Source organism: Sphaeramia orbicularis, chromosome 11 (assembly GCF_902148855.1).
Source record: "Sphaeramia orbicularis chromosome 11, fSphaOr1.1, whole genome shotgun sequence".
In the NCBI taxonomy this organism is placed as follows: domain Eukaryota; kingdom Metazoa; phylum Chordata; class Actinopteri; order Kurtiformes; family Apogonidae; genus Sphaeramia; species Sphaeramia orbicularis.
The window spans coordinates 27,918,894-28,063,072 of NC_043967.1; the positions used below are offsets into that span (position 1 = coordinate 27,918,894).

At 38.0% G+C, this 144,179-nt stretch overlaps 5 protein-coding genes across 5 annotated transcripts; 2 read left to right on the plus strand and 3 right to left on the minus strand.

Annotated features, from left to right (window-relative positions):
• The first annotated feature begins 57,816 nt into the window (after positions 1 to 57,816).
• Positions 57,817 to 60,616, plus strand: marcksl1b (MARCKS-like 1b). The gene is made up of 2 exons (XM_030147491.1): positions 57,817 to 58,127; positions 59,175 to 60,616. The coding sequence occupies exons 1-2, from the start codon at positions 58,041 to 58,043 to the stop codon at positions 59,739 to 59,741; spliced, it is 654 nt and encodes a 217-aa protein (XP_030003351.1). The 5' UTR covers positions 57,817 to 58,040; the 3' UTR covers positions 59,742 to 60,616.
• Positions 60,617 to 68,568: 7,952 nt separating this feature from the next.
• LOC115428388 (probable histone deacetylase 1-B) lies at positions 68,569 to 74,992 on the plus strand. The gene is made up of 12 exons (XM_030147416.1): positions 68,569 to 68,676; positions 69,557 to 69,669; positions 69,854 to 69,971; positions 70,067 to 70,141; positions 70,745 to 70,883; positions 71,217 to 71,358; positions 71,449 to 71,541; positions 71,692 to 71,800; positions 71,884 to 72,264; positions 72,352 to 72,507; positions 73,955 to 74,000; positions 74,130 to 74,992. Exons 1-12 carry the CDS (start codon positions 68,628 to 68,630, stop codon positions 74,155 to 74,157), a joined length of 1,449 nt encoding a protein of 482 aa, XP_030003276.1. The 5' UTR covers positions 68,569 to 68,627; the 3' UTR covers positions 74,158 to 74,992.
• A 1,127-nt stretch (positions 74,993 to 76,119) lies between these two features.
• eif3i (eukaryotic translation initiation factor 3, subunit I) lies at positions 76,120 to 84,931 on the minus strand. The gene is made up of 11 exons (XM_030147417.1): positions 84,794 to 84,931; positions 84,326 to 84,418; positions 82,682 to 82,769; positions 82,513 to 82,578; positions 82,246 to 82,395; positions 79,597 to 79,724; positions 79,345 to 79,455; positions 79,171 to 79,260; positions 79,008 to 79,081; positions 76,712 to 76,804; positions 76,120 to 76,622 (listed from the first exon to the last, which is right to left on the minus strand). The coding sequence occupies exons 1-11, from the start codon at positions 84,794 to 84,796 to the stop codon at positions 76,541 to 76,543; spliced, it is 978 nt and encodes a 325-aa protein (XP_030003277.1). The 5' UTR covers positions 84,797 to 84,931; the 3' UTR covers positions 76,120 to 76,540.
• A 2,799-nt stretch (positions 84,932 to 87,730) lies between these two features.
• txlna (taxilin alpha) lies at positions 87,731 to 97,717 on the minus strand. The gene is made up of 11 exons (XM_030148083.1): positions 97,636 to 97,717; positions 96,838 to 97,030; positions 95,234 to 95,497; positions 95,043 to 95,134; positions 94,601 to 94,771; positions 93,681 to 93,875; positions 93,431 to 93,550; positions 93,249 to 93,323; positions 93,065 to 93,157; positions 92,867 to 92,962; positions 87,731 to 90,294 (listed from the first exon to the last, which is right to left on the minus strand). The coding sequence occupies exons 2-11, from the start codon at positions 97,019 to 97,021 to the stop codon at positions 89,974 to 89,976; spliced, it is 1,611 nt and encodes a 536-aa protein (XP_030003943.1). The 5' UTR covers positions 97,022 to 97,030; positions 97,636 to 97,717; the 3' UTR covers positions 87,731 to 89,973.
• A 3,205-nt stretch (positions 97,718 to 100,922) lies between these two features.
• kpna6 (karyopherin alpha 6 (importin alpha 7)) lies at positions 100,923 to 118,631 on the minus strand. Its single transcript, XM_030148082.1, has 14 exons — positions 118,499 to 118,631; positions 116,246 to 116,379; positions 114,642 to 114,734; positions 114,372 to 114,471; positions 114,190 to 114,284; positions 113,603 to 113,734; positions 113,397 to 113,485; positions 110,152 to 110,251; positions 109,877 to 110,040; positions 109,715 to 109,793; positions 109,401 to 109,526; positions 108,513 to 108,640; positions 108,140 to 108,324; positions 100,923 to 107,277 (listed from the first exon to the last, which is right to left on the minus strand). The coding sequence occupies exons 1-14, from the start codon at positions 118,500 to 118,502 to the stop codon at positions 107,090 to 107,092; spliced, it is 1,617 nt and encodes a 538-aa protein (XP_030003942.1). The 5' UTR covers positions 118,503 to 118,631; the 3' UTR covers positions 100,923 to 107,089.
• Positions 118,632 to 144,179: the final 25,548 nt, after the last annotated feature.

The following is a 144,179-nucleotide window of genomic DNA, read 5'->3' on the forward strand; positions in this document are numbered from 1 at the left end:
AAAGACACTGAGTAAATGGTTTGTACCTTCTTTTTTTTTTTTTCAGAGAACATTGCGCATTTATTGCAGAAAACGAAAACCCCCGCTGCCATATTTCAACACTGATGTCTTGTCAAATTTAGATTTTATGTCTAAATATGCAGCTTTGGATGGTTTTGTTCCTAGGGCTTCCATGGCAATAGTGTTTGATAAAATATTTTTTCAGGTACGTTGAATATATGTTTTTGTTTTTTGTAAAGAGAGAGATCTTAGAGAACATTTATTCTGCTGAAAAAAATTGAAGATTGTAATTTTTTGAGAACTTGCTCCTTCGGCTTTACTTGAAACTCATTTCTTGTAAACCTGTCAACTCTCGCTTTTAGATTTAGGTCCAAATATGAAACTAAAAGTCTCACGTATAAGATATTTTGTTTATCTAGCTGCTGAGAATAAGCTGAGATGAATAAGAAAGCCATGTTCTGCTAATTCCTCCTCCTTGGTTGGTTGTGTAAACGCGTGCAGAGCAGTTCATGGGTAATTGATGTGCAGTCTTATTTTGGGAGCTGAATCAAACGACGGGGCTTTACACATCATCTGGTGAAAACGTGCACACAAAAAATGCACGTATCGACATTGCAGGAAGACGTCACACTACCAACATGCACAGACACACGTACATATACACAGAGCAAGGGAGGGGTACACGTGAAGTCGCTCTCACACAGAGACACAGGCACACATACATGAATATTTCAGTTTGCTTGAAAACGTGCAAAGCAACTACTGCCCATCCCCCCACCTCCACTCCCCCCCTCGACTAACTCTCAGCCAAAGCCTGGGCAAAGCGGCACAGGAATAGGCCATAAATGATAGAGAAAGAGCAGAGGGAAAAAAAAAAAGAGACAGAGAGGGGAGATAGAGAGTCTGGCGGAGTGGAAATTCGTCAGGCGGAATGATGGGAGAGGGTGGGAGTGGACTCAGAGAAAAATATAGTCGTCTGGGTTGACTGACGGCCCTGACAGCTCACAGAGAGAGTAGTAGGGAATAGGACAGAGTCTGATTTATGTTCCATGAAGAAGAAGCATATCAGACATATATATTTTTTAGGGGGTGGGGGGGGGGTGATTGTCTCGTTGGTCAGCTGAGCTAAACAGCTGATGTGCTGGGGGTTTATTTTTGGAACTGTTTCAGGTGAGCGACCATGTGTTCATCCATTGTACCGTGATTTAGCTGTTTCCATATGAACAAACAGCTGACAATTTTCACCTCCTGTGGAGCAAACTAGTCCCACAGTTCATTATTTGCATGTTAGGGTTACAAGTGGCACGCAGTAATAATGGTTTTATTTTATAGTTATGACCACTTGCTCTTGAAGATATGGTTTATAGGCTTAAAAAGTACTATATATTAGACTTCATTTGAGAGGGAGTAAAGCGATCAGCCATAACATTCTGACCACTGACAGGAAAAGTGGTAATAATTTTGATGATCTCATTCCAATGGGACCTGCCAGTGGGTGGGATATATTAGACAGCAAGTGAATATTTCGCCCTTGAAGCTGATGTGATGGAAAAAGCAAAACAGGAAATAGTAGGGAGCAGCTTTGACGAGGGAAGAATCACTCACTCACTCATCATTCTGAACCTGCTTTATCCTCACTAGGGTCATGGGGGTCGCTGGAGCCTATCCCAGCTACTTATAGGCAAAGGCGGGGTACACCCCGGACGAGACGCCAGTTCATTGCAGGGTCGACACAGAGATAAACAACCAGTCACTCTCACATTCACACCTATGGACGATTTAGATCAACCAATTAACCTATCAGTGCATGTCTTTGGATGGTGGGAGGAGAGGGAGAAATTGTGATGGTCAAATCACTGGGTCAGAGCATCTCTAGATGTTGTTGTTCATTCCCAATGTAAAGTGTTTAGTACCTACCTAAAATATTTAAAGAAAAACATCCTGATCTCAACCAATCAATCATCTATTGAAGCAGAACATTATTCCCACCTGTCTGATATTGTGCAGGTTCCCCTTTTTTTACAAAACCAGCTCTGACCCGAGGCCTAGACTCCATCAGACCTCTGAAAGTGTGCTATGGTATCTGGACCAAGATGTTAGCAGCAGATCCCGGAAGTCCTGGAAGTAGAGAGGTAGGCCTCCATGGATCAAATTTTTTCGTCCAACACCTCCAACAGATGCTCTTTTGCCCTGAGACTGGGATGTCCTTCCTTAGTCCTTTTTTGGTCGGTACTAACCACTGCAGACCAGGAACACCCAACAAGACCTGCAGTTGTGGAGATGCTCTGACCCAGTCATCACTGTTACAATATGGACCTGGTTCCTTATGTTGTCCATTTTGCTGCTTCCAACACATGTTCACTGGTTGCCTAAGGGTACGTTTACACGGCAACACTCCGCAAAGATTTCTCCTTTGCGTTATAAAATCATTCCGCGTTAAGACGAAGCCGCTATGATAACGATCTGCGTTAACATGAGTCCGCGAGGACGGCTGAATACGCTGTAGTGGCCATGCCAGACCAGTAGCTGGCGATGTAGAGCTGTAGTGAAACAGTGGCGGTAAAACACGCGCCTGCGCACAAACGATTTCCGGTTTAGACAGCCTTTAAATGAGAAGAAGAAGAAGAGGAGGAGGCGGACAATACTATTTACAAACAACGATGGCGAGTGGTCGTACAAAGACGCAGGACTTCTTTGTCTGGACAGACGAGCTGAGCACAGTTAGCAGCACGTATGTTGTTCTGAAACCGGCCATTGTTGTTGTGGGTGTTCCTTCTTTTTCTGCAGCTTTATTGTGTCATAGAGGCTGGCAAACCAGCTTGGAGGCGCATTACCGCCACCAACTGGCCTGGAGTGGGTTAACTGGCGGTTCTTGGTTGCGCGCGCATGCGGTGACGTCATATTTTACCCCGGAACGCTCCCATTCGCGTTAACACGGAGCTGAAATGCGGAGCGTATCGATAACATTCCACCCTGGACCCTGGTATCAAAAGTTTCCGGATTCAGGCACTCTAGGCACCGTTTCCATGTTAACAGAAGGCTAATCCGCGATGAAATCTTCCCGGAGTCGACTGAATCCTACGCCGTGTAAACGACCCCTAATACATCCAACCCAGTGAAATGTACCATTGTAATGAAACAATTCATATTATTACTGTGGTCATAATGATATGGCTGATTAGTGTATCTTCTAGTTTCCCTAAGCCTTAAATGGGTTGCCTCCGGTGAATGTTAACCTTTAACACCTTTTCAAAAAATTTTAACCTTGTGCAAACGTTTGGCGGGGGTTAGATTTAAAACAAAACTCTAGAGCAGTGTTTTTCAACCATGGGGTCGGGACCCCATAGTTGACCCCATCTGTTATTATTATTTGTACATACTGTATATGTTATATTTTCTGTGCAGAGATGGAAATTGTCAGGATCTGTGCTTGTGACTCTTTGCTCCTCCCTTTTGGTTATGGACCTGTGCCTGTGCGACCCTCAGCTCCACCTTTTCATTTTCATCATCAGATTCACCTGCTGGCGCTGCATGGCTGCAGCCAATTACCTTCAGCCTATTTAAGGCTTTGGTTTGCAGCCATGCAGCGCTGGTCCATTACTCCTCTCTCCTTTCCATAGCCCGGACATTTGATCATATTCATCCACGGACTCTGACTCAGGTTTTGTATGTTTTTTTCCTATGGACTCTACTTTAGTTTTTGTATTAGGTTTTTTCGTTGTCTGGTTTTCATTTTTTGTTAAATAAACTTGTTATTTTTTCCCTTCAGTACTGTGCATTTGAGTCCTCTCATTTTCCCTTTCGTGATAGAATGGACCAGCCATACCTGGACTCAGCCGGTACTGAAGGGACCCGTTTTTTCGTTTTTTCGTGTTTTTAGTTTTTTCATCCCTGGTTTCGTTTGTCTTTCCTTAGTTCTCCCCTTGTACCGTCGCTCCGCGCTTCCCTGCCCCATATCCGGCTTTTCTGAGACTTACCTTTGTCCTCAGCTCTGGCGGCTCGGTCTCCTCCGTGCCGGTTGGTTCTGGAGGTCCCGGATCCGTCGGGTGCATACCCCGGTTTGTTCTCCCGGTGTATCTGTCCTCTGTTTGTTTCCTGCCTTGTATTACCGGCGTTCCCATGTCATGTGGGGTCCCGGACCATGTTGAGTCCGGGCTCTCCTCCCGTGTTGTTTTTTTCGGTGCGTTTCTGTCTCTCGTCTGTTTCCTGCCTCGTGTTTCCAGTGTCCTGTTCCATGTGGGGACCTGGGCCTTCGTGGGGTCCGGGTTCTTCTCTTGTGTCTTTTCCTTCGTGTGTCTAATGGTTTGAGTGAGTTTATTAGCTCTGATCTGCCTGTTCATGTTAGTTTGTTTGTTCTGCTTGTTTTATTCGTTCCTCCCTGTCTCTCTCTGTCCGTGTGTGCCGTTTTCTGAGTGTATTTCTCCGTGTGTATTTCTCCGTGTGTATTTCTCCGTGTGTATTTCTCCGTGTATTTGTCTTTCTGTGTATTTTTCAGTACTACCTGGAGGCTAGTACGCCGTCTGGTAGTTTCCCCTCCTTGAAGTCCGGTTCCGGTCGCGCAGCGTTTTTTAAAGCCTGTTCCTGTCTGTTCCTGAAGTCCGGTTCCGTCCGGCAGCGTTCCTGAAGTCCGGTTCCGTCCGGCAGCGTTCCTGAAGTCCGGTTCCGTCCGGCAGCGTTCCTGAAGTCCGGTTCCGTCCGGCAGCGTTCCTGAAGTCCGGTTCCGTCCGGCAACGTTCCTGAAGTCCGGTTCCGTCCGGCAACGTTCCTGAAGTCTGGTTCCGTCCGGCAGCGTTCCTGAAGTCCGGTTCCGTCCGGCAGCGTTCCTGAAGTCCGGTTCCGTCCGGCAGCGTTCCTGAAGTCCGGTTCCGTCCGCGCAGCGTTCCTGTTTCCCCGTCTCGGCCTCGCTCTTTGTGTCTCCCCGTCTCGGCCTCGCTCTTTGTGTCTCCCCGTCTCGGCCTCGCTCTTTGTGTCTCCCTCTCCGTTCCCCTGTCAGTCCAGTCTCCGTTCCCCTGTCAGTCCAGTCTCAGAGTCCGTTCCCCTGTCTGTCCAGTCTCAGAGTCCGTTCCCCTGTCTGTCCAGTCTCAGAGTCCGTTCCCCTGTCTGTCCAGTCTCAGAGTCCGTTCCCCTGTCTGTCCAGTCTCAGAGTCCATAGTCCTGTCTGTCCAGTCTCAGTCAGCCAGAGTCCTGGGTCCAGCCATAGTCCAATTCCAGTCGATGTCTGTAGTCCAGTCTTTGTCCGGTCAGTCTTGTCTCAGTTAGAGTCACTAGTCCAGTCATATTCAGTTCCAGTCAATGTCCTAAACCCAGCTAGAGTCCTGTCTGCCACAGCCCTGGAGATCCACGAACCAGGGGGTTTTCTGACCTGTTTCGGAGGGTTTCTCACGTCCTGGTCTGGAGGTTTTCCACGTCCTGGTCCGGAAGTCTGCCCTGAGGTGCTTCAGCAGTCTTCCCGGAGGCGCTTCATGCCGCTTCACCGGGAGGTGCTTCAGCCTGTTCGCCCTGAGGTTCTGCAGCCAGTCCGCCCAGAGGCTCTTCACGCCGTTTCACTGGGAGGTGCTTCACCCTCTTCGCCCTGAGGTTCTGCAGCCAGTCCGCCCAGAGGCTTTTCACGCCGTTTCACTGGGAGGTGCTTCACCCTCTTTGCCCGGAGGCTCTTCACGCCGTTTCACCGGGAGGTGCGTCAGCCTGTTCACCCTGAGGTTCTTCAGCCAGTCTGCCCGGAGGCTCTTCACGCCATCCCACCGGGAGGTGCTTCAGCCCGTCTGCCCTGTGGTTCTTCGTGCCCCTTTGCCAGGATCCCTTCTATATTCCAGGATGCCCTGGTCTTCGTGGGGGCTTTTTCGCTTCTCTGGGGACGTCAGGATGCCGTCCCTTGAGGGGGGGGTCCTGTCAGGATCTGTGCTTGTGACTCTTTGCTCCTCCCTTTTGGTTATGGACCTGTGCCTGTGCGACCCTCAGCTCCACCTTTTCATTTTCATCATCAGATTCACCTGCTGGCGCTGCATGGCTGCAGCCAATTACCTTCAGCCTATTTAAGGCTTTGGTTTGCAGCCATGCAGCGCTGGTCCATTACTCCTCTCTCCTTTCCATAGCCCGGACATTTGATCATATTCATCCACGGACTCTGACTCAGGTTTTGTATGTTTTTTTCCTATGGACTCTACTTTAGTTTTTGTATTAGGTTTTTTCGTTGTCTGGTTTTCATTTTTTGTTAAATAAACTTGTTATTTTTTCCCTTCAGTACTGTGCATTTGAGTCCTCTCATTTTCCCTTTCGTGACAGAAATATAAAAGACAGTTAATACAAACACATCTGTTTGTACTCTTTTATTCCCTCACCCAATGAGAATCGATAAGAGAATCAATAAGGAATCGGATCGATAAGCAATATCGATAATGGAATTGAAATCGTTAAATTCTTAAACGATTCCCATCCCTACTGGTCACCAATGACCTGGGGGATGTTGCAGGGGACAAAAAAATACATTCATTCATTCATTCATTCATTCATTATCTGAACACACTTTATCCTCACTAGGGTCACGGGGGTCGCTTGAAGCCTATCCCTGCTACTTATGGGCGAAGGCAGGGTACACCCTGGACATGTCACCAGTTCATCACAGGGCTGAACATATAGAGACAAACAGTCACTCTCACATTCACACCTATGGGCAATTCAGATTAACCAATTAATCTATCAGTGCATGTCTTTGGATGGTGGGTACATATTTCAGGCTATTTCTTATTATAGTACAGGTGGGGGATGACTGAAACTGTTAAAGGTTTTAAAATAAGCTTCATGTGAAAATACACACAGCCTCTTCTGAAAACTGGGCCTCACACATGGTCTTTGTATTTGTAATGTCACAACTATACGGTCACTGTCCTAGGTCAGAGCAGAACCATCCTGGCACAGTTGTCAATGATGACTATGACTGTGATGGCGTATTCGTGGCACAAACAGGGAAGCAGCTTCATATGGACAGCAACAGATGGTAAAACAGCCCTTTAGGAATGAGACTGAAAACCAGGGAGTGTAAGAGCATGTGACAATGGAGGATCTGTGCGGGATTTTAAGCTGAATGTTGCAAATTTTTGTCGCACGTAAAACACACATTAATTAGTTAAAATGGAGTACAATATGTCACCCTTAAAAAACTAACAGTTAACATACGGTTTTAATAAATCACTGACCTCTAACTGACTTGTAATACCTGTTTGCCATAATCATTACACACGCAGTACGAGCATTATCCTCCCAGTAAGAACTAATTTTGTATGCCAACAATCACTTCTTTAAATTGCCTGCATCCTGTTTTTCATCCTTTTTTGTTGTTACCACCTGCTGTTCCTTCCATCATCTAAGTTTTACACTCACCTGTCCACCTGTTCCAGATCCTCTAATCTGTTTCCAAGCACAAATATGCACCCATTTAAGGCCCCTTCAGATGGTAAGACCTCAGCGATCTTTTAAGTTTATTGCAAACCCCATAATGGGAGATAATACTAATAAACCTGGAGTTATATCGTATATAGAATCTTCTAATAATTACACTGTTCCAGAAGTGGATTTATGAGTGGAAATAAAATCTGATGAGGAGGAACTTGTTACATTGATCATTGCATCATTTCATGGCACATTCCCACTGGTTATTAGTAGATGAAGGTTGCAGCTACAGCAGCTCTGTGAGGTGGTCCAACTGAATTTCTGATATTATACAAGGCTAACTTTTTGTTGCAAGATATGAACCTCATTTAAAGGAGTGATATTTTGCTTTTTTAAATGGAATTATGCATTTTCAAACATTTGCCTGTGGTCTACATAAACTGTATATGCTATGCTTGGGTCTGAATTCTCCATTAATTCAACTCCACAGGTCCATCTTCAACCCTATTTCTGAGTAATGACACCAGAAAGGTCATTTTTAGCGCTGGCCCTTTAAATGCAAATGAGCCACTTCACGCCCCACCCCTTCCAGGTTGTTGACCGTGCTGCTCTGTCCTGTTCAGCCAATTTTACTCTTTAATACAACCAATAATTGAACATTTTAAGTAATCAGCTCAAAGTTTGGACATATTTTCAGTTTTTACTACAACCGCTGCAGCTGACAAACAATTATGTCGTACTCAGAGAAATGTTCACTGGAAGTCTTGACCTTATATGTGCAAATGTAGTGACGTAACTAGTTATAGACGTATCAAATTAAGAAGGAATTAAAACAGGCTGTAGAAATCCACTCGATTTTTGCCAAAATGAATATAAAGATAGCTTTGCAGCACCTGGAGGGTTCAAATTCAAACTTGTTGAACTATTAGGGTCCAAATACACAAATAAATGTACCAAAGACTAATAAAAGTGGGTTTAGTAAAATATGCAGACTAACAGTTTATTGCATTTGTCGTGCTATACGTACACATTTTCATCCTTTCACGCGTTATTTAATACCATTTGATGGCGTGTCAATGCGCTAGCCGCTAATCGCTAACCCTACCCCCTAAACCTAACCCCTAACCCTAACCGTGCTAGCCACTAATCTCACTAACCCTAAACCTAACTCTAAACCTAACCGCTAATCATTGCTAGCTGCTAATTGCGCTAATGGCATGTTAATCCACTTGATTTTTGCCAAAATGAATATAAAGATAGCTTTGCAGCACCTGAAGGGTTCAAATTCAAACTTGTTGAACTATTAGGGTTCCCAAATACACAAATAAATGTACCAAAGACTAATAAAAGTGGGTTTAGCAAAATATGCAGATTTACAGTTTATTTAATTTGTGGTGCTATACATACACATTTTAATCCTTTTGCGTGTTATTTAATACCATTTCATGGCGTGTCAATGCACTAGCTGCTAATCGCTAACCCTAATCCTAATTCTAAACCTAACCCCTAACCCTAACCGCGCCAGCCGCTAATCACGCTAACCCTGAACCTAACTCTAAACCTATCCGCTAATCATTGCTAGCCGCTAATCGTGCTAACGGCATGTTATTTCATGCGGCATAAATATACACGCTGAAAGCTTATAATGCGTACAGATAACACACCAGTTAAAAGTGGATTATCTGTACGCAATTCATGATATCATGTTGAAATATGACCCCTTTAAAATGCACCGTAGAATGACTATTTTGGAGTCACCATGTTTTCTCATGTTGTATCTGGAAAAGCTCAAGTTTGCATGTTGCATATTCAGATTTACCAAAGCCTGATGACCTAACTGCAATACCCTCGAGCATTTTTCTACCAGTTGGTGAGGACTATTTTGGTCAGAAATAGTTTAATGTCCAAAATAATACTTTGTAGTGGACCTATGGCTTACTTGATTTCTTGCCCTCATCATTTTACTGGCGAGTGGGTCTGCAAACCACTTTCCTACAGCATTGTTGTATTCCTTTAAGAGCAGCACATTTGATTTGAAGAGGAGTGAGTGTGTAGGCCTACACATGTGGGTGTTCATGATGCAAGCTTGTGAAAGCATGTGGCTGTATGGGATAAGTGGAATAAAAGGCAATCAAATGACAAGGTGCAAAGTCAAATGGACATAATGCAAGTTTGTTACATGAGCATGTGTAATTTGCTCACTGCTTATTTTCACTCTTGAAAAAAAAAAAAAACATTGTCAAGAGTTTAAAAATACAGAAAATGTGTCTTCAGCTAATTTGGGAAGTAGGACATGCAAATACACAACCGAGATCTCTCTGGGGGGTCAGTGCATCTTCCTGTGGGATGCTCAGTGGGTGTAGAAAGAGGTCAAAGGTCACAAGGAAGTGGTGTCTTTCAAAGAGACTCCTGTGACATACACACCCACGCACACACAACTCCTTTATAGCAGACTTCCTGCTCTGTGTTCCGTACAGCAGACGTAACGACCTCTTCCAACCCATCTCACCAACGCACGCTCACACGTGAACACACACCTCATTCACTGTTGCATCGTTGTTAATCTCTCGCTCCATTTGCACTCGTCAGGAGATAACGACATCATTAGCACACATTAACATGTCTCTGTTATCCTTCCCTCCGTGTCCCAGGGCTCCAGTGCATGTTCCTGTGTTGTACAAATCTGTGTGTGTGTGAGGAGACAAAGAGCTGTGAATGGGGATGAGGCGTGAATATCACTTTTTCAACTATTTCTGTCTGTCACTGTATGTCACAGAGGTACGTGAGTGTAAGCCAACACATCCATTTACACATCAGCCAAGATATTCCACAGTGAGGAAAAAAAGCTTGTTAATTATGCTCATTAACAGGCTATTTGACACAAGCCTTTTTGTTTTTGTCTGACATCGGAGCATCAGAAATACTGCGGGTAACGTGTCATGCTTTTTTCGTGTCAAATGCATTGTAGAGTGCATTGTAAGGTGTATTGATATGAAAATCATCCTGAAACATCACATGCAGGTGCATAAATCAGTATATTACCTACAAGAGACTGAGGTCAGCATGGAGTCTTTTGGAAACAGGCACATATACCGGTGTTGTGGTAAAATCTATATAATATTAAACAAAACAACCCAAGCTTAACCCTTTAAACCACAGGTGTCAAACATGCGGCCCGGGGGCCAAATCCAGCCCGCCAAAGGCTTCAATCTGGCCCCTGGGATGAATTTGTGAAATACAAAAATCACACAGAAAATATTAATGATCAAAGATGTTAGAATTATTTTAGGCCAATTCAATCTAAAGAGGATCAGACCAGTAAAATACTATCAGAATAACCTGTAAATAATGAAAACTGCTATTTTTTCCTTTGTTTTAGTGTAAAAAAGTTATATTTCACAAAAATGTTTACATTTACAGACTAGTCTTTTACAAAAAATGTGCATAACCTGAAATGTCTTAATAGACGTATGTAGAATTTTAAAAATACTCTCCCTGTTATTAAATGTTTTGTGTATTTGTAGATAAACTGTGATCTGTACGTTGTGATGCATAAGTATAAATGATAAACTAAGGCGTAATATTGTTAACATTGCACTTTGAATTTTCAGGTTGTTCATATTTGTTCATGTTATGTTCAAGTACAGTTCGTAGATTTAAACATTTTCTTTGCAGAATTTTACTTTTTTCACTCATAAGTTCTTATGCTATTATTTATATTACTTTACTGGTCCGGCCCACTTTATGTCCTATTAGGCTGTATGTGGCCCCTGAACTAAAATGAGTTTGACACCCCTGCTTTAAACCCTAAGCCTAAAATGGTTCGTTCAGACTTTTTTCTTATTTTGACTAACTAAAAGTTTAGAAAATATGCTGTGAGTGAGTCCGTTTCCCATTTTTCCAAAGCACTTTTTTTCCAGATCTTTCAAAATCTAGCAACCATTTACAATTTACTACGTTTTATAATTTTGCTGAAACGGCTTCTTCTCCAACTTCTAGTACAGGCATGAGTGAAATTACTGTAATGACCCAATAAAACCTATGAAGCACAATGTCTCAGGTTTCAGAAACCGCTGGAATTTCTCCAATTGTACAGTGAAAGAGTCACAGCCATCCAAACTGCATATGCACAGGATGTGTCAGCGATGACACGTCAGGTTTTAAAGAGTTAAGTTAACTCAGGTTTATAACATTGATATAAATAATTGGTGCTCAACATAATAAGAGACTGTTTAACCCATGAAGACCCAAACAGCCACTGTGACCAAAACCATCTACTGATCTAAACTGTTTAACACCTGTTGATCCACTAATTCTATCAATACATGTAAATAATTGGTGTAAAATACAGTTTGTCATCTTTTCATGGTCATGAGATATGACCCACCTGGACGTTCAGAGGCTCCGTAGTGAACGTGGAAACACCGTCCACCAGTAAAACCCATGGAGTTGGATCAATGACAGTGGATGGACACACTGGGTTTAGGTTCAATTAATGATATATTTTGTTGGAAAAAGTCACCTTTTCTTCAGTTTTCTCTGTTTCTGATATAATAAAACACAACTTTAATCTAAGCTTTTATGAACATCTACATGATCAGAAAATTAAATATAGGAAAATACATGATTTATACTGAAAAAACAAAATGCAGAGTATAATATGATAATAAATAGTGATAAATCAATTAAGAATGAATACATAGATAGAAAAACCACATGCAAATTTGTGCCAGTTTGTAGTCTTTTTTGTGTTGTAATGTGTATATATTTTGAAAAATGAATAAAAGGAGGTTGTGAGGGAGAAAATACCCGTTTAGAAACATATCCATATTAGTGTAGACAGGGTATAAGTTTTGGTACGAAAATAAATACATATTTTAAAGACAGATATTTCTTTTCTTTTGTTCTTTTATTGACCCATAGCTGAGACAGCATGGCTGGGGGAAAATGGAAGAAATGTGCATCATTTATTTCTTAAACCAGCTGTAAGCTAGTGCAAGAAAAATGAAACAGGATGGCAGGATGATGGAGAGATGTAGTTTCGCTGTTTGATTTCTGTATGGTTCAGCATGAATCAATAAAAATAAGTCAGAAACACCCATTCCAGTTAACCATGCCTTAGAGATCTGCCCCTTTATAAAATATTCCAACTATTTGTTAACATTTCCAAAAATGTTTGGATCCTGTGTTTTTGCTCAAGGACACTTGTAGAAAACCTGCCTATTCAGTCACCCATTCAAAGGGCAGGTTTGACTCTCTGGACCAACCTGATGCCAAAAAACTAAGTAATGAGTGTTAAATTAAGAATTAGCTTCTCGCTGAAAGCTATTCACCCCAAAAGTTCTTTTTACAGAGTGATCCACCACAGCCCTGACATTCCAGTGTCAGGATCTCAGTGGGGATGTTTTGGGTTGGATTATAAATCAGCTCCATCTGGGGACCATGAGGATGGGAGTTGTTGGCTGGTTATCTTCTGAATTAGGATTCCCCCTGGACTGAAGGCCACCTATGTCAACAGCTGGTGTCCTCTACCTCAAACACAACCACAGGCATTTGCATCCACCTGAAAAGGGAAAAGTCAATAAACACGAAGACTAAGAGGTTAAGATGTCAAGCTGCAAATATAAACCAGATGACCATGGCCTAACATTTAACTGTTGATTCCCCAAGCATTTATTTCATCGCTAATATGTTTCAGTCAATGCATATTTTCAGTGAAGGTTGATTGGTTTCTTAATCCAAAAAACAAATCAAATGAAAACTTGTATGGAAATTTCCTGTTATTATTTCAATCTGACTCCAGGGTTTGAGACTTGCATTCTTTAAATGAAGTCAGACGGTATCGCTTGGATTAACACTAATTAAAAAGTTTGTAATTACAGAATCTAGTTTTTGTTTTAGATCCTTGTTTTGCCATGTGTTGTGTTTACTTGTATGCTCTCTGTTCAGAACACAGGTGTGACCTGTAGCAGTGCTAACTGTAGCGGCTAACAAAAGCCTCCTGCAGCTGTGAGCAGTAAACACCCCGTCACAAAAAAAAAATGCAATTCATTTCACTGCATTATTTTATTTTATTTTTTACCAGAGTCCAATAAAATGTTACGCCATTAATAAGAGACTCATTAGTTAAATAACTTATCAGCAGTTTTTGTCATTTAATCACACTTTCAGCATTAGCATTATATTGTCATGAAATAGTAACATCATGGTTGTTGGAAGTCACCTCAGTCTGTTATGATCATAGCAAATGGTAAATATGATTCAAATTCATGCCTGTTATGAAAGTCTTTAACATGTAGACTACATAAATGAATTGTGAATAAACACGTTTAAGTAAGTTAAGATGATCCAGTGGTTATAATTGTCATAACTAGCAAATGTAAAGTTCAGATCACAACAGGACCTTGTTATTTTAGTCTCAGATAATCTTATGACATCTTTGTCATATTGAAAACAACTATTGCTTAGACATGTATGATTATTCCTGCAACCATTATAACTAGTGCTGTCTAACAATTAAAATTTTTAATCTGATTAATCACAGGGTTGCTGTGGATTAATTTCAATTAATCACAATTAAATATCATTCATTTTTAATCTATATTAATCACATTTCATTTTGCATGAGCAAATAGACTCAAGAAAGAACGGAATATATATGGACTTAACGTGTTTATTAAACACCTTCAACAGTTTCAACCAAACAACTTGAAATAACTGCTCTGTCTTTGTTTTTTTTGTCCTCATATTTCCACCTAGAGGGCCAACGTGCTGTTTAGTGTCTTCCATCTTTATCGACTGGTTCTGCTGCCTGTCACTACTGGATCAACTGCTTATTTGCAGTAATTCTTCTTGGACAAACTACCTCGAATACATTGCCAGAGACATTCAGAGTCATTCTGCACTGGAGATGGGTTAATTGCGTCGAAATTTTTAATCAGATTAATCATGATGATGGATTAATCCGTATTAATGCGTTAATTTTGACAGCCTTAATTATAATCATTAGTCAAGGCTGCAGTTGCAGCAATTTTCTAATTTAGTGACATCTAAAACTCTAAATCTGAATGAATAACTTTAAAGGCTGACTAGGCAGAGATGTTTGTCAGGCTCCATCCGGTTGATTTTTTTTTTTTTTTAATTTTTCATCGATGCTTTTGTTTTTTTTCTTTTTATTAACTGTTTTGAATCCATACAACACCGCTTAGTTACACTTTATTATCTGTTCAACTGAATGTTTACATGGTTTACAAATATCTCCATAACAGGCCAGTCACATGGGAACAACTCATTTTTTCTTTTGTCCTTTATTTTTTACCCAAGAAGTACTGTTTCTACAAAGAGCGTCAGAATTTCGTTGTGTACGTACTATGTATATATAATGACATTAAAAGGTATCTTGAATCTTATTGCTTCTGGGTTGTAGACATGGTCATAAAGATCTGTTGAAATCCAAACCGACCATGAGAATGGAGGAGAAGGTGATTTAAAGGACTTGGAGTGTGGTATGTTTGTTGGGCTACTCTGAGTATTTCAGAAACTGTTGATCTGGGATTTTCAAGTACAAGCACCTCTGGGGTTTACAGAGAATCCTAAAAAGAGAAACTATCCAGTGAGCTGCAGGTCTCTGGGCAAAAGTACCTTGTTGATGCCAGAGTTCAGAGGAGAATGGCCAGACAGGTTCAGTCTGATGGAAAAGCAAAAGTAAATAACCATTCAACTTACAACTGAGGTTTACAGAGGAGCTTCTCTGAACACACAAAATGTCCAACCTGAAGCAGATGGACCACAGCAGCATATACACACACCGGCCACTTTCATCTCATTTTTGTTTGCAAAGTAAACAGCTTCCTTTTGATTTGAACATTTTTTGACTGTTGGTGTGTGTATTGTATTGACTAAAGAATGCAGTTTTTCTCTCTGTCTTCTTTCATTTGTAGATTAAAGAACAACTGAACTCTATAATTTTCATCCATTCTTTATGATTTATGCTTATGGGTTAAATGTCTCTTATCAGAGTACAACAAAGCTCATCGAAAGACACAAAAGCCCAGGAGTGAAAAGATGAATTGATTCACGTTATTGACTGCACATCAATAAAGCAACAATGGTGGAAAAAAGTTTTTGTTCATCCCATGCATTTGTGATGTTTTGCATGAAGAATCACACTTAAGTCATTGAACTCTGCCAAGTATTGTTCTGTTCTTCAAACCTACACGCTCCCCTCTGCACATGCACTGTTCCATTGATGTTTCAACAGCATCATGAAACACATTCAGGGCAAGACATGTTGAAACTGTCAGGAATTTAGTTTTGTTATTTATCCTTATAGTCCTTACAATAGCCCCTTTTACACAGCACCTCTGTTATCTATCTATCTATCTATCTATCTATCTATCTATCTATCTATCTATCTATCTATCTATCTATCTATCTATCTATCTATCTATCTATCTATCTATCTATCTATCTATCTATCTATCTATCTATCTATCACAGTCAATGAAAACTTTGAGACCATATTTTTCGACATAATTTTTATTTTGAAACCCTAAACTGGAATTTTTTCATATGAATCATTTGTTTAGGATACTGGCATAAATAAACAAAAATCTAAAGTTTCAAGAATAATTTCAAAACAAAAAACTTAACAAAAGAAAATGACACATGCCAAACACAAAGTCACAACAGTCAATACCGGGTGTAGCGGTCCTGGTCGGGAGTTGTCACTCTCTCTCGCCCTGGATGCGGTCTATCATCAGCAGAGCCTGTGGAGTTGTGGCGTTCAACCAGGTTTCTGATTGTGGGTTGGGAACAGCCCATACATATGCCTGGCTATATGACTGTAGCTCGAACCAGCCTCCACCATACCCAGTGCCTGGAGACCTCATTCATGTGATAGACGTGGCATGATGCTGTTCACTGGACTAACAATGGTGGCCTTTTTTGGGCCTTTATATAGGCCTTCAAAACCAATCCTCAAATTGTGCAGATACCCACTGAGTATTGCTCAATGTGTATTTGGTCCACTTTTGCAAAGAGGCCAACCCATGTGCAATGAACCCTGACAACATGACAACTCATCATTATCTCAACTACCCGAACACTAAGTCATCAATAAATCCACAATGAATGATTACCACCCCCCTACAAATAGAAATATGCATACATTTCTACCTCAAAGTTTCTATTGACTGTCAGTATATCTATCCATCCATCCATCCATCCATCCATGCTAACATTTGTGGAACAGTGAAAGACAGGCCGACTCTGGAGAGGTTAGCAACACCGCTATACTCGGGTATTCCTGATGTGCAAGTTGTACATCCCATTATACACTGCGCTGTCACCGCCCCTTTGATTCCGGAACGTAGGTCCGCTGTGTAAAAGTCCAGCCTGTCTCATCTCTGTTACTCCTTTGGCTTGACTGTGTAGATCGGTCAATGGTGGAAAAAAGATGGGATCATCATCTCACCTTTTTCTGGGATCTCGGTGTAAAAGTGGCTAATGTCTGCTGCACCACACACTGTAGTCACTCTCCTTTGACCTTTTTCTGCAGATATTTCATGATAATATTTAAGATTGTGTAAAATCTTAAGGGTGTCCCAAAACATTTTCCCACTACTGTATCTGCTGTAATTATTATGTAGCTCTACAGAATTTTCCCCAAATATTCCAGCCCCACAGAAGCATCAGTTCACAGCAATCCTTCAAAAAGTAGGACTTCTATGACAGCTATTTGTTCATCCCCTTCATCTCTTAATACCAATCCCTCTCCATGACCCTTAAACGTTCCTCAAAAACCTCTGGCTGGGCCTTTTGGTGCCCATCCCAAGCCCACAGGGGTGTATGTGTCCAAACTAAAGCCGCCTCTCCCTGCTTGACCTCACTCTGCCTGCCTGCCTGCCTTCCCAGGCCTTAATCCTGATCAAGCATGTCTAGACCTCTCATTACCAGCACATAATCAGGAGGCAGGGTAAAGGACGGGGCGACTGGGCCGGAGGGAGCGCAGGACGAATGGTGGGAGGAGAGGATGCAGAGAAAGTGACCCTGACAGTGACCCACACATTCATTCCACTGTTTACCCTCTCAGTAAACAGACAGACTATACAGAGAGTCAATACACATGACGGAAGAGGGATGGAGAGGGACATATGAGGCAGGGGTGAAAGAAACCAGACGTAAACACAGGATTAGACAGAGAAAGGGAATCCTCAACAATATGTATCTTGAATCCCTCAAAACAGTGTAATAAATACTCCAGTGCTAGGAAAAAATGTGAAGAAATACTTGTAACAAGGGCAAATATCTGGCCTCCTGTTGGAGATGATCCCACTTCACTGATTGTTGAGAATTTAGCAAAAAAACAAAACAAAACAGGTTTTAATTTTCAATAGACTCTCAGCAATCAGTGATATGTCAGTGAAACATCGTGAGTTTGTCATTTTTATCCAAACACATGTTTTTCCTGTGGTCACTTATGTTCATCAAATTATTTATTAAAGACAAATCTTACTCTATATGTTGAACCTTTTACCCATAAAGACCCAAACAGTCACTTGCGACCAAAACCATCTACTGATCTAAAATGTTTAATACCTGTTGATCCACTAATCCTATCAATTCATGTAAGTAATTGGTGTAAAATGCAGTTTGTCATCTTTTCATGGTCATCAGATATGATCCATTTGGACGTTCAGAGGCTCAGAGGTTACCATAGAAACACTATCATCTTCTAAAACATTGATTCACCCATTAAAACCATGGAGTTTGATCAGTGACAGTGGATGAAGACACTTGGTTTGTATTCAGTGAATGATATATTTTGTTGAAAAAGTCACTTTTTCTTCAGCTTTCTCTGTTTCTGATATTATAACAATCAACTTTAATCTGAGTTTTTATGAACATCTACATGATCAATAAAATAAATATAGGAAAATACCTGATTTTGACTGAAAAAAAAACAAAAAAACACAAAATACAGAGGATAATATAATAAATGGTGATAAATGATGTAAGAAAGGTTAAATAGAGAGGAAAATTCATTTGGGGACTGCCACAAAAGTAGCACAATTAAAAGAATTATTCTTTTTTATTCAGTATCATAAAAATGTCCAGCTTTTAAATAACTGTCTACATTATAGATAAAACTTAATTTTATTTCACTTGATCTCATTTAAAAACTCTAAAATGATGCAGCTCTTATTAGCATTGAATACTGTGTAATGCTGCTGATAAAAGCTACAAATAATGACAATAATTAATTATTATGAATTACAAAAAAACTACAGTGGATTTGATGTTTTAGGAGTATCTTCATTAAACAAAGCACTAAAAAAAAACATGCACAAAATGGAGTGTGATGCCTGTGTTTAGGACGAAAAGGCTGAAACATAGAGAAAAATATTAGTTTTATAAAATTTCTGCATTAGTGTGCACAAGCCATAAACATAAATATTTAAATCAAAATGGAAAATCAGTGACTGTGCACTTTAGTTCATGGTGTGTGAATCTGTCAAAACATTCTCACACATTCAGAAGATTAAATGATTATATAAATCATGAGAAAAAGCTGAAAAAGGGAGCGCTGCATGACTGGAAGAACACCTGAAAGAATAATGGTAGATTGTACTGCAGCATAGGATCATTTATAATCCAGTATTATAGTATTGGTCCTGAAACCTTAACATTTAATAGCAGAGAAAATCATAAACATTTTTAAGAGACTATGGTATGACTATAGTGGTTTATGGTAATTTTTCAAATGACAGAAGATTTCAATCTGAAGGGCAGTACAGCACAGATATGAAATTACAGGAAGCATGAAAATACTAGTGATTTGACTGGATTTACCGTAATGACCCAATCCCATTACCACACATATACTCAGTTTCTGCTAAGCCATGGTTCCAGTCAGGCAGCTGACTGTGACATGGCCAGATTAGTGAACATGAGTCGATGTGATGAGTGGCGAAACGCATGAACTAATGGCATGTCATTCATCACTGGCCGACTACTGATGGAAACATGGATGAAATAATACACAACCTGTTTAAAAGGCTGAGCAGTGTAGCTCAATAATAAACCAAACCCCAGGGGATTTGAAGAGGGATGCTGCATGTGTGTGCGCGTGTGTGTGTGCAAACGTTGAAGGTATTAGAGGTGCTACATGCACCGCGCGATGCCACGACGTGTCTTTCAAGTGATCAAGTGCGGGAGTCTGATCCCATACAAAATTCACAACATAGCAGGATTTTCATCATCAAGTCCCTGCTGCTGAACTTCTCCTCCCACGCACACAAGCACACACACTCTCCCCTCACACACAATCAGGGCTGTAGTCTATATGATCAAAAGGAGCGCCTGCAGTCTGCACCTGCATACAGTCCTTCACTCAAACACACCCTGCATGCCCTATAAATACACAGTGAGCTGTGTTAGTATGCAGAATGACTGGAAACCTGTCTCTGTGTTTCTGAAACATTCATGTGGGCCTGGATTTGGTCTCATCCCAGTCTCTCTCTCTTTTTTTTTTCTTTCTTTCTTTCTTTCTCTTCCTCTTCTGCTCCGCTTCCACCCCCTCACCCTCTTGTCCTTCATCTTGCTTCTTCTTCTTCCTCTTCTTCTTTCCTTAATCTCCCACCCCTTCCTTGATCAATCCACTCTCTTCTCACTCTCACAATCTGAATTCCTGTTATTTTAAACACACACACACACACACACACATATATATATATATGTGTGTATATTCCTCGTCCTCCTCTCTGCTCCCTGCTGCTTCTCTAATTACATCTGCATTCATTTTTCAGCTCTGTTGACGATACTTTTGGCCATCTTCGGCAACACTTGAGTGCATTCCTGCAAATTCCGGGGCCTGATTTACATATAAGGGGGCTTAACAGTACCTCTCTAATTGGCTGTCTGGTCTTTATTCAGTGTGCTAATTTCTTGTCTGAGAAAGTGTCCATACAAGGGTTGACAGACCCCATGGGAGGGGTTTATCACTGAAGATGTCAATCAGTGCAGCCCACCCAGAAGGGCTTTGTGAGAAGTGGGCAGCAAAAAGCCAAAAATAAAGATACTATACCAAATATTGCATAGTTTCTAAATTTCTGGATGCTCTGATCATCGTGTTACTTGTGTGTAATGAGTGTCTGGGTGATATACTGAAGTATTTGAGCGCTTAGATAACGCTTTTGTATATCTGAATATGTCAGAAAGTGAATATTTCATCATAATGGACCAACAGCCAAATCATATGAATATCATTCAGCAGTCTTTGTTCCACTTTGTCTCCAGAAATGAATCTATTTAAGGATTTGAAGTCATTTTGTCAAATGGGGTCAGGCCTCATGAAAGAACCAGATGTTTCATTACATCACACCACATCCCGTTTTTTTTTCATCTACACAGGCACTTAGAGAGCAAACACTGTACCCCCAAGACCTACACAGTCCTTTTTCACAAACTTTGTCAGTTCGTGCCACTCGCAGATTGTGCATAAAAATGGATGACATGACAAAACTTCCTGCCATGGTGTAAAAGTGAAGCCAAAATACTCCAGTCATGGAAGCTGTCATGTTGCTCCTATGATGTAATTTGGAGCCACAATCTGATATATAGAGGTATAAATAGTATTGTCCCAAATACCATTTGTGATTTCTTTGAATAAAGAGAGAGTAATTATAATGTCAGAGATCTTTGTGTTTGTGAATGGACCAAGGTTATTATCGTTAACGAAAACTAACGAAATGACGAAAACTAAAATTGAAAAAATTTTTTTTTCGCTAATTGAAATAAATAAAAACTATAATCAATAGAAAAAAACAATAACTAACTGAAACTGTATTGTGTGCTTAAAAAACTAAGTAAAACGTATAAAATTTATGGATAAAATTCCCTTCGTTTTCGTCTTTGTCAATGTCGGATTGATATGAAATTGATTTATTTTGCTCGAGCAATTTTAGCTAGCGGCACCATAGGGTACTTCACGATCCGACACTTCTCATCACTTGTTATTTAGAGTCGTCATCTCACCCTAACGACATGGAAACTAAAGTTGGGAGAAAACAGCAGAGTTCTGTACGGGAATTTATTTGAATATGACGGTGAGAAAGATAAAAGATATGAAAAAACTAAAACTAAACTAAAACTAAGCATTTAGAAAAAACAAAAACTAATAAAAACTAGCAAACCTGTTCTAAAAACTAATTAAAACTAACTGAATCGGAGGGGAAAAAAAGTCAAAACTAAATAAAACTAAACTATAATGAAAAATCCAAAACTATTACAACCTTGGAATGGACTAAAGTGAGGACAAATGTGAAGTCTAGATGGACTGGTGTGTGAAATTATGGATTGGGCCTGATGATAAATGGTTGGTACTTATATAGTGCTTTTCCACACTTTTCTGGTGCCCAAAGTGCTTTACAAAGCCTCACATTCACCCATTCACGCACACACTCATACACCAGTAGGTGGCTGCCACTATGCAAGGCACTGCCAGAGTTCAGTGTCCTGCCCAAGGACACTTCGACATGTGGACAGGTGAAGGCAGAATTCGAACCGTCGACCTTTTGCTCATTGAACAACCTGCTCTACCAACTGAGCCACAGCCACCCATGTTAAATATGAACTTATTCACTTTGACAAAGTAAAAAAAAAGCCTTCTGTTCATGCTTTCTTTTCTTATATTCATCATTTAATAGGTCTTATGTATTTTATTTTATTTCAGCGTACTTTTGTTTGTTTTGTTTTTTTTCTCTCTTCTGCCCAGTTTACTCAGTTCTGGTTGTAATTATTGTTACCATTATAATTATCACCATGGTTGTTACTGTTTGTATTGTTGATACTTTCTTGTGAGGGTCTTCGCCACCTTCTTCTCTCTTGCTCTCTCCCCTTCACCCCCCCATGTCAGGTCCGGCATCGAAATGTGGTTCAACAAAACTCATAATAAAGTAAGAAGAATATCAAGGGGAGCTTCATATACTTTATGAAGTTACCCTTGGCAAAGCAAATTTGTTCAGCACCAAAAGGCAGCCAGACTACCATTCTGCTGTAAGGATGCTGGACAAGTTATTAAATAAATAAATAAATAAATAAAAACACCTTAAGTTTAAAATCATTTTATGTTTATTATAATTGTTGTACGAAGCGCAAGGATTAATGTACAAACCAAAAATAAATTCATTCATTCATTTATATAAACACCAATTTGAAGGTCATGGACAATTGTAGTGTATTTTTTGCATATCACAGATTCATCCCATGGGCCTGATTGGACCCTTTGGTGGACTGGTTTTGGCCTGTGTTTGACACCCCTGGTATATGAAGGTACATTTTCATGATAGTGCTTTTGCCCACTGTGCTAATGAAGATCTAGAGTTTGTCCCTGAGCGCCTTCAATGGCAACTCACCGCTCCTAATGAGATAAATGCTAATGCTAATCACTAATGCTAAGTTCTGTGTGTGTATTGGAATGGGTAAAGGTAGAGACCAAATTTCCCTGTGGGGACAATATACTGAGCTAACCTTTAACCTTTACATATTTCCCTTGGGAGGCATTTATTGGATATGTTCTTAGTTTTTAGTTTGGCCTATGTACCAATGACAAACACTGAACAAGCTTGGCTTATTACCTAAGCTGCAACCAGCAAAGAAGAGGCTATCAAGATGTTTTAACTTCACATTTCTGGAGCTGTCGTTATGTTCATTTATTAGACTGTGGTGCCACTTGTTACCATGATAAGAAAAGTATTAATAACTGGAGCCTCAGGAGCCGAGTGTTTATTAAAATAATCAAGAAAATGTAGCTACTCCTGTGTTTAATTAGCACCATTGGATTGTCTTTACCAAACAAGAAAAGCTATTTATTTACTAATAATTAATTTGAACTTGATGTCAAAACAAAACCTTTCATTTAATTTAATTATTTGATTTTTTCTGGATAATTCACATGTGAGCTACAGTAGAAATGATTATGGTTGCAACTTCTACTGAAATAGTGGAAGTAACCGAAGACATACCTACCGTAACAGATTCACCTTCTGGTTATTAACCCTTTCATGCATGAATTATGAGAACCTTAGTCAATATTTTTTTCTTGAGTGTTTTTGTTCCTCTTTAGGCTTGAAAAAAATGATGCAATTGACTTTTTTTTTTTTTTTTTTTTAACCTATTTTTTGTGGAGTTACAAAAATGTCCACTCAGCTGGACACCATGCTTTTAAGTTTTGAAGCAAAGAAACATTTATTTAAAAATCATCATCTGAAAGTGATATACTGTGTGAAAACTATGAAATGAAAACATTTTTATTGCCGCTAATTGCTAAATTACTACTATTTTCTCACATTTTATCATACTCTAATATTAGTTATTACTCATTTCATGGAGATAATATCCTCCTGAGACCCAGGAAATTGACAGTTTTAGCTTTTTTACATTAAAAAATGGTCTTGATTGGAAACTGCATAATGCAACAGTTTTTTTCAGATACATTTTTAAAATTATTTTTATTTATTGATTGATTTTTTAATGGAATATCCTTTGCAATGCACAGCATTTTTAAAGCAAAACTATCAAACTTTTGTCCTCTACAGAGGACAAAATGCACTGCTGGGTCTCAGGAGGATATGCAAAAAAACAAAAGAAAAAACAACTGTTTGTTAATTACAGTCTAGTAACAATTAGCAATTGATTTACACTAAAAGATGTTATTGCCGATTAGGTTTATCAAGAGCAGCAAAGTTACAGTAATTGTATGAATTGCAGTGTTTTGGATGATGCATAAGAGTCCACTGTGTTGGCTGATATGGAACTAAAACAACAAAACCCATGAATAAACAATAGAACAGCCGTAGAATAGCTGTCCACTGTAGTGACCACTATCCATGAAAGGGTTAAATAATGATGTACTATTTGGTTTTAAATAGATATTTAACTTAAGTAGCATTTTCTGGTACCCGTAGTGCTTGTTGCAGCTGTAACAATCTCTCCAGCCCTGGAACATTGTTAATATAAATTGTGAAGATCAGGTCAGATAAGGTAAGGCTACTAACAAGCACCCTACCGAGGAGGTACGGGACATACGGATATGAAATATTGAATATGTCCAGTATTCAGAAACCATAATATATTTACCAAAGACGTTGCAGTACAAAAATATTTAATCCTTTATTAGTGACTGAGTTCATGAAAGTAACGCAGATAGTCCCTATGATCCAGGACAGGGTGAATGTAGCGCTGTAGCTGCGTAGGTTACATCTGGCAACATGACGGCATGGAGTAATCACAGTAACACAAGCACAGGCCAATGACTCTCAGCAGACAGTAGTTCATCTCTGTCTGAAGGAGGCTTTAACCTCCCTTTGTAACACAGAAACATCCATCCTGTGTGTCTGTCTTCACTGTGGTAGCCTCAGCCAGAACACCACAGCCCTGAAAAAACACAGCTCAGTTTGTTTTACCATCCGACTGTGTGATTGTCCTTTCATTCATAGACTCCATATGTTCTATAACACAGTTTTTTCACTGTTCTTTTTTTTTTTTTTTTCCTGGATGTTCATCCCTGCCTCCTCACACAGATCATAGTCATGAGAAATTAACTCAAGGTACTGCTCTTGATCACATTTGTCTTTTTATTTAACACAAAGAAAAGACCCCCCCCCCATTTTCTCAATACAATAAGATAAAAAAACAAAACAACTGAGCACAAAACTGAGTATGACCGAGTATGGATACGCCTCATATGCTGTAACTTAGTAACTCAAACACTAATATGTAACTGTTGCCTTATCTGAGACCACTTCCTCAGGTTGTCCTCCCATCAAATGATAGCAGAAGGCAAAGTTTTGTTTTTTTGGTTTTTTATCACATTATGATGTTTAAGGTGTAACAGGTGGTGCTGCCACATGTTTTGTTTCCCATGTGCTCCTAAATAGATTAAGACGGGTATGGTGTTACCACAGATAATGTCAATTCCAGTTCGGCATCATGTATCACAGGGACAGAAATAAGGTGGATAATTATGTTTAGAAATACTAGAGTCAGGAAGTAGGCAAATTTTAGCACGTGTGCATGATATGGATTGAGCAAAGTCAATACATTGTTTAACTGTAAATGAATCATGCAGAAACAGAGCTACTTTTCTGCCCTTCCTCTACCTTTCCTCTTTTTCCTCTATTCTCTGCATCCATTGGGTAGTGTTTAATAACATATATTGATAAGAAGTGGAACTGAATTTTTGTTCATTAGTAACATGTAACATTAACCCTTTCATGCATGAATTATGAGAACCTTAGTCAAGATATTTTTCCTGAGTGGTTTCATTCCTCTTTAGGCATGAAAAAAACCATGTGATTGGTTTTTGTTTGTTTGTTTGTTTGTTTGTTTGTTTGTTTTTTCAAGGAGTTACAAAACTGTCCACTCAGCTGGACACCCTGCATTTAATTTTTGAAGCAAAGAAACATGTGTTCAAAACCTTATATCAGAAAGTGATATGGAAAACTATGCAATAAAAACATTTTTAATGCTGCAAATCTGATGTTTTCTCACGTTAACATACCCTAATAATAATTATTATTCACTTCATGGAGATAATATGCAAAAATTAGCCTTTTTGCTTAAAAAAAAACCTGTGTTCATTACAGTCTAATAACAATTAGCACTTGGTTTCCACTCAAACATGTTACTGCAGATCAGGTTTATCTAGAGCAGCAAAATTACAGTAATGAGATGAATGTCAGTATATGGAATGATCCATAAATGTCCACTGTGTTGGCTGATATGGAACTAAAACAACAAAACCCATGAATATACAAGAGAACAGCTGTAGAATAACTGTCCACTGGAGGGACCACTGTGCATGAAAGGGTTAAACCTACACTTCCATCACTTTGGACTGAAGGTTTTTGGCAAAAACAAGCACCAGAGTTTCACCTCTTTGCTTCACTACTCTTTGAGGACAGGGCCACTGGTTAGTTTAACTAACTGTTACCATGGCAACAGAGCTCTGGGTTCTAGCCTGGGGCTAAACCATTCTCCAGTTTTAAAGAAAATGAAAAATATCTACCCTCAGCCCCCCCCTATATATATATATATATATATATATATATATATATATACACATATATATATATATATGGATCTACATCTTCAAAAAATCATGTGGACAGGATTTATGTCATCAAGGGTTGTCAAGGGATTCTGACCCTACGTTGGATCAAAATAAAGGTTTATTGGAAAACAATATGATGTGCAACTAATGTCACCTGAATGGGAATCGAACCAGGGATGATGAAGCACATGGCTGCTGTCCTCAAACACTTGATTTTTTGAGAAAGGAGTAATATGACGACAAAGACTGAACTGTGCGCCCCTCCCTTCAGCTGCTTTAGAGCATCCTCTCCTGCATGTTGCGTCCCAGTGTTAACCATGTTCTGCAAAAACGCTCTGTGATTCCACGAATGCTTATCATTAAATCCTATAACGCCACATTGTGCACTGTGTGATAATGTGGCAGAATGGATGCTAAGAGGCGTTTGAGCTAGTGTGCTGTTTACCTTGCAGTCAAAAAAGCAAGTCATTAACATTCTCCTCATTGTTGTGTGGTGCTTCTCAGACGCTGGCCTGCATCTCAATGGGCTTTTCATTGAGACAGTCAGGGAGTCAATTAGCTTATCTTGCTATTGGCAATATCTGCCTTGATGCTGCTGTTGTTGTTGTCCCTTATGTGGGCCAGCAACTAGACCGAAACTGTCCACATTAACTCCGAGTTGTGGCTTTACTTTGTACAGGCACGTCAGCCGCTGATAACACCGGGCTACCTTAAAAGAGACCTCACAGACACGCACGCATGGCGAACAACATGCACGCACACACACGCTCCCCTCCCCAGACATACCCCTGGGCTGTAATTGAGAGCAGGGAGGCCCCCAACAGATAAACAAGACCTATTGATTCAGTGTAATTTGACTCAGTGGGTGCTATAATGACATTATAGGACAGGACCGCTGTGTGTTGGTGTGTATGTGTGTGTGCATGCACTATAGTGAATGATGACACATTATTCAGCTGTGCCAGGGGAATTTAGCTGATTGGAAAGTGATATGGAAAGGGGCGAGCGAGATAGACGGAGTGAAAAAAGAAAGAAAGAGAGGGAGCAACGTGCCAGCAGAGAGAAAACGAGAGGAGTGTGAAAGGAGAAGCAAATAGTGCTGCTCTGGTGTGTGTTTTTCCACGGGCACACAGCCATAAATACTGTCTATCTGTGTAAAACTCCCAGGCGATCAATGAGCCATCAGAATAATGTTTTACTTGCTAATCAAAAGGAGGGAAAAAAAGAGTGAAGAAGAGGGAATGGAGAAGCTTTTCAGTGGGGTGTAAGCAGATAAAGTCTCTAGCTGAATTCCAATCATTCCCCAATCATTCCAGAGTTTGACTACAGATTTGGAAATGCTAATCAGCCATCTGTTGATTGCCGGCAGCAGATCAAGGCAGTTCCTTTACTTCTGATGGATCAAAAAATAAGCACTCATTTGCATCGGTTTGGTTTCACTTTGGCCCTTTAGAACCATTCAAAAAAGGAAGGCAACGATGCATGGGTGCACATCTTGTAGTGTCATGCTGATGGTGGTTTTCTGGTCAGTAATGTTGCTTTGGCAGCACCTACTGTACATGTACATGCTGATTTATAACCAATTACAATAGATCACGTCTTATTCTTGGCAGGGCGGGAAAAGGCTTCTGTAACAGCTTTTAGATAATTGCACTCTAAAGTCCAGCTTAACAGTGGTAATAAAACACATTTATGGGTACTTGTGTAGAATGCAATCAAAATCATGCATGGTGCTCATTTCGCCTCACAGGTTACTTATATGTAGCCTAATAAACAATCTAGTCAGCAGAATAAAATGTCGCTATTGTATGTATCAGCAGCACTGACATTTATAAGCATTTTTTTCAACCATGTTTCAGAAATTGGAGTTGATTAATGTAACTGTCCAACAATTTTATTGTTTCTTTAAGGCACTGGCAGTACTTAAGTATGGGAAAAGATAACAGGGCTTGTTTTAACTGTATAAATGAAATGGAGGCTATTGTTTCTTTTGTTTTTTTACTACTGTTCTGAAGCCTTGATTTTGGCAAGACTTTATCTTATTTGGACAAGATATGGTAGAGGGTAATTTGTGAAACTCGCCAACCTAACATTACTCCTAAATTGCAGTAAACGCCATGAAACACTCGCAGTGCAAAGTCCTTTAGACACATTAACTACAACAACAGTAGAGCTTTCAGGAAATAATGCATTTTACTCAATAAACAGAATATCAGAAAGTCCGACCAACACACGACAGACTTGTATTAGCCCTATAATAATAATAATAATAATAATAATAATAATAATAATAATAATAATCTATGCTCAATAGAGTACAAAGAAATGGGGAATTAAAAATTGTATTCCTTGTCAGAAGAGCTAGCATCTACTGGTCATCACTGGTGTTACAGTCTCTTAAAGCACTAACGCTAGTTTAATGTCGTAGTTTAATACAGAAAACATCATCTGAGTTGTGATGAAAAATTATTTGATGTGTTTAGTAATATTTAAGCAAAATCACCCCTTCACTAATAATCTGTAAAACTGATTTTATTGTCTTACAGTTTACAGGAGTGAAGCTGCAAACCTGGATGTGGTATCTCAACTCAACCTTGAGCCTATTGAAGGACGGTGAAAAAGTAGTGGATCCTTACATTGAGATGATACATATCTGCAGTTTGCAGAAATGTACACCGGCAACATGTTCTCCTGGCAAAAAAAGGCTCAATTCAGAAACTGAAGCAAGCACAGGTGTGAAAATATAATGACACTAATAGGTACTAGCTGCTGATACCAACTGACTTCCACTGAACTTCTCCCTAGAAACAAGTCTACAGGAGGTGTCCTATTGTCAAAAGGCCCATAAGTCAGAAAAGGGTTAGGGTTAGATTTATCAACTAAATCCAAACTAATTTTCTGACTAATGGGCCTTCTGACAATAAGATGGGCACCCAAGTCTACAGCAATAATTTTATTTCTAGGAGTCATTTTAGTGTGTTGGGACCCTCTAATTAGCATATTGGTATTTTTCTATTTAGACTTTAGGGCTCATAGAAAGATTTGATGTCTGAGCTTTCTGAGCTAACTCGCCTCCTCTTACAGCTTCTCTTTATTAAATAAAACATTTTTTCAGACTGATGTAATTGGGTGCTTCTATGAAACTGGGTTCATTTTAGTACCTGGCACTTTGCCAGCTTTTTTAGACCCAATAATAAAAGAGAAATTTAGACATATTTTCCCTCAGGATGTACCTAATGATGACCTCAGATAAATGCCAAAAGAAAAAAATTATACTCTTGCTCTGAGCCATCCCAAAATTAATGAATTTTTAATAAAATGTTGGAGCCAAAAAGAGGACCAAAATTGGGACATGAAAAGCTACCTAGGTGTCAGTGCATTTTATCTGAAAACATGGCTTGAAATGGTCTTATATAGCGCTATAAATAAAGACACTGTGTTAATTTTGATGATCCCAGTGGTTTTTCTAACTCAGACATGTGGGATTTTCATGAATCTCAGTCTCATTCCAGGTTTTGTATGTAACACATCGTGTCCACTGGTGTTACATGCAGAACCTGTCCAGTTAAACGCATATAAATCGCGAATGATTTTGCAACAGCAGTCATTTTTGTGAAACACTCTGCCTGCCTTACATAATCAGTTCAATTCCCCAAATGTACCTGTGGGACAATAAAGAGATATAAAAAAAAAAATAGTAGTGCGTAATTTTCGTGTCCTTTTGACCATGTTACATGCAGATTTTTGTATTAAATATAATGTAAAAAAGTATAAAAATGTGTTTTATCTGAAAAATTGTTTCTCTTTTACCTCAGTATTTCCTTTTTTTTTTTTTTTTTTTTTTTTAAATAGACCCAAAGTGCAAAGTGCTTCCAAACTTGCTTCATAGCATTAGTCTACATCTGGTTTGAATTTTTAGCCCCTCTGTTCTGTTTTAAGGGACCAGTTTCATAGAAGCACCCAGTTGTGTTATATAAGTTACACAAATAAGAAGCATTAACTAATCTGATACTGAATAATACGCTTTGTTTGCTAGCCAGTTAGCTAGTGTGCATGTATGTTATATGACGTTAACAGTGCTGTAACCAAATACAAATGTATTGAAAAATCAACAAGCAGCTCATTTCACTGAGCATTTAGAGTCTCAGCATAGTTTTCAGTTTGTACTTCAGTAAAGTAACTTTCCAAGTTTTACTTATCACCTCTTGTTCTTTCCTGTCTTCACTGTCTTCAATATTGCTACTATTGGCTCCAAAAAAAAAAAAAAAAGGCAAAAACAACATGGTTACAGCCACAAACCATCACATTGGCTTTGTCCACTTATTTTAAGTGGACGTTTATTGTGGTAAATAATAATGGAAATTACGCCATTTATTGGTTTTTACAAAAAAGTCAATAACTTCCTGATTTGCAGACTTGTTTTCTGTTAAACACACACAGTCAGATATACATTTCAGGACCAAGGAGTGTTTCTGAGCTGCAGCGGGAGCCTCTAACCCCTCAGTGGAGGCTAAAGAGATGCTCTGCTGTCATTTTGACTTCCTCTGGCTTTACTCTCCTGCAGCTGACAGGCTTAGACCAGGGTAATTGGTGTCACGTATGATTCTGTCAGCTCAGAGGACAGGTAACAAGAGATAGAGAAAAACAAAGGCAGAAGAGTGGAATCGCAGACAGAATACAAACTATTTATTTCAATTGCTCTTATGGTAGCTTCAATGTAAAAATGTGTATTTCGCCTGTAAATTCAATTTCTTCTTCATTTGCTAATGCAAATGTGGCTTTCACTACAAAAATGAAAAAACACAGTGTGCTATATTTATGTAGAGTAGGAAACCACATCTATGAAGCCCTAAATACTCAATTTGTTTGAGTACACAGATGAATTTGTTTCTACTCGTACTCATCTCTGCAGCACTGGCTCTCCTCCTCTTCATCCCGATATGTTTTTGTTTTAGCTGCACAACAAAAAAAAGAAACAAATCATACACATACATACGTGTACAGACCCTTTAAACACTCACAGACACACAAGTCTGGCACAAACCCAGTCTTGGGTTTTGCAGTATACAGTATAGCACCACCACCACCAATTCTGTCTAGCACACGAGCAGCCATTTGCACAGAATTAGGTCAACACTTCTCCACACAAAACCCCTCCTTCTTTCTTTCCCTGTCTTTGCTGATTACCAACTCATTTGCCTCGTCTAGCTTCCAGGTTATCAGTTCTCTTTAATTTATATGATCAGCGGCCGGTCTCACAACATCCCCCATCTAAAAAATTGGAGATCAAACTCAAGATGTCTTTCAGGTACGACTTCAAAGGTGACCAATCTGAATTACGACTTAAAAAATATCCACCAGGAATCATTTTGGGATTTGCCCACTATGCAGTGTGTGTCTTTGATATAGAATTTTCCAAAGGACAGGCTGTGATTCCTGAGGGCAAAGCAGATGTTCTCATCTCAGCAAACGAATTATTCCACATGATGCGTCTAGTTTAACAGTCTGGCTCATATACAGTCTTTAAATTAACGGGAGTATGAGAGGCAGGCTGAGCAGCGCAGCCATCTTGCCATCCCCGGATCGCTCTCTCTTTTCAGTCTCATCCTTGGGCATGCAGCCTCACCCTCCCCCCACCACTCCATGTGCCAGCCTGGAGGGTGTGCTGGGAGGGCAAAGCCAATATGTGTGTGTGTGTGTATGTGTGTGTCGTTGTCGATGATGCCAAGGGCAGGATTGCTACTGTAGCTTTGCAGGCTGTGCTGCCAGTATGTCAGTGCCACTGCCCTTTTCTTGCAGATCTTAATTTTTCCAAAAACACCACATTCCACATCGTTCTTCCATCACCCATTTTTGACCTCATTACCTCAGTGTGATGAAGACCACATGCTAAATAAATTCACCTCATTGTGAGAATGATACTGATACAGATTCCTCACATTTTTTTGGAAACCATGTGAGCTACCAGTGGTCTGTGCAGTTAAGGACCATGTGGTTTCATCAGTTGAGGAAGAAGTATTCATAGCTTTAACGCTTAAAGACATAAACAGCCACCGATCAACAAAAGCATCTGCTGATCTAAAATTATTCAGAATGTTTCAATAATCCTATCAATACATCTAAATAATTCAGGTGAAATGCAGTTTCTCAGCTTTTCAGCAACATTAGATTTGTCAGTCATTTACTGCAACATCGATTCACCAGTAAAACCCATGTAGTTTGACAAATGAAAGTGGTTGTTTTTTCAGTTAATGATAAATTTTGCTGAAATAATATGTGATAATTCACAAAGGTACTATGATATATTGAATGAATTTACTTTTATGCATGTCTACATGATCAGTAAATTAAATATAGGAATATACCTGACTTTCACTGAAAAATGGTAAATGCAGAGGATAGTATAATGAATGGTGCTAAATCAGTTAGAACAGGTTACATTTAAAGGGAAAATTCCTTTGTTCATTTATTCATCACTACAAAAATAGTTTTAGGTCTTTAACCCTTTCATGCATAGTGGTCACTCCAGTGGACAGTTATTCTACAGCTGTTCTCTTGTATATTCATGGATTTTTTTTATTTATTTTTTTTGTTTTAGTTCCATATCAGCCAACACTGTGGACACTTATGCACCATCCCATACACTGCCATTGAAACCATTACTGTAATTTTGCTGTTCTTGATAAACCTGATCTAACATGTTTGAGTGTAAATCAATTCCTTGTTACTGTTATCAGACTGTGATTAACATTTTTTTTTTTTTTTTTTTGGCATTTTATCTCCATGACGTGAGTAATGGCTAGTATTAGAGTACACTACAAACAAAAAATTAAGGATATTTCTCTTTTTTTGTCATTTTTTTGGCCATTTTTGCCATTTGTAAATAAAACTATGTCTGGTCATTAAAAAAAAGTGTTTCAATTCAATTCACACACAAAAAAGTAAAAAGCGTTGTGCAAGAATCCCAACTGAAAAAAACAGCCCCAAAAATGTTAAATATCCATAGCTTTTTGTTTGTAGTGTATGTTAAAATATGAGAAAACATCAAATTAGCAGCATTTAATGTTTTTATTTCATGGTTTTCACACAGTATATCAGTAAATACACATTTCTTTACTTCAAAAATTAAACGCATGGTGTCCAGCTAAGTGGACATTTTTGCAACTCCATGAAAAATAGCTTCATAAAAAAAAAAAAATAATAATAATAATAATTGCATTGTTTTTTTTAATGCCTAAAGAGGAATACAGAAAAAAAATCTTGATTAACGTTCTCATAATTCATGCATGAAAGGGTTAAGGGTAAAATAAGAAAAAAACTACTTGGCCGGGACTGGTTAGACTCAAAATGACTTGAGGTGTTCTTTGGGTGAAATGCATATAGAACTTTAAGCTCCATCTCAGCTTCATTTCTAAGCTAATGACTGTCTCAGTTTCCTGTGTGCACGATAACAGTCTATGCACTGATTTGTAGGAGAGGATTTGGGTCAGTTGATTCTGCAAAAATTCTTAAGCTTATTACTGAGTTCTTCATTTCTTCTCTTCTGCTCCTCTACAGTGGCACCAGTCTGTACTGGAATTGGAACTACCATTAGAGAGAGAGTAAGCTAATGTCTATAAACAAACAGCTCCAAGCACAAAACAGACTCCAACATAAACTTCAAGTAAGAACCTGAGCACATGCTAATTTTATTGAACATTTAACCCTTTCATGCATAGCGGTCACTGCAGAGGACAGTTACTCTACAGCTGTTCTCTTGTATATTCATGGATTTTGTTGTTTCAGCTGCATATCAGCCAACACAGTGGCTACTTATGCACCATCCCATAATACACTACAATTCATACCGTTACTGTACCTTTGCAGCTCTTGAGAAACCTGATCTGTAGCAACATATTTGAGTGTAAATCAACTGCTAATTGTTATTGCACTGTCATTAACAGGTTTAAAAAAAAAAAAAAAAAAAAAAGTTGTTGTGTTTTGTTGTTTTTTGCATATTATTTGAGTGAGTAATAACTACTATTATAGTATGTTAAAATGTGAGAAAACATCAGATTAGCGACATTAAAAACAAACAAACATTTATTTCATAGTTTTCACACAGTATGACAGTAAATGCATGTGTCGTTGCTTCTAAAAAATAAACGCATGGTGTCCAGCTGAGTGGATATTTTTGTTAATCTGTGAAAAATAGGTTCATAAAAAAATTAAATTTCAATTACATTGTTTTTTCATGCCTAAAAAGGGCTAAAAACACTCAGGAAAAAAGTCTTGATCAAGGTCTTAATTCATGCATGAAAGGGTTAATATGACTGCGACAACAATAAAGGTATTTTGTGGGGACTGCGGATGAAAATTAGCATTGGCGCCAACTCCGGCATGTTTACGTGTTTATACTGAAATGGAATGTATAAATATGTTCATTAATGTGCACTGTCCCTCCTAAATAAAGATACATGCGTTTAATTTTTTAAAATGGAGCGCTCTGGAGTCTGGTAGGTCTTTCTGATGCTCATGTATTTTACTTGAGTGAAATAATCAATACAGTTGAAAAAGTAGTGTTTTTCCGACATAGTCCTACAAAAGTTCAGAGTAGGCTCATTTATGTATTAGTATATTCATAGCAACATTTGTCATGATGGAATTCATTTAACTCCAATGTATTTTCCTTGGTAGCTTAACCCCTAAAGACCCAAACACACACCATCGACCAAAAGCATCTACTGATCTAAACTGTTTAATAACTGTTGAGCCACTAATCCTATCAATACATGTAAATAATTGGTGTAAAATACAGTTTATCATCTTTTCATGGTCATCAGATATGACCCGTTTGGGCGTTCAGAGGCTCCATAGTGAACATGGAAACACGGTCATCTTCTACAACATTTATTCAACAGTAAAACCCTTGGAGTTGGATAAATGGCAGTGGATGAACACACTTGGTTTACGTTCAATTAACGATAGAGTTTGCTGAAAAAGTCACTTTTTCTTCACTTTTCTCTATTTTTAATATAATAATCCTTAACTTTACTCTGAGGTTTTATGAATATCTACATGATTAATAAACTAAATGTGGAAAAGACCTGATTTCACTGTAAAAAAAACACAAAATACAGAGGATAATATTACAATAAATGGTGATAAATCACTTAAGGGTGGTTAAATATAAAGAAAAATTAATTTGGGAACTGCCAAAAATCTCACACTAGGTCTTTATGGGTTAATATATAACAGTACATTTAAATACATTAGTTGACTTTTATTCAATATTTACTCTTCAAAACTAGATGCAACATACATTTAAGACCAGTTCCAGTGTTCTTGGTCCTCACTGGATGTGACGTGAACATATTTTATGAGCTCCAGCATTAAGGTTTGCAGAAATACATGTGAGGGAGGTAAAATGCATGCTCTGCACATTCAGGTCTTCATCCATTTTCTGAGGCCTGACCTTTGTGTGGACTAAAACTGCTCAACTGAAATACATTTCCCACAGAAAATGTAATTTTAACCATATCTATTTCGTGCATTTTATCGGTCAACATCTTATAGAACGCTCACATTGCATCTGGTTCTAAAGATTTATACACTGTATGATCATAATGGGTTTATAATATGAATGTAGTGGAGTAGAAAGAAGCAGAGAATGAAAACTAATGTACAGATACTTCAGTTTTTGTATGTAAATGCATCCATTTCAGTGGCTCTGTCATGTGTTTGCACTGTAAATCTTTACTCTCCATAATGGAATTGACCACCTTATCTCATGTAAGCAGCACTGAAGCCTAAACTCCCATGTGGTCCACTGAAGACCTATCTCACCTTCCCGTGTTTATTCACACCAGACCTGATGATGAAATGTTTTATGATGCTAACGACTACTTAACCAAACAAAGACCCAGTATTCAGTGAGTCCTCGACATGTTGTCTGGCCTACATTTCCAGAATAGAGATCGCCTCCCATCGGTGTGTTTTCATTGTGGAACGTCTCTAGTGGTGAAATTAAGGGACAGTGTGAAGCCACCATGAAAGAGCACACATCTAGCCCGCCTCCTCACAGAGCCCTGTCACTAACTCTCAGTCACATCACAACCTAAGACTGTGCACTATATATACATGTGAGTGTGATTCCTTTCCCCGGGGATATAAAGTTCCATGTTTGTTTTATGTGTATGTGTGTGTCTGTGTAGAAGAAGCAGCATTCGTCACTGGCAGCGCTGACATCCTTGAGAGGTGTTGAGCTTTTAATTAGATCCATATCTTCACATACACTCTGTATGATTGAGTTAATGAGTCTACTACAGATCACTGTTCAACAATAAATGCAGCTTCACTGGTGGAAATGAATAAAGAAACTAAACACTGTTTCTTTACGCTAAGAAAAATAGTACAAGCCCTTTCAATACAGAAACAATGAAGAAAAAGTGATGACTGAGCATGTCAGGATGGGTAAAGTGTTGAATCAGATGCCATTTTACACTGATAAAAATAAAATATGTAGAAATAACTGAGTCCTCTGGTGTTTTTAACCCGTTCATGCGTGAATTATGAGAATCTGAGTTAAGATTTTTTTCCTGAGTGTTTTTATTCCTCTTTAGGCATGAAAAAACAATGCAATTGAATTTTTTTAGTAAACCTGATTTTTTATGAAGGTAGATTTGTTTCTTTATTGCTTTAACTAAGAAAAAATTTCAATTAGAAAAAAAGTGAATGAAAAAAAAATTACAACCCAAAAAATTGCATTTGAACACTTTTTTTCTTAGATTGAAGTGATTTTTTTTTTTTTTTTTTTAAATGATTTTTTTTTTTTTTTTTTGGTTAACGCAATAAAAAAAACAAATCTACCTTCATAATTTTTTGTGGAGTTCCAAAAATGTCCACCATGTGTTTAATATTTGAAGCAAGGAATGCAATATCAGAAAGTGATATACTGTGTAAAAACTATAAAATCAAAACATTTTTAATGAAGCTAATCTGATGTTTTCTCATATTTTATCATATTCCCAATTTTTATTAGCAATTGATTTACACTCAAACATGTTGGTGCAGATCAAGTTTATTTAGAACAGAAAAGTTACAGTAATGGTATGAATGTCAGTGTATGGGATGGTGCATAAGTGTCTATTGTGTTGGCTGATATGGAACTAAAACAATAAAACCCATGAATATACAAGAGAACAGCTGTAGAATAACTGTCCACTGGAGTGACCACTATGCATGAAAGGGTTAAAGTTACTGTCATAAAAAGTTTGTGAATAAACCTACTACTGAGATTAAAAATACAGAATGATTAATATATCATTCTCATTTGCTATATTTAGCATCTGTCTGAATTAATGCTAATTTACTGCCTTCAATTCATTTATGTTTCAGAGTGGGAAGTTCCCCTAAAAACAAATTTGATGTGTGAGTGTTTTAAATATGACATGACACCTACCTTGCTCATGACCACAGACTAATGTGACTAATAAGCAGAATGAATATGCATATGTACTCATTGGTGACATTTGGTCACAGATGAATGTAGTTTATAGTGATGCATTTTAAATGGTTAGGATTTTATTTTACTGTGCAAACGTAAAAGTAGTTTATTCAGGGTTGTGTGCTTTCTGGAGTCTTGAATCAATACAATGAACAAGGTACAGCATGTTAACCTTTTTGCTGCAAATACTTTACCGGAGAACAGAACAGACTTCTGTATATACACAACAAGACAAAGGTTTCAAGGACAAAGACAGAGGTTTTTTAAGGTTTTGCACCAGCCTTTACGTCTCTGGTAATGCTGCTGTCTCAATGAAACAGCAGAATGCCATTTCAAGCTAAATGCCTTTTCAATAAATCTATTGTCGTGAAGTAAGCAAACACACACCACACCACAGCAGCCCTTCACATCATGTCACATTCGGAGTGGTTTATAAAAGGTCAAGGACCTGAAAGTGACGTGAAAACATCTCATGACGATCATCCTGAACATACTTGACATATCTCCCACACACATGGTCAAGAGAAAAAAAAAAGCCCTTTCCTAAAAATACATGTGACAGATTTAGAAACCCAAAACTTATGAAAGCTGGTATACAGTACGTTTCCTATGCAGGCGCTGGTTCCTTAATTTCATGACCTTTAAAACCATCACTTAGTAAGATTAGAAGTGTGTACAAGTGTGTGGTTTCGGTGCCTACTTCAGCTTTACATATCCCACAGTGTAACCATGGAGATACACAGTACACAAGAAGCCCAGGCTTGAAACTCATCTCCAAACTGAAGATGAAAAAAATAAAATAAAATAAGAAAGTCTGGTTGAAATTGCTCATTAATTTGTATCAGTGTGAGAGTATATGTGTTTCAGCGGGCCGGGCAGAGCCACTGGCAACGCAGCTGCAACATTAGTGGGTCAGTGTGCCATCAACCCATTCATCAGCACTTCTCCCTCTCTTTCCTCTGCCTCCATCTCCCCTCTGACTCACCACCGTCCGTCCATCCCTCGCTCTCTTGAGCCTGACACATCTACCTCTTACATCCCTCTCCGGTTCGCTGAAGTTTGCGAAGTGTCCACGTGCAGATTACTTGGTGAAATCTATCGGCTCGAGGTGGCCAATGAGCTGCGTAAATGAAGTGAGCTAATAAAGGTGCGGGTGAACAGTCCAAATGGCAGCCAATTTGACAGATGGATAAAACTGTGCAGGTGGTAAGGAAGTACATTCAGAAAGAGCTGGAATCAGCACAACCCAAACTTTATTATCGTCTTTCCATGTGAGTGTGAATTGGAGGTGCACTAATGCTGCTTTCAGGTGCTATTGGGAAGATGATTCCTTCCACTTGAAAATTTTAAATTACAAGTGCGTTATGTTCAAGTGCTTTTGGAGTCGTAGCAAAATGAAAAATGGTTGACACACAATGTATCATGACCTGCTACTTGAATGAAGCAGTTTTGGATGTGTTAAAATCATCTGCTAAAGCTTTCTTTTTTTTTATTATTATTATTCAATTTTTTTTTTTTTTTTTTTGCAAATTGTGTATGCTATAAATGTGAAAAATCATGAGCAGAACATTAATAAAAGCAGTGTTTACTATTCACGATGAATCCCTCGTTGCTCTCCGCCATATTGAAAAGTTCAACTCATCAACTCATCTATCAAAATTTTTTCCCTGTTCTTCAGTGGAAAATATGAAGCGAGGGGGTGTTCATGTGCAGTTTTTGAGTTTGTAACAAAAAAAACAACAGCAGTGCTTTTGTTTTTTTGTCACTTTCTCAATAGAGGGTATGCACATGACGTCACCGCTAGCGGAAGTCACCGCAGTTCCGTCCACTGAGTGGCAGAAAGAGGGAGATGAGTAGCAGCTTTGGCTTGAATACTGCGAAAACTTTAGAACAATCTAAAAAATCGGGAAGAGTTCTTGTGCCATTGATTGCACAAATAGGTTTAAAAAGCACTCGGAGCTATCATTTTAGCGGCGACCTAAAGCCAAAGACAGAAGAAGCAGATGGATCGCTGCAATTCATAGAAATAACTGTAATCCAGGCAATGAAACCTGGATTTGGGGTTGCCATTTCGTGTCAGGTAACGTTAATTTAGGCTGTATTCTTGCGTAAAACTCTGGTCTACAATTTTTTAGAAATGATTTGCGTCAGAGATTAAATGTGCTAAATGTTATGTATTTTAAGAAGATTAATTGGAAAATAAATGACAAAAGTGCCAGTTTGCTGATGTTTTCAAGGTATATGATTAAGTGTTATTACACATATATATTGGTTTATGTACATTTATATAATAGTTTTATAAATCTTCCACTAAATAGAACCTGTAAAGTGAATGTATTCTAATGTGCAGACAGTGTTTTGAAGTAGATCTTGTAGCTCTGAGACAAATATTCCTTTTGAGTCAAACCCATTCTCTCGTTAATTCTTGAATTTCACATTTTGACCCAAGGCTGTATCTTGGAAAGTTCAGCCAACCAGCATTTTTGACTTGATTTTTCTTCATCAGTGACTCTCATGTGGTAAAATTTCATTACTTTTATTCTGGAAGCATTTTCCTTGTAGACCAGTGAAATCATACCTTAAATTACATATCGTTTTGGCTAACGTTACTTCTTAGTAAAGCTCTTAATGTTAGCATCTGTCATTTAGTTCTATATTTCAGAACTGAAACGTTTTTGTCTTCAGTTGTGTGATTCTGAACCTTGTGCTCTACATGATTTGTAAACTAGCTTAAACTGAGGCTAACCTAGTTTTCCAAATAAGGGGGTACTCTGGCACAAAGCTGTTGTAGCTGTGTTGGATCAAGTATTTGATGTAAACTCTACTTAAATCTCCACAGTACCAGTAGATCATCCACTCACTTGGGTCAGTACTAAGGGTTCAACTCCAGTAAATCAGTAGTGAACTGTGAGCACTACTGCTGGGCCTTTACCTTGGAAATCAACGCCAAGAAAATACGTCTGCACTGACAGAAAACCTCAAAAACAATAGTATGTTGAACTGAAAGCACTCACCAGCTGTAATCCTCTAATTAACGATGACGAGGATGTCAACAACTCTTCGGCTTTTGTATGCTTTCAGCCTTTGCATTGGGGATTTTCCCGGCATTGAAATCAGGTTCATATAAATGTCAGGATACGTGATTTCCGGCCACATATCAATGTTCGTAGACCACTTGTTGTTTGGTAGCTTGTATGGATCCATGTCCAGTCCAGTTGTCTTTAATTTCATGTTATATTCCACATTTTTCCGGGTCTCGCTGTAGTTCCTGCTATGCTCCGCCATGTTGAGCCGGTTTGTTTTTGCCACTCAGTCTGACTTAGAGGGGCGTGGCCCAGGGGGGAAGTGACGTATGTGCATTCCCTCTATTCTGAAAGTTGCTCCTTATGAGTTCTCATCCTCATGTTGGTATTGCCATCAATTTTCAACCCAATGAAAGACCGGCAGAGTGACTCACTACTCCCACTAGTGGTCACATATGTTCATAGTAACGTGTTGGCCCATGGTTAAAAATAAATTCAGTGCACATCTCTGCACAAGTTTGGGAATTTGTAACAATATTTTAAAGTAGAAGTACAATACAGTTGCGGAGAAAATTATTAGACCACCCTTGTTTTCTTTAATTTCTTGTTCATTTTAATGTCTGGTACAACTAAAGGTGCATTTGTTTGGAATATAATGATAACAACAAAAATAGCTCGTAAGACTTTAATTGAAGAGCTGATATCTAGACATTTTCCATGGTTTTCTTGATAATGTAATGTGAGGGTTCGCTGGTGGTTAACGGTTCATTCTTTATAAAATGAGACAGCAGGACGGAGACGGATTTCTTCTTAAACAGTGCTTTACTTTTCACACACGGCAACTGCCGCCACAACACTTCCTGACACAACTCCTCACATGACTGAACTAACCAATCAGGAGCTAGCAGTACTTAGATAGGTAAATGTAAGTGATTTCAAAAAGCAGATTCAACAGATTATTTTAGCTGCTTGTACACTACAAATGAGAATATTTAAACGTGTAAATAATAATTCTGCAAACATAAATTTTAATAGTTAATTGGGTGAACACTGTCAACATATTTTTAACAAATACATAAATTAACTTATTCCCTGTAATTTATTTCACTACTAAACCTTGCATTTCTTCAACATAAATTACTTTAACTTCTGAGCCTTACTATAATAACCAAAATCCCTTCAGTTCTTACATCAATATCTACGGCACTGTACTGAAAAAACAGTGCTTTTAGGCATTCCATGTTTTCTTTTTTGTCTGTTTTAGTCACATGATACACACAGGAGTTAATACTTGATTGCATAACTATTGTTTTTGATGACTTCTGATGGTCTAATAATTTTTTCCGTGACTGTATATACAAAACAAAATGCCGTCGTGTATTATTTAAATATTCAGTATTTGAGAATTTGTTTTGAAAAAAGTGTTTCCATCTCCCATTATAAGCACATTAAGTCTTTTTCTAGTAAAACCAAAACCACCTTAAGAAGTATAAAAAACTCTTTGTGAAACTGAGAAAGTGACGTCTTTATGTTTTTTAAAGATCAAAACCACTCCAGAGTTGTTCAGTACCCCTCTACAGCTGCTGCACTATTAGCTTAGAAATGGAGATTAAAACCGACAAATGACCAACAACACAAACACCACACAAATTTCACGTTTGGACAGGAAAACATGCACATCTTATCTATGAAGCATTACAATGAGTTATTTGGATTCGTAATGGTGGTGATCTGAAAACCAAGGGGCAGGTTGTCATAACAATATCATCTTAACCTGCATTTTTTTTTTGGTGCAGTGTTTTTCACCGGCGAATATTTTGTGAAAGTTGCTGAAAGCCAGAAGTATTTTAGCCTCCCCAAAAATCAATAAGGTCAATTCTTCTACATGAGAGAATATGCACACAAAACTTATTATGCAATGTAATCCGACCAAATAAAGGGAGCAAACGTTGAAATATATTCATGATGTTGGACTTTCTGTTTACCCAGCTGTTGTCCTGCAATCTCCAAAAATTCCCAAAGTGCATTGTCCCTTTTTTTTTTTTTTTTAATTCTTTATCTTGCTTTTATCTCTTGATGTGATATAATTATTTGCCGACACACAAAAACACATACCAAGTAGGAGATACTGTTGGATATAATAGCATATAAAAGCCTGGTTTTCCCTTTTTTCCGGTTTTCCTATCCCCCTATTTTCCTCCAACATTCTCTCTCTTAGGATGGATGGAGGGAAGCGATGGAGAGAAGAGGCAGGGATGAGAGGGGGTGGATGTGTTGTGCAGTTCTGCTGAATGCGCTCACATGTATGAAAGAAGAAGCATTTATTTTAGGACTCCTGCGTGGGTGTACACAGATTTGAGACACACACACACACACACACACACACACAGAGTCAAACACACACACTGTAGGGAAGTGAGAGCACCGAAGCCCAGAGATAGACCTGACCTACCTTTATATCAATCTTGCTTTGAAAGCTACTAGGAGATGCTTTTCTCTCTCTCACTCCAAGACTTTTCAACATCCCCCCCGAATTCTCTAAATGCATTACACAACCAAATAGACGCACAAACACAGCAAACTCGCTAAGAGAAATCAGGGCAAATAAAGGGAAAGGGAAAAAGGATGTGACGCACAAGTGGCGAGAGGAAGAGAAACGGAAGAAAAGGCAAATAAAAAAGGCCAGTGCTTCACCTTTCAGCAACACATCGCACAATAAGTGTCTGCACTGTTGTGTCATATTGTGTCAGCATTGCCACAGCGTTATTATCTTGTAGAAACTGTTGTCATGGTAATAAGGTCACTGGCATGCTCATATGTCAAAAGGGATTTATACTGGGCTGACACCATTTCCAGTGCTGCATGTGCCAGGCATGTATGTGTCTGTTTGTGTGTATACTGTATGTTAGATAAAAATAGAGGCTGAGGCTGGTCATTTTTTTTTTTTTTTTTTTTTTTTTTTGGTGAGTTGCGCTGTAGCTGAAATCCTACATTTGGGTAAACCTCTGTAGTGCTTCACATTCAGGTCAGCAGGTTTAAGGGTTAGGATGGCATTTGTAGTGTGAGTCTGAAGTGTTTAGGTTGTGTTTTAGCCACATTTTAAACTCACAAAATAGACATTCGCTTTTTAATAAGTCTAATACTGAAGCCTAAGACAAGAGGAGAGGGTGGCTATTAAAGGTGGTGTGTCTACATATATCATTACAAGCCCAAACCCATTCATTCTTGATTTTATAACATGTGCTATAAAAAGTGTTCATCCTGTTATTACTGTTTCTGTCATGTATTCCTTCTTATTTAGTCTTACACACATTTAGAGTTTTTGAAACAGTCATGGCTTTTCCATTGGACATATGAGCAAAACTTTATTGATATTTACTAAATGTCGAAAAAACAGAAGTGCGTAATGTCGGTTTTTCCATTAAATCACAAATGCTATTATTTGTTTAGTTTGTTTAGTTTGTTTAGTTGTTTGTTTTGTTTGTCGCAAGATGACACGAGAAGCCATTCCATAAACATGGCGACGAACATAAAAATCACATTGATTTACAGATATATTCATTATTATTATATATTACCCCTCTATCACATACTAAATTAAAAAATGATTCTGTTTCCTGGTGTGTCCACACATACTGCGCCATGTTTCTTTTAAAAATCTTCTTATTCGCTTGTTTTAACATCCGTCAACATCTGTTTTTTTTTTTTTTTTTAATTCATGTGACTATAGTTGCGGAAAAAGGTCTTTCCATTGCAGTTTTGCATGATACACCAATTGTGTTATGCCCGAAAAACAACCTCTTGCCAGCGCAAAAAACTTTTCATTGAAAAATGAGAGTTTTGGCAAAATTGTCATTTTTTCATTACGCAAATTTTTATGTGCAAGTTATTGTCGCGCAATTTGATGGTCAATGGAAAAGCAACTAATGTGTCTCCACCACTGATCAACATATATTCTACAATATCCTATTAAATGTTGAATTTCACATGTATACCTTTAAAAACATAGCATTTTTATCAGTACCACTAAGTATAGACTACAAAATTTAAAAAAAATATGTATTCAGTAAAGGCGCAATATGGAAGATTTGTGAATGTTCATGTGGTTTTGTAAAATGTGCTGGGAACTGTTCCACTATTTCTATATACTATACTATACTATACTATACTATACTATACTATACTATACTATACTATATTACACTATACTATACTATATTACACTATACTATACTATGCTATACTATATTACACTATATTACACTGTACTATACTATATTACACTGTATTATACTATACTATATTATATTACACTATATTATACTATACTATACTATATTATATTATACTATACCACACTATACTATATAACACTATATTATACTATACTATTCTATACTATATTATATTACACTATATTATACGATACTATACTATATTACATTATGTTATAGTATACTATACCATACTATACTATATACACTATACTATACTGTACTGTACTATACTATACTGTACTATACTATACTATACTATACTATACTATACTACCATACTATACCATACTATGCTATTATTAGGCTATTCATCTGTGGTGTTGCACACTGTTATAGAGGCGCTGAAGGCCTCTTTAGTGAGAATAAGCATTTTCATGGAACAAAGAATAATTTGAGAGTGTTATCATGGATGTCAGACCATTCTGACCATTGTGAGATTAGAAATAGAGTTAATTGTAATGTCTAAAATGACCAACCCACCAGCCCAAAACAAGCTCCAACACAGGACACAAGTATGTTATCTTCTAGATTGCAACTTTAAGACTTGTTATGCTCAGTGATTTCTATCAATGCTGTGTGATTTATTCTAATAAAAGGGCTGCAAGTAATATTAATGTTAATTCTTCTTGGTAGTTCTTCTCGGTTCAGCTGGACTGGTTTAGCTATTTTGAAAATGTTTCTCTTTCATCCAAGAGACTTCTTTAGTTCAGTTAAATGTTGATATTTAACAACAGCTCAGACAGCAATACAAACACATAAGCACATGAGCATGTGTGAATCTTACATATTAAATATTTAAGAGGTTGCAATTCAGACATTTTTCAGTTGAGGCTTTATAAAAAGGTCTGTGGTAAATATAGGAATTGATTATGTTGCTGAAAAAAACCATGTCAGCCCTTTCTCTTTCTCTTTCTCGTTCTCGTTCTCTTTCTCTTTCTCTTTCTCTTTCTGTCTGTAGTATTTACTTTATAATACGTGCACATAAGCACCTTCTCCAGGGGACTCCCCACAGGGATTCCCCCCTCTCTGACCATAATCCAGTAGTTGTAAGGGAAACAGATGAAGTGGACAGAAAGTGAAAGCAAAATATCTGGATAATGCTTGTCACAAGGATATATTTAAATATGGCTCAATAGTAGTTGTAAATGGAAAGTCCCAAACATACACTGAAGCTGTTTATTGACTGTTAAAATGGAGACAACTGGCCAGAACAAAGAAAACACTCACATCAAAAGACTTTTTCCTCATCAATTTTTCACAATTTACTGCTTAAGTGTTGTATTATGAAGGCAAACTGCTTCTTCTTCATGCCAGATTAAGATTTTAATGTGACCTACTTAGCCGGTATTTAATAAGACTGGTGTACAACAACACTCCACCTCCATGTTTCAGTGCACCATTGTTGTTTGCCCCCAACTCTGACCCCTTTGACCCCCTCTTGGCCACTGAGACAGCTCAAAGCTAAAGTCATGATTATTTTTTCTTTCAGCTCTCTTATTTGTCCAGCGCGGACATCTGTCAGCTCAAACGCTAAGCCATATGCTTTCTATTGTCCCTTCACGAGGTCTGGTAGTCAGCGCTTACATGATTGAGTGAGCACTTAAGAGATATTGAACACAACTAGGCTGGCTTTGATTAAAATGGTTGCTTATAATCCAGGACAGGAACTGTATTTTTTTTTTTTTTTTTTTTTTTTTAAGAAAAACCCACTTGATCATTGGGGTCCATCTATGGGAGCCAGAATTAGTAAAGTTTATATCAGGTCAGTTTCTGCTGATTTAAAAGCCATAATCCTTTTCCTCCTCATTCAGTCTTTCCCTACTTCCATCACTGTATTTACCCACCCGGCGCTGCATCTTTTCTACCCCTCCAGCTAGACTTGTGATGCTCATCCATAGGGTGATGAGGCGTAAAACAATGGGGCCTTTGGAAGATCGAGCTCACTCACAGCGTGCAGCCCAACATCCAGGAATACCTAAACAAAGCCTCATTGACTGCAGAAAGACAAGAAGAGAGTGCAGGAGTGAGATTTGGGGTCATACATAACCTGAAAGAAGAAGTTCATGTCAAATTAAATGTCATGGGATGAAACGTACAGACCAGATAGTCAAGAAATGAAATGGGCATTCCTGCACCCAGAGAAAAGCATTTTCAAAGAGGAAAGAGATGCATGAGGAAGCCCAGACAGCGGCCTGCAGTCATGCAATCAAAGGGTATTTGTAGGCGGGGTCAAAGAGCGGGGACTCTTTGGAGTATTCCCCTGAGGGAGCGCAGTTCAGCTGGGTGTTTACAAGGTGACAGCCAGCAATGGGGAAAGTTAAAGGCTATGATTGGCTAAATTAGACTTCCAATGAGGTAACAAATTCCCAATAATCCTCGTCTAGCAGTAGTGGTGAGGTGTTAGTGGCGATCTGACATCTGCCCTTTGAAGCTCTAATAAAATTATTGGCGGCACTTTTAGTTTGCATGCAGGACCTTACAGCAAGTGCAGTGCATTGCTTTCAGTTGTAAGGAGTTGAAAAAGTTGGTAGCCTGAGTTAAGTCAAAGAGCTGCAATTTAACCCATAAAGACCAGGTGCTACTTTTATGGCACTTCACAAATTATTTTTTCTCTATATTTAACCTGTCTTAAGTGATTTATCCCATTTTTTTTGTAATATTATCCTCTTTAATTTGAGTTTTTTCAATGTAAACAGGTATTTTCCTACATTTAATTCACTGATCATGTCACAGGTGTCAAACATGTTGCCCGGGGGCCAAATCCAGCCCACCAAAGGGTCCAATCCGGCCCGCGGGATGAATTTGCAAAGTGCAGAAGATATTAACAGTCAAGGGTGTAAAACTCAAAAATAATAGCATAATAACCTAGAAATAATGACTCCAAATTTTCTTCTTGGTTTAATGTGAAAAAAATAATATGACATCATTCCTATAAATAATGGTAACACCAGTTTTTTCTCTTTGATTTACTGCAAAGAACATTATATTCTGATATCCTTTAATGAGGAAACGTCAATAACCTGAACAAATATGAACAACCTGAAATGTCTAAAGAAAACTAAGTGGAATTTTAACAATATTCTGCCTGTTTTGTCTCTTGGTAGGTCTGATCTGTAATGCACATGTATAAATCATAAGTTGAGACATAATATTAATCAGATTTTTCTTATTACAATTTCTTATTATTTTTCTTCAGAAATTTCATTTTTTTCCGGTTATTCACATCTTTTTGTTTGGATAGTTTGTAAAATGTAAATGTTTTCATAATTTAATGTTATTTTTTACATTGAAAAAATTTGGAGTTGTCATTATTTATAGGCTACTACACCATTATTTTACTGGTCCGGCCCGCTGGAGATCAAATTAGGCTGAATGTGGCCCCTGAATTAAAATGAGTTTGACACCCCTGATATAGACGTTCGTTAAAACTCAGAGTGAATTCAAAGGTTATTACATCAAAAGCAGAAAAAACAGAAGAAAAAGTGACTTTTTCAACGAAATATATTATTAACTGAACATAAACCCAGTATTTCCATCCACAGTCACTGATCAAACTCCATGGGTTTTACTGGCGAATCAGTGTTATAGAAGAGGACAGTGTTTCCATGGTAACTACAGAGCCTCTGAACATCCAAATGGGTCATATCTGATGACCATGAAAAGACGACAAACTGCATTTTACACCAATTATTTACTTGTGTTGACAGGATTAGTGGATCAACAGGTATGAAACAGTTTAAATCAGTGGTTAATTTTGGTTGCCAGTGGCTGTTTGGGTCTTTATGGGTTAAACACACACTTTCAGTATCACTGCCGTTCAGGTAATATTTCTCGGTAGTCAGATAGAAAGCACCTAGCATGCCCTGAGTCAAGCTACAGAACAAGTTAGGTGACTTCCACTGAAACTTCAGACTCAAATCATTGATTGAACAGAGGATTTATACTGTAATGCTATAACTCTGTGTTGTGCTAAACAAATATTTCATTGATGATACAAGCCACACTTCCACACTTTATAATATTGAATTAGCAAAGAATGACAAAAATGGCAAAATTCAGGAACTTCCACAAATTTGCAAAAAAAGTTTGAAGGTTCATTTGAAAAAATGTTTAAGTTAATTCATGCAATAGGAGTTTGGCACCATTTCAGAGGGCATTCCTACATAGCATTTAACATTTATTCCAGATGATAAAAACGAACAAGAAGCTGTTTCTGGAAAAGAAACACACAGGCCTGAAAACCTTCAGGGACTTTTTTTTCACCCTACATCATAAAGCTTGAATACATGACTCACTATGTGCTACAGGGCCTTTTTTCCGGAAAAAAAGCAACTCGTTCATTTATTTTTATATGTACACAGTCCATGACATATATTCCAGCTACAAATGCATTGTCTATACACCCCAAATGGACAAAAGTATTGGGACGTGTTGAATTTATGTGTTTTATTGCAGGGAGCTGAGCGGCTGTTTGTTTCTTCCTCTTCCTCATCCTCCTTTTTTGATCTTCTTCTTCTTCTTCTTTAGTAGTTGGTCATAGTTTTTCCCTTCTACCTTATCTAATCTATTTATTATAGACAAAAGTTCACCTCAAACCTGACTGACAATTTCATGCAAACACAGCTGAACTCAAGCCCTTTTCATATCAGCATGTCCTTATCCTACCTATCTTTAATTTCAGTTTCACCCTTCTTCTCTTACCATCACAATATCCTCTCACCTTTGTCCATTATCCTTGTAGCTGGAGAAAGAATTTGCTTATTAGCTATTTGTGTCATTTAACTCTAATATGATGAATACTTATGTCAGGACATATTTCAGTAGCAATTTAGCACTGGACTGGTTGTTTGTAGGAAGCAACAAATATTAATTAGCAGTAATACAAAACATTTTGAAAGCAGATTTCACACAAGTATGATGTATGGTCATAAGTCTTGGCACAAAACAATAAGCACTGGAATTATCCGTGCAAATAAGTCATTAGTGTTTGTTTCCAAAAAACCCTTCAGGTGATTGTTCCAGTCAAATTCCTCATAAATGCATCCTTTCTTGTCTTAGATCTTGTCTTCTTTGATGTTGTCGTCCTCCCAGACTCAGAAAACATCCCTTCTGGAAGTTTGTGTGTGGAGTGTTCAACTTTTTGTTTATGACCTTTCATCACATTCCGCAGCTGGACACCTTTGCTGTTATCACTGCAGCTATCAGCGTGTCATTCCTTTCTTTTCAAACACATGGAATGTCGTATCCAAACACTGATGGGACTGCTTCTACCTCTGGCCGTCTTCTTTGCTCCCACTGTCCTTTTTTTTTCCATCTAAGGCCTCGGCTCTGTTCTCCTCCTCTTTGCATTCCACTCCTCTGTGCATCTATATGAACTCTGTCACAGCTGATGCCCTCCTTGCTTTGTGTGTGTGTGCGGGTGCATAATATGTGCCTATGTGTGAAGGATTGCTTTTCTGTGCCTTTCACCCCCTGACGCTCACTGGTCCCATGACAATGCTTCCCTTATATGCACATAACACAAAGAGGCACATGTGCAAACACATGGACACACATTACGCAGAGCAAAGTGTCAAGTGCGGTGATGGGGGAGACGATAAGCCTGTACCTCGTCACTGACGTCCACACCGTTGTCATTAGCATCACACATCCACGGAGGGGATTTCATACAAGAAGAAAGGACTACTTGATGTTCTTCCATCTGCAGAAGTTAACCATGATGGCGTTTTTCTTGCCCCTCCCTCAGGACTGAGTTACCTCAGGCAGGCTGAAGAAGCCCATTCACAGGAGAAGATGGCTTGAGGAGTCGGGAGGGCCTGCGTGCCAGGCATTCCACAGTACACAGTGGACACATTATTATGACATTTACAAGGCCAGCTAGATAGATACAGCGTGATACGTGTGTGAGAAAAGGTTATCCACTCAGTGTGACTGCTAGGAAATGAGCGCAGAGGGTAGACCAGTGGAGGACACCAGAGGGGCTAAAAAACCTCAAATGCTCTATCACAGACTTAATGAGAGTGTTTTTAATTCAGGATGGAGGTTTTATCACACTCACATGCACATTCAAATCCAGTCCTCTAAGTACGCCATTAAAACTTACCATCAAACGTAACTAAAGTTCCTTAAATCCTGAGAGGCGAAAGCATCACAGGTCTTTATGGTTAACACGTAACTTGTTTTCTGTCCCACACATGCAAATACATGAACCATCATTCTGCACTACGTGATCATCATCATGAGATCAAACCAGCAGAACCAAGCTGCTTCCACCTTAAGCCATTAGGACCCAGTGCTACTTTAGTGGCAGTTCCCAAATGCATTTTTCTCTCTATTTAACCTTTCTTAAGTCACTATTTATTAAAATATTTTCCTCTTTATTATGCTTTTTCCCATGTAAATCATTTACTTTCCTATATTTAATTACTGATCATGTAGATGTCCATAAAAGCACAAGTTGAAATTAAGAGTTATTATATTAGAAGCAGAGAAAACTGCAGAAAAAGTGTCTTTTTTTCAGCAAAGTCATCAATATTTGAACATAAAATCAAGAGTCACCATCCACTGTCATTTATTGAACTCCATGAGTTTTACTGGTGAATCAATGTTGTAGAAAATGACAGTGTTTCCACGTTCATTACGTAGCCTCTGAACGTCCAAATGAGTCATATCTGATGACCATGAAAAGATGGCAAACTGTATTTTACACCAATTATTTACATGAATTGATAGAATTAGTGGATCAACAGGTATCAAACCTCTTAGATCAGTAGACGCTCTTGGTCAGTGGTGGATGTTTGGGTCTTTATGGGTTAATATGAAGAATATACACAATGGACAAAATTATGTCCTCATCTGCACTTTACTTGAAGTTTAGGCTTGTTTTTTGCAAGGCCCCTTAGTTACACTATAGAGCACAGGTGTCAAACATGCAGCCCGGGGGCCAAACCCCGCCCTCCAAAGGGTTCTGGGATGAATTTGTGAAATGCAAAAATTACACTGAAGATATTAACAATCAAGGATGAAATAATTTTAGGTCAATTCAGTCTAAAGTGGATCAGACCAGTAAAATACTATCATAATGTCCTATAAATAATGAAAACTGTAAATTTGTCTCTTTGTTTTAGTGTAAAAAAAAGTATAATTACACAAAACTGTTTACATTTACAGACTATCCTTTTACAAAAAATGAGAATATCTGAAATATCTTAAGAGAAGTAGGTGGAATTTTAATAATATTCTCCCTGTTATTAAATGTTTTGTGTATTTGTAAATCCACTGTGATCTCTAAATTGTGATTCACATGTATAAATGATAAACTACAGCCTGATATTGTTAAGATTGCACTTATTTTACTAAAGAATTTTCAGGTTGCTCATATTCGTTCATGTTATGTTCAAGTACAATTCATAGATGTAAACACTTTTCATTGGGGAATTTACTTTTTTCACCCAAAAGTTCTTATCCTTTTTTTTTATATTATTTTACTGGTCCGGCCCACTTTATATCATATTAGGCTGAATGTGGCCCCTGAACTAAAATGAGTTAAACAACCCTGCTATAGAGGGAGGCTGCTCATGCTGATGCTGTCTGTAATAGAATGGATAAAATGCAGTGAAAAAATTCCCAGATGGGGATAATAAAGTGATCATATTTTACCCGTTATTTACTTGTCACTTCAGTCAATCTGAAAACTGCATGACGTGAGCTCAGCTATTCATTGACCATGAGCATCAGGGAAAGTGTTGATGCTGAGCCCTGCCCATGCATAAATCTGGGCCCAAAAAGATTGAGATGAGTTTAAAGAGGAAGGCTACCTCTACATCGACATCACACTCCAAGTCAGCGTGAAATAGGTTTTGAAATCTTGTGGAAACCCTTAAATGGCAGCACACAAATACCCATGGTTTCAAAATATAATGTCCACTACTAAGTGTATATGGGTATATGTGTCCTTTGTCATATATTTATGGTATTTCAAACATGTAAAAATCGAAATATTCTTTGCATGTGTTACTTTAAAATACTTTAACATTAAACAATTCCTTTGATATAGTCACATGAATATGAAAAAGACCAATGTTATCTGTCCTATATGCATTATTTTTACTTACATAATGCAGTCGGTGTTGCAGCATACACACTTTTGTTTTGTTTTTTTGCATTTAAGCTATGTAACCCAACTGTGCTTTTCCTTAAAGTCTGTATGTGAACTGGAGATCTGGTAGGTTTAGCATCAAGACGAGCTACTGACACGCATTCCGATGTTCCCAAGTCTTGCAAAATCAATTACACTGATTGGTTGCAGTAAAGATCCATTTGCGACATTGAACACTGAAGTCTTTTCCTTCTTTAACTGAGATTTGTAGCCTTAACAGCTGTTACAAAGAATGTGTGTGGGAGAAAACGATCAGGTGGAATGTGCATGATCATCACATTGACATATTTTTGCTGCTGGTATGTTGTTGACAAGCGGAAGTGAACAACAAATCTAGTCACGGAGCCATGAGGAGACAGCGTGACATGCTGTTAGCCCCGACACTGAGTCTGTTCTCCAGTCGATCACCAAGTAAAATGCGTCCCCATGCGTGTCGACAATGAGAGGACAACGCTGAACAGACTGAACTCTTATTCACCATTGTATGGCAATACTTTTACCTTACAATACCCAGTTTTGCTATTCAATAGCTCTGGGACAGATGAAAGAAAGAGTTTAAGGGATGTTCCTGAGAAGAAAAGATGCTACACATACTCCCCAAGCTAGTAGATTATACACTTCTGGTTTCATGTGTCAGTAGTTGAACTTTTCACCTGTGAATCCATCTGTGCACATAATCCTTACAGACGACATCATGATCTCATGACCGTTTAGCTGTAATTAACTTATTACTGCAAGGCTTTCTATTATAATTTGCTTGCAGGTGAAGGCTACAGAAGCAGTATTTTGCTTTTAGAGACTTTTGTCCATCGAAAAAGCGTATGTATTGCTTTACAATATTGGATGGCGGGTGTTAGTGTCATGATGTTTTTCTCTACTACCCCTTTTTTTGACAACGCTTCATCCTCTGGACAGATGTGTTGCAAAGATAAAACTTAATAATACCTACATTTCTTTCTTTTTCTTGGAACTGTGAGTAAGTGCTTTGTCAGATTGCAATTTAAGATTTCCCCTGCATGTGAGAATGATGATACTGAAAGCGAAAGAGAGAGACAGCCGGAATCTTCTCGGCTTGAGAAACACTCAAATGTGAAACTATTACAGCGGAGTGCATTTCATGTCATCAGCTGAGTCAGAGGAAGCTAGTGTCATTTGCTAAAACTGTTACAGTGAATTGAGCAACTTTTTTAATCATTGGTCTAATAATGGCATGTGCACAGTTTTCATTATGCATTAATAATCTGAGTATAGCAACCAAAGGCAACTGTTAATGTTGATGACTAGACTGCTGACAGCTGAAAGCTTTGTTGGAACATAAGTGAACCACTGTTGAAATGTGGCTGGAATGACTTAAATTAGAAAATAATGTTAAAATGACTGAATAATGTTGGAGAAATTGAAATGGCATGATTCAGATAACACTGTCAAAGTGAAACAATAAAGTTGAACAGTGATTAGAAACATTTTCAGATACATGAAAACTGTTAAGATGAACTCAGTGAAGCTGAATCAGAAAGTGAAAGAAACAAAGAAACAGAAACAAACAAACAAACAAACAAAAAACAGAGAAAGAATGAATCATCAGATGAAGGATCTTCCATGTCTCAGTCCTGCATTTTAATGATACTGGTTTGTTAGATATCATAAAAAGGTTGCAGTGGGAAAAGAATCAAATGTTTTCAGATATTGTGAGGTATATTAACGTTGCTAATTAGATTTTATAGCTAGTTATAGTGGATTCATGAACAGCCAGACCCCAGAAGAACAGAAAAAGAGCTCAAATACATTAACAGAGGGATATCACACTCATTTTAGTAACCAGACCAGTAAAATAATAGCACATAAACCTAGAAATGATGACATATCCAATTTTTTTTCTTTGTTTTATTGCAAAAAAGTTAAATTACATTATCCAAATGTTTATATTTACAAACTCTTCACCAAAAAAAGTGTAAAACCTGAACAACCATGAACAACCTGAAATTTAAGAATACTATGCCTCATCGTAGTATTTACACATGTGGATTACAACTCACAGATCGTAGTGGATCTACAAAGACACAAAACATTAACATAGACCTAACATTTGTCAGCTTTATTCTATTTTTTTATTTGGTAGTGTTTTTTTGTGTTCTTATTTATCTATTCTATTTATTTATTTGTATTGTTGTTTTTAATTGTATGGCTTTTCAATCTATTCTTGTATTTTATTATTTTTATTTGGGTTTTATTTATTCTTCTGTATAGCACTTTTTATTTCTTTTTTGTACAGTTTCTATGTCTTTATATCTATTCTGTATTTTATACTTCTATTTGGATTTTAATTACATTTATGTACAGCACTTTTGTCCACTGCAGTTGTTTTAAAGTGCTTTACAAATAAAGTGGGATTGGATAATTCTGTAAAAATTGCATTTATTTTTCTTGAGAAATTTCAGGTTGTCCACAATTTTGGCCCATGAAGGGTTTGACACCCCTGCACTAAAGTAAGCAGAGAAAATGATTATATGGAAGATTTTTTTCCCTCGTATTGACGCCATATCAGTTTGTTTTGTACTTCCATGCTTGTAAAAAAAACGCTCAATTCCGTTGAATTGATTTCACTGCTGGGGGTCCTCTGAAAGGGCGGGGCCAGTGTGAGAAATGAGAGGTGATTGGTCAGAGCGGAGATGGCTTGAGCGCTGATTGGCCAGACACACGCAGGTCCCACCTACGGGTGACGCCTTGAACCTGCTGTATGTTGAAGCGTTGCGTTCAACCAGTGTTGGGTTTAGAGGGTCTCTCTCTACCGGGGTGACAAGTCCAGGAACCGGAGCGAACCGAGGGGAACTACAGCTGCCTTTTCAAGAAAAAAAAATCAGGTGTTTATAATACCTGCAGAAGTATGTTTATACTGAATCTGGACACAAATATTCTTTGTTGTATTCTGTCATGTAATGATAGGCCATTATCGGATTAAATTTACAGCATTATGAAAAAAACACCGTGATTCAGCATCAGTGACTATGATCCATCATTAATAATGATAGCAAAAATAATCTCATTAGAAAGAAACCAAATAGCCTGAAATATGACAAAACTGTCTAGTATTAGAAGAAAAAAGAGGGAAAATTGACAAAAAGATAAATATATTTTGCTATATCTCTTTAAAGTATAATAAAAGATAAAAGACCGAACATTAAAAAACCATAATGGGTTTTAAATGCCAGAAGTCACACAAGTGGTAGTTATTAGAAACAATGAAAAGACATCAGTTATTTTTGCTGTTAATTCTACAGTCATTTTTTACAGTGTAAGCAGAGAAAATGATTATATGGAAGATTTTTCCCTCATATCGATGCCATATCAGTTTGTTTTGTACTTCCATGCCTATAAAAAAAAAAACGTTGAATTCCGTTGAATTGATTTCACTGCTGGGGGTCCTCTGAAAGGGCGGGGCCAAAGTGAGGACTGAGAGGTGATTGGTCAGAGCGGAGATTGTTTGAGCGCTGATTGGCCAGACACACGCAGGTCCCACCTACGGGTGACGCCTTGAACCTGCTGTATGTTGAAGCGTTGCGTTCAACCAGTGTTGGGTTTAGAGGGTCTCTCTCTACCGGGGTGACAAGTCCAGGAACCGGAGCGAACTGAGGGGAACTACAGCTGCCTTTTCAAGAAAAAAAAATCAGGTGTTTATAATACCTGCAGAAGTATGTTTATACTGAATCTGGACACAAATATTCTTTGTTGTATTCTGTCATGTAATGATAGGCCATTATCGGATTAAATTTACAGGATTATGAAAAAAACACCATGATTCAGCATCAATGACCATGATCCATCTTTAATAATGATAGCAAAAATAGTTTCATTAGAAAGAAACCAAATAGCCTGAAATATGACAAAACTGTCTAGTATTAGAAGGAAAAAAGAGGGAAAATTGACAAAAAGATAAATATATTTTGCTATATCTCTTTAAAGTATAATAAAAGATAAAAGACCGGACATTAAAAAACCATAATGGGTTTTAAATGCCAGAAGTCGCACAAGTGGTAGTTATTAGAAACAATGAAAAGACATCAGTTATTTTTGCTGTTAATTCTACAGTCATTTTTTACAGTGTAAGCAGAGAAAATGATTATATGGAAGATTTTTCCCTCATATCGATGCCATATCAGTTTGTTTTGTACTTCCATGCCTATAAAAAAAAAACCGTTGAATTCCGTTGAATTGATTTCACTGCTGGGGGTCCTCTGAAAGGGCGGGGCCAAAGTGAGGACTGAGAGGTGATTGGTCAGAGCGGAGATGGTTTGAGCGCTGATTGGGCAGACACGTGCAGGTCCCGCCTACGGGTGGCGCCTTGAACCTGCTGTATGTTGAAGCGTTGCGTTCAACCAGTGTTGGGTTTAGAGGGTCTCTCTCTACCAGGGTGACAAGTCCAGGAACCGGAGCGAACCGAGGGGAACTACAGCTGCCTTTTCAAGAAAAAAACACACTTTTTATTTCTTCACCGCTGGATACGTAACTCGGCCTGGGGTTGGATTAATTGAAGCCACTCTTTTTTAGTTTTTCTTTTTAATTTGCTTTAGAAGACACACGCACAAACTCACCGCAGACAATGGGATCCCAGGCATCCAAGGGAGAGGTGGCCGCGGAGGCGAATGCTGCCGCCGCTGATGCCGCAGCTGTCAAAACCAACGGACAGGTAATTCCACCCACTTATTTACCCCTGATTTTACAACACCTGGGGGAAGTTTACACCCATTAAAGTGCGTTTTCTCACACAAAAGCAACAGTCTATCAAACGCAGCCGACGGTGGAGTGATGAAACTTGAATGGGGGGTTTATTTCAGGTGGTCTGGTTCATGCATGAGGGGTTGGCTCAGGTTCAAATGAAAGAAAAAATACAATTAAAACCTGCAAACGTGCTGCCGGTGTCTGTTGTTGTCCGGCTGATTTAAAGTTGAAAGTGTTTTTGTGTGTGTGTGTGTGTGTGTGTGTGTGTGTGTGTGTGTGTGTGTGTGTGTGTGTGTGTGTGTCGGAGGTTTAACCCATAATGTGTTTGATAGTGCCAAGCATAAGGGGGGAGGGGGGCATTCGGACGCACGTAGGCAGTCTGCTACTCCTCCCTGTGTAAAATACTGAGATACTTGTGTCTGGATCCTCGCAAAACCAACTGAAACTAGTTTAATGTGTGGAAAAAAAGTGGCGTTGAGTTATAAATATGATATTTCACTCAAATGCTTTTTTATTGTGAGGGTACTTTGTCGCCACAGTTTTCCATTGACAATAAAAATCAGACTTGACTTGAATATTTGTTTTACTAATGAGGCTCTTCTAATAATAGTCCTGTTATTTAATATTTTTGGTTTAATTTTCAGTGTTTATTTTTTTTCTCCATTATTTTTTTTTTTATTTATTTTTTTTTTGTGGATCAGCTCCAGCCTCGTCTTTGTTGAGCCGCTGTCTGTCTGGTTCGCTCACTGTTCTGTGTGACGCTACCGCCGTCTATCGCCTGATTGCGGTACTGCAAGGCGTCGCCTCTGAGCCAGGCGACACGGTGGTTAATTGATGAGCACGACGATGCTGTGGAAAGAAATGAAAAATGCACGGTGTAAAACTGTCCTGTGTGTGTTCCATGCATGAACACGGATGTTTTCAGTTGTTTTTGTGAAAATATGAAGCCATAGGAGCAGACTTCTCGTTTTGAGATAGATTTATTTATTTATTTATTTATTTCACCTCTTTCCAGGAGAATGGACATGTGAAAACCAATGGTGACGTGTCTACAAAGCCTGATGGGGATGCTGCTGCTACCAATGGTTCAGCTGAGGCGGCCAAGGAGCCCGAAGCAGGTGCAGGAGGCGATGCCATTGAGCCAGCGCCCGCTGCAGATGGTGAGGCAGCCAAACCTGAAGGTGAGGCGGCAACCAAGGAGACCCCCAAGAAGAAGAAGAAGAAGTTCTCCCTGAAGAAATCCTTCAACTTCAAACTGAACCTGAAGAAGAGCAAGAAGAGCGAGGCGGTGAAGGAGGAAGCAGCCGCCGCCGCCACCGCTGCTTCTCCTGAGGAGAAACCAGCCGAGAACGGAGCCGCTGCTCCTGCTGAGGAGAAGAAGGAGGAGGTGAAGGAGGAGGCTGCTGCTGCTGCTGCTGCCGCTCCTGCTGCTTCGGCTGAGGCTCCAAAGGCAGAGGAGGGGGCAGCTAAAGAGGAGGCCCCGAAGGAGGAGGCCAAGGAGGCAGCTGCTCCGGCACCTGAGGCCACGAAACCAACAGAGGAGAGTAGCTCGACCCCCGCTCCCTCTGAAAAGAAAGAGTGATTGTACCTTTAGCTCACAATGAACTGGGTGAACTGTTTTTCGAGAGAGAGAGAAAATTTAAGAGTATATATATATATTTATATATATATGTGTATATGTATACATATGTATATGGATATATGTATATGTAAATATATACACATGTATGTGAAAGACTCCTTCGACGTGCCACTTTTCGTCATAACAAGATGACAGACTAGATTCACTAGATCACTTCCCTGGTTACTGCTCGACATCTGGACCTTGACTGAGTTTAGGCTGTGGGTTGGTCACTATGTGGAAAAAATGGATTTAAATGGCTGGAACGCTCGTGAATGACACCATGAAGTATAGACGGAAGGAGGAAAGAATGAGAGGAGGAGGTTGGAGTCGATGCATCTTTTCCCTAAAAATCTGCAGATCAAGATGCCTCCTTTTGCTGAAGGAAATGAAACTAGATAACAATAGTAGGACACCACCACCACTTGAAATGACTGTTCAATAGAGAAAAAAATGAAATCAGAAAACTTAAAGAGACTCGCCAACTTTTTACATTCCTATATTTTAACCCAAATTTGAAGTATTTTGTGGTGTATTATAGAGAACCATCTTAAAGATTCAGAGAAGCTATGTCTTGTTTGTTTAAAATAAAAAAAAAAATAGACAATTTTGATTTTTACCTTACTATAAAAGAAGAACACTTAAGCTTGCTATGTTCACTGTTGCGGTTTGATATGAAGCAGAGTTGTTTATCTGTCGTGTGTGAGCCTGAATCTGCTTTGTCTCTGTAAATACATTGGATTGATTTCTGTTCTTTATTTTGCTAATGTTGACAGATGTTACTGGTTTTATTGTAAAGTTGATAATGGTAAATAAATGTTGGTTACCTGCCGGTTTATGTGTCTATAATGATTATTTACACCATGAATTACATTTGTAAGCACAGTACTTCTTTTCCTCTTAGTAACTGCAATGTAATAAACAATATGATGAAAAATGCAGTATTTTAATCTTATTGCTAGAGAAACTTAATTAGGGGATAACACTCCAATAAATCTGACCTTTTAGCAGTGTTTTGTTGTCTGTGTGATAGATTACACAGAACATCAGTATTTAATTGGATCTAATATGCTTTAATATATGTATGAAAGGCCAACAATTGGTCCAAATGGAAGAGGGTTTACCAGTGGAGGTGCTAACATCATTTAAGCTCAAGTGTTTAGAATACCTACAGAAGTGTGTTTAAACTGAATTTGGGCACAAATATTCTCTATTGTATTCTGTCATGTAATGATAGGCCGTTATCGGACTAAACTTACAGCATTATAAAAAAACACCATTATTCAGCATCAATGACCATGATCCATCATTGATAATGATAGTAAAAATAATCCTATTAGAATGAAACCAAATAGCCTGAAATATGACAAAACTGCATTGTATTAGAAGAAAAAAGAGGGAAAATTGCCAAAAAGATGAATACATTTTGCTATATCTCTTTAAAGTGTAATAAAAGATAAAAACCTAGACACTAAAAAACCATAATGGGTTTTAAATGCCAGAAGTCGTACAAGTTGTAGTTATCAGAAACAATGAAAAGACATCAGTTATTTTATTGGTGTTATTATGTGCATTTTTTAAGATACGCAAGTTGTACAAATGGTCACACTCTTAAAATAAGGAAAACAATCTGATTCTTTCACTCAGATATACTGAAAACAGTTGGTTTAGCTTGTTAATGGAATATCCTGAAGACAAAGTAACATTTATTTCTTAAATTTGGATTATTTTTCTCATGAGGCCCAAACAAGGTTTTACAGATAGTACAGGATTATACAAAGGAGGACATTTCCCTGATACACTATTACTGTGATTGATATGAGATTAGGCATTAAACTGTTACACACCGCTCCCTCATGCCTGAAGAAAACACCCACATGTCATCAGCTGATTGGTCTGGAGGTAATTGAACACACCAGCACTACAACTGTAGCTCCAGTGACCCCTGACCCTCTATTAGTCTTCCAGTCCTGAGATCAGCACCATTACCTCTACTCCTCCTCCTCCTCCTCCTCCTCCTCCTCCTCCTCCTTACACATACTGTACTCCATCCATTTGAAGGCAAAAGGCGTCCTGAACACGGCCAACGGAGTGAGCACTAACGCAGCGGTCCTGCACTGGCTGAACTGACCTAGTTCACATGATATGATGAGCCCAGATCTGAGCTACATTTGGAAACATCCCTCAAACAAATATGAATTATTGAAATGAAACTGGAGCTGCAAATTGATTCCTGAAGCATAAGCATTTGCGGCCCTTAAACCACGCATTATCTTTCCATTAAAAGCCTCCGTGTAGCTTGTCAAATCTTCACAGAACAGACATCCAAATGCAAATTATGGATATTTTCCACATTGGCGCTAAAGTAAATTATTTCTCTTCACATACCATGATATGAATATGAGTGTGATGATGATCATTTTAGAGTTGCTGCATTTCTCATTCAGCAATTACAGAGGCCTGCAGGGATTTGGAAGTTACATTCAAAGACACGTGATGTTAGACTGACACCTGGTGTTCACTGCATTGAACGACACAAAACTGATTCCTTTGCCAAAATACACAGCTCAGACAAAAAATAGACACACATGCAATATTTCACTGCACCACCTTCGGTTTTGATCACAGGAGACATTCACTGTGACATCATTTTTGCCACATAATGCTAATGTAGTGTCACAATAAGGTTCATAATGTTTTTTCCATTCATAGTTGTATTAATTTTTGCTTATTTGTAGGAATGCTGCTGCTCGAGTCCTCACTAAGACCAAGAAAGTGGACCACATCACTCCAGCTCTTAGGTCTCTACACTGGCTCCCTGGCTCTTAGAGAATAGACTTTAAAATTCTCTTGCTAGCATATAAAGCACTGAATGGTTTAGGCCCAAAATACATCAGAGACCTTCTAGTCCAGTATGAACCATCCAGACCACTCCGGTCGTCTGGTGCAGGTCTGCTCTGTGTTCCCAAAGTCAGAACTAAACATGGAGAATCAGCGTTCACTTTCTATGCTCTGTATATCTGGAACAAACTACCAGAAAATATCAGGTCTGCTGAGAGTCTGAGTTCTTTTAAGTCAAGGTTAAAGACTCATCTGTTCACTGCTGCCTTTGACTAAAAGGCTTTTGACTTTTTAAATTTTATATTCTCTTTCAAAACTCTGCACTGCAACTCTTACTGTAATATGTGTGTTTTTATATTTTGGGGTTTTATGTGTTGTTTTCTTACTTGCTGTTTTTAATCACCTTTTACATATTTCTTTTATAATGTTTCAAATGTTTCTTTTTCCCTGTTGTTGTATTTCAATGTTCTGTGTGAAGCACCTTGAATTGCCTTGTTGCTGAAATGTGCTAAACAAATAAACTTACCTTGCCTTGCCTTATTGATGATGAAGAATCAGACTGCTGCATCAAGTCTTCATCACATCCCATATTAGAGTCTGGACTTCGTAGAGGCTCATCCATGTGTGAAAATGATGTCTCATTTTCCTGAACCATTCTGTCACAAGCCTGATGATCCCGATCAATCTTGGCATTGTCCACTCTGTTTGACATTAACCCTTTATAGTTCACTCATAGAAATACTCTGAAATTCTACATTTCAACCTTAGTGTGTTATTGGAGGACATCACAAGACTTTATTACTTTGTGAAATTTTTCAGCATTTTTACTATTATATAGAAAATCAAGGTCAGTGAAGTTGCAGTTTCCATATTTGGTTCCTATGGAGATTGTTAGGGGACACAGGAAAAAAAAAATTAAGAAAAAAAAAAAAAAGGGTCAAGTTTTTTTCTCAGTGTTCCCTAATACGTTCTGTAGTTTCCTTACCCGTAGTGGCAAAAAAAAAAACAAAAAAAAAAACAAGAAATATTTTTAGAAAATACAAGAAAAACCCATGTAAGGTGAAAGGGACATGTATTTGAGAACATTAGAACCTGACTTTTCTACCATTAGACCAACATAAGTGCTGATCCAGACCCCTGTCCACATCCACATTCTCCCTTTGAACATCATTCCTTACATTAGTACCATTACTTCATGGTACCTAACAAAGCAGGTACACTCACTGTTCATGCAGAGGTGGACCTTACAGACCCTGTAGACCACATTGGACCTGAGATTGAGGACTCACTGTCCTCACTGGAACTGGTGATGTCACTGTCTTGTAATGTATGTGGAAATGACCAAAAATAATCACTTGCCCGATAAACTGTTCAAGACGTAAGAGGACACTTACAGCAGTTAGAGTTCAATAAACAGCCTTGACAAAAAACAGTAAAAGCCTGGATTTAACTAAGCAAATAGTTCAGATCCTTCCATGGGTAAGTACTGCAGTGGTTAATAATGTTTCAGCTGTAGCAGGTTATTTAACTGTAACTGATGCAGTAAATGTCCTCTCGTCTCTAATGTCAAACAGATTGGACAGTGCCAGGATTGATCAGGATCATCTGACTTGTGACAGAATGGTTCAGGGAGATTGAGACATCATTTACACACATGGATTAGCCTCCATAAAGTCCAGACTCTAATATGGGTTGTGATGAAGACTTGAGCTGTCCGATTCTCCATCATCAAAAATTCAAAAATAAAAAATTAATGCAACTCTGGATGGAAAAAATATTATGAACCTTATTGTGACACTGCATTATGTGGCAAAAACAATGTCAGCAAATGTCTTCTGTAATCAAAACCAAAGGAGCAGTGAAATATTCTGTGTATTTTTTCATTACAAGCAATGTTCATTATACATCAGTATGGATAATAAGTCTCTGCTGCATTACAACTAAAATTAGTAGGATCAGATAAGGGTAAAAAAAAACAAAAAAACAACTAAGGTCTGTCTTTGAACATTAGTTAGTTTAAAAAAAATCCCTGTTCCTCATTTGGGTACAATGGATTCATTTTACCATAAAACACAGCTGAGTCACCAGTGTGTAGCATAAAGCCCTGGACATGACTATGCAAAAATAAAATGATAAACAAACCTAAAACCCTGATTTAGTCAACATTTTATAAATCATTACATCTTCCTCCCTCTCTATACAACAGGGGTGTCAAACATGCAGCCCGGGGGCCAAATCTGGCCAAAGGGTCCAAGGATGAATTTGTGAAATGCAAAGATTACACTAAGTTATTAACAATCATTTTAGTTCAGCTTCCACATTCAGACAAATTCAGTCTCAAGTGGGTTGGACCAGTGGAATACAATCATAATAACCAATAAATAATGACATCTCCAAATTTTTCTTATTGTAAATGTAAACGTTTTCATGTAATTTTACTGTATTTACACTAAAACAAACTATCATTTCAGAAAAAATGGGAATAACCTGAACAAATATGAACAGCCTGAACTGGCTTAAGAGATTTAAGTGTAATTTCAACAATATTCTGCCTGTTACTAAATATTTTATGTATTTGTAGATCCACTGTGATCTGTATGTTGTAATGCACATGCAAAAATGATAAACGGAGTATAATACTGTTAAAATTGCAGTTTTTTTTTTTTTTTTTTTTTTAAAGAGATTTCAGTTTGTTTATGTTATTCACATCATTTTAAAGGACAGGATGTCAACATTTTCATAATGTCATTTTACTTATTTCACTGTAAAACATAATGGAAAGTTGAGATTATATATATATATTATTATGTTATTATGTTTCTGGTCTGGTCCACTTCAGAGCAAATTTGGCTGAATGTGACGCTTGAACTAAAATGAGTTTGACACCCCTGCTATATAACAATAGAAATGAAATGTGTGAAACTATGCAGTTTTGTTTAGTTTGCATTCAAAGGACACCCATGCAACACACTGCACACACAACCTCTCAGAGCAGGCTTGTTCTCTGCCACCAGGGTTTCAATATAATAATAAGTACACCATCAGGATGATTTCAGTTCCCATGTACTCAAGTAAGTGCTTCCAAATTAAGGGCATCCTTTATTTGTCATTGCACAACAGTACAACAAGATTAAAAGCTAACTTTAAGATATTGCGTTATGATACTGAGCTTAAGCCAGTCTTAAAATCTAAATCTTTTTTTACATTGTGTACTTTTAGTTCAGATTAAACCAAAGTAAAAAGATTGATTTAACAGAGTTGACATTGTCTTGTTTTTATACTGAGTGGTGCAAGGTCTATTGCTCATTTGCCATCACAAGTTGGCCTTGAAAAGGTGTCTATTGGGTTGAAGAAAAGAGGAATTAAGTATATACAGTAAAATGTATTGTCCTCCTTGCATGCTGATGAAAGTCCTCAGGGGGGTGAATCATCTCAGAGGAAAATGCATTTGACATATTCAAGGCTTCTCCTTTATCTAGATTATGTATTTCAGAAAGAAAAACTAGATCAGTATCAGTGGGCAGGAAACTCACTAAACTCAGAACGCTGTAAGGCCGAGGACTGACCTTACCACTGAGTATTCAACAGTGTCTAAAAATGTCAATACATCCTTGGAGTCAAGTGCAGCTCAGATTTCAAAATTTTTTAGTAATATTATGTTAAAGTACAACTTCAAATGTGGTAAATTAATGTATTTGTTAGGGAATATGCTATAAACTGTAAAATGACCAATAATAATAGTCGGATTATAATTACTACTTTGAGTGGTCTGGGTAGTTAAACATAAAACTACAGAGATAAAACCATAGACCGGGAGTGTTCACAGGACACATACAACCCAGTTTGATCTCGAGTGGGCCGGATGAGTAAAATGATAACATAATAACCTATAAATAATGACAGCTTCAAAAAAATCTCTTTTGTTCTAGTGTAAAAAGGTCAAATTAAAATCTAAAAATGAAAAATAAAGGGCAATTTTAACAATATCATTCACTCACTCTGCATTACAGATCACAGTGGATCTACAAAGGCACAAAAGATTTTGTAACAGGCATAATATTAAAATTGCGGAGACTGGAGTTTTTGACACCCTTGACTGTTAATATCTTCTGTGTGATTTTTGCACTATGCAAATTCATCCTGTGGGCCAGATTGGAAGATTTAATGGACCAGTTTTGGCTCACAGGCCATATGTTTGACACCACTGTCATAGACTGTATATGATCAAACAGACATATTAAACCACACAGTGATAAATAGGTTTGTCTTTTGTTTTGTTTTTTTGTGAGTGGATGAGAAGACCGGGTAAGTCAAAAACAAAACAAAAATAATTATACTGTTATAATTGTTAACCCTTTCATGCATAGTGGTCACTACAGTGGACAGTTATTTTCCAGCTGTTCTCTTGTATATTCATGGGATTTATTGTTTTAGTTCCATGTGAGCCAACACAGTGGACACTTATGCACCATCCCTTACACTATAATTCATACCATTACTGTGACTTTATTGTTCTTGATAAACCTGATCTGCACTAACATGTGTTAAATCAGTTGCTAATTGTTATTAGAGTGTAATTAACAGTTTTCTTAAGCAAAAAGGTTTTTTTTTTTTTTTTTTTTTTTTTGCATATTATCTACATGAAGTTACTAATAACTAGTTTTAGAGTATGTTAAAATGTGAGAAAACATCAGATTAGCTACCTGAAAAATGTTTTCATTTTATAGTTTTCACACAGTATCACTTTCTGATGATGGGTTTTAAATACATGTTTTTTTGCTTTAAAAATTAACCCTTTCATGCATAGTGGTCACTACAGTGGACAGCTATTCTACAGCTGTTCTCTTGTATATTCATGGATTTTGTTGTTTTACTTGCATATCAACCAACACAGTGGAGGCTTATGCAGCACCCCATACATTATAATTCATACCATTATTGTTCTTGTTCTTGCTAAACCTGATCTGCAGTAACATATTTGAGTGTAATTCAATTGCTAATTGTTATTAGACTGTAATTTAAATTTCTTTTAAAACATTTTTTTTTTTTTTTGTTGCATATTATCTGAGTGAGTAATAACTGGTATTATAGTATGTTAAAATGTGAGGAAACATCAGATTCACAGCATTAAAATGATTTTATTTCATAGTTTTCACACAGTTTGTCAGTAAATACATGTTTCTTTGCTTCAAAAATTAAACGCACGGTGTCCAAGCTAAGTGGATATTTGTGTAACTCCGTGAAAAATAGATTCATAAAAAAATTTCAATCACATTGTTTTTTTCATGCCCAAAGAGGAATAAAAACATTCAGGAAAAAAAAATCTTGATTTAGGTAATCATAATTCATGCAAGAAAGGGTTAAATGCATGGTGTCCAACTGAGTGGCCATTTTTGTAACTCCATGAAAAATAGGTTTCATAAAAAAATTTCAATTGCATTGTTTTTTTCATGCCTAAACAGGAATAAAAACACTCAGGAAAAAACTCAAGGTTCTCATCATTCATGCATGAAAAGGTTATGTATGTATGTATTTCTGTATGTATTTATTTATTTATTTGCCAAAATTCACTATTATTACAAAACATTAAAATACATTGTTTAGGCCCATTTTTAAAAACACAGCTCTAGAATGCTTTAGAACTGATTCTGAGGGACAATGATTACATGGTGAACTAGTTACATCTATAGTGTTATTCCATTATCACCACTAACCATTGGGTCATCCACGGACATAATGAAATGGATGTAGTGTCATTAACGGATTACCATTTGCTGGACAGCTATACATGACTCTCCTAACTCCTTCATTCAGTTCCAGTGCACTGCTTTGTGGTTCCCGTCCAGACAGCGGCCGCAGACGGTGCCTCGGCGGTCCTGGGTTTGTAAACTTGGCCCCTCCCATTCAGGCGCTTCGGCGTCTGTGATTGGTTAAACGGTCTCAGTGGGCGTTCTGTGCTGCAAGAGAGAGGAACCGGTGGGCACGAAACAGTGTAATTGGTGTAAAATGGCGCTGTCGCAAGGAACAAAGAAAAAAGTTTGCTATTACTATGACGGTAAGTATTCGCTTTGTATACTCTATGTTTCATCATTTTGAGGTGGTATTTTAGGGCTCGTGGTGTTTCGGGGTATCTGGATGCATTTCTTTGTAAAGTGTGTCGGACGGCTAAGCTAACCGGTGCTAGCGTTAGCATCCTCAACTGGCTAAATAGCCTGCTGTAGCTATTTGATGTAGCTAGCTGTTAGCTTGAAACTGCATGCAAGATGTCTAGAGTGTGTGCATCTCTGGAAAGGTGTCCCGTAACCAGAGCGTGTCCACTTGTTCCTGGTATCAGTTAACTGTATTGTGAAGTGTGCTCGTTAGCTAATACGGTCACTGAGCTCACAGACTAACCAGCCGGCGCTAATCTCCACGACGTGCGTCTGAACTTGCTAATAACTTCTGAGAAGTGGTGTCCGATGCAGCGGCCACCCGGGGGTAAATTTAATAAAACATAACAGTTTCAGGAAGTGTGGAGCGTTACATATAATTTTCACTGTATAGTGAAGTGTTGTATTTGACAAGATATTCAAGTAGAATGCTGAAAAAGTTCACATTTCTGAAGCCGGGCTGAATATATTGAGGGAATTTCGATACCGTCCAGAGAAATAAATGAAAATCTCCGTAAATTATGTCTTCATCTGTGATCTACAGTTGTGTCTGAGTTAGTAATGAATTCTGTCTTACACAAATTGTGGAAAGATTAACTAAGCAATTAATTTGGAAAAATCCATTTGGAAGATTGTGAAGCACGGCCCTAAATACCCCTACAATAACTTACTTTATGAACTGGATTATATGAATGAATGTGCAGATTTGGCATTAACTTATTTTTAGACAATTACAATGTAAAGTTATAAATATGCCTGGTATACATGACCTGCTTTTGGTCTTAGGTGATGTGGGGAACTACTACTATGGCCAGGGCCATCCCATGAAGCCCCACAGGATTCGCATGACCCACAACCTCCTCCTCAACTATGGCCTGTACAGGAAAATGGAGATCTACGTGAGTCATACCTCACCATACACTACATCGCTGCTCCCTGTAACATTATGTCACTTGAGATCTAGTCACAGTAATGTCTGCTTTCTGTTGATAGTCCCTAGTTTTCATACACTTTGGTTTTCAGTGATGATCCATGAATAGAGCAGTGTACTCAACTTTCTTTATCATGTTTGTGCGTTTCCAGAGACCACACAAAGCCAGTGGTGAAGAGATGACAAAGTACCACAGTGATGACTATATAAAGTTCCTCAGGTCCATTCGACCAGACAACATGTCAGAGTACAGCAAGCAGATGCAGAGATGTAAGCCTCAGTTTATTTTCATCTGTTGATGTAAAACTAAAAATTCTACCAGTACAGTCATGTTGAACATTTCTCTTCTGTGCCTTCTCTTACAGTCAATGTTGGAGAGGACTGTCCAGTGTTTGATGGCCTGTTTGAATTTTGTCAGCTCTCAACGGGTGGATCTGTTGGTACGTAATTACTAGCATATTACCCATAATCCTCCAGGTGATCTGTTTTGATGCAGTCATGGCATATGTAATATAATGTACAGGGTCAGATCCATAAATAACCCTGTTCCTCAAAGGCAGTTGTTTGGAATCTACCTAATCTCAAGCCAGGTTTTTGTGTTTCAACAGCCAAAAATCACTCTTTATGATGAAAACCGGTACCAGAGCAGCACCATTTTGCTTGATCTGGGATTATAGCTACTAATTAGATCAAATAAAATTTAGCTGTAGTATATAGTAACAAAATGTCCAGATGGAAGCATTAAAAGATCATACATTTTATAAACTTTAGATCTTTAAACCTTTAATTAGTTTTAAATTAGAATTTTCTTGTTTTTATTTGACGCAAACATATTATCTGTTTTTGTTCATCTATCCATCTTTAAACACTCAGTGTGTACTTTCTACCAGTAGGTGTTTGTCAATGAAAACGATTCCAAAATACATTTGATGCTGCTTATTTCTGACTGAACTTAAATAATTTATCATAATGTAAATAAGGCCTGAATGAATGCATCCCTGACTTTGAGAAACCCTTCGTAACTGTGCCATCTTGTGCTCCAGCTGGGGCAGTGAAACTGAACAAGCAGCAAACAGACATCGCTATCAACTGGGCTGGTGGACTTCATCACGCCAAGAAATCAGAGGCCTCTGGTTTCTGCTATGTCAATGACATTGTCCTGGCAATCCTTGAACTGCTTAAGTAAGTCAAGTACCGGTTCTGCCTTCTCTTTGTATTTGTTAGTTTACTTGTGTCGAAATACAGTTTAATGTAAATTGCCTTTATCTCTACAAAATATTAACTTCTGCTTTCTATTACTTAGTATCATTTTAATCTGTGTGACTTTTTGGCCTGTTGGATTTACATTTATGTGGTTTTGAGTAGGATGATACATGCGATAGAACTGTCTTTTCATACCCAGATTGGATTGTTTTTCAACCAGGATGTGCGTCATCATCATCATCTCATGGCTGGTGTGTATATTTACATCTGTCCTGACCCATGGAGTTTTAATGTGTTTTCTATCCTGTGCAGATACCATCAGAGGGTGTTATACATTGACATTGACATCCACCACGGTGATGGAGTTGAGGAGGCGTTCTACACCACAGACAGGGTCATGACCGTCTCTTTTCACAAGTATGGGGAGTACTTCCCTGGAACAGGCGATTTGAGGGTTAGTTATGTTTTTCCTCATTGTTTGGATAAAAAAATCAGTCTGTATTTATGAAAGTACAGCCCAATGTAATATGTGAAATATGTGCAGGACATTGGAGCTGGAAAAGGGAAATACTATGCAGTGAACTACCCACTGAGAGACGGGATCGATGATGAGTCCTACGAAGCCATCTTCAAACCAGTACATCATTCTCTCATCCTCGTTGCACTGATTTTGTCATTAGATGTAGAAGAGTAAACATATGTGATACCTGATGAAAACAGAGTGATATGGAATGTCATGTGGGTCCTGTCTTTTGAGTGAGGTCCTCATCATGTGTGTTTATGTTAGATCATGTCCAAAGTGATGGAGATGTACCAGCCGAGTGCTGTGGTCCTCCAGTGTGGAGCAGATTCCCTCTCTGGAGATCGACTGGGCTGCTTCAACCTCACCATCAAAGGTATGAACACGTCGCACTCATAGGACAACTCAGCCACTTAGTGTGTAGTGTGGATATTTTCATGTGTGTGTTTACTGTCCCAGGTCATGCTAAATGTGTGGAGTACATCAAAAGTTTCAACCTGCCCCTGCTGATGCTGGGCGGAGGTGGCTACACTATTCGGAATGTGGCCCGATGCTGGACCTATGAAACTGCGGTTGCTTTGGACTGCTCCATCCCCAACGAGCTGCCCTACAATGACTACTTTGAGTACTTCGGACCCGACTTCAAGCTGCACATCAGCCCGTCCAACATGACCAACCAGAACACCAATGAGTACCTGGAGAAGATCAAGCAGCGCCTGTTTGAAAACCTGCGCATGCTGCCACACGCCCCCGGGGTCCAGATGCAGGCGATCCCAGAGGACGCCCCCCACCCAGACAGCGGAGACGAGGATGAGGAGGACCCCGACAAACGAGTCTCCAGTAAGAAGAGATGACTTGCGCAGAGATTCTCAAAGCATTTCTCTGTCCTCAGCATGTAACTAATGTGATGGCGATATTCTGTTTCAGTCCGCGCCCATGACAAGAGGATAGCCTGCGAGGAGGAGTTTTCTGACTCTGAGGATGAGGCGGAGGGGCAGGGAGGAGGACGCAGGAACGCAGCTAATCACAAGAAGGCTAAACGAGTGAAGAAGGAGGAGGAGAAGGAAGGAGAAGAAAAGAAAGGTGAGAACATTCAGGCCTTAGTGCACTTTGTAGTATTGAAGTATTTGTTAATCAAAAAGAAACAGGGTTTCTGCAGGTCATTAAATAGATTTTGTGAAAATTAAGGCCTTAAACGGCATTAAATTAAAAGCATTTAATTTGATGTCCAGAGGCATTAAAAAATTAAATGCACTTGATGGGGAAAAAAAAGAATTGTTATTCATGACTTATTTTGTTTATATAATCATTTAATCATTTTGATCGGAAGTATAGTGTGATGATTGACAGGCGGAACCCTTTAATTGGCTATTGTTTATGGCCAATACACAAAGGCACAACACCGAATGCTTGGAATGCAGCATTCTGTGATCGTGCTCATGCTGTGGTGAAAGAGAGGAGGGAATATTAGCAAATGTCAGAAAAATGGGAAAATGCGAGTTTCAGCAGAAGTGATTGGAGGAAGAACTATTCAGAACCTGGTTAAAACCTGTCGACTTAAAGCCTGCTTAAAGCCTGTCGAAAAGGGCTTTAAATTAGATTTGCTGATACCTGCAGAAACCCTGAGAGAAGAAGTGGCATTAGAAGAAATATTTTGGTCTTTTATTTCTGACCTCATTAGTTTTGGTATCTGTGTGTAAACTGTCATCCTCTGTAACAGTGATGTAGTATCAATCACGTCATTGTAAGCAGATCATCTGTTGTAACTACTTTATGATTAGCATAAAAAACCCACTGTCTCTAGAATCACAGTCACTTTACCTTTTCATTGTTTGCTCAGCACAGGAAACCCCTGCTTTCACATTCAATCAGACGCCTTCCACTGAGTAGAATACAGTTCTCATTTTTAGTCACATCAGTTTCACAACCTAACTTGGTGCAGCCTGTGCCCTTTGTTCAGGCTACTGTTTACTCTAAACAGGGTTCCCACAGGGTCTTACAAAATCTTGAATTTACCAATCTGCATTTAATACCTTAAAAAAAGTCTTTAAATGGTATTAAATGTGATACGGTAGGTCTTAAGTTATGTTGCCATGTACTGCCATAAATGTTTTTAAATGTGTCTGGGAAATGTCCAAACTGCAAAGACAGTAACGTTAGTCTACTCAGTTCCAGCCCGACAATTTATATTGTAATTAGGAACCAATTATCGCTAACTTTGCAGCCCCCAGTGAGAAATGATTTGGAACGGTGGGAATTAAGGCATTGGAGTAAATACTTTCTCCTAAATTCCAGGAGTCACGAATTTTTGCCAGTATGTCTATAAAATAGGCATTAAATCCTGTTCTAAGTAGTTTTTAAAAGTCTTTAATTTAACTTGTTGAAACCTGTGGGAACCCTGTTTAAAACTTAGAGTTGTATGTTTGACTCCACTGCAGAAAAATAAAACCAATCTGACCCCAGCCACAATGTTAACATAAAGACTTTTTCTTCTCTAGTTTTTAATCATTCTTGTTTCTTTTCCTCCTAGAAGTGAAAGAGGAAGAGAAGGAGGAGGAGAAAATGGATACATCAGGGTAAGGGAACTCAAGATCCATATTAATAAATTAAACAAAACTGAGATTGAATCTGCAACACAAACATCACATCCGTGGTCTGTGTCTGTTTCAGTTTTTGCGTAAACCCCGCATTTCTTTGCGTTTCAGACCAAAAGAAGAGGCAAAGGCAACTTGAGAGCCGACGCAGGGATAAACTGATAACCGTACTGTTCCTCAATTCTTCTACTTCATCGATAGGACTTTTTGTACTGTTTTATCACGCACTCTTATCGGCAAACCTTGTTCACACTGGATCCTTTGCATTTGTTTGGAAGCTTCCAATTGCTCCCAAGACTCTGTTTTACACCAGGCCCACGTGGAGCTCTGCGTATGGAAAACGAATGCCATAAACCCTCAGATGCTGCTGTGTGAACCAGGCTTGTGCATTAAGATGAAAGCCGCCCAGACCGATACTGTTCCTATCATAGTATTTCAGATTCGGGGCCAACGGTAAAACCCCTGCAGAGTCTTAGCCGCTTTGTGTAGTGTTCACATGCAAAAGGCTTCTTTATTTAGTCTGTTTTTAAACACCTATTTATGAAACTGTTAGAATAACCAGCGCTGGGGCCCGTCTGGTTGGCTGTTAATTTATCAGTAAATGCATGTTGAGACTCCTCGCCTTTAGCATGTACATATTAGTCCCTTTGCAGACAGACCCCGACTGCCCTGTAACTTATTTTAAACCATGAATACAGTCTGTCCCTGAGCCCCTCGTCTTCCTCTGAATATCCACTCCTAGCCCCTCCTCTTCTTCTTCGTCCTTTCCCTGCAGAGTTTGGATGTCGAGTATGAATGAATGTGTGATTTACGTTGGGAAGTGTGACTTGTTTTAGACATTTTGTATCGTTATACGTTAAAGCTGGAGCTGCCGCTGCTAAACGACACTCCACATGTGTTGTTTGGAGTTCTATCCTTGTGAAATGTGCATTATCTTGAAATTTGTTATAAAAAAAATAAAGAAATTATCCTCAGTTTTTGTAGTTTTTATACAGATGATTGATAGGATTTGGTTTTTAGCAGGGGTGTTTCACTCATTTTAGTTCAGGGGCCACATTCAGCCTAGTATGATATAAAGTGGGCCAGACCAGTAAAAAAATATAAATAATAGGATAAGAACTTAGAAATATCAACTCCAAAGTTTTCTCTATATTTTTGAGTGGAAAAAAGTAAAATTCCGTAATTAAAATGTTTACATCTACGAACCGTACTTGAACATAACATGAACAAATATGAACCTGGAAATTCTTAAGAAAAATAAGTAATTTTATCAATATTACACCTTAGTTTATCATTTATACATGTGCATCACAACTTACAGATCACAGTGGATCTACAAATACTAAAAACATTTGGTAATAGGCAGAATATTGTTAAAATATTACATACTTAAGACATTTCAGGTTCATATTTTTTGTGAAAAGCCAGTCTGTAAATGTAAAAATTTTTGTGAAATTTTACTTTTTGGACACTAAAACAAAAAGAAAAAAATTGCTTTTTTTCATTATGTATAGGTTATTATGATAGTATTTTACTGGTCTGACCCACTTTAGATTGAACATCCTTGATTGTTAATATCTTCAGGGTAATTTTCACATTTCACAAATCATCCAAACGGCCGGACTGGACCCTTAGGCGGGCCAGATTTGGCCCCAGGGCCGCATGCTTGACACCTGTGGTTTATAGTGAAGGGAGCGGGAGGAGATAGTGTTGCATTAAATCAAATGGTAGGGATTAAGATGAGTGGTGGGTAATTCAGGGAAATGTTATGGTTTTAAGATCTGTAGTTACAATTTGTTTACTTTTATAGCTGCAGAAGAATTTCTGCTTATGAGTACAGGTCAGATCTATTCTTCGGCGTTTCAGTCATTTGGAAAGTGCTAAAATATTTAAACAATCAGAAGTGGGTCATGAGTATCAGCCAGATTTTACAACCAGCCAAAAGACATATTTAGTTCCATTTGTGAAGTATTTGCATGTTTTTAATGTGAAAAATATATCCAACATGCTGATCTAAAACAGCTGAGTTGTAAATTGGGTCATGATTGTCATTTGTAGAAGTGGGTCTCATAAAATTAAAAAAAAAAAAAAGACACAGAAGATGAATAAAGTAACTTTTACTGACTTGTGTTGGAATGGCTCACAACAGAGAAGAACTCATTCTGTTTATTAGCAAGATTAGATTAAATAATGTTCGACAGGAAGGGTGGTGTTCAGTCCAGGTCAGCTGAGCAGAATGGAGATGAGTCTGATCCGATTCAGGACAGTTGGTGCATGTTCTGTTTACAAAATGACTGTAAAAAAAAAAAAAAAACACCTCAGACTGTCGTGGCCGCAATCCCAGACTCCTCTGACCTCTTTTCCTCTGTCTGAACTGACGTGAAGCCGATAGCTGACCTGACTTCAGATCAGTTCAGAGGAAAGGAACGACGAGAGTGGAAATCCCTCCTGACTGGGCTGAGTCCGATGTTAGCTGAAGCTGTGGGGTCAGTCAGGGAGGTCGGTGTGTTTTTTTTTTTTTTTTACGCCTCCAGCTCAAAGTCAAAGTATTGTGGGTCGAAGTAATGAATTCTGACGTATCCGTCCTCTCCTCCGCTGCTGTAACTGTAGACAAACAGCACAAGAACAATCTAAGTACAGCAACCAGCACCTGAAGCATCACAGGCTGGTGTGTGTTTTATGTCATTTTTTACCTTTTGCCATCGGGGTGGAATGCCACACAGTTGATGGGACCGAAATGACCTTTGACCCTGCCGAATTCCTCTTCATAGGCAGCATGGAAAAACCTGGAACAAGCACAAGAGTATAAATCTGTGTAAGTCTGTTGTATCCCAGAATGCACCTTTGTTAACTGTGTGATTAAAACTTGCGGAGCTCTGCTGGTATTTTGGAGGGATCGATGGAAGGTTATTAAGCTAAGACCACAGCTTAAAATAGCAGTGGGGTTTTTTTTATTACTTGAAATAAAGATTAAAGTCATTGGTACAACATGAACTGCAACTACATAAATTGCAATTGTTCATGGGTGGTGGTGAACAAGAATACAATGAATATATTAAAGGCAGGGGTGTCCAAACTTTTTTTAAAGAGGGCCAGATCTGATAATGTGGAGATTGCCAGGGGCCAGTGGTCCCTTCGGATGTTTTTTAAACAGTAAAAATTACATATAAAAGCGCTGTTCTACAACAATTTAATTGTCATTGTCACATTATCATTTTTTTAAAATGGCAATGTAACCAAATCTAGGCCACTCAGGTCTGAACAAATTAAAAAAAAAAAAAAAAAATTCTGCCTTCCTTTCACATCTGGAGTCAGATAACATAGAACAAACTGTGTGGAGTATCTTAAACATCCAAGCTGATAAAAATCTTAACCCCACATTCATTTTAAACATGACTTATATGAGTAATCATTACTCATATATTACTCAGTAATGCAAAGTCTGTTAACATTTCAGATGAAAACATATGACTCTTACTCTTGTCTTTCACAAAATCATTCAGAAAGTAATATTTGTGTCACATCTACAAGTACACAACACCAGCAGTGAATTCATTGAACTCACAGGTTCACATGAAGAGTCACTGTTGTGAGTTTAACCCTTTCATGAACTGTCCACTCCAGTGGACAGTTCTTCTCCAGCTGTTCTCTTGTATATTAATGGGTTTTGTTGTTTTAGTTGGAACTATCAGCCAACACAGTGGACACTTATGCACCATCCCATACACTGTAATTCAGATCATTACTGTAACTTTACTGTTCTTGATAAACCTGATCTGCACTAACATGTCTGAGTGTAAATCAATTGTTATTTGTTAGAAAAGAAGTTTTTTTTTTTTGCATATTATCTCCATGAAGTGAGTAATTACTAGCATTGGAAAATGTTAAAATGTGAGAAGACATCAGATTAGCAGCATTAAAAATGTTCTTATTTCATTGTTTTCATATCACTTTCTGATATTGGGTTTTAAACACGTTTCTTTACTTCAAAAATTAAATGCATGGATATTTTTGTAACTCCAGAGAAAAAAAAAACTCGATCGCATTGTTTTTTTCATGGCTAAACACTGAAGAAAAAATTTTTGACTAAGGTTCTCATAATTCGTGCATGAAAGGGTTAAAGCAGCTTGAATTTGCTTCACTTTTTCGGAGCGCTCACTCCCTTCTAGCTTGTTGTATGCGTTAGCATGTTTTGTCTGCTAGTGTCTCTTTACATTGAATTCCTTAAACAAGGCAACAGTCTCTTGACAAATTAGGCAAACACAATCGCCTCAATTTTCAGTGAAAAAAAATTATAATTTTCCCATCTCTCCTGGAAGCGGCGGCCCTCACTGTCAACTTTGATTTTTTATTTACAGGCGCCGTGGTTAGAAATTAGTGAAAAGGGTTAACGGCGAGGTCAGAGAGCCAGATAGAGTTAGAGTGGTGCTGCCACCATGAGGTGAAAGGAGAAACTGCATTTTGAACCTTTTATGATTCATGTACTCGGTTCAACAGTCCAAGCGGGCCATAAATAATATAATATAAAACCCAAGCTGTGGGCCGTATTAAATCTGACCGCGGGCCGTGATTGGCCCCCGGGCCGGACTTTGGACATGCCTGTATTAAAGGTCTCCTATTGCATAAACAGGGTTTTGTAAATGATATTTGTGATGCATTTGTTTTACATTTTTCTTCTAAAAATCAACTTCCCTCATAATACCAAAAAAAAAGTGAAGTTAAATAAAAAATGCATCTAAAACTCATCAACTCCTCAAATGAAAAAGCGAAACTCAAAAAGCCTTCCATTTGAGGGTGGGTCACATTCCAACCATGAAGACAATGCAGCAGAATTTGTTTTGGAGGACATAAGCCAAAGCCTCCATCTTCACCACAGTCTAATAAATATCTGGACAAAAAGCGCAGGTATGAAAACAGCCCTGAACTCCCTTCAAAAGACCAGACTTTCTAAAACTGACCGACTTCTCTCCGAGGTGAATTCAGACTTACCTCGCCTCAAACTTTCCGATCCTAGTGGAGGTGGTGGTGACCTCCATGGCTTCCTGACCGCCTCCCATCACCACCTGAATCACACACAAAGGTCAAAGGTCAGTGATGGCATACAGGTTACCATGGCGGGTACAGAAAAAGCTATGTATCTGTCAGTTCTTACGTGATCCATGATGGGGGAGATGGCAGCAGAGTTGACGGGTCTCTCTGTCTTGAAGGTCTTTATGTGTTCCAGAGACGTTGAGTCAAACAGCTGCAAACGGGAAGAAACGAAATACAAGTCAGACTCCTTCAACAATGACCTGTGTGTGTGTGTGTCATGTGGTTTAGCTCTGACCTTGGCAGTGTTGTCCTTTGAGGCGCTGATGAACATGGTGAGATCCACTGAGGTCTGGATGTCGTTGATCTGCCTGCTGTGCTCCTTGGCCTTCTTCAGAATCTCTCCAGACTGTTCACATAATTCCACAAAATTACTTTAACGTCTGCCACATCCATACATTAAAAGAGGTGAAAGTTTCCCAATCACTGGAACATAACATTGCATTACGTAGAGAGAAAAGTAAATGATGTTTTTATGTTTGTGTCTGACCTTGGCGCTGAACTGGTTGATCTCTCCGTTCTCGTGGCCAGCGTTGACAAATTCTCCCAGAGGTCCCCACACAGCACTGGTGATCTTTGCGTCATTGCAAGGTATCGACAGGTATGGCTGATTGTCCTCTGCGGATGAAATTTTAAAAAAAGCACACTATAACCACAACATAAAAAACCCAAAAAACACACTGTACTTCAACTGTACTCATCATGTTACCAGCTATGGCTGCTTGTATCATCTAGTCTTTCTTTCAAACACGCAAAGAAACAAAATAAAACATTTAAATGAACAGAATCTGTCCTTGAGTATGAGAAAATCTGAATTTTCATGGTCGAAAAGGAGCAGGAAGAAATATAAACTTACTTAATCCTACCCCTCTAGTTTTAACTAAACTGGTCCTATCACTGTGTTAACCAAACTGTTAACCAATGGACTTCAACTACATCATCAACTGAACTGCACTTGTGGTGTATACTCATGACAGCTCATCTAACCACAACTATTTCACCAAATAAACAGGATGAGCAAACAATGATAAAGATGTTAATGGAGATTCACTTCACATGTGAAGAGAATAGGAGGCGTGTACTTGGCATACACTAACTACCTACTTTACTCACTTAAGGTTAAGGGTTACAGATTAACTCACTTCATTATCCCTTCAGGGAGAATCAGCCTCTACATGTGACCCATCCTGATACACACAGTATCTAACATTACCTTTAGTTTGTAGTACATTAGGAGCAGTGAGCCGCCACTGAAGGCACTCAAAGACCAACTCTAAATCTTCATCAGCACTGTGTTCAAGGGCACTGACAGGAGAATTAACCCATAAAGACTCAAACATCCACCATTAAATAAAATCATCTACTAATCTAAACTGTTTAATATCTGTTGGTCCACTAATCCTATCAATACATGTAAATAATTGGTGTAAAATGCAGTTTGTCATCTTTTCATGGTCAGCAGATATGTTCCTTAATTGATAAGAGAAATTCTGAAAATTATTCTCTTCAAACAAATGAGTGGATTCTGCTGTCTGTTACATTTGCCCGTACAGAAATGGGTCAAAAAGCTTTTAGTTGTTCTGCACCTCATGTATGGAATCAGTTACAGAAAGACTAACTGAATTGATTTCTTTGAGCACTTTTAAATCCAAACTGAGAGTTCTTGAGGCCAATTCCATATCTTGCACTTGCTTTTCTTAATCTGCCTGTACATGCAATTTTTATCATCTGTTTTTGTTAAGTGTGTGTATGTTGTATGTATTCTTGTAACTATGTGTTGCGTTGCTGCTGCCTATCTTGGCCAGGACACCCTTGTAAAAGAGGTTCTTAATCTCAATGGGACATTTCCTGGTTAAATAAAGGTTAAATAAAATAAAATAAATAAAATGACCTATTTGGATGTTCAGAGGCTCTGTAGTTACCATGGAAACACCGTCATCTTCTATAACATTGATTTACCAGTAAAACCCATGGAGTTGGATCAATGACAGTGGATGGACACACTTGGTTTATGTTCATTTAATGCCATCTTTGCTGAAAAAGTAACTTTCTCTTTAGTTTTCTCTGTTGTGATATAATAATTCTCAACTTTAATTTGAGCTTTTAAGAGCACCTACATGATCACTGAATTAAATATAGGAAAATATACAGGGTGGGGAAGCAAAATTTACAATGAACATTTAGTTGTTTTTTCTCAGCAGGCACTGCGTCAATTGTTTTGAAACCAAACATATATTGATGTCATAATCATACCTAACACTATTATCCATACCTTTTCAGAAGCTTTTGCCCATATGAGTAATCAGGAAAGCAAACGTCAAAGAGTGTGTGATTTGCTGAATGCACTCGTCACACCAAAGGAGATTTCAAAAATAGTTGGAGTGTCCATAAAGACTGTTTATAATGTAAAGAAGAGAATGACTATGAGCAAAACTATTACGAGAAAGTCTGGAAGATACTATTAAAGAAGAATGGGAGAAGTTGTCACCCGAATATTTGAGGAACACTTGCGCAAGTTTCAGGAAGTGTGTGAAGGCAGTTATTGAGAAAGAAGGAGGACACATAGAATAAAAACATTTTCTATTATGTAAATTTTCTTGTGGCAAATAAATTCTCATGACTTTCAATAAATTAATTGGTCATACACTGTCTTTCCATCCCTGCCTCAAAATATTGTAAATTTTGCTTCCCCACCCTGTACATGATCATCACAGAAAAAAATGCAAAATACAGAGGATAATATTATAATAAATGGTCAGAAATCATTTCAGAAAAGTTAAATTGACAAAAAAAATCATTTGGGAACTGTCATATAAAGTAGCACTGGGTCTTTATGGGTTAATATAGAACTTCCTTACTAGGTTAATAAACTAAATACTAAATGTAAACTCACTAAAATGTAGGTTGTTATTATAGAAACAGCCTAGATTTTGACCCCAGGCCTGCTCCTGATTAGCATTATTATTTACACTCAGTCTTAGTGGTTTAAGCCTAGTTGCATCTACTATAACTATTAGGTCAGAATCAGAACCCGTAACCCAGACTAGTTGTAAATCCTGTTAGTAAAACCAGTACTTTCGTTATACAAGTATGGAAGTCCATCCCCGCCAAACTAATACACTTATGACGTTTGATGTACCGATCTGCTGTGGATCCCTCAGGTCAAAGAAGTTCAAGTAGCACTGGTAGCCCATCTGTTTGTCTGTGGAGAACATGATGATGTTTCCGCTGAAGTCGAAGCCACATGTTCTGACGGCGGAGTTGGTGTTTAGCAGAGCCAGCTGTTTACCTGAGAGGCACACAACACAGGCAGAGGTTAATACAGTCTGGAATGACAACATCTGCAAAGGATAATTGACATTTTCATCCTTCTGGAAATTATTTGACCTAAAACACAATCACATACCAGTCTCACAGTCCCACAGTCTGCAGCTGTTGTCTGCAGATCCCGTCAACACGTTCTTAGTGTCCCCTGAAACAGTGAGTTAAGGAAGACAACGCCAACACACACTCCAGTCTGTACAATATTCAGACTTAAAAACCATTTTCTCGTCACTTTTTGGGAGCAAGGATACAGTCACAGTCGACACACCACACTGCTCCTGTGTGTCCATTGTAGGTTCCGAGCCTTTCACCGTTCACAGAGTACCACACATTGGCGACCTGCAATCCAACATTATAATACATGTTCAGACTCATAATGTGATGATGTTGATCTGAAACGACATGTATAAGACCGTAATGTTCTCTCCCTAGTCTTAAACTGATACGTAAAACAAAATTAAACATGACTTCCATTAGGAACCACACTGCCAAGTTACTAAAAGGACTGGATTTGCTTTGAATACATAAATACACCAGTGTTTCTTTCATTTATACAAAGAAAATTGTGCCAAATCTCCAAAAATTACTTCTATACTACAGATACAGGGTGGGGAAGCAAAATTTACAATATTTGGAGGCAGGGATTGAAAGACAGTGTATGACCAATTAGTTTATTGAAAGTCATGAGAATTTATTTGCCACAAGAAAATTGACATAATAGAAAATGTTTTAATTCTATGTGTCCTCCTTCTTTCTCAATAACTGCCTTCACACGCTTCCTGAAACTTGCGCAAGTGTTCCTCAAATATTCGGGTGACAACTTCTCCCATTCTTCTTTAATAGTATCTTCCAGACTTTCTCGTAATAGTTTTGCTCATAGTCATTCTCTTCTTTCCATTATAAACAGTCTTTATGGACACTCCAACTATTTTTGAAATCTCCTTTGGTGTGACGAGTGCATTCAGCAAATCACACACTCTTTGACGTTTGCTTTCCTGATTACTCATATGGGCAAAAGTTTCTGAAAAGGTATGGATAATAGTGTTAGGTATGATTATGACATCAATATATGTTTGGTTTCAAAACAATTGAGGTAGTGCCTGCTGAGAAAAAACAACTAAATGTTCATTGTAAATTTTGCTTCCCCACCCTGTATGTAATTTACAACTGTTTAAGCCTTGAGACTTATTACTGGTTATACATATAAAAGAGCAGACTAGATAATATGGACATGTGCAAAGAAGGATTGGGCTGTTTGCAAATCAACACTAGAAAATTAATTTTACATTGGATACAACCCCTGAAACTCAGTAATTTATTTGTGAATCAACATAAGCTATTAATTGCACTTTATATAACACTGAACCAGACACAGATGTTTAGGGCGTCACTGCCCTTCCTCATCTGTATTTTGAAAGAAGCTGAAATTATTATTTCTTTTTTATTAAAGAATTGTTTTTCTCCATAGCTTGTAAAAAATGTGTGCTGATTTTGAGTTGTTTATTTTTACGTATAGGTGCATAAAACCTCATAATATTCAGTAAAACCAAAATTACAAGAAAAACATATTGGAGTGTGAGTAAGAAGCAAGTGAAAAAACCTGGGAAGCCTCAAAACACACACAAGTTCATTCATTAACTAACTACTGATCTGGAAGAAAAAACTGAGCTGCTACAGACTTTCATCTGGTTTTACTGTATTCTACTTATCCCGTAACACTTTTGGTGCTGACTGATACAAATACAGTGACTATTTTAACAGGATTTTGTTGTCGATTTGTCAGTATCTATAATAACGCTCTGTTCTCTACTTGTGAATGAGTGCCACCAACAAGGGCTCGTGGAGTTGCATTAAATTCCCAGAGGAGGTAACTGCTGAATGAATGAATAACTCACAGTGTCTTTGGCGACAGAGAAGAGCAGGTCTCCTTCCCTGTTGTACTTGATTTGAGTGATGGACCTCTCATGGCCCTGAAGCAAGATAGGTTTCTGTGGAACAAAGAGTAAGCATCAGTATATGAGTTCTGTAAAGACTTAAGGCTAACAACAGTACAGTGACACAACACAAACACAAGTTAAGATAATAACAAAGATGACATACACTGTCGTTTCATGGTAAGGTTATTAACATGACGTACTTATGTCGCCTTAAAAACACGCAACAGTGCAGCCTTGCTGGGTGTAAGGGAAAACATCTAACATTACTTGAAGCTAACATTAGCTATCATCTGTTAACGCTGGCTAGCCGGAAAGCTAAGCTAGCTCTTCCCGCGGTAGACTGCGTAACTAAACTAGAGTACGGGGCCTCTGTGCAATAAACAGTATCATGTACATTAACAATCACTGAACAAACAATATACACACCATGTCGGTCAACTAAACGATGCCACTTGGTCCAGGTTATGATGTACGACTCCCGTGAAGAGAGAAAAGATGATAACTCGTGTTACAGCCGCCGGAGCCTTAGCGGAAAAGGGACGTAATGACGTAATTTCGGCGTCAAACTGCATGACACGACCAGTGACAGCGCCCCCTATTGACCGGAAGACCACAGTAGGTAGCCTATAGGACACTCTAGTGCAGGGGATGAATATTTCCCTGGTTTACAAAATAAAAATGACATTTTGTTCAAATTCGACAAAAGTACAATTTCAAAGCTAAGAACAATGTATTTATCCTTTCCTATAGCTCCCAAAGCCAAAGAAACACACTTCAAAATAATGAGTGATATCTACCCATCAAAAGAGTTACTTAGACTTTGTTTCAGTGTACAGGATAACAGTTGTACATTCTGCAATACCGATACTGAAACAACAGACCATTTATTTTTCTCTTGTCGTATGGTGCAAGTGTTTTGGACAGAATTACAAAATTGGTTAAAAGAAATATTTCCTTCATCTACGTATCATTTTACAAGAGATGACATAACATTTGGTGTTCTGGTAAATAACAAAAAAGAAGAACTCTGTATTAATGTGATTTTATGTTTTGCTAAATTCTGTATTTACAAAAGCAAATGTCAAAAATGCCCACCCAACTTTTGTGTTTTCAAAAATGAACTCAAACTGTATATGAAATCATTAAAATGTATGAAAAGACCCAATGCTGTAAAACTTCACTCTTATTTATGTGACATTCCCCTGGACTCAAATGAACAATGAACTAACCTCCCCTTGCAGACTGATTTTGTTTCTTTTTTTTCTCTCTCTCTCTTTCTTGAAATTTAATTGCTCCCATTTGTTGCTGATGCACATTCATAATGCCATGTTTGTTATAAGGCACTGTTATTCTGTTATTTTTGTATATTTTGTCAATAAATATGAAAAAAACAAACAAACAAACAAAAAAACACTAATGCAGGGGTGTCAAACTCATGTTCTTTCAGGGGCCACTTTCAGCCCAATTTGATCTCCAGTGGGCCGGACCAGTCAAATAATAGCATAATAGCCTATAAATAATGACAACTCCAATTTTTTTATATGCAAAAAATAACATTAAATTATGAAACTATTTCTATCCAAAACAAACGGAAACTGGAAAACTGGAAAAACTGAAATGTCTGAAGAAAAATAAATACAATTTTATCAGTATTATGCTTCAACTTATGATTTATAGATGTGCATTACAGATCAGATCTACCAAGGCAAAAAACAGGCAGACTATTGTTAAAATTGCACTTATTTTTCTTTAGACATTCCAGGTTGTTTCTTATTTGTTCAGGTTATTGACATTTTATTGTTAAAGGATATCAGAATTTAATGTTCTTTGCCATAAATCAAAGAGAAAAAATTGGTGTTGCCACTGTTTAGAGGCATAATATCATATTATTTTTCTCACATTAAACCAAGAAGAACATTTGGAGTCATTGTTTCTAGGTTATTATGCTATTATTTTTGAGTTTGATGCCCTTGATTGTTACTATCTTCAGGGTAATTTTTGGCATTTTGTTTTGCACTTTGTAAATTCATCTTGTGGGCCAGATTGGAACCTTTGGCAGGCCGGTTTTGGCTCCCGGGCCACATGTTTGACACCTGTGGTACAGACAGTTGGAAATAACCACTAATCACCTGTGATTTATACGTAGAAAATGAATGTAATGACCTTCCAACACTGATAAAAGTGGTTAAATAATTAATGGTTGAATTCTTAGGGATTAAATCTTATATATTTATATCATTATTTACTACTTATTCATACTATTATTAATTGTTGATTGAATTGGGTTTGGCCTTGAGATGCTTTTAAGGAACATTATTAGTATACTTTTAGTACCTTTTAAAACAATGGTGATGTTTTATATGTATATTCTGATCAGTTTAAAGTTTGTTTTTGGTACTGACTTTTGTTTATGTATATTAGTGTGTGTGTGTGTATGTATGGCTGTGATTTCCATTTTGTGTAACTTCTGCTGCTGCTGCTGTCTTGGCCAGGACACTCTTGAAAAAGAGATTTTTAATCTCAAAGAGCTTTTTTCCTGGTTAAATTAAGGTTATAATAATAATATTACAAAAGAAATTATGCAATTTTAGTCTTATTCCAATTGTTGGGGATTTTGATTGTAGAATATTTTGCACTTGTTGATACTACTGTTGTCACTATTATAATCATCACTACTGATGATAGTTAGATACTTTTTAAACTGTTTTAAAAACAATTACTGTTCAAAATTAGTATAAGAGTTCCTTTGTTGCTATTGCCGTTATATCATTCTGTTGTAGTGATGTGGTGATAATGACAGTAATAAAACTGTATGTATGAACTTAAATGACAGTAATGATAAAATATATAATACAGATGATAGTACATGTTGGATCATTAAAACTGATTAATACCTAAGTAATACTATTGACACATTGATTACAATATATGTTTCACTTACTGATAGGAAACAGCTGAAGAAATTTATACTAAACATATGGTTATGGAAAGTGGGTGGGTATAAAATGGTTGTACTTCTTCCCATTCCTTTTCATTTTCACTTGTAAATATCGTACATTTGTTACACTCTTTTTGTGTGTTTTTCTGCATATACTCAAAATAAATGATCAACCAATCAATCAACCATGTCAAACTGGTCTAATACATATTTCCAAAGTTGCATTGGTCTGACTTTTCGCTCTTCCTAAATGTATTTCAGCTGGTTTTCACAAAAAAGGTTAAAAATGTCACAGTAGCACAAAAAAATATATTAACTCATATTTGCAGCTGAATGAACACACATTCTGCCAGTTTCTCTGCTGAATGTTTAGACACTGAAACATGCTTCGACACTTGACACATTGTCAATTAACAACTGAAACACACTATTACATCTTTTATTTAACAAGAAACAAAATATACAGGGCCAGATAAAAGTACTGCAAAAGACAAAAACAGGAAACATCTTTGGTTCCTTCTCATGGTCAATGGACCTCCATAACCATTACGGCACAGGAGGCACAATCAATGTCCTGTGGGACAGCGGAAGAAATCAGGTTTGCCATTTCTGTTTCAGATTTGACTTCACTGCTTCTATCAGTTGTCATCTGTGCTACATAATAAGGAATATTTTAAATGCATGAGAAGAAGTGGACATAGTTTGGGGGTGAAGATGTCATTCAGAACTCTACTGGAATTTTAATTTTTTTTTACTGCTCATCTCCTCTTGGCTCAGTCACTGCACTTTTAAAAAGCATCAGTTACATACATAGTATTTTCTGGATGAATATCAAGCAACATTTGTGAGAGTAGCTCAGAATTAACAAAAAAAAAAAAAAAAAAAAGAGGTCTATGTGAGATATGTTGTACATCCATGCAGGACAGTGGATATGAAGATACATTCTCAGGTTAAGTGCTTGTCAGTTCAGACTGCCACAGAATAAACACAAAGAGGCAAGCGTTGCATAGAGGTCCGTGAACATTCTCTTGCTAAGACCTGATTACGAGCTACTGCGATTACCGGAGCTGGGAGGAGACAATCTTAGCCGAATACACACACATACACACATACGCCATACACACAAGAAGCTAAACAGACTTTGAAGTGGTCGTCGTTACAATGTTATGAATAGAATGAAACAGGGAATGTTCATATAAAGGGTCTAAATTAATTAAAAACAAACTGATTTACTTTAAGTGCTTCACATGTTACAGTGCACAAAATCAGAGTACAAATTAACAACAGGGGGTGAAGAAACTTGTTGACAGAATTATCAGAGTGAGCCTGAACAAATATTCAAGAACATTCCTCAATGACATAACGATGTGGATTTGTAGACTTTTATTTATATCATACTAAAAATAAGAGTTTGATATTTCTGTTAAGACTTCATCTGAAAGTGTTCTTTACAATACTGCAACATGTGACTGTTTCCCCAACGAGATCAGACACAAATGAACCCAAACACACACACACGCACACACACAAAGATCATTCAGCTTCTTGTTGACTCCTCTCACATTCTGTTCATCTTTGTGTCATCCCAAGTAGTTGTGTCCGATGCAAGTTAAAGAGGGAATGTGAAGGAAAACAGTATGAGATGGTCAGTGCATTTACATGAACACCAATAATTTTACATTAGAGATCAGTGAAACATAGAGTCAACGAGCCAGACTGTTGAGGAAGAGGAAGTTCTCTCATAAATTAGTTACCTTAATTTCAAAGATGATTTAGATTTTTGGATTCATTTAGAATCTGACTCTTTAGAATCTTTCTAATAAAACTGTGATTTTCCTTTTTAATACATTTCTCAGTTTAATATCACAAAAAATGCAGTTTATTTTCTTGTAAATTCAGTACTTAAAACTCAGTTTAGTTTTTTCCCCTCATAATTTTACAACTTCAATATCAAAGAATGGATTTTTCCCTCACAAATCTTGCATTATCAAAGAAAAATTCAAGTTATTTTGTAAATTTGGGCTTTTCTTCTTGTAAATGAATGATTTATGAGAAAAAAAATCCAAATATTGTCTTAAATTATAAACTGGATCAGATTTTTAAATGTATTTTCCACTTTAATCTAAAAGAATATCCATATATTTGTTGCTAATTCATAACTTTAATTTCTGTTCTCCCTGCAAATACATGTTAAAAAAACTTTTTTCACATGTAAATTTACAACTCCACTCTGGAGTTTTTCTCACAAATTTATGATTATAATGTTAGAGAACAGTTTTTTTTCCACACATATCTGAGTTTTTCCAACTAACGCTAAAAAACGTTGTGTAGTGTTTTCTGCAGGATGTACTCAAGCTGCTGTCGTCATTAGAAATCAGACCTACATAGATGATTCACTGCTAATGCGCATGTAAATGTACTGACGCATGAAGCACAGACTTCACCTTCATAAAGCCTGCAAAGGACTCTGGGAAGACACAGGTTAACCCTTGCGTTGATCACATGTTCTTCCTAAGACAGCTAACGGTGTTTCTATCTGGACCAGTGTTCGGCTTCATCCAGCAGGAGGAGTGGCTTGCAGGCTGGTGGGCTTATTTTATTGTTTTGTGGTTTTATGCTGGAGGGAGGAGAGGGGAGTGTGAGCAGCGCCGTCCCCCTGTGAGGAGCTTCATTCCTGGGCGTTTTCCTCCTGTAGTAGGGTGTCCGTGTCAACTTCCTGGTCACAGTGGCAGGACTGGGAGCAGGAGCCAGTGTCGGGGAGGCTGCTGGGCTCCAGGTTTGGCTCCAGCAGAGAGTCTGTGGGTGGCGGTGAGGGGGAGTCAGTCCCTGGGTCAGAGCCGGGTCCTCCTGGGCCTCCAACGGGCTGCCCGCTCAGGTTCTGAACCTTTTTATTGAGCTCGTTGCGTTCCACCTTTAGTGCCCGTCGCAGCTTTTCGAGCCGCTGGACTTTACCCTGAAGTGCCTCGAAGTCCCGGTCCCGTACTGCTTTCTGTAGAGGGACACATTCACACAGAGACGATGGACATGTGTCTTTATGACTCTGTCTTAAGCAGGGAACACACATAAAGATAATGTGGCTGTTTTTGTCCTGATTTTCCCCCTTCCCGACCAAGGAAGGCAAACAGGAGATTATTTTATGCCTTATAAGATTATCCTATAAGATTATCCTGTGGTCTGAAGTGTGTTAAGAGTGAATTTGAACTGATAATCAGCTCCAAAACAGGTTGGGGCCGACAATCGTTAATACTAGACTTGTTCAATATTTACGACCAAAAATCTTCATATGTGAGGGGAAAGCCAACAACTCCCGAGTCATAACTCTGTGAATTGTGACGTGGAATGGAATGTAGCCAATCAAGAAGCGAGCTGACTGAGGAACAAGGAAGCAGGCGTAAGCAAAAGCAAGCATGGCCGACCTGAAACATAAAGTTCGGTAGACCTCAGAAATTCTGGATTTTTCTGTCAAAAATAGTCTCGAGAACACCATCATTCCCTCCTCTTGTATGTTCTCTTCCATGTTGCGTGTTGTGTTTTCTGGTTGTTGCTATGTTTCTTCTTCTTTGTTTTGGTTAGATCACATTTGATCATGCGAGATTTCTGGCTTGGAGGACTAGATTCTAGATCAGCGGTGGGACAGAATCGTTATGTGTGTGGTGTGCTGTGTTGACATTATCGGAGCACACCACACACAGTACGATCAAAACTGTTCAATGCCTGATTTTTTGTCTTCATGTGCGGGGTCTGTAACAGATAAAAAATCTCTTCAGATTTAGAAAATCCTTATGTGTGTACCCCACTTTACACTCTTTTGGACTGATGTAAAAATATGGTATGTTTGTTACATCACAGCAGGTTGTAGTCACTAAGGCTACATTCACACTGCAGGCAAAAGTGGCCCATATCTGATTTTATATGACAGTCTGAACAGCGCAAACCCAATATTTTCACATCTAACCCAGGCCACTTTCATACGTGGTCCTAAATCAGACATATATCTGATGCTTTTCAATGCCACTGAACAGTGAAGTCGCATTTCATCTGAATTTTACTTCACTGAAACGCAACAAACATCATAATTCTGCTCTACAGGATACTAACTTCCATAAACCCAGTGCGTTTGCATGTGATGTCATGTCTTCTTCTGAGCATGCAGGTCACTTCGGGCCATAGACTGTTCACACATGACTCTGATGGCAGTCAGATGTAAATTATAATGTGAATTACAATGCAAAAAATATCGTATTTCAACAAAAAAATCAGAATGAAGCGTTAAGGACTGCAGTGTGAATTAGAGCCGACCGATATGGGATGTTTGGGGCCGATGCCGATACCGATACTGGGGACCAAAAAAAAGCTGATATCCAATATATCGGCCGATATCTGATATTGGCCGATATATGAAATAAGAACACTGATCTACACAGGATACAATAATCTTATTGTGGACAGGTGGATAAACAGTTGCATAAATCTTTGTTTATCTCACAAATATAATTTACACAACTTTCAAATGCAAACTATGCAATCACAAAAATAATTAGAGAAAAAAATATTACTGACCATAAAATTATGTTTTCACTCACAAATTTTGATGCGTCTGCCTCACTGCACTACAACTTCTTATGTGCACTAAGGAGTAAACTGAGCATGTGCAGAGTGAATTAGGTGAGTCATAAGTTGTTCCTGATTGGAGCAATTCCAAGAGTTACAACTGACCTGTGTTACAACTGTCCCCAGTCTCCCCTACACTATTAACACCCAGGCGTGGTGGCAGAATGAAACTGTGAGGTAGACAGGAAGTGCATGGATGTGGGTGTGTGTGTGGGGGTGAATACTTCATAAAACGAGAGGGGGGGTGTTTAATGGTCCTTTGTTGTCAGAGCGCGCGGTAGCGGTATGTGATTTTCGCCGGGGTGGGGGGTCAGAGTGGGAGGGGGCATAAGCAGTCCATCCTTGTCAGAGTGCACCTGGGGGGGGGGGGGGGCAGCTCCGTGATTATGTGATTGTGTGTGTGGGGGGGTGATAGCGTCATTGTCCCAGGAGGAGTGAAAGTGAAACTAACTCGCTTTAAAGTTCCTCTTATTCTCCAGGCAGCACACGCACGCACACACACACACACACACACACACACACACAGGAGCAGCGAACAACAGAATCTCCGTGCAGCAAAAAAAGTTAATATATCGGCTACATATTGCCCGATGTTGATTAATTGGTGATATGCCATCATCGGCCTGATTAATCGCCCGGCCGATTAATCGGTCGAGCTCTAGTGTGAATGTAGCCTAAATTAATGTCCATGATGAATGTAATGCAAATACACAAACCTACATCTAAATAGGCCAAGTACTGTTTTGTGATTCAGGAAGAGGTCAGAGCCATCTTTATACAGACGCCTGAAACAAGAAGCAAATAGAGCAAACACGGGAATTCATCGGGCTGGAATTCACCGCTCAAACACATTGTTCAAATAGCTAAACTGAAAATGCCCGTTTACAATCCAATCACTGTCAAGTTTTGGGAGGCGATAAAAGGATGTTGGCATGTCTTTACTTCCTCACCTCCTCAGCCATCTCCAGCAGAGCCTTGTTGCTGCTCTCCCACCTCGAGCGATACATGGCTGTCTCCTTCTCCAGTTTTTTTATCTTCTTAGTCATCTGGAAATATGAAGGGGACAACAGAGTTACACACCACAGGACAAACTATACAAATCCTGTTCCTCTCTTTCCTCTGGTAACACATTACTGCAGACGTCTCACCTTCTCCATCTCCTGTTTGAAAGTGGTGAAGACCTCGTTGCTTTTAGATAATGTGGTCTGAAACTCTTCAAACTTTTCTGTGTACAGTGACAGCTATAAAGCAAATGCAAAGAACACATTAGAATGGCAAAAAAGGTCTAAATGCTGTAAGTCTGGCTTTTTTTACTCAAGAGGCATGGGATACCTGCTGTTTGAGGTGAACTTCCTGCTGCTTCATCAGCTCACACATCCTTTGCGACTCCACTGCCTCTTTGAGTAGCTTAGGAGGACAGAATAGAAATTGAAGATGATAAATGCTGTTAAATTAACACGCAACTTTGACATGTCAGTCTTCAATGTGTGTCTGTGTGTGTAGTAGATAATTACAAAGTCTTTCTCTCTGTCATGTCGTTCCTCAGACTCTTTGAGAAGCTCCTGAGCCTGGTGCAGTTTGGCGTCCACCAGCTGCTGCTGAAGGTCTTTGTGCTTTACCACTTTGTCTATGTGCTGGAGAGGGACATGCAAAGATTTAAAGAACTTTACCCACCATGGAGAAAAGTGACAGACACAGCTTTCACCAAGCAATGTAGAATGGCAGATCACTTTTACATATATAAGTTTTCCTGAAACCCCTCACCTCCTCTCTTAGTTTGTACTGTTCATAGAGCTTCTTGAGTTTCTCAGCCAGTTCAGTGTTCTCCTGTCGAAGGCTAGCGTTTCTTTCGTTGTGCTGCTCCATCTGAGCCTGGATATCATTCAGCGTCACTTGGAAATGGGAGGTCACCTCCTTCCTTTTCTCCTCCTCCAGTCGAGTTCTTTGCATCCCTTCTTCCTGTGGAAATCAAATGCATCACATGTGAATAGAAGTGTGATCAATGCTGGATTTTGGGAACCACAGATGATTAAGATATAGAGAAATATAAAAGTCCTTATGATATACTGGCCAACATGTATATGCATAATATACGGTAGTATAACATTGTCAACATACCCTGCCTTCATCACACAATCTACCATAACAACTAGTATCACAGAGGCAGATTTATCTCCACACTTCGTTACATTAAGCTAGTGCTGGTGATAGATCTGGCTCAATCCACCTACATTCTGGAACTGTCTTTGTCAGAACTTGTCATTTTCCAGTTGTAGTTGGAACCCTGAGGGGGTTCTTTCACAAAGTGAAGGGAAATTTCAAAGTGATAATACACAGATAGTGGAAGGAGGAGGATGACAATTCTGACATTGTACGACATAAACATTAACTCTAACAGTGACAGAGTACTGCCAGCAGTCAGACAATATAAACATCTTGAATTCCCAAAATGTAATGACCTCTAGTTAGTCCACAGGGCAACACTGTAAACAGAGGTTTAAACATTTTCACCACAGAAGTTTTACAAATGGTCCATTTTTAATAAACTTAAATATGCATGTGGCCAAAACACACCTCTCTGTCTTCACTTTTTTCAAAGAGAAGACAAAAGTCACAGGTTTCACATGTACATAAAACTTAACAGTTTGCACTGTGTTGTGTTTCAGTTTGTGACTGTTGTGTACCTTGAGTGTGCGGTTGTGTCTCTGCAGCTCTCTGCATAGACTCTCCAGTTTGCTGCGGGCCAGGATGGCCTTGCTGTGTTCATTCCTCAGGTTGTCCTTCTCTTGGACCAGCTGATTCTGCTTCTTCTGTAGCACCCTCATCTGCTTCTGTGTGTTACGATGCTCCTCCAACTGTCACAAACATTCACATGGACATTTTGGTCCACTGACACACAATCACACGCAATACCTTTCTCAAACTCACAAGAATCTAAAAGAGGCTGTGTGAACATACACTCCACACATGTATTGTACTGGTCCCTGAAAAATAGTTTTCTCCAGAGTCACTACCTCTAGGAATGATGCCACATATGGAAGCTGCAGCCTTACTAGAGAGACCCTTTAGAAAATATCAGTTACGTCCTCTTGAAATGTTAGTTTAAAATGATCAAAGGGCACTCACCAGCTCTGCGTACTTCTTACATAGACCTGCCAGTTTTTCCTCTGGCGTGCTTAGTGTGTTCAGAGTTTGCATGAGAAGTGTGATTTCTTTGCCTATAAAACAGAATAACACAAACATGAGTGTGTCAGAGTACAAACCACTGATTAGTTTATATATGTGTGTGCATATCATTATCAGGAGCTGCTCCTTACCCAGTCCTTTCACTTTCTTTTTCTCCTGAGTCTTCTTCTGCTCTTTTTCCACCCTGCTGTCACCTCCGTTCACTTTACTGTCCTCCGGCTTGTCGTCCTCTTTCTCATTAACCAGTCCGTTGAGCTCTGGGATGTGGGACTGTCCGTTGGGCACTGTGCTGCCGTCATCTGATATGCTCTCTCTGCAGTAGGTGCTGAGGATGTCCTCCAGCTGCCGACTGAGCTCCTCTGCCATGTCACACTGAGACAATGCTGCCTCTGCAACTACACAACACAGGGAACCATTAGTGTGAAGAAAACAGGCTTAACTTTTGACTTTCTGAACTAGAATTAAACTCTAAAATCCCGCCAAAAACATCAAGATAAGTGAGGTATTCTCAGTATGTCTTCCATTTATAAGATATTTAACTACAAACACAATGCTAAACAGTTGTCAACTAGACACCATTTTTCACAAACTCTGTACACTGTCAAGTTGAGCAATATTTTTAAATACAGTTGTAACATTCTACCAAAACATTGATACGAGGAATGTTTGTAAGTGCAGTATGCTGTTGTCTTGCAAAATATCTGACAGTACAGGGCCCTATCATATGTAGCAAGTTCAGCATACCCTGAATATCTTTGTACTTCCTGCCTCTACAAAGCCAAACAACCGCAGTCAGGCAAAATGGTGTCACAATGTTGGTTATCTCATTACGTCAACCCAGGCTTTTCAGCCTTAGTTATATAAAAGGGACAGAGGTAATACCAGATGGCCAGTCAAACACAGACAGGTCTAAATAAGACTCATGAAGAAATTATAATCCTAAACTGAAATGACAAATTTATAATATGGGCAACAAACAATGGGGCTGCCAGTCAAAATCAGGTAGGATAGCTCGCAACTAACGGTCAGCTGTGTAAATTTTAAAGTTTGATGACAAATCAATATCACTGCCTCAGACAGAAGATTTGGTCATAACTACAATTGTATTATCTACTTAGTTAATGTGTTACTTCTATTCTTGTGGCGCTGTTAATGAGTCTTGGAACAAGTAAAGAAGAATTATAAAACTGTCAAATTGTATAAGGTCAGCAATGCAGGTACTTAGTGCTACAATCTGTTGCAGGATTCTACTGTTATACACAGGCTTAGGAGTCATAGGGAGGTGGCTCCTTTGCTGCAAATCTACATCTTTTGTCAGGAAAGCAAAAGGGTTTAGACAGTTTCTAAAAGCTCTAAGACCTTCTCATTATTCATAAACCAAAATCATCTTTGATCGGTAACACCACTGCTCAACAAAACCAACTAGTTGGTAAGTGGTGCTTCTATATACGATGATCTGTTATTTTCAACATAACCTGCTCCAGACCAGGTGCAATTGTAGTTGCCATGGTGAGACAGCCTGGTAAAAAGTAAATGATCATTGTGGACAAATGAGCAGAGTATTTTTTCCACAGCACACTTAAAACTGGTTAAACATGAAGTCCTGCTTTGTAGTACAAGTAAGATTAAACATAAGCATAACTAGACAGTTTACCCATAATGCTGTATTGCAAGAAAAGAAGGGATGGTTAAGTCAGCTACCATCTACCTAATGTGGGAAACAGAAATAATGTACCTTCACTGGCGGCTTCCTCAGCTTGTGGAGGTGTTTGTGTCTGTGGGGTGTGTGTCTCAGACTCTTTGGGGCTGTTGCTGTCCAAACTGTCTTTAGCAGCTGCGGGTGACTCAGTCCCTCCTGCGGCAGGTGGAGCATCCTCACCGCCTGGCGTCACCGACTCTTCCGTATCCTGTTTTTTCATCTCTGCAGTCTGAGATAAATCAGAAAAACCGCCTGAGTACATTCAGTATCATTTCAGGTCCCTCAGTCACGTAAAGCAACGTCTAACCCGCCAAACAGACTAGATTCACTGCAGCAAATCTTGTGCTTCTTGCTGTCTTGTCGTGAGGCATGTTATAGGAATGCTGCCATTAGCAAACCACTGTCAGGTTAGTTTGGGTAGAGCTGAACGGAAGCACGGAAGGAAATATTAAGGATCTGTAATAACTATGCGTCTTTGATAATTAGACCGAAATGATTAAACAGTCACTTCTTAAACCACACACAAAAGCAGCAGGTTTACATGTACGTTTTGGATGGAATTTAAAAGACCAACGTACATACTGTATAGTGAACTGCATCTTACAGCACTAGCTTTAGCTTTATTTGAGGTTACTATCTAACCTAGGTTTACCTTAGCAGCAGAAGCTAACATTAGCTAGCCGACAGTACAGCTAAATTAGCTTACACGACTATCAGTTTGTCAGTGTTATGAAAGGTTTTTAAGATAGAAACGGATACAAACACAGACCGACAGCACGGCTCATGGGCTTTCAACTATATCTGTTCTTTCGAAGAGAATAAGGTAAGGTTTACCTCTAAACTCAAGGAGGAAACAGGTTATGTGTCTACGAACTGCAGGTTCTTCAACAGCGTGAGCGAGAAAAAAATACTTCCGGCCATAACTTTGCTTCTTGTTCGTTGATATTTTTTCCGTCGGTTTATACATGGAACTCTGGGTTCCACGCTTTGCTGCCACCTAGAGGATAAAGTATGTATTACAGAAAGTCTTTGAAAACTGCCATTCCTGCCTTTTGGTAAAAATTCTATTTAATTTAACCCTTTCATGCATGAATTATGAGAACCTTAATCAAAGTTTTTTTCCTGAGTGTTTTTATTCCTCTTTAGGCATGAAAAAAAACAATGTCATTATTTATTTATTTTTTTTTATGAACCTATTTTTCATGGAGTTACAAAAATGTCCACTCAGCTGAAGACCATGCGTTTAATTTTTGAAGCTCAGAAACATGCATTTACTGACATACTGTGTGAAAACTATGAAATAAAAACATTTTTACCCTCCTGAGACCTAGCAATGCATTTTTGTCCTCTGTAGGGGACAAAAGTTTGACAGTTTTACTTGCTGTCCATTGCAAAGAACATTCCATTAAAAAAACATAAAAATAAAAATAATTAAAAAAAAAAAATGTATCTAAAAAACAAACAAACAAACATACAAAAAAAAACTGTTGCATTATGTGGTTTCCAATCAAGACAACTGTTTAATGGAAAAAAGTTAAAATTTTCATTTTCCTGGGTCTCAGGAGGTTAATGGTGCTAATCTGATGTTTTCTCACATTTTAACATACTATAATACTAGATAATATGCAAAAAAACAACAACTTTTGTTTAAAAAAACAACAACAACTGTTAATTGCAGTCTAATAACAATTAGTAATTGATTTAGATAAAAAAACAGGAAAGTTACAGGAACGTCAGTGTATGGGATGATGCATAAGTGTCCACTGTGTTGGCTGATATGGAACTAAAACAACAAAACCCATGAATATACAAGAGAACATCTATAGAATAACTGTCCACTGTAGTGAGCACTATGCATGAAAGGGTTAATTCAATTTAATTTAATTTTAAAAGAAATATCAGTATAAATACAGGCTAAAGTATAAGATATGCTAACAGGAACTGATGACTTGTGAAGTTGTTGTTAATATTCATTCTTTTTATTGTTGTTATATTGACTTGTAGACCTTCATGTCCTCACTTATATGGTGGAAGACTTGAATTGAATTGAGGAACTGAATAAAACCATTAAGTGTTTCTGTTCTTACCTAGAATATGGTGAACAATGGTTCATGTGAGTGTTATTACCACTCTGTAAACCAGGTCCTTTGGTTTTAAACTCTAAATATGCATTTCATCATTGTAAAGTGTGGCTTATGCTCTGCAAACCCGGATATAATATCCTTCTATGTGTACTTGTGGATGGAATGTTGTTGCTCGTAGTCTGATCATGTCCTGCACTGATGTTCTCCACTTACCTGAGCAAGGAGGTGGTATTTTTCATTTCCTTCTCTCATAGACATAAATGCACATTCACTTTGATGGTTGTTTAATTAAATTAGATCCTTTTGAACAGTCCTGTGTGAATGGATCTGTACAGGAGGGGGCATCAAAATATTTAAGGCTGTTCACTGATACAGATACCAGTTACAATTAACAGATTCTGCTGAATAATTTGTTATTTCTTGATGGAGCAACACACATTGATTATCCAAAAAAGGCAATTTAACTGGAACATTCCTATTTTAAAGAGCAGGGACTGAAAATGTCCTGCTGTTGGCACAACCCGCCTAGCTGATGCTCTGCACTGGGTCAGGTGAATCGGTCCAGGGAGGGACACAATATTCTGGTAATAGATTGTCTGATCAAACAAAAATGCGCTTTGCAGGTTGACTATGACGGTAGATTTGTTTTTTTATTATTCAATTAAAAAAAGTTGCTTTCACCAAAAAAATATTTAAATACAAAAATTTAAGTCAATAAAAAAAAAAAAACTTTCAAAGAAAAAGTGTTTGAATGCAAAAAAAAAATTGAGACCCAAAAAATTGCATTTGAACTCTTTTTTTCTTTGCTAGAAAATAGTTTTTGATTAAAGCAACATTTTGATTGAGTAATAAAAACAAATCTACCTTCATAGTTGACCAAAAAAAATTTTTTTTAAAAAGGATCAAAATGTTACAGAAACCTAACATGGGGTATCACTACTATAAGGAAAAACACTACACATGCTGCATATCTGCAATACTATAAATTATCTGTACATGCTAGAACTACTGTTTTATATACATTTATATATATATTTTTTAAACTTGTATGTAGTTGTCTTTTTTTCTATTTTTACTACTGGCTGCAGGTACAAAAATACATTTTACTATTTATTGTACTATGTGTAACTGTGCATGTGACAAATAAATCTTACAATTAGTCAGATGCAGTTACAAAATGGAAGGGGTGCAAATTCTGAGTGGAAAAATGCCAGAAAATTCCATTCTACAAACTTAGAAGAAAGAACAAACAAATTCATTGTGCTAAATAAATAGATAAAATATTTCAACCTAATCTAGCCACATAAAGTTCATACAGATCAGAAACACAGATCAAAAAGAAAAAAAAAAAAGTTTTTCACAATATGCATGCAATGGAAAAAACAGCAATTAGCATTAAAGGGTTGCAACATAACTTTATTCGTTTGTACAGTATTTGCACTGGACAATTTCAATATATTTTCTTTACAGTTTTTAATATTGTTGCTGTTTCTTGTATGTACTTTTTTCATGTTCATGTTTGTGTGTCATGTTCAGTTGAAGTGTATTTGTTTCTCGTCACTCATTCATACCGTCGGTTAAAGTCAAGTCAAGTCACAGTATAGGATGGGTAAATTAGAGCAAATGAAACCTCAAAAACAAGAATAGAGAAAATAAATACACGTAAAAGAAATGAGAGGACCAAAGCAGAGAATACATAAGGACTAGTCAGTGATGGCATATGAAAAGTATTTTACAAACATGTAGCATTGTAAACATTTGTATAGCGTAGACATTACTTGACCGAGCCAAGCGTGGCTTCAGGTTTTCAATATAGACAAACAGTTTCTAGGACGGAAGACAAGTCAGATTGGAGATATTTAGTAACGTCTGTTCAATCCCCTAATGTTAACAAGGTTCCTGATCATGCAGTCTGACAAACTTTTACTCTAAACACAATTATCCAAAAATATAGTCCAGGATATCCTGATCAAGAAAAAGATCAAGAATAGCAGAAAAGGCTTGTATCCTCACCTCTTATTTTATTGTATATTATTATTTTTTTTCCTGTGACGGTACATGTTCTAATGAGGCTTTTTTTTTCTCCACTTCTCAGAAGTGATTAGAATTGCATCTGAATCCCTGTCAATGTATCAGAACATACATATAGTTTAACTTAAAATACTTTTTAATGTAAATCACTGCAATTTCTGAATCCCAGATTTTTATCTTAGAAAAAAAAAGTCAAGTAAGTTGCCTCTGCCGGCTCCTGCCAGTAGGGGGAGCCAAGTGTCGCCTGTCAGAGCAGCTCATGAAGGTGGGTGTTTGCCTCTGGGGTTGCCTGATTCGGGACAATGTTTGTTGTGATTTTCTGAGATATTTTGCAGATTCTCAAACTCCAAACTTTTAAGGCTATGTTCAGACTGCAGGTAAATCCGGTTGGTTCCTCCAATCAGATCTTTTGGGACAGAATAGAACAGATTAGATTTATGTCCATCCTGTTCATTTTGTATCAAGACTGTAATGAGACTAAGACCAGAGTTTATCAAACCCAGACAAGACCGAGCAGTTACACGACAATGTGTCCGATATGGGAGGATGGGATTAAAGCAGTTAAATTAATAGTTTGTGGCCTCTGTACCCAAACCTTCCATGTAAATGTAGTCACTGTAAATATGATTAAGTTTATTTTACGTTCTGGTAATGGCCGTCAGTTAGACTTTATACACTGAGGCCACTGTTAAAGATGAACTTGTGATTTCCAAAATCTGAAATGAGTGAAGTTATTGATTGCATTTGAAGCAGAAGTTTTACATGACAATCACAGTAATGATATTAACAAGACAAATCCCAGGTGTGATACTCCTGTAGTTGTGGTCTTGACTGGCCTCGATATAAAATCCTCTTTGTCTGAGACCCAGAAAAAAGTGAGAAATACTATGTTCAACTCTGAATCAATCACGACTAGTACAACCCTGTATCTGTGTGGAATCCTATGTAACAATTTTATTCATTTATTTATTTTTTTAAATCATCCAGACTTTGATTAATCAATCTGGAGGTTATGTAGATTTACCAAACTGCTGGATTTGCACAGGCAGTCTGAACAAGGCCTTATGTGAGAGAAAAGGAATCAGAAAAGAAGGACTGAGCTATTGCGGCTTCTAATGAAAAGAAGCAAGTTTATACGGCCTGAAGCAATCTCTCAGTCATACTGACTGGGTCAACAACACAAGCCAATTATACAGAAACTACTGCAAAATTAAATCAAGTATAGAATTCAAACCAGCCTTCAAGACGACAAACTTTGGTAACCTAACTTTGAAAATAAGGTTAGTACCTGCAATTGTCTGCTATGATAGTCACTTAAGTTTCCACAATTTGCATCATGTGCCACACTGTGATATTTTCATCAGGGGTGTTGCTGCAAGCCTCGAAATAATGCGAAATATTACATGAAATCAGTTACTTGACTCCAAAACATCTGCAGCTTAGCTATGCACAGTGAAACCATTTAAAAGACTGTCAGAGTGGGAACCATCACACCGTGGACAACATGTAGCTGGAGACACCAGTTTGATGCAGTTAAGTCCTTTCCTACCAGACATTTTCTACACCTCCTTAATTTGTTTTTTTTTTTTTTTTGGTGCCCACAGTAAAGAATACCACTTTTCCAGAGGAACAGTGGCTAATAATGTAACTTTAAAGATAAGGAAAATAGAGCAGCAATGTTTTGCACAAAATGTGTGCACATTCAAGTAAATAAAAGATAAAAAGAAAAGAATCTAAAGTCAAAGACAGATACATAAGAACCTCCAGTCTTTGTTGGTCGGATTGGCACTTTTGTGAATAGGAGTGCATTTTCAGTTTTTTTTTTTTCCTTAGAAACATAAATATTTTTCTTTGTAAATGCACTGTTTTGTTTTTTTTTTTTGTTTTTGTTTTAAACATTGCAACTGTGGCATTATTTGTAGGCCACGCACAGAACTGGCCGTGAAACCGAAGACTTCAGTTACGTAAATGCTGCTCTACACACAGTCCGTCATGTATAGAGATAAGTTCTTGATGTGCAATTATTTATGGTTTGACCTCTTACGTCTGGTGGGAGCACTTGTGTTCTGTGGATAATGTCGATGGTACACAGCTTTGACTGTTGCTTGTAAGTGGGTCAGAATATTCTGCATGGAAAAACATCCTCTGCCAAATGAAAAGAAATGTGCTTTTGCTCATTATGTCTGATTAAAACATACTTAACTGATGTTTTTATAAAGCATAACTTGGTGCAGTTGCATGACTAAATGCTAGGGTTAGCGTAGCGATCCACAGAACAGGTGCTCCCAGACTCTGATGGGGACATAGTCTATAGAGTCAATCAACCTCTTCCTCACACAGTGCCCGTCAGTCAAAACATCACACAATCACAGTTCGGCTCCATCCACAAGGGCCTCCAAACGCTGCTCCGAGATCAGCTTCTGCATGAGGAGAAGCTGATCTGAAGTCAGGGTTTAAAAGGCTGTTTTAAAGCCAAGTTCAGACCAAAGACTCAGGAAAAGACAGTTAGACAAGGTTGGATCAACACAGTGTTTACCTTGTAAGTGCAGGTTTTTGTGTAAGGACATAATTTGTGTTGTGGGCTGAAGTTAGCGCTAAATATTTAAACACCAAGTGCGTTATGTACTATAGTTTCATTTCTAGCAGTGATGAAATGATGAAAATAGAAAAATTAAGATGGAATTCCTGGACCAAATCACTTGTTTAGAGAACATCGACTAGAGAGGATTTAGTAAATAGAACAGAAGATAATAACTCTGTGCTTTGTGGTAAGAGGGAAGTTATCATCTCTAAATACTGAGAAAAATACACATAATGTGACCTCACGTTCTGAAATCAGCCACTGGTGATTTGACAAACAGTTGAGTTCCTACAGGCCTGTTCACACTGAGGTTACCTTCCCCTGAAACATTCTCAGATGAAAGTTTTAGTCTGAACTGGGCTTTGCACATCATAAGTCACGTGGCTAAAAACAACTAAAAAGATTTCCAGATGATCTATGTGCACATTTCAAATTCATCACATCTTTTCATTTGATTAATTAAACTGAAAATAGTCTCATTTAAAACCCAGCAAAGGGCAGCAATTTTACAAAAAAAAAAAAAAAAATTGTAGTGCACTAAATCCACAAAAAATGTCAAACTTCAGAGAAACTAAAAAAAAAATTACATTTTCATTTGAAGACTCTGGAAACTGTTTACTTGCCCTTAGCCACTCATCTGTGTGAGGTGTGTATACAGTGTCTGCTGGTGTTGTATGCAAGTGTGCATGAAGTGTGCGCAAATATATATATATAAATGCAAACATGTAAAAATTCAAGTACATATACTTGAATTTTTGTTGCAGTTAGGCTTATCATTTGTCTGAGATATATCCCTAGCCAAACTCTGGCTGTTAATAAACAAATAAGCAGTGGAGACTTCCGAGGCAGAGGATAGGCTATATACATCAATACCGAAACATCACAATGGACCCATGCAAAATCATTATCTGGTGTCATTCCTCAAAAATATAGTGATACAGAATGCCATGGTTATATATCAACTCTACCACTATACAAACACCACCACTGTCACTTCACTATCACCATTAACACCACCAAATCTATTAGTCATGGCCCAGTTCCTCCTCTTTGGTCCTGCTCACACCTGGCTTTAACGTACATGTTTTTGGGATTTGATCAAAAGTGGGCAGCTCTGAGTGTTAATGTGACATTCTCCCACTTCCCCATTCTGTATGAAAATAAACACGCTCATCTAACAGCCTGGAACAGAACATGACATTATGATGTTTCTTTGAAAATTCAATCCACTGTATAAAGACTACAGATGGAATGTTTGGCCTCCTAATCGCTGCCTAAGACGACACTGTGAAACAATTAACACATTTTAAATAGGAAATGACAAGTTTAATCATTCCATTCATTTTAGCAGTGTTCGATACTGACCTTCAATACTTTTATACTATTGATTGAATTGAAAAAATAATAGAGATTTCTAGTGAGTTATTGTGTGTTTCTGTTAAAATTGGAAATTAGTGAAGAAAAAATTGCAAATTAGGAGAGAAGCTAAGGTAGATTTTATATTAGGATACACATCACTATAGCCTTTTTTTCTTTTTTGTCTTTACGGGATAATTTTTATTACATTTTCAGTAAAACACAAAATACATCTGTTTTACTTTATTTTCCCTGTGCACATTTTGATATTTAAAGATTATCACTCCTGTTTTTAATGTTCTACCTTTTCTGAAATGTTTGATAAGTGCTCATTAGTGCTGAGGCAACATTTTCAAATGATCATTATCAGCAAAACTTTACACTGCTAATGCCGAACAGTTAACAGTAACCTCCACAATAGAATTACTGACTTTGAGGGAAAATAAGAGCTCAGAAATAGAAGTTGCATCTAGAATCATGTTGAATTTTTCCTTTTTTTTTTTTTTAAGTTTAATATTCAGTTCTGGGTTTATTGATTAATTACTACAGTGTGATGTTCAGTGTTGTGGATTTATTTATAGCACTATTAATTAGATGTCCATTTCTACAGTTAACTTGGTCGGCCACTAATTGGATCCAAACGTGTCCTCACACTTTGCCTTAGAGCTGCCCCCTGTGATCGGATCCCTAAAGACTGATGTTAATGCAGGTTTGACCAGGTCCTATGTCCAAATGTTAACAAGCAGTGCTCAAAAGTGTCTTACAGTGTGCCTTCACATTCTCCTCTATCTCTCTATGCCAACTGTGTGTTTAGCTAGGGATACTCTGTGACTGAAGGCAGGGTAATAGAACACCATGCAAAAAAATCCCTACCATGTACAACTGGGGAGTCGGAGCATGGGGCTGAGCTAACCAGCGGCAACTTGAGCACACTCAATGTATTAGAATGCAAACTTCCATGGCAAGTCTGCACTCTGAGAAACATTTGGTTCCATTTAATTCATCTGAATAGGAAAATAAATTTGGTTTGCTGCTGTTGCTGCTAGCTCTTTTCCACACTGGCACCCCAGTTATGCCTTTTTTAATAAGTTAGATCACTTCATAATTCAAATGTTTTGTTATTAATAACACAGCACACGACGAACATTGGATCTCTAACTATACCACCCACCAAACCTGGATATTTTTATAGATCCTCTAAAACCCAACCCCTTTTCCAACATCCAATTCAAAGCCCTTCCTATAGTAATTTCCCAATTTTTTTTTTTTTTTTTTGTTTTTAAATTTTTTTCCACCTTAACCCTCCCCCAGAATTTCTTCTTGATTAAAATGACCTTGATAGAAGGAAAAAAAAAAAAAATCACCTTTTGTAGCTTGGCCATCAGACTCAGGGCAACAAAAAGCCCTTGGTTTTAAGTGGACATTTATGTATTTGACAGAAACTCCACCAATGTTAATGTAGCCTCTGACCCCTATATATAGTTTCTTTCAGTTAGATATGATATGTAAAGGCCAGCCCTGAGCCTAATGATCAGGTAGCCTCTTGGTACCAAATCAAGGTATTAATGTGGAGAGAAAAAAAAAAATCACGATCACTACAAAGGGGCGGATAAATAAGGGTTGAGGAAAACAACTAAAACAAAGAGGGGATAAGGTTGCAAGTTTTTGTTTTAATTGCACTACGTCAGACTGACATCAAGAGCTGGGCATATTTCACCTCGTGCACTCCAGCGGTCTGTAGACTTCTCATGGAGATGCACGGGTAATCCTGAAAATTGGAATGTCCCATTGAAAAAAAAAAATGTATATAAAGATATTAATCAACAAATCATCCTTACTGCCAGTGAAAGAATCTAATTATCAGACGGCAGGTAGATGTATGTGCGTTTTAAGCCAGGGCAGACTCACACTTTGAGCTGTGAAGTGATTCCTTCCTCTTCTGGTGTTTCTGTTCTTGGCCAGATAACACCTGAGTCTGCCCCCCCGTGAGGCCTCAGTCCAACTGGCTGGGGAGAACAGGGGTTTTTTTTAGGCTGGAAAGCAGGACAGTAAAAACCTTCCTCCATATGCTCTGTGTATGTGTTGGTACAAGTGGGGGTTAGTGGCAAACCAGTAAAAGGGAAGGGATGAGGGTGTGGAGCTTTGACTCAAGCATCACGGGGCCTGAGAGGAATGGAGGGGGTAAACGGTGCATTTTAGAAGAGCGGAGTTGGGGGTGGGGTGGAGTGGGGGTAACTTATAGCTGGAAGCCCTCCATGGGAGCCTCCTGTTGGGGGAAAAGGAACTGCTGGTTGGCCTGGTCCACCTGCGGAGCAAGACTGCTGTCCTCATCCTCCACCCCGAAGTAGTGCTCAATGAGGTCGAAGGCCTTCTGGTAGATCTCCTGGTTGTCGTGGCTCTGAAGGAACTCGATCTTGTCCAGACCTGCACAGCAAGAGACGTCAAATGAGATCATGGAATGGGTTTGACGCAAAATCTGAAAATTACACAGTAATTGTGTCTGAAAACAAAACAAAAATCAGCTGAATCATTTGACTTTAAGTATTAAGACCAGGGTGATGAGCCACAAAAATGAAGAGATGAAAAAGACTTGTCATGTGCAATCTTTGATTGTTTTAGTGCACTAAAATTCCATGATTAGCTCCAATCATATTCTAATTAAAGTTCTCTGAGAGAACATGAGACTTCTACATCAACTCCTTGCCTGTTTTTCATGCTACCCCATGACACAGACTGTAGCCCATTACAGGCATTTTCTGACAGGTAGGAGGGTTAAATACATGACTGACAGCAGACATGACCTGAGTGAGACTCTACTGCTCTACTTCATGTCTCAAAATGGAAAAATGGCTTCAATTTTCCATACCAAAGTGAAATTTGTTTAGGTCAACTTTAGTTAACGTTTGATCTTTGGATTTGGACAAAGAGGAGATAGCTTCAGATTGTGGCTTCTTAGCTCAAGATTTCAGTTCCTACAGCTTAAGTTTTTTTTAAAGTTATTAAACAATTTCGTACGTATAAAATACCAAGAAGATGAAAAAAAAAATTACATCAAATTGATTTTATAAAATTGGTATGAAAAAGTGATCAGTAATTGGTATCAGCTAATATAATGAACATCTCCGAACAACATTTAACTTTCCTAAGAATATTATTATACTGTATCTGATATATTTATTTCATGCTGCTTTCAACAGATTGAATATGGAATAATTTTTTAGTGTGTGTGCACTGTCCTTTCCAAACCCACATATTTTAAGTTGAGTGTGTGTATGTTGAACAGTACCATAGGCCTCCTCAATCAGACTGCAGTATGGATTAACTCCAGTGCCATTATTCTCCTGCTTGGCTTCCTGCTCGCCCAGCCTCAGGATGTTCTCCAGTCCATTCAAAGCCACTTGCACGATCTTCGAGTCCATCACAGTCAACAGATCACACAAGGGCTTAATACAGCCCAGGTTCACCAGATACCTACATGTAAAACAAACATCACAATCATGACTTAAAGCTGGAATTCCAATCATTTATCACCTCATTCGTTCATATCAGTGATCAAGGAATCTGGTTCCGATGCTCTTATCATATTGAGACAAACATGATAAAAACAGAGGCCTGTTGTTCCTGTGAACTGGACTGTGTTTTATCCCTTTGTGTCTGACCTGATCTGCTCCGGTGTTCCTCCAGATGTAGCATTGGTGATAGCCCAGGCCGCCTCTTTCCTGGTCCTGAACTCAGCTTTTTGCAGAATGTCGATAAGCACTGGGAAGATGTTGGCATCTATTACCGTCTGTAGGGAAGAACAACATATCAGACCTGTGAGAGGTGCTGAGAGCAACTTCAGCAAAGCTTGACTCAGATAAAGATGACGAACTATGGACCAAAGTTACTGACATATTTACAGACATACAAACATATTTCATATCATCAGAAAATATTAATAGATTTATTGTTGTTTGAGCCAGTGTTCTAAATAAACACATTTTTTTATGAGGACCATTCACTACCATGTATAGCACAGATTAAAATTAAACAGCTGTCAAAAAAAGGTAAACTCTTCGTGCAGTGCTATTATGATTCAGAAAATGAAAGACTTCGAATAGAACATGAATGATTGAGGTCGATAAAATCAAAAGATGATAGATAAAAGAATAAACCCACACAAACATAACATGACTTGAGATCATAAAAAGGTTAAGTGTACTCTATACTGCTGACATTTTCAACACATCACATTCTAGAGCAAAGAGGACATCATAGAAATCATTATGTGCATGAAGCTACCTATGGAAATGCTATTTATTTTGGCATTATGTTAGAATTACTAAAAGCAGTAGTTTCTGCTGCCGTTGGTATAAATACCTCCTGGAGGAGAATGTCAAATAGGTGGGGAAACAAAAGCATAAATAATTATCATATTACTCACATTGCACAACAATATAACCTACATTCAGGTTAGGTGTAGGTTAAATACGCAGCTGTAATACGAAGGACAAGATACAAGCTGTGACTTGTTCCCATTTCAGTAATGGACTGTATGTGTGTGTCACCTGTATCTGTGCTCGGTTTCCTGCTGTGATATTTGAGATGGTCCAGCAGGCCTCTTTTCGAATGGACTCTTTAGCACTGCTTAGAAGGTGCAGCAAACAGGGCAGGGCTGAGCAGTTCAACACCACCTACACACAGTGGGTAAAAAGGAGTTAGAATAAGCAGTGGACATTTCTCTTTGCGCATTATTTTAATGCCAATTTGTTTGTCTGTCATCCTAAACCATCGAAAAATGATATTACGTCTGTAGCTGCTCAGTTTCTTAGCATACAGCATGTTGTATGTCAGTCATCATAATATGAAATTTCAGTTTCACCTGTGTTTGGATGTCATCTCCTGTGACAATGTTCCCTACAGCTCTCAAAGCAGGAGAAGCCACTTTATAGTCTGTGTGCCTGTGATCAATAAAAGGACAGTTTAATTAATATACAGGACACATTTACTGCGACAGGCAGCACAGAGTAAGGTCTGGACTTACATGAGTAGCTCTACAAGTCGCCTGCAGACACCAGAGTCGATCACAGCCTGGATCTTGTCATTGGGGCCATCTGAGAGGTAGGACAGAGCCCAACAGGCATCTGCCAGCAAGTCTGGGTCACTGCTAAATAAAAGCCTCGACAGCACTGGCAGACAGGGTGACACCTAGACAACACAGACGGAATGCATACTTAGGATCTCAGTACCAATCAAAGCAGCATGAACAACATATGTAGAACAAGATATTAATGTTGACACTGTTGGTCAAAGCAGTACCTGTTCAAAAGGTGGTGGAGGGTTTTTTCCTCTACAGAGGTTAGACAAAGCCCACACTGCATTCCTAGTCATGGTCAATCTAGTAGATTTGGTCAGAAGCCTGAAATGACACAAATGACAAGAATTATGTTAGAAAGTAAAAATTATTACATGGAAGCCTTTCCTCTCTTACTTTAAGAAAACGTCTATAGAAAATAGAATAGAATACCAATAGCACTCGTACTTAAGTGAATGTGGACCAATGTGGGCGAGTGTATGTGTGTGTGTGTGTGTGTGTGTGGGGGGGGGGAAACTATGTTTCCCTTTTTTAGTTTAAGTTTTTGGTTGTTGTTAGTTGGTTTTTGGAAAACTGGATTACTGGACATGCTTATACCTGTGCTGAGAGGATATGTATACTGAAAATGTGTCCTAATAAAACGATACAAAAAATAAAACTACTAAAAGCACTCTCTGGCTGGACACAACACACATTTCCCCCATTTCCACTCGCTTTTTCAAGGTTGTCTTTGAGGCTGCCATGTAGACCAGTAGAGTCTCATTTAGATGTAATCTTAAAGTGATCTATTACAAAAGCTGTCACTCATCACATAACCACATACATGTCTGAAAACCCCTGAGCAGTCAAAATCTGCTGCTACAGGGGACATGATCTACTCTGTCATGGGATTTTCAGTAAAGGGAAAGGTGGTGAATTTATTTTTCCTGTCACAAAGTTTCCCTTGAAACATGTAAAACATTAACTTCTCCACCTGTGTGAGGCAGCTGTATTAGCTCTGGGGTGTTAAGACACGTAACAGATTAGATCAGGCCACAACTCATGCCTTGCTGCAGGAGTGAGTCATCCAGAAAATAGGAGCTATGTCTGTTTTTCACATTTGGGATCAGTGACTTGAGGCAAAAAGTGTAGTTTCAATGCTAGGGTATATCTGAAAAAAAAAATTATGTACTTTTTCTCTGGTGAACAAAAACTGTGTAGTTCCTTGAACTCCGTTTTCTTTAGAATTAAATTTATGATGAAACTAGAAGCACTCGGAGAGCACAGACCTCCGCCTAGGCTGATCAGTGGCACCCCCCGTGGGCCCCCCCACCCCCGATCACCACTAAAATTTAATCATTTCTTCCTTATCCCATTTCCAACAAACCCTGAAAATTTCATCCAAATCTGTCCATAACTTTTTGAGTTATGTTGCACACTAACGGACAGACAAACAAACAAACAAACAGACAAACAAACCCTGGCAAAAACATAACCTCCTTGGCGGAGGTAATTAAATTACACTGATAGCAATTATCAAGCAGACACTGAATATAAACAGTATGACTGACTGTAGCAGCTCCACAGAGGCAACGTGTTACTGATGAGGGCAATATGATACAACCGATAAGATCTACTGGTTGCGGTAGACTGAAAGAAAATGGTATGTGTCCTGGGTTGTGCTTCTTCTAAATCTCCCACTTTTCTTTCCTTCATGACTGTGATCTGCTCTGGGTGAAACCACTGAGGCTTTGAAGCTGAAGTAAACGGTGACTGACAACGGCCCTGTACAGACCTTGTATCAACATCTGTCCTGGCAAATGTGATCACATGTGGACAGCTTTAATTCAAGGTCTGAACACTCAAGATGCAATTTAAGAAACAATCCTGTCCAGTCACTCAGGATGAATGCAGAGGTGATCTGGGAGGCACTAGTCCACATTCTGAACAAATATGCATCCTGACATCCACTGAAGGACCCACTACTCATGCTCTGTTTATCTAGTCAGTGGTATCATATGGAAGTGTTTTAAAGATGCCTGAAAATCCCAGAAACCCCACATATGTATTAATGCTACTCACATGTGCCATTATAATATGCTGTTGCCTGAGCAGGAAAACATTCCAGCTTAAAAGTTGCTACTGGTAACAAAGCAGTACACTGAAATGAATTTGCAAAGAAACTTACCAAGCCAGTCTAATGAAATGAAGTATGTGCTTTGTTTTAGGCTACAGAAATCAAATGCCAGGTGTAAATAGACAGTGTTACAGCCATTTTTATTGGGATATCTCAAGACAGATGTTAATGCAAGATCAGGACAGAGCCAATGAGTCAAAAACTGAATGTGCAGTGAAATCAAATATGTGGTGAAAAAAGGTTATGCAAAGAATGTAGCCAAATGTAAATATGGGAAAGATATTATTTACTTCATAAATATACTTTAGTATGAGTTAAAAGTTAAGAGTTAAAATCTGCATTTATACTAGTGAATGTAAGGGACAAAAAGCAAGTGCACTACCGCAAACCTCTGGTGGCAACCATCAAAACAAAAAAATGTTTCTTCAATTCAGACACATAACACTAAACCAAAACGGCCCCATTTAAACTGTCTTTGTGAAATTCATTTAATTTTATGCCAATAGTTACTGGCATGTCAGATGAAACTGCTATTTTGTGCTATAAACATCACAGATAGTCAGCAAGATACTAGTATTGATCATGTATACAGAGACATGAGTATATTTCTGACCCATGTAAACATCATATACTGAATAGGATCAGTAGGAATAATGATAGATATGTAGACACAGTCACAATGTTCCAGACAGTCTTAAAGGAGTGATATTTTGCTGTTTTAAATGGAATTATGCATTTTCAAACATTTCCCTGTGGTCTACATAAACTGTAAATGCTCTGCTTGGGTCTGAATTCTTCATTAATTAAACTCCACAGGTCCATCTTCAACCCTATTTCTGAGCAATGACACCAGAAAGGTCGTTTTGAGCGCTGGCCCTTTAAATGCACATGAGCCACTTCACACCCCACCCCCCTCCTGGTTGTTGACCGTGCTGCTCTGTCCCGTTCAGCCACTGGTCTTAAATAACACAACTGAAAATTTTAGGTAATAGGCTCGAAGTTTGGACATATTTTCAGTATGGACTACAACTGCTGCTGCTGACAAACATTTACGGTGTACTCGGAGAAATGCTTGTCGGAAGTCTTGACCTTATATGTGCAAATGTTGTGGAGTAACTAGTTATAGATGCAACAAACTAAGAAGGAATTAAAACAGGTTGTAGAAATCCGCTTTTTGCCAAACTGAATATAAAGATAGCTTTGCAGCACCTGGAGGGTTCAAATTCAAGCTTTTTGAACTATTAGCGTCACTAAATACACAAATAAATGTGCCAAAGACTAATAAACGTGGGTTTAGCAAAATATGACCGCTTTAAGATGTTTGTCTGTCTTAAGATGCAGGAATGTACTTGCATTAATAGAGGTGGAAGGATGTTGCAGTTCAGCACGTAGTCTCTGCATACAGCGCTGTCTCCTGCAATATTACCCAAGGCCCACACAGCCTACAGGGGAAAATAAACACACAAAAGAGTTTCCTGATGACCAGTGCAAGAAAAGGGAACAATGTAAGACAAACACAAAAGTTGATGCATCAATCAGACTGGGATATTAAGTGTTACCTGTTCTTGGACATCCTCAAAGTCTGAGTTAAGTAATTCTATAAAGATTGGCACTGCTCCAGCCTCAATCACTGTCTTTGTCTGCAAGGATGTGCCTGATGCTATGTTGGTCAGCGCCCATGCAGCTTCAAACTGGAAAGGGTACAAATGACCAAATAAAAGACATTTTTACAACAGAAACCCATTGTGCAAATCATAACAGTCCTCAAAATATTTAATTTGAACTTGAAGAACACTGGGTTACATCAACAAAGGATAACTTATGTTTTAACTCATTTGAATTTAAAGTATGCCATTCAAGCGTCACATCATTTATTGACTTCATAAATTTATGCTGTGCCACAAAGATGACAGTCAATAACAAACCTGCACCTATTAAGTAGATAATGTACACTGTCCTGTAACGAAATCGTCTAATAAAATGTACTTTGACAGACTTTATCAGAAATTGTTTGAAAAGAACCCGAGTCGTGGCATCATTTCTCCATTTTCCTCAAAGCAAAATTTTAAAGCTACGTTTGTATTTCAATAAACAGTATTTCAATAGATAGATTCATTCCCAGTTAGTAGTAAGTCTGTGAGCTGACCTGTAGTGTACAGTTGACACTCTTCTTCAGGAACTCCACAAACCGCTCCACAACTCCAGGAGTGTTGATAACTTCATCGATTGGTGGGTTGGGCTCTACAATAAATCAGATATAGCTTGATGTAAGCATTTTTGGCATGGTTTGTGTTTGTTACCAATTATATGCAAAGTCATGATAAGTACCTTTGGAAAGTAATTTTCTGAACTTCTGTGTTGTGCTGAGCTGAAGCTCTGGGTCCTCTGAGAAAAGCATCTCAACCATGTCTTTTGTAATGACTCCTTCCTGCAACAACATATGTCCAAGCATTCCATGTAGTGCATGCAATCAGCAGTTTTCACTAAACCTGCAGGTGTCTTAGAAAAAAATGCACTAACAAAAATAACTGAACTGCATTCTAAAAAAGTGCATCTCTATAATTTGTAAAAGTTGGCATTTGAAAACAAGACTCTTACTGTAACAGGTGAACTGAGGTAAGAGTCCACCAGTGGACTTTCAAACATGGCTTCCTCTTCATTGAGAATATCCACATTCCTCCTCTTGAATAGCTGTGATCAAATCAGTCAGAAGACAAAAACATACAGCTTAGCAAAACTAGTTTCATTATGACTATTATTTCAACAGGAACTTATGGCATCCTCAACTCTAAAGTAAGTACTTAGGAATATTTTTATAGTGACAATGATATGAATATATAGATCAAAAAGACAAGGACAGAATTCTATTAAAACCTGTTCATATATTTTGTTTATAATAATGAAGTTGTCTGCAAATAGTGCTCATTATGTCTATTTTCATACTAGAGGTTGGTGCTATGCGCAGTTTAAATTTTTTATTTATTTTTTTAATGTAAAATGAACAAAAATTACTGTGTACAGCAGGGGTCACCAACCCTGGTCCTCGAGAGCTACTATCCTACATGTTTTAGACGTATCCCTCTTCCAACACACCTGGAAGCCATTACATCATTATCAGGCTTCAGCAGAGCTTTATGATGAGCTGATCATTAATTGAACCAGGTGTGCAGGAAGAGGGAAATACCTAAAACATACAGGAAACTGGCCCTCGAGGACCGGATTTGAATACAGCTGTTTTAGATGTTTCCCCTCTTGCTGCATACCTGACGGCTGTTATCAGGCTTTTGCAGAGCTTGATGATAGGCTTATCATTTGAATTGTGTGTGTTAGAGGAGGGGAAACATCTAAAACATGCAGGATAGTAGATCTCAAGGACCAGGGTTGGTGACCCCTGGTGTACAAGAAAGCACCAAGCTGAAGCTGCCCTCAATAAGCGGATCAATAAAGTGCATTAATATAATGTCCAGTTGAGGGAAAAAGGCAAAAGAGATGGAAGCAAATGTAAGGGACAACAATTCCAAAATTTCTACCAGCAGGTTTGTGTTTGAGACACTACAGGGAGGTGGCTGAGGAAACACACAGCCTAACACGTGACCGAAAAACCTGTGCCACTTGTAACTTCCAAGTTGTAGATACCAGGTATTTCTCACAGTTAGAACAAACTAAAAGTGTATCAACATAAATTAGGAACAACCATCAATACCAACAGTTTAAGGTAAAATAAATCCCATTAAATACAAATAAAAGTGAGTATAAGACTTACAGACCACTGATAAACAAGTTTCTCTATAATACTCTCCTTCTTAGAGTGATCAATTTGACCCTATGACACATTTCCACTCATTATTTTCTTGACTCCAGTGCCGCTCTCTAATCAAAGTTTTCTTCAGCATTAGTTAGTCCTATGAATGTCAGAATTAGCCATTGTTTGAGTTTAGTATTTGTGCTATGTACACTTGTCTTCCTTTTCTAACTTACATGAACTGAAGATAAAGTAAATGAGGAAATGTCATGTGTCATCACTTAATCTTTGAAATATTTATGCATTTACAGACTGATGATTGTTAAATTCTAACTTAATTTTGACATTTGGTGAGAACGTTTTTGTGATCAAACCATATCAGACACAAATGATTTGGAAATACAGTGAGTTTTAATATCTCTCGTTTTCAACATGAGTGATGCAAAGCTGTACTCCGTACCTGTTGTTCTCGTTTCTGTTTCCTGAGTTGGATGCCTTCCTCCTCTCTCCTGCGCCTCATCTCTTCTGGGTTCAGTGCTTTGTTCTTATAGCGATTCATCCTGTAGTTATCCTTGGCCGGACTGGCTGACGGCTCTATTTGACCACAGACAGAAGGAACACCAGGGTCAAAATGCAAATAGACAACAAGGTCTGCAGAAATTGTTGTACAGTACAAATCCATCTCCAGACAAGTAGGCATGTGAGTGGAAGTTCCAGTGGTTGTTCCTGCAAGATCACTATTAATAGGCCATGATGATGAAACACCGTGTACACAGGTATAAGGTAAAAACAGACCTTGAGTAAACAAGCTCATATAAACATGGGCTAAAAATAAATACCCTCATAAGCACACATACACACAGAGTTTAGCTATTCATCATCCAGTCAGCTGGCGGGCAGAACAACCGTATTTATTCAGCAGAGTTAAATCGCAGGGTTAGCATAAATTGGTGCCCACACAGGACAAACTGCCCATTCTCAGCATTGTGCTGTCATGCCACCAGAACAGGGCACAGGGCAGATCCCAGAGTCACCCGGGACAACGAGGGGGAGAGAGAGAGAGAGAGCAATGGGGACAACTCTGAAACCTGCCACCAGAACAAAATGGTGTTGTCCTCCTGTGCCAAAAGCCCAGAGTCGTAACAGCGGGTGTTTCTGAGGTTAAATATCATAACAAGTGGCGCAAATTGAGGTCATGTTATGGTTAGAGGACATAAGACAACTGACTTCATTAAAAGCCTATGCATGTGTGTAAGGGGTCCAGATGGTAGAGCCACAGGCACGGACGGCATACAAGTACAGGTTGGAGCTGATGCTCTCATTTTTGAACAGTGGCTACATATTAGCCAGTATATGAATGCATTTGCTACATCACCTTTTAGACTAAAATAGCCATGGTCCTACTCACAATACATGTTAAACATCTTCATTATTCTTACAGCGTTAAAATGATTCCAACAGCTAAATCAATCCCTATTACTGCCTGTGTGAATAACTCAAACACTACCCACAGACCCACAGAACTAACACTGGCTCTGACAAATAAAAAAATATGCATTAATGCTGATCTGACGAGCCCTTTACAGTAGTCTGATACTCAAGCTATCACATCAGATGGTTCAAGTCTAGAACAGATAGTTAATGAAGATACAAATTCATTTCTATATGTCCATTTAACATTGACATCCTAACTTATGTAGACAGAGAACAGAGGACCATTACTACTCCTCTTTCATAATTTCATTCCATTGCATCCCTGGAGGAAGAAAACATGTAATATAGGGGAACTATCTAGAAAACGTGGGGACCCACTCTGTCACATGGTCATGACTAAAATGTCAGGTGTCCTAACATTGCTCATTATTGTTAGCAAACTGCCAGTGTTACATTATTTCACTTGAAAATGTATATACTGATACATAAATACATCTGAATCATAGCTTCAGTATTTTCTACGTGTACAAAGTAAGGGTGACTCACAGAACTACCGCTAGCTATGCTAAAATTAGCCTGAGCCACTGCCCGAGAGTTCATGAGAGGCAAAAATATTACAATAATGACAACTTACAGGTTATAATTTAAACTCTTTACAAAGGTGTTGAGAGCCTATTGCCATGTTAACAGAATCAAACATTAAAAACTACACGAAAAACTGTTGCTCTACAACAGTGGTGTAATATTTGAACCTCATTAACTTGCTAACACTGCGGATATCAATAAATGTATTAAACTATATTAATTTGAGTATCAGGTTGATTATGTTACGCAAGCCTTCTGAGAAAAACAATAATACAACATACAAGCTATAATTACCGTGGCTGTCCCCACGGGTTACCTAGATAAGACAGGATTTAGTAGTATGCTAACGCTGTTAGCTTAGATTGGCTGACAAAAAACATTTCTACAAATTCTTTCAGTCATTCCGTTCAACTGCTTAGCGAGCGTTACAAAACACATGATAACATATAAGACACAGCTGTACGCTTACATCGTTGTGAGATGATTAACTTAGTAAAAAAAGCGTATAAATGACAAATAAACAACTCCTGTACTGCTACTATGCTACATAACAAGGTTAAGCTATCGAGCTAAAGATTCAGCTAACATGCGTTAGCTAAACACTAACTGAAGATTTCATAATCTTTGGTGAGACGACACAGCTCAACATTTGACCAGTTCACACATTCATAAACTCATTTAGTGAGCGCCTTACCCATCCTCTCCTATGTGATTTAAGCTTCTGTAGTCGTGAAGAAACAAGTGAATTTTAATCCGTTCTGTCTTCTAGCTTTCCAGAATTTGCTCCTGTAAGCAATATGTCTACCGGAGACGGAAACGTCACAGTATACGTGACTTCCTGCCGCCAGAGGGCGCACTTGCACCACAATTCACCGTTGTGTTTTTTATGTGCTGCTACAGAATACAACCATCCCTGTGTACTTACTATGTGCTGAGGACTGTATTTTTGTTGAATTACATTTTCATGGGTGTATTTGTCAAAAGTGCACAAGATGCATGAATTAAGAACCACATTTGGGAAGAAGAGACATGATTTGTATTTTCAACCTTTGCCCAAAGTCACAGTTGCATTACTCTGGCCTGTTTGCATACCCTCCAGCGTTGCTCTGATATGACTCTGTGTGGAATCTGCATATGTCCCTGTGGTTTAGAAATGATATGTGCATGAACACCCGAGTGCTCTTCTTAAATTGAATGTGACAGAGTAATACAGTGAGGTGCGTCCATGGTCAATTTGCTGGGAGCCGGTAGTGGTAAATTACAGCACTATATTGCATTCCAGTATTGTCCTCTGACATGGGCCCCTGAGGGAGCCTGCAGAGATGCACCACAAAAACTTTAGGGGGCAATGTTGTACAGATAAACTGGAAGTAATGGGGCGTTCAGTGCTGCCAGGCTGCCTCTTCCACTATTAGAAAGGATGTGGGAGGTCAAGTCAACTGTATCAGAAGCAAGATACTTTCTCATGATTACAATTTCTTAGCAGACAAGTAAAAATATTGTTCAAAGATCCAGCCTCTCATAGAGTAGCCATGGGCTCTAGAATGAGCTTCAGTCAGCCGAACCAGGAGGGCTGAGAATTCACAGCCTCCAGCAGGTGTTCTGGCGCAAAGATGAATCAAAAGACACTGTTTGCTGGATGGCATCCCTCCTCTGGTACCAAATAACACAAACACACAAGACCAATCTGCACTTCGGAGGCAGCATTCAAATGCTCTCAGATCTAGTCCGCAGGGCTGTATCTGGGGCTCACAGAGTCTGATTTCACAGGAGCTCCTTTGTGATTTCCTTACCTTTCTCATTTCTAGGCCTGTTGAAGCACATCATACAGCAGCCAACACTGCAGAGAAGCAAAGGCTATCCATTAGTCAATGCCATACAGTAAAGACTGCCTGCGTAATGGAATCATAAAAGCAAAGAAGGGCAACGAGCCAGAAGGGTTTAAACTTAAGTACATAAGGCATGGTTATTGTTACTGAAGAATCCAACACATCATCAGCCTCTAATCAAGATATAATAAACAATACTTTCAATTGTTGGGTTTCTATACACTTTCACATATTGTTTTTAATTTATATGTCTTTAGGAATTGAAGGAGTTGGATTATTGAGATAAGCAGTAGACACTTTTTAGTAGTAGCTGTATATTTTAACTACTGATTTGAGCGAAAAGGCCCCGGCTAAGACCTTAAGGCTTTACCTTAATGTGATAAAATAATGTTATTGCAGCGTATGGTAAAATTAAAGCAAGATTTCAGACTGTTTCCAGTAGATGCAGTGTTTTATACAGTAACTGATAGAGCAACTTGCTATAGTTTGTCATAGTTTTCTGTTGGTTTTGATACATAATGGTATTTCATTGCTTCCCACCTAATATGTCTTTTGTGTTTGTTTCTTGTTGGTTCACACATGCCTGGATGTCCTTTTCCATCACACTTTGTAGCATTTTCTTTTCACAAATACACTGACTTTTCCACTTCTTTTGCCATTTTTTGGTATTTCTTCTCAAGTTTTTCTCTTCATCCACTCAAAAATGCACAAACAGCATTAATGTAAAACAGGCTTCACCCATGCAAACTTAAACTGCTCCCTTATTAAAAAAAAAAAAAAAAAAAAAAAAGATAGTTTCACAAACAGGAGGATGTGTCCTGATGACCTCATTAGTGGCCATTCATTGCCCGTCCTGGCTGTGTCAGCACTATTGAGACACTGTACTGCATTTTCAACAAGAAAATTAATAATACTGCATGACAAGACCATGAGCAGGTTGATAAAAGGCTTTTTAATCAAAATAAGTTTTGTCTCAATGTAATTTACAACATTGCTTACTTGGTTTCTTACTTTGCATCGAAATGTTCCAAGTCGGTGTTTCACTATTTTATATTATACCATTACTTATTATTACTCGTGCATTAATATTAAAGCAGGAATTTGGGTTTGTGTCTGGTGAAGCTTATTTTGTTTTGTATAGAACTGCAACTCATGATTAATGTGATTATTTTCTCCATTGCTCATGGGTTTGTAGAGATTCTAGAGATGAAAATGAAACTGCAATGAACTCTGTAGAAAGAGAGACAGTGTGGCACCTACACAATGTTTATTTTGTCCAATTAAACCTTAAAATGATTAAAACAATACATAGAAAATTGTTTAAAAAGACCCGCTCAAAATGAGAAGCTAATTAATTTCATTCTAATCAAGTCATTAAATGATTTCGACTCAATGCAGGTAATTATCATGCATTAGCATAAAATGGAAACACAAAAGACACAGAATAGCAGTGAAAGGTTAAATATGTGTATATGTGCACTTATGTTTTTATATAAAGTTTGCGTTGAAGTCTGTCTGCATTCATTGTTGACTCCTTTTCTAAGCCGGTGGTATAGTGTTGCACTTGTAACACTTGAGAAACAGAAGACAGGGACATAAGAACTTGGAGTGGAGAGTGAGTCACTGGCTTGGAGGTAAAGTTTACTAACATCAGCAAATGACCAGTTCACACCACAAAATAGATTTGCAAAGCATTTTCCAAAACCCATTATGTAAGCTGTTATATAATGAACCTTTAAAATGTGTACTTTTGAGTGTAAATCTATGTAGTCACTTTCCACCACTGCACATCTCTATATTTTATATTGATATTAAATAATATGACAGTTGACAGACATTATTTCACTTAAATGTAGCACATACGGCCTATATTTAATTACATTTTAGTCAACTGCAATTAATATTTTGATGAGTAGAAGTAAATATAATGCGATATAAAATGAAATACTTTAACAGATTGAATTTGTATGTTTGCAGAAATACTTTAAAGCTGCAGTGCTTGATAGCAAACAATTCATGATTACATTTCAGCATATTGTAACAAGGTTCCTACACAAGTATGGAAAGGATGGAAAAGTATGGAAAAGTATGGAATTTGATTTTATAAATTTCCAGGTCTGGAAAAGTATGGAAAAAGGAAACAAATGTATGGACAAATATTCATGTTTTCAAGACTGTTATCAGTTCTATTTTCTAAAGCATAAAATTATGAATATTAAAAAAAAGAAATGGATGGATCTGTTTTTTTTAAGGCATTTGCTAGTGCAGCTATAATGTTTGTGTGAGAGCACATACAGTAGGCTACACATCCCAGAAAATATTTGGGCAGATTGACAGGTTGAATGCCCCGCCTTCTGTTCTTATCCTCCTCCAACCTATTTTAAGGCCCGCCCAGGTGTCATCATGTTTCACTGCTGCTTTGACGGACAGGTGATGTCCACACACTGTTCATGAGCGAGCTATTTAACATGCCTTGTATGATTGTTGGTAGAGCTCATAATGGGTAGATCTAAATTCTCTGATGACTGGCTCATAAATCCCAAAAATAAAGACTGGTTGGATTTTTTTTTTTTACCAAGACATCTGGAAATTATAGTCTGGGGAAAAAGTATGGAATTTTGAAATTTCTAATGTGTAGAAACCCTGCTGTAATTCACACAGTCTGAGAAGATACGAGACTTGATGCAGGTTTTTGTCTAATCACAGATGTTTTCAGGCAGATAGGAAGGCTAAATATGTGAGTGACAGCTGTAATTACCAATCACTGATCAGATTTTGTCTGACGTGATCCTATTACTTATTCGACACAGAAGTTCAGAAAAAATGGTTTTGTTAGATTGTTTCTCAACATTAGTCTATTCATTTGGACTGAGAGAAGAGCTACAGAAAAGGACTTTGTAATTTCAGCTCCTGCAGCTTTAAAAAAGTAATTGTATATATATGTCATATTATTCTCAGATTAACCCTTTCATACATAGTGGTCACTACAGTGGACAGCTATTCAAAGTTGTTCTCTTGTATATTCATGGATTTTGTTGTTTTAGTTCCATATCAGCCAACGCATTGGGTGCTCATGCATCATCCTATACACTGCTATTGATACCATTACTGTAACTTTGCTGTTCTTGATAAAATTGATCTGCAGTAACATGTTTGAGTGTAAAGTAATTGCTTATTATTTTTATTAGACTGTAATTAACACCAAAAAGTTTTTTTTTTTTTTCCCATATTATCTCCATGAAGTCAGCAATGACTAGTATTAGGGTATGTTAAAATGTGACAAAAAATCAGATTAGCAGCATGGAAAATGTTTTTATTTCATAGTTTTCACACAGCATATTAGTAAATACATGTTTCTTTGCTTCAAAAATTAAATGCATAGTGTCCAGCTGAGTGGACATTTTTGCAACTCCATGAAAAATAGATTCATAAAAAAAAAATTTCAAACACATTGTTTTTTTTTAATCCAATCCAACTTTATTTGTAAAGCACAGTAGATTAAAGTACTGTACAGAAAAATAAATAAAAAACAAAATAACAGAGTAAAATACAAGAATAAATTAAAAGGCATAGAACAACTGTAAAAAAAAAAAAAAATAATAATAATAATAATAAATAATAAAATAAAATGAAATAAAATTGACAGATAAAAATACAGAAGAATAGATAAAACCTAAATAAAAGAATAAAATACAAGAAAAGATTAAGAACATAAAAAAGCTGTACAATTAATGCCAAATTTAAGAGCAATAAAAACACTCAGTAAAAAAATCTCGATTAAGGTTCTCATAATTCATGCATGAAAGGGTTAAACACATTTTAATTCATTGGGTTCAACCTGTCGAAAATATGTGCTGTAAATATTTAGTAATAGACTTTATTTTATATATATGGCCTTTTATACATGTGGGTCATTACAGCATACTGTCAAGAATAGCGAATTTCAATTTGATAATGATTGAATTTCAAAATTACTTGTCTTTTCTGTAAGCACCTTTTCTAATACAAGTATTTCATATTTCATTTTGGTACATTTTTTAAGTGTATTTTGCTCATCTGTAGAAACTTGCTCTGTTTACATGATAAAACATCATATAAAAGGCAGCAACAATAAAATTCCACACATTCTGCTCAGACAAATACAACATGTATCATACAGGGAGACTAATAACATCACAGAGCATGTTTACAGAGGAAAAACTCAATTACAAAGCCTCAAAAGCAGTTCAGTTTTGATTGTGCCTATTTGATTGCACAAATACACCCAGTTTAAACAGCTCCTTAATTCAATTACACCCAATATGATAATAAGGCGAGTTTGCTGAAATGTGAGAATGTGGTTGGGCCGCCTGTGGGAGAGGGAACATCTGCAAGGCTCTGTGCTGAACGCTTTGTGCGAGAGTAATAAAGGGTGAGAGAGATAACGCCACAGGGAGGATAGTGTGTGGAGAGAGCCGTGTGTCAGTGCATGTGAGCCGTGAATGGAAAAGAGCAGATATGTCTTCATAATATAGTGTTAAAAATCCATTCAGTCTGTCCATTTCTTACTTTTTTTATCAGACGACTGGGGCCCTCTCCCTCTCTCCGTCTCGCCGTCTCTCTGTCTCCCTCTCGCTTCCTGACATCTACCAGGTGGTGGGGCCGATAAGTAAGATGCTGAGTAGGTGATTTTAGAATATTCTTGTGGATCATTCGATCATTCCTGGAGTCTGAGAGGGGGTTGGGGGGGGATTTGTGGGAACCATTTGAATACTAATGTGTAATTTTCACCTTGTAGGATAGAAGACTCAGGAAGACACATTCGGAGTCTGAAGAGACTGAAAGCAGGGACTAAAAATGATTTTGTCATTGAACAAATAACGCAACTCTTCTTCATTTGAGAGGAGCGAGGCTGTGAGGAATCACCTCATATCTTACTGTTTAAGTGCCGTGTCCTAGTGTGATAATCCATCTGTTTTAAAGTACAATCAAATCAGAGTTTTAAGGGAGTTCTAGTTGTTTCTAGTTGTGGGCGGAAACATTTTGTTGTCCAATTTGCCCAAAATTGACAATTTAACAAGCTTGGCCAGTTCACTCTGTGACTTGCAGGAGAAAATGTACAGCCTCTTATTTAACCCATAAAGACCCAGTGTTACTTTTGTGGCAGTTCCCAAAGGAATTTTCCCCTATATGTAATCTTCCTTAAGTGATTTATCACCATTTATTGTAATATTATCTTCTGTATTTTGTGTTTTTTCAGTGAAAATTAGGTATTTTCCTACAATGGAACAAATAACTCACAAACTGCGACTACAAGAAGCACAAATGGACAAAAAATGAAATAAATTAACTGATAACAGAACCCGGAAAGGTAGAAGGACTGAATAATGTGAATGCAGTGTCGTGTAGTGTAGCCAAGCAAGGTTTGTTTGTTCATTTTTTGTTGTTTTTGGTCATCATGTGGTTATAAAATTTCAATAAAAACTTAAGTGGAAAAAAAAAAAAAAAAGGTATTTTCCTACATTTAATTTACTGATCATGCAGATGTTAATTAAAGCTCAGATTACAGTTGCAAGTTATTGGATCAGAAACAGAGAAAACTGAAGAAAAAGTGACAACTTCAGTAAATCTGTCATTAACTGAACATAAAAACAAGCATCTCCATCCACTGTCACTGAACAAACTCCAGTTTTACTGGTGAATCAATGTTGTAAAAGATGACGGTGTTTTCACGTTCACTACGGAGTGAACGTCCTATTGGGTTTTGTAGTTTTGTTTCACCACACTGACATTTTTTGCTGCCATTGCCCAAATATTTCAAAGTTGATTAAAAAGAAAAAAAAAAAGTATTTTAGTCCTCAAATAAATAATGCATTTTGTATTCAGTTGTTGCATTTTACTCTCAGTGGAAGAGTTACTTAAAACCTAAAGAGATCATTTCAAAGCTTGCTTTTTTATGAGTAGCAATAGAATAGAATATGGATATTTATTTACGTATTTATTTATTTTTGCTACTTAAGTTGTGACTACCTCATCCTGTTGTTTGTGTTATGTATGTTTAACCATGTCTGTAGTAAAAATAAGAAAAAAAAAGTAAAAAAAAATAAAAATAAAAATAGAATAGAATAGAATAGAATAGAATAGAATAGAATAGAATAGAATAGAATAATAGCATTGTTAGCATTAGCTGACCTCTGACCCCTCAGGATCCCATTCACATAAATATAATCACTTCTTGTTCCAAAAAGCCAATATGGTGGCGACCAAATCAGAGACTTTTGGCTTCAAAGTGTCAGTTCAGAAACCAATGGCTGATATCATAGAATAGAATAGAATAGAATAGAGCCACTGCAATCATGGGCATCACCATGTTGAGGTAGTGGTGCAAAAGAAAACCAACAAGTAGCAAAAATAAATCAGTTATTTCCTTTGTGTCACTATTTATTGTGGCAAAAGTGTGTGAGAAAGTTTAACACAGTCATTCGACAGCTCATCAAATAAATCGCTTTGGTAAATCAGTGTAAAACGTAACAGTGAATAAAATAAGCCACAATAAGTGAACCGGTCCCACCATGTGCTCTGCCTCAGCAACTTCAGGGAATTTACTGATCAATGTCAATTTAAGGCCTGAAGGTGCCACTGTAGTAACTATAATCTCTGTTCTCATGGTAAAGGTGATGGTGATTAGTTTCAAGATTGGCAGATATAGATGTTAGCAAACTCCACTTTGTGTACATATGTGATAATGCCGTGTGCACTGATGTCTATGTAGAGGACTCATGTTGTTTAGTACACAATAAATATTACACTATGGAGTCTACACACTTTTCAGCACTAGCGACTATGAGCTTAAAAATGGACTCAGTTAATGTCAGTAAATGACCACTTCCAGTACAATACAGACACATAAGCATGTCCAAATAACATGGATTGAACCTTTACAAAAATACAAATAAGCCATGGAGTTTATCCCCGCTACTTCAGAATGACATTAGGTTCAGCCAGACCCTCCTCAAGAGCTGGCAGTGTGTGGGGAGAGGTCTGGCTATGCAAGACTAGCTGCTGGAGAGTTTATCAGCTGAGACAAATTGCCTTGTGATACTGCACAGCAACATCCCAGGCCTTCTACAGGGCAGACAGAGGAGGACATGGACTAGGAGGGGGCTGCTGGGCAGTCTTGCATCAGAAAACACTCAGGGATGCCAGCAAAGTAGATCAGGCGAAGAGATCAATATGGCACAATTATTGTACTCTAACTGTAATTGATGAACACGTGGCTTGAGAAGACTTCCTCTTGACTAAACCTTACAAGCCAATTTTGGTCCAATCGAAGCAGCTCAATATGGCCTATTAACACAAAGTGCCTTTATTTAGCTGCAATAAGGTTCGCCATTGGTAGGAGGACGTTTGTGTCTTTATATTTAGACCCTTTGTAAGTAGCACACACCAGAAGAGCGCTTTAAAATCCTTGAGTTCTACCATGACTCCTTCTTTTCTATTTACAATACAGCATATTCAGCTCTTTCAGATTAACATTAGACTCTGCTGCCGTGTATAATCCCTGAAATACCAGCTCTCTGGACTCAATTTCTTGTCATGCTTCCGCTGCAGAAAATGTAACACAGAAATAAAAATAGTCTTCAAATTATTCAGCTCTGACTCCGGCTGGGACTTTAATTAAAGCCGTTTGATGTTTTCTCTTGAGCATTGGAGTCTCTGTGTGGTTTTGCTCTGATGTAAGAACAGGACGAGTGACCATAAAGGTGATGTGTATGGCTGTGGATGTGCTAGAGTACCTAACTACCTCACTACGGGGATTTCACAGCCTCCCTGCGGTGCCTATAAATCCACCCTGTGATTGGAGAGAGGAGGTAATGAGGGGGTCTGGTGCTTTACGCAGCCGCACACACACATATCCGAACACGCACACACACATTTCTCCGTAAATAACCCCACCGCTGACCCTGACAGCGGTCTGATCATCTCGGTGTGCCACAATCACCTTCCTCCAGTAAATCTATCTAATTAACTCTGCGGCTGAAACCAAAGAGTCACTTGTCCAGTCAATCTGAGGTTTCTGCAACATAATAGTTTCTGACAGGACACAAAATTAACCAAACAAAATATAAAGGCCTTTTCACTCAGTACTCTTGCTTTTCTCTACAGTATTAATTGTTGTTTTGAAAAGTATTGGACATCTTGAATTGATGGCCACAGAAAACAATTTTGTCCAAGACAGACAATGGCTTTTAAGTTCACTTCAAAAAGCAGGGCCTGTATTTTCTCTGACAGCATGTCACTTAACTGGATGTACTCCAGTGCTGTGCATAATGCTGCTCTGCTTGTTTTTCAAGCCATCCATTATTGATGTTACAGGCAGATTGAGTGGAAAATGGGAAAAACAGCTCGGTGTAATGATAAGTGGATTAGCAAATTGCCTCCATGGCCTTTCACAGGCCTGAAAAGTGGCTTTCTTGCTCTTTACTTTTGACTTCTACCGAACTAAACTCCACCTCTGCTGACCTTTCGTGTGTAGCATCTAAGTAATTGAATGAGAACCTGCATGTGAATCTGGATAGAGTTAATTGGCTGTTTCCATATAATCTGAAAGCTTCTGATAATTAATCAGAGAGAACAAAAGCCACTACATCACCGCCTAATTATGGGTGAGCACTTGGCATTCTCGACACACGGCATCCTCATCAGTGTGTTTCTGCTCTGTGTTTGTGTGCATGTCTGTGTATCATGTGAACATTTGTTACCTGTGGTTCAGCCTCATTACATTCTTAACAATACGCTTTGATTGCAACAGGAAAAACATTCTTTTAACATGCACCAGATATTTTGAATCATTACTCAAAATCTAATTAGCTCACAATTACAGAGTGTCAGCAAAAACTGTAAGCCGGCATTTGATGGATTAAAAAAAATAAACCTCTGCTTGTATCAGCCATTAGGAAAAACAGGTTAGTTGAAGGGCAGGATTAATTTATACACGCTAATCTGTTTATTCAAGAGTTTTAAACAAAGTAATTGTGGACATAAAAGCCGCATTTGGCTATTCCAGCATGTGACAGTTATTATGTAGCGCATACAGTCAGGATTACATCCTATCATCTGTAGGACTATGCAGCAGAGTGTTGAGCTAAATGTAAAGTAAATGCAAGCACAACAATTTTACAGTTAGTGAAAAAAAAAAAATGCCATAGAAGTACTGGTGATTACAACATTACAAGGACTTACATCCAAAAGCCTCAGTCTTTGTATTAAGATGCAACTAGGATATACAGGATATACGTACAACATTAAAAAGTGAAGTTTCAAGAAAAACAGACCAAAGCGTCATGTATTTAAGTATAAACTTTTTACTTTTTGAGATAGTATGAGACAGTGATGGGAAATGTGGATCATTATGAATCAGTCACTGATAGGATTCAGGTTCTAAAAGTCATTTGAGTCATTTGAGCCAGAATTCAGCAATCAGTGGGGCTGGGCATATAGATCTAAATATCGATAGTATTGATACCAAGGTGAGTATCGGTATCGAATTGATACTAGCATGATGAGGCCGATGTAAGATGTCAGATCGGTGTGGTTTACCACCAGTAATGGTATGAGGAGGAGTGTGAGAGCAAATGAATAATGGGTCAATAGTGTAAAGCGCTGTGAGTGCTCAAAAAAGCACTTTAGAAATCTAATCCATTATTATTATTATTATTATTATTATTATTATTATTATTATTATTATTATTGTCAATACTTTTACTGCAGTTTCTATTCTATAAGTCCAGCAAATTACAGCTGACAGCAAACTGCAGCTGACAGGGAAACTGCCACATGTGATGTGTACAATAAAGTCATTCACCACTGTGGTAACGCCACAAATTTAAAAAGGAAATTATTTAATTATTTTCATACTGGTAAATTGTTTTATATTGTAGTTAGTTAATAAAAAACATGTGTATTTGCCTAAAATCTTTGTCCTGTGTTTTATCGTAATCATAAACAACTAACCAAATGCAAAATCATAAAATTATTCAATGATCATTCCTTTTCAAGTAAAAAGTATTGGTACCGATATTGGTATCTGCGATAGTAGCCATGTATTTACTTGGTATTGGATCGATACCAAAATTTCCAATATCCCCCATCCTTATAAATCAGACCTGAAAGGACAAATCTGAATCATAGGGTTCACAGTGAAGCAGATCGTCTATATATCTGAATCTGAAGAAGATGACTTGTAATGCAGCCGGTCCTGTGAGTAACTGAATTTCTGTCTGTGAGTGAATCTTAGGTACATTTCTCTGTCGGGCTCACAGCTAGTTTTGGCTCAGTCAGTCCCTTTTCTCCCTCAAAATCAACTCCTTAACATAATTTATGAGACTTTTGGCCTTTGGGTTATAATATGAAAAACTGAGAAAATGGAAGAAATAATGACTTTTTCAGTAAAATCTATCATTAACTGAACATAAGCCCAGTGTCTCCATCCATTGTCATTGATCAAACTTCATGGGTTTTACCGGTGATTCTATGTTGTAGAAGATGACAGTGTTTCCATGGTAACTACAGAGCCTCTGAATGTCCAAATGGGTCATATCTGATGACCATGAAACGACGACAAACTGCATTTTACACCAATTATTTACAAGTATTGATAGGATTAGTGGATCAGAAGCTCCTAAAAATTTTATACTGGTAGATGATTTTAGTTGCCAGTGCTTGTTTGGGTCTTTATGGGTTAAACATAAATTCACGGTATTATTGTAAATATATTATAGTTGTAGAGAGAGCTGCAAATGAAAGGTTTTCATTTTCACATTCTGTTTTTCCCAGCAATTTTAATTTCTGTGGTTTTAATATAAACTCCCATCCTATTGTTTAACAACTTATTTTTTCTGTAGGCTACAGATATCCAATAAAACCATCAACAACACTGACTTTATCAGCTTCAAAGACATATTTATTTTATGCACTGAAAGACAACCTGGCCTATATGCTAAAGGTGCATTTTATTTTCAGAGCCACCAAGACTGTCACCTTAGAGGGAAAGAATTTCTTGTGCATCAGTATAAACGCTAATAAACAACTACAACATTTTTCATCTTTAAAGGTCCTGAAAATAAATAAAATTGGCACTTACAGACCAAACAGGCTCTATGAGAAAAGAACAAGGACAGATTTTGCAGAGAGTTCACTCTTGAAGCAATTCAGCGGTTATTGGGACCAGTCTGTTGATGTTGTCAGACAACTAACAACTGGTATGTCACCGTCACACAGAAGAGTTTCAGCATATGCTGCTGTCAGATGCATATACATCACAGTGTGCCAGTGTATTCATCATTTGTTTGATTTCAATCCTGCTGAGGAAATATCAGCTCGAAGAAAAATCCAGGGCACTCTCTTTAAACATTAAAATGCCTTTATTAACATGGTACGGTCATATCTAGGCCCAAACACGAATTTTTTGACCTGCTGAGGAAATGTTGCTTGTGTGAACGCAACTGCAATACTGATCAATAAAGACCTTCACTACAAAGGCCTTTGACTCAGAAACCGCCAAGATGCATCCATTTTCTGAAAGGCCAAGTCCTCACGGGGGTCTTGGTGGCTGATGTTGGCTACCTATGGGCGAAGATGGGGTACACCCTGGATGTATCACTAATACAGTGTTTGTCAACCTTGGGGTTGGGAACCCCACATGGGGTCGCATGAAATTCAAATGGGGGTTGGCTGAAATTTCTAGTAATTGATACAAAAAAACAAAAAACAAAAACAACTTACTAATAAAAAAAAAAATATGGTGAATTGAGAGGGACATCCACAATACATAAAAGACATGACAAACTGTGAAGCTGAAACTGAAGCACTGTGGTACTGTTTATCTTTTAAATGTTCATTGTGGTCAGTTTCAGATGCTGCAGCTCTTTCATAATTCATAGTTTGAGTTCTTGTTTGTTCAGTATTAATTGTCAGCCTTGTAAATCCAAGCTGGACTGACTGTACATATCCTGACCAAGGAAAATCAAATCCTCACTTTGTGCAGTAATCTACACCTGGCTTTTCTGCTTCCGTCCATAATAATATACATTATATAGACTAAATGTCATCTAAAATTAACATTTATTTGCAACATAGTATAGCAAACTATTACATGATCAAAAACAAATTAATTTTAGCAAAAAAATGTCTCTGTTTTGAATGTATGGGGTCGCCAGAAATTTGTGATGTTAAAATGGGGTCACGAGCCAAAAAAGGTTGGGAACCACTGCACTAATACATCACAGGGATGACCTATAAGACAACCAACCAATCACAATAAGGTGCATGGGAGGAAGCTGGAATACCAACTGAGAACTCATGCAGACACAGAGAGAACATGCAAACTCTGCACAGGAACTGGAATTGAACCCAGGACCTTCTTACTGTGACAGAGCTAACCACTGCTCCACGGTGCCGCCTACAGCAGCGTTTCTACCATTATTATCCGTCCAATAGTAATGTTGCTTCATGTAGCAATGCCACTGCCCTGTCTGGTTGAAGGTCAACTGATGTAGAAGGTAAACAAAACACATCTATACTACTTTTTTAAATCAGAAGCTGATGGAAATGCGTAACTCAAGGTACTGTATGAACATGATTTAAAGAGAAATATTGGTTTGTTTCATTTGATGGATGATTAAAAATAGACCATTATTGTTTAGATTTCTTGATGATCTAATTATAAAAGCATGCACAGACAAGTTTAATCTACCTATTTGTAGGAACCCAACCTCCCTACCTAAAACACAGCTTTCTTTCAAAATTCCTGTATTTTTTCCAGCTAAACTGGCATTCAGCAAGAAGACTGATTTGTTCCATTTAAAAAAAAGTAACAAGAGTGAGCTATTTCATTTGTAAACCTGATCAAACTCTTGTATCACCAACTATCTGCACACCAGAGGTTTTTGTTCCTCTAACTGACTTATCCTCAGATGAAAACATTTTGCCTCAGATGCATCTCTCCTCAGGCTTCAGAATAATGGTTACATCAGTGAAAAGCAAACATCACCGCTTAGACTGAATTTTCAAGTAAGTGGAAGCTGTTGCTGGTTATATTGGAACATTATTGGATGATTTTATCAAAAGTTGTCAGTCCCTTTTATGATTCTGAAAATGAAATACGCATTTCAAAAGCCCATTCACTACAGTCAAAAAAACCACTACTTTTATCAACAACTTACTTTTCTTATGTTTATTTCTTAAAACCTCTTCAAACCTGAATACAATAAAACCAATTGACAGACTTCTAACTATGTAATTTATGCCGCTGTTATTCATGTTTTTGTGATGTTTGGCTTGAATTGGCATAGTCAGGTTGGAGATTCTTTATAATGTCCATGATACTTTTCCTTTGAAAAATTAATTTGTGGATAAATTTTTTTTTAACTTAACCCTTTCATGCATAGTGGTCACTACAGTGGGCAGCTGTTCAGAGCTGTTCTCTTGTATATTTATGGATTTTGTTGTTTTAGTTCCATATCAGCCAATACAGTGGATACGCTTATGCATCATCCCATACACTGTAATTCATACCATTACTGTAAATTTGCTCTTCTAGATAAACCTAATCTGAACTAACATGTTTGAGTGTAAAAAAATAAATGGCTATTTGTTATTGGACTGCAATTAACTGTTTTTTTTTTTTTTTTTACAAAAAGTTTTTTTTTTCGTTGTATTTTTTTTTTTTTTTTTTTTTTGACATATTATCTCCATGCAGGTATGCTAAAATGTGAGAAAACATCAGATTATCAGCATTAAACATGTTTTTATTCTTAATTTTCATGCAGTATATCAGTAAATACATGTTTCTTTGCTTCTTTAGCTAGGTGGACATTTTTGCAACACCATGAAAAATAGGTTTATAATTTTTTTTCTTTTTTATGCCTTAAGAGGAATAAAAACACTCAGGAAAAAAATATCTTGATTAAGGTTTGCATAATTCATGCAGGAAAGGGTTAATGTCAAAATCCTAGTAATAATTAGCGAGCACAGTTACTATTAGTCAGTTGCTGCTAGCTTACAGTCTGTTTATATATCTGTTTATCTCTGCATCATCATGACTGAGTATATAACTGCAGTGAAAAAATCTGAAAACAATATCATTTCACGGCATTGGACTCACTCAGACATCCTGTCTTCATTCACTCTTAACCTTCTCTGACCTCCACTACACCTTACCTGGTTTTTGCACATGTCACACGACTCTGGTGTCCAATGAACTAATTACTGGTGTTTATTGCTAACAACAGTTATAGGAAACCAACTGGTCCCCAGTTGATGTTGTAGCATTATTGGCATAGGCTGCATTAAAAAAGCCACTGTTATTTAGTGCCTTACTGATTTCTATTTCAGTCAAGGAACAAAGACCTCAGCTCCACAGTGAGGCCAATGAGAAAGTCTCTTAAAGTCTGGAAAATCACTGATGGGTGTCCTTATCTCTAAAAATACCAATGCAATATTTATTTTTTTCTCTAGCATTCATTCTGGTCTCATCCATTTTATTTGGACACTCTAACAACTGATCTGGTGTTCCATCTGTAAACTTTCCCCCATTAAAGGTCATTTTCATTCCTTGGCGTTTAACCCAACATGAGAATTGTATGGTCTTGGTTCTGTCTTCTAGTGTCTATCTTTTTGTTTTTATGTATTTTTGTATTGTACAGCATTATATTGTATTGTACAGTTTTTTAAATGTGCTATATAAATAAAGTGGATTGGATTAATATGATTTCATGTCTGATAGAAGGTTTTGTGTCTGCTCTGTCAGGCTTTGATTGACAAGGCTTTATGACAGCTTGCTTGGCTGATGAGTTAGACTTTTTTGGAGTTTTTATTTTACTTAATAAAGTACTTTTTTTTCTAGTCAGACATCTCAACTGTGATTGTGGTTAATAGCTTTCCCTAACAAGATCCTTGGTGAAGTTTACAGTTTTACTTAGTCTAATGTTTAGCATGAGCTCATGTCTGACCTGTGAGGCTCCTATAGTTCTGCCCTTTTTGTCTAAATATGGACACTTCTAACTCCTAAAAGCCAACATGGTATCAGGTAAACCCCAAACTACTGGGTTCAAAACAATAGTTCAGAAATCAATGGTTCTGACATCCACTATTATTTTTGGAGCCAGTAGTGACTGTATTTGGACAAAAAAGAGGAGCTGATTAATTGTCATAGGGTGATAGGTAAGTTACTGTTGACACTTTCTGAACTTTCTGAACATATGGGTCACAAAATCATTTGATGGTCACTTATAAACCACAACCACAGTAGAGTGAAAAATTACACTGCAGTCATCCAGTCCCAACATTCATGCCTAAAACATTTCTAGAGCATTTAAACAGTGCCAGTGCACTTGTTAGAGGGTTGAAATAAAGTGAATGAGACCAGAATGACCTGTTTAAACTATCATTCAAGAGAGAAGTTTGAGGAATCCAGGCTTTTCGGTGAAGCTAGCATCTAGTGGCCATAAGTGGTATTGCACTTTCACCTTCCCTAACATCACCAGCTAACAAGATGTCAGTTAAATTGTGATTTGCTAAACCTATACAGTCTTGCCAAATTATTTTAATTACTGAAAATTATATAGAAAATAAAGTGTTTTTTTTTTTTTTTTTTAAATAATTATAAATGTTCACTTTAGGAGACACTAACTTTAACCCATATGCGGATTTTCATTATTACACCCAAACTTCCCCTTTAATAATTTATCATCTTGCTTTGATAGGTAATGTTCTCTGGTGTTATGCCAGCTTTAATGTAAGTGTTTTATTGGCAGATGTTTTTTTTTTTTTTAATCTTTCAATCTGATTGCAGACAAAGTCATTCCAAAAGTGAAGAATATTTGCTTCTCTCTTTATCTCCTTCTGTGTTTCCTCTATCATTTTCTGTCAAAGTCTCTCCATGCCTGTGGCATCAGCCTTTTATTAAGGGATGTAATATCTACCATACCATAAGGCCAATATTCCTCAGGGTCTCTGTCTTCCTGACTCCCCCCTCGGTCTCCCTTTTTGCACACATACACTCACACTCACAGCAAGGCAGGAGCTCCATCTTAAAGAAATGAGGGGAGCTGGGGAGCAATTAGATTCAGCTGGAGACTTTTTAATGTGAAATCCTCTCCATTGCAGTGCTGCTTTCCTCTGGAGGAATCTCAAAGTCAAATATAGGATCTTTGATCGTTTACAGCCATATGGCATAGTCAAGCATGAACCAACATGCTGTGTGCTCTGGCAGTATCTGCAAGGTCAAATAACACTAAACTTATTCAACTGGTATAAACACAGATCCGACGAAAAAGTCACGAATAAGTTTCAACCCCCGGGTTGTTTCCAAATGAACTTTGTTGAGTTATTCCAGTAGTAGATTTTTTCATCGTATGATTAATCTGTGGGGGATATGGATGAGATGGAGAAACCCTGAGCCAGAGTTGGCTGAGGTTGTGGAAATGGATTTTGTCTACATTCCAGCACAAGAAATAGGTAGTGCCAAAAGCTTTACTCATCTTTGAGAAAGTCAATTCTGATGGAAGCTTTGAGTGAGGAGTGAGTAAGTAGCACAGTTGAGATGGGTGGGGTGGGGGCAGACAGATTGTGTAATTAGGCCCAGAGAGGTTCAACAATTAAGGTCAACCTAATTTCCTGAATGAATCTGTCTATGGGCAGCTAAAGTGGAAAGTTACATCAATTTTGATGATGGGATAAGGAAGGAGCGAATGGCCAGGGATTGACACATTACAGCCGTCGACCGTTTGCAGAGTTGGACGTAGTGAAAGCATTGCAGATTTTAAATTAAAACGTCTCCATCTCCCTCTGGTGGTTGCATGCAGTATAGGCTGTAAACCCAGTCTCATTCATTTACACAAAGTACACATTCAATAATGTTTCCAAAATGTGATCTCAGATGTTTCATGTAGATTTTATTGGTCTGTATCATGAATCCATGTGACATAGTTGGGATCCACTCCAGTGGCCCTGCATCTTGACTGAACAGACTCTGGCTGCTATTGACTTTACACAAGCATAAGCAACATGGCAGCACCTTTAACAACCAGATTTAGGCCTCAGTTTTACACAGTCAGAGAACACAGAGTTACAGTATCCACTTTTATGTACAGTCTACAGTACCTTGAAATTAAGATTAACCACAGCATTCCTGGTGTTATAGTCTTATCCCTTTTGGAGCCCTACTAAATTTCAAGAAAAAATAAATAAATAAAAATTTGCAGTCAATAGTGAGAACAAGAAAGCTTATCATTCTATTTCAATCAGGCTATCATTTACACATATGTTTGTCAGTTTAGAAAGTAATTTTGCAAGTCGAGAAAGTTAATTTATTGTAAAAATGTTTAACTGTCAGACTGAAAACACTTTAATAGAAAGACTACACGTTTGAAATTTGCAAGAGACATCATCATAACTGTCTCTCTCCATAATCTGTTCAGTTGCTAAAGATGTCTCTACAGCTTCAACCTGATCAGACTTGTAATGATTTTCAGCTCTTTTACTACCTTTTTTTCCTTCTTGAAGAGCAAATTGCAATATGTTAACGGTCGTTTTGATGCTGGTGATTTGTATTTTATATCAGTTACAATAAACTAGATGTTACTTCACCACCTTCACCCCACGAAATGCAACTTTCTTGACATATAGCATTATATTTTAAACAGACAAACGTCATGTGTAACTTCTGTTCATATTTTTTTCTGAAGTTAGGCCCAGTGAAGAGGGATGGGACTTCACCTCTCTATTTATGTTGAACTGTGTGTAAGTGTTAGATTGTTAGTAGATTGGCCTGGTATGCACAGGGTGTGGCACAAGAAAGGAAAACAAGTGGATGTGGAGAACCAGATTTATGTTGTCTTATACAGAAAACACAAATATGCACACAAATATGTTTTATATATATATATATATATATATATATATATATATATATATATATATATATATATATTGTTGCCTCTTATGTCTATAATGGTTATTTTTCAGGAAACTGGAAAAAATAATATAAATTCTAAATAAATTAATGCAATTAAGAGGTGTAGTCACAAGCTTTTTTCAACACTTTTCATTGGTTAAATAATTCTAAAATCTTCAGGTCAACGTGAAGACTGACCAATAGAATCATTTTATGACAAAAACAAAAAAGATCAAAAATGGACTTAAAAGGTTTCCACCCGACAACAACGATATGTTATAAGACTCTACTGTGAGAAAATACAATGTATGTGTTAATATGTATTTACATATAGTCTAATGCTTAGTGTGCCTATGTGTAGTTTGTGTTTGTTGGATTCAGTTAACTCTGTTTGTCTGCAAAAGTGCCATAATGTTGTCCACTGTTACTGCTGTAGAGGAGCAGAAGGGAAACACTGAAGAACTCAGGAGGATTTTTGAAAGGATTATAGAATGAACTATCATCAACATACAACATACAACCTCCCAGCACAAAAACACACTACAACACAAACTCGTAACCACTCAACCATGTTAATCTCAAGTGTTACATGTTTAATATTTGTAAAAATTGGTGAAATTATAAAAAAAAAAAAGAAAATAAAAACAGCTTACTATTATGATGGAAAGTGGCTCAACACACCGCTCAACACCAACGAAAAAGTTGTAAATATAAAGCAGCCGCACCTAAACTGATTGATTTTTTTTGTTTGGTGGAGTGTTGTTGCAGTTCGCTCTGTCAGCACTCCACCTATCACACTCATAATCTATCTCTGTGGGATTTGGCAAATTTTCAAACATCTTTAAAACACTTCAATATGATGCTGGTGGAGTGAAAATGATAACGCAGTGGGAATTATGCAAAGGGCCGCAGCTAACACAGATTTTTCAGTATGGCCTCAGTGCATGTGCCTGACACTGGGGATTTGTGCAGCCCACATTTGACAAAATTACCAAAAAAACACATGTAAAGACTAGGTCTCAACAGGGCCTGTGATAACAAATTAGATAACTAATTAACTTTGCACAGTATGCAAGTTTCCAAGCGTTTTTGGCAAGTAACCTCAAGCAAAGCACTTGAAAATGTGTCCTGTTTTCATATTCTGCCAACATTACTTTACCTTTTCATGTTCTACGTTCACTTGACTCCAGGAAAATTGTACCTGCTGCAAATTATAAATATGGATGCTTGCACCTTTTAACTTGGTTATTTCATTGTCTGTTAAAGCAGCGTATGACTTGTCACCAATTTTTCATCGAATCTGTAAAAACTGACAGCTTATGTACCACGAACCTGTTAGTCTTTCCGTGATTATGCACCTGAATCACTTCCCTCACGGTGAACAACTTTGAAGTGTACTCCATCACAAGTAGTTTGTCTGTTTACATACCAAACTGAAACCGTCACTTGGGCCTTTTCGGAATTCTACGCACCCACAGCACCATGAAGCAATGAAGCCGTCTGTGTTTGTTGGAGACTGCGGCTGCATGGAATTCCAATTCCGACAATGCACTTTGCTACAAAATTTCCAAAAAGGCCTGAGTGACTTATCGGTTTGGTATGTAAACAAACGGACTGCTTGTGATGGAGTCAACTTCAAAGTTGTTTCACTGACTGTGAGGGAAGTGATTCAGCTGTGTAATTTCGGAAAGACTAACGGATTCCTGATACTTAGGCTATGACTCGGATTTTAAAGATTTGGTGAAAAATTGGTGACAAACGTCATATGCTGCTTTAAGCTCCTAAATTCTTTCAAGTAGTCATTGACTGAAGCTCTCCACAGGGTTGTCTGCTCTCCAGGTTCCTCATTTATACTTTTCTTTTTTTGGCACTTGCTTATAATAGCAGCATTTCACTTTTGTGCTTTAAGAATGTTATCTGTACAATTTCATTCACAGTCATATTCAACAAATAGTACTAAACAAGGTCAGGATCATTCAGAGGATACAACTAATAAAACAAACAAAAGTGCAAATACAAAATCAGATGATATGTGTTTTTCTAAGCAAACACCAAAAATGTGGCTATTTCTTACTGTTGTGTATTTCTAAAACTGCCACAGATAGGTTTCCTGCTGCCTAACAGCGTGTATTGACTGCAGAAACGTATTCTCTAGACGCTCTGTGAAAAAGCAGAGCAATAGCAAGATCAATTGTCCTTCCACTCCTGTGCCTGATTGGAAAGAAGTAGAAAAAAATCTTTGTACTTCCCCGTCTTAGAAAAAGTGCCTCTGTGGGCATTAGCACAGTGAAGCCAAGTTTGCCTCATTGGAACGTCAGCTTCATCAAACAAGACAAAAAGTAAGGCAAATACAATGAGATGATTTCACAGAAACGTTCCCACGTGTTGGAAATCAGTGGAATTATTTGTGCCATGTTTCATGTCAGATTTATTCCCTCCGTATGAAGACGCAATACAAAAATAAACGGCTCGTCAAGACGGAATTGCAATGCAAACAATAGAAAAATGAAAGAAACCTCTGATTGTCAGTACAAAGAACAGTTTGTAACAGAAATGAAAGAACAACTTGAAAGTAATGACAGGGATCCATTTGAAATGTGCACACTTTGGAAATCACTTCAAAACACTCCTCAGCTTAGCTTTCTTATCTTTATTTGTTACTGTCAAAACATTCAAAGAAACCCCCTCAATGGGCGTTGACGTCATTATGTAAATTTCTATTAAGCGTTGTTCTCGTGGCATAAAATAAAGATAAATGCAAATACTCTCACTCTAAGGTAATGCCTTTTTTCTGTTTCTGTGTTTTGAAGCTATTTTTAGTTACACTGTGGTTTCTGAAATTGACATCATGAAACTCCAAAACACTGGATCCTACATATCCCATGATGCAACCAAATGCCTACTTTTTTTTTGTTTAATAGCATCATTTGAATTTTTTCCTGTGAAAAACATATTTCCAACAAAACCCTCAGTTTGAAAGACGTGTCTTTTCTGTCTCAACAGAAACAATTAGAAACACTGATATAACCCTTATATATTTTATGTGGCATTTGATTTTCTCAGTCATCAAGTTCAATACAATTATCACCTGAAGTCATAATAGTTAACTGATAATCACACAAAAAAAGTGTTTCATTTTCAAGTGCCAGCTGAACTTCACAAAGGTCTTCAATAGTTGGGAAATGATGTAAAGACTTTCACTCCCTGCAGGAAATAAATGGGACAGTTAGGTACATTAATGGATTTATTTCACTTCTCCACATCTTACCTATAAAATCCATTGTCAAACTGCTCATAAACAGGAGAAAAGCAGAAACTTAACATAACCCACTGGTGCAAATAAATTCATATAATGTAACATATAAACAACGTAACATGTAACAATATAAACATAAATACACACTTTGCTGGCTGCAAAACCACAATCACATGCCTGTCCATCCATCCATCCATCCATCCATGTTTTTACCACTACAGGAACTTTAACTTTAGTCAGGATTTTGAAAAAAACTTTGTACATTTCCATTGAAATTACCCCTAATTTAATAATTGTTTAAAATTAGCCCCAAATCCCCAACTTTCCCTGAAAAAAAGTTCCTGGTGGGGGGGTTGTTTGCTGATTGGTGGAACACACTTACAGTGTTTTGCACTTAAATGTTTTCATCATTTGGAAAATGGAGCAATAGAAGAAAAGCTATAAGCAGTGGACCTCATCATCCATCCAAATAAGGTCAAAAGAGCCTGGATCTTGTAAAAAATATTTGCTGAATATGCTTAAAAGAAATGTAGTGGGACTTCAGGGCCTCAAAACAGTTTGAGAAACAACTTTGAGGTGTGGTGTTCAGGAATTCTTTTATGCAGGTAAATACATTCCAGGTAGTAAAAGTTCCTGACAATGGTGGAAAAGGGAGTTTTGTGTTGGAGTCTGTGACATTCTGGTTGTTTGTTGATGTTAGCTAACTTTGTTTCTGAGCTAACGGTAGCCATGTCACACACTGTTGCCACTGTAGAGGAACTAAAGAGAGGCACTGAAGAACTCGGAAACAAACACTAAGGATGTATGAAAAACTTCACCAAATCAGCACAAAACCTGTTATCATGAATGTAGGCGACAGGTCATTAGATTATCTTTAGTTAACTCCCACCACTGAACAGACTCTAACACAAACTTCACAGCTCATAAGCACATACAGGTCTTACAAATTGAACCCTCAATTAATAAATCAAATTTTATTTATGTAGCATCAAATCATATCAAAAGTTATTTCATGACACTTTACATATACAGCTGGTCGAAACCAGACTCTCAAGCCAATTTACAGAAACTCAACAGAATCCTCCAGGAGCAAACACTTGTGACTGGTGACAGTGGTGAGGAAAAACTTCCTTTTAACAGGTAGAAACCTGGAGCAGACCCAGACTGTGGAGGATGGTCATCTGTCTTGACCAGTTGGAGTTAAAGAGAGAGGGTAAAGGAAGAGAAAAAAAAAAAAAAAAGGGGGGGGGGGGGGGGGGGGACATGGATGCACAACAAACTGAACTTGGACTGTCAAAAGTAGATCAGCTGGTGTTAGTATAATTCCCAACAACCAGAACAAATGTCCATAACTGTTAATACTACTACTACAAGTACAAGTATTAACAGCGCATATACTACTACTGTAACTGTTAGTACAAATGATAGAAACCACAACCATCTATGTAACTACATAATAAACACTATCACAACTATATGGATAAATGAGTGATGATGACAAAGGCAGGAGCACAGCAGCATGACCCTGATTCAAATTAACTGCAAAGATTACAGTTTTAATTTTAAGAGTACTATTAAAACCTGTGCCACTGTTGCATCACTGTGTCTGCTTCTTATTTGATTTCTTTTACCTTTAAATACACAGAGTTTGTGTTTATCCTTCAGTGCCAAAGTGTTCCAGTCATTCCAGGGAAGTGTAACCAAGGCCTGCCCTGGTGCATTTTTAAATTCGCTGACATGGTGTATTTTGAAGCACAGAGAAGATAAAGGTATTAGAAAAATACTCTTCACAGTCTCTTCACTCTGTGGGGACTTAAACTAAATTTACTATTTTCTGTACCTGCCTCGGAGCTATAGTATCCCCCCCATAACCCCCGTGAGTAGAGAAAAGGGGAGAAGGGAAGACAAGATGGATGAGAGACAGACCCACCGTAATCCGACCTAAACAATGAGAGTTCAGGCTTTTTTATCATGGTTGCTCTTGTTTATGTGCGGCACATGGAATTGTGGCCCTTCTTCTGTCGTGTCTTGTTCCGTGGCAGTCCTGTGGCAGGTTTAGTGAGACCGTCAGACTCACACTGCAGAGCTTTGCCCCGGATAAACCAATGCAGGAAGAGGTCTCACTTCCAGTTAGTCTCAGCAGGACAGAGTCTAGTAGTTTGGTGACAGAGAACGACTACCGTTGCTGCTTTGCAGTTGCTGCACGGGTAGAATTGTTCATTGTGTCAGTGTTTTTGGTGTGTGTGCAGACTGAGTGGGCTACTGATACATATACACACGATAAGTTTCCATGGGTTTAAGGGGCTTTGCGCTTTCCTGCTTTTGTGCAGACTTAGGGTGTTTTCAGACTAGGTATCTGGATCTGTGCTGTACCCGGATACGCTCACACCTTTCCCGCAAATGTTGCATTCATAAACATGTACCGTGGCCCGTGCCCGAGAACGACTGGATGTTACAGGGCCAAAACAGTAAGTGGCAGTGTGGGAGAAATTCTGTAGCTATCCAACAAACGTGGAAGTAACAAACCCTTATGTCATCAACCGAGTAACTGTTCTGTTCACAGGCAATACTTTCTATCTGTTAGTCTGTTTGAGGCAAAGAGAAGAAGAGCGACCTTCATTGTCCCTGATAGATCACAGAGTGGTTCAGTCGATAAGGTGAGCCTGTGCCATGCAGGCTTTTACAGGAGACAACAGGAGTGCTGTCTATGTTCTCGTAGTGATGAGGTCATTTACGTTGTCGGAGTGGTGATTAGGTCACTTCTGGTCTTGGGTACAGATTGCTGTCACATGGCAACGTTCTGGACTGGAATCCATGCAGTCTGTACCCAGGACAACTTTCTCAGCTGGACTCAGGTACGGTACTTGTGCATGGAACGTTTGCATTCACGTAAAAATAAGTGGACTTTGGGGTCCAACATACTCGGATACAGACTTGGATACCCTTAGACTAAACATAGCCATAACCACAACATTCCTAAACACTAGACTGCATCTAAAAATGGACGCTCTGATGTATCTAATGTACCCAGCCTTCACCTGTTGGTGGCCGGGAAAGGCTCCAGCACCCCATGACCCTCCCGAGAACAATGCAATAAAATGAATGAATGAATGAATTTACAGTCATTTCCTGGAGATTAAAGCCAACCCAAGGTGTCCTTTCCCTCATTACATAAAGTTTCAATATGTAAGCTTTGTACTGGCACTTGTGTTGAACTGAGACATCATCATTTGCATAATTTTGGTAGCTGATGGTGTGCACTGCTGTACTGCAGAAGAGAGGCACTGAAGAATTTGGGATTAAATGTAAATATTGTAACAATGCTTAGGGGATTATTGTTAAGGTGTTGTTAGAG

What these genes read in the sequence shown, in the direction of transcription:
- marcksl1b (XM_030147491.1), top strand. Translation starts at nt 58,041, where the DNA reads ATGGGATCCCAGGCATCCAAGGGAGAGGTGGCCGCGGAGGCGAATGCT. An exon ending in CTGTCAAAACCAACGGACAG is followed by an intron (nt 58,128 to 59,174) that starts GTAATTCCACCC and finishes ACCTCTTTCCAG; the next exon opens with GAGAATGGACATGTGAAAAC.
- LOC115428388 (XM_030147416.1), top strand. Translation starts at nt 68,628, where the DNA reads ATGGCGCTGTCGCAAGGAACAAAGAAAAAAGTTTGCTATTACTATGAC. An exon ending in ACGAAGCCATCTTCAAACCA is followed by an intron (nt 71,542 to 71,691) that starts GTACATCATTCT and finishes TGTTTATGTTAG; the next exon opens with ATCATGTCCAAAGTGATGGA. An exon ending in CTTCAACCTCACCATCAAAG is followed by an intron (nt 71,801 to 71,883) that starts GTATGAACACGT and finishes TTACTGTCCCAG; the next exon opens with GTCATGCTAAATGTGTGGAG.
- eif3i (XM_030147417.1), bottom strand. An exon ending in GTGGTGTGTCGACTGTGACT is followed by an intron (nt 82,579 to 82,681) that starts GTATCCTTGCTC and finishes TCACTGTTTCAG; the next exon opens with GGGACACTAAGAACGTGTTG. An exon ending in TCAACCAGTTCAGCGCCAAG is followed by an intron (nt 79,456 to 79,596) that starts GTCAGACACAAA and finishes TTATGTGAACAG; the next exon opens with TCTGGAGAGATTCTGAAGAA.
- txlna (XM_030148083.1), bottom strand. Translation starts at nt 97,021, where the DNA reads ATGAAAAAACAGGATACGGAAGAGTCGGTGACGCCAGGCGGTGAGGAT. An exon ending in GACACAACCGCACACTCAAG is followed by an intron (nt 93,876 to 94,600) that starts GTACACAACAGT and finishes TGATTTCCACAG; the next exon opens with GAAGAAGGGATGCAAAGAAC. An exon ending in AGTACAAACTAAGAGAGGAG is followed by an intron (nt 93,551 to 93,680) that starts GTGAGGGGTTTC and finishes GTCCCTCTCCAG; the next exon opens with CACATAGACAAAGTGGTAAA.
- kpna6 (XM_030148082.1), bottom strand. An exon ending in AACAGAAACGAGAACAACAG is followed by an intron (nt 114,735 to 116,245) that starts GTACGGAGTACA and finishes ATTTGATCACAG; the next exon opens with CTATTCAAGAGGAGGAATGT. An exon ending in ATCCTTCCACCTCTATTAAT is followed by an intron (nt 110,252 to 113,396) that starts GCAAGTACATTC and finishes GTGTCATTTCAG; the next exon opens with GCTTCTGACCAAATCTACTA.